A 133,870-nucleotide genomic window follows, 5' to 3' on the forward strand; every position below is an offset into this window, starting at 1 on the left:
AAGGAGTGGCTCTTTCCAGTCCTCCGTCAGCACCTCTGCCCGATCCGGGGAGCCGCGGGCCTGCCAGGAGCCGTCCGCACCTCCGGTCCAGGCTGACGTCGCCTTCTCTCTGGGGGAGAGCAGGCCTCCAGCCAGACTGGCGCAGGCGATAGCATCGAGCTGGAATGTTAGAGCAGCGTTTTCACCTTATCGATGCCTGGCTACGGTCTATTTAAAACGAGTGGTGATGGCTTTCTAGTTTCGATAGTGACAAAAGTTTCCTTTTCGGGACATGGTTAAGCCCCGGCTGGTTTGGCGCAGTGGATAGAGTGTCTGCCTGCAGACCGAAGGGTCCCGGGTTTGATTCCGGTCTGGGGCACATTTCCGGGTTGTGGGCTTGGATCCCAGTGGGGGGCGTGGGGGGCGTGCAGGAGGCAGCCAATCAATGATCCTCTCATCATTGATGTTTCTCTCTCTCCCCCTTCCTCTCTTAAATCAATAATAATAATAATAATAATAATAATAATAAATTAAATAAGTGCATGTGCCGTAACCGGTTTGGCTCAGCGGATAGAGCATCGGACTGAAGGAAGCAAGTACTCTGGAAATCCAGCTTCTAGGCTCAAACCCCAGCTCTGCCATGCACTGCCTGAGTGACTGGGCCTCACACAGCCTCTCTGTGCCCAATCTGTGCCTAACTCCCTCTCCCTCACCACAAAGGCACTTAATAGTGGCTCCTCCCCTTAGGTTACTGTGAGGGTCCGTTAGTTCATACACGTAAAGGGTGTGGCTGTGTGACCGGCACACTATTTCTATTTTATCCTGACAATGAGCCTGCACAGGAGCTGGGAAGATAACTCCAGACCAATGCCAGACCACACCTAGTCTCAAACCTCACTTTAAGCACCGCCCACATTTCTTTGTGACTGTATTGACTCCCTTTCAAAAAGCTCTCCTCATAATCCCACAAACTGACTTTGCTCACAGCATATTGGCCAGACCTCTAGCTGCAAAGGAAACTGGGAAATATAGTTTTTAAAAAATAGGCACATTTATTCCCCAACAAAATAAGAAAGACGATGAGAATGGATACTGGTTAGGCAACCAGGGGCCTCATCTTCAACCACCTTATTTTAACCTTTAGTTTTCAGAAGACCATCCAGAAAAGGAAAAATGGAATAGCTAAGGAAGCAAGAACTATTAACAGAAATGAGCTATGAAAATGTGACTGATATGTCCAAATTGTATTCAATGGTGTTTTGTTTCTTTTTATTTAAATTTTCAGACCCTATAGAAAAATGAATTTATGAGTTTTCTATATCTGCTTAACATTATAGAGACCAACACATTCTCCATGTATTGGTGGAATGGGGAAAAACACTACCTCATTCACTTTCTGACAGTTTAACCGAAATAAGGTACCAAACCTCTCCATGCCTCTGTTTTCCCATCTGTAAAATGGGCACAATGATAATCCTTACCCTCAATGCTGTTTTGAGGAAATGACAATGTCTGGCCGCTAGGGCAGTGTCTGGCCCTAGTAAATGTTACACAGGTAGCATTTAGTGCGCTGGTGTTTTTACTTTCCCAGCTTCCCAGGAAGAATTGAGGCTCACAGAGATTGGCCCCCCAACATTCCGGGAAAGGAAGAGCGTATGTTTGTTAAACATTTTTAAAGTTCTAGTTCATTTAAATAAAGCGCACAAATTCTAAGAGTCTGCCCGAGCCGGTTTGGCTCAGTGGATGGAGTGTCAGCTTATGGACTGAAGAATCCCAGGTTCGATTCCAATCTAGGGCACATGCCCAGGTTGCGGGCTGGATCCCCAGTAGGGGGCGTGCAGGAGGCAGCTGATGTTTCTAGCTTTCTCTCCCCCTTCCTCTCTGAAATCAATAAAAATGTATATGTTTTAAAAAAGTATTTCCTGAGAACGTTTGCATGCAGTTACACCAGTGATCGGCATAAGGACATCCTTTTATTTGGGGCTCAGAAGGCTCCCCTGAGTCTCCTCTCAGTCAACAACTTCCTCCAGCTTCAATGCTTCTGATTCGTCATGGAGGTCTTTTGCCCGTTTTGAACTCCATCCAAATGGAGCCGTACAGAATGTTTCTGCTCTTGCCTGTGGCGTCTGAATCTAAAGTCCAGGCAGTCCCCGCCAGACACTACAGCTAAATAAACGATGTTCCTCTTTTGTCTCTTATTCTGGGATCGAACCTGGAACCTTGGCAAATTGGTCGATGCTCTAACCAACTGAGCTACCCAGCCAGAGCGCCCTGTACTATCCTGTAAAGCAACGACTACACTTAAGCTATTCTTTAAAAAAAAAAAAAATTATTGATAATTATAGATGTCCCCCCTCCCTCCCCCACTCCATCCATCCAGCCTTCCCTTCTCTGGCCTCACCACTCTGCTGTCTGTGAACATGGACTGTGCATACATGTCCTTCCCCTTCTTTCACACACACCCCCCCCCCCCCCCCCCCCCCGCTGCCAGTCTGTTCTGAGCTCCCCGCCTCTGGTTCTGGTTTGTTCCTTTCGCTGTTCTTTCTTTGCCCTCCTGACTCTTCCTTTCTCCTCTCCAGCTCCGCCCCTGAGATGCAGCTGCCATTCTGCCAGAGAAGCGCTCCCCTCCCCTCCCCCCTCCCGCAGAGCAGGCCCCTCCTCTAGGGAGCATCAGAGGGCGCCCGCAGGTATCGGGGCCAGAGTGCAGACTGCACATCCCAAACCCTGCACTGGCCCTCCACTCCGCTAGCGGAGCGGTCTCTCCCTCGGGCCTTTGCAGTTTGACACGTTCCTTGCATCCTGAGGAGCTCCCCTCAAAGGCGGCGGGGGGTGGGGGTGGGGGTGGGGGTGGGGGTGGGGGGGGAGCCCTGACTGCTTGCACCCCCTCTGGGGCTTCTCCACTCCTCCTCTCCCCTGAGAGGGTGGGAGAGGAAGCTTTTCCAGACAAAAATCACATAGATGTAAACATATATGTTTTCAGGATTATTGTTTTTAGTGATATAATGCTTTGGTTTTTTTTTTTTCTGTTATCTTTAAATTTCAAATGCCTTTATAATTTGAACAACCCCCCCCCCCCTCTTTTGTTGAGTTCTAGAGACAGCCTCCCTCTCCAGCTCCCACCTGGCCCTCAGAGGGGAGGGCCTAGGAGAGCGCAAGGTGCCTGAGGAGCTCGGAGGGAGGGGCAGCGGCTGGGAGGGCCTGGGTGGAGCAGAGGGAGTCGACCCACATCATCAGGGTCGAAGGAGAAAGAGCAGAGACTTTACGGTGTGGATGGACGAGGAGGCACTGATCAGCGTCAGGGTTTAAAGGAAAAGTGACATTGTGGGGATTGGGGTGATAACAAAAAATAGGACATCCAGGGGCCTTGAAGGAGAGGCCACTTAAAGAACAATGTGGGCCGAAACCGGTTTGGCTCAGTGGATAGAGCGTCGGCCTGCGGACTCAGGGTCCCAGGTTCGATCCAGTCAAGGGCGTGTACCTTGGATGAGGGCACATTCCCAGTGGAGGGTCTGCAGGAGGCAGCTGATCGGTGTTTCTGACTCTCTATCCCTCTCCCTTCCTCTCTTGGAAAGTCAATAAAATATATTTTTTTAAAAAGTACAATGTGGCCGGGACCGGTTTGGCTCAGTGGATAGAGCGTCGGCCTGTGGACTGAAAGGTCCCAGGTTCGATTCCGGTTGAGGGCATGTACCTTGGTTGCGGGCACATCCCCAGTAGGGGGTGTGCAAGAGGCAGCTTATCGATGACTCTCTCTCATCGGTGTTTCTGACTCTCTATCCCTCTCTCTTCCTATCTGTAAAAAATCAATAAAATATATTAAAAAAAAAAAAAAAAAAGTACAATGTGGATCCCAGAGGTTAGGGAAGAGGGTAGGGAAGAGCTTGCCGGCTTCCGATGGTCGCCGATGCAGGGATTCCATGGCCGTTGGAGCTCCCGGGGTGACGGCGTTCTCACCGCAGCTCTTCTCGCCTTCTCCGCCGCAGACAGGCATGCCCCTGCTCTTCCTGGTGGGCTGCGTCTTCTTCCCGCTGACCTTCGCCCTCCTCTGCTGGGGCCTGCAGAGCCACGCCAGCCTGCGCATGCCGAGACCAGAGGCCGTTTTGGTGGCATCCAAGTAAGAGTTCTCGTTTGTAAACGGGTTTAATAAGAATACCTACCTTCCGGTGAGCATTGACCTATGAACCAGGAGGTCACAGGTTCGGTTCCCTGACAGGGCACGTGCCAGGGTCCTGGACCTGATCCCCAATCGGGGGGGGGGGGGGGGGGGTGCAGGAGGTCCCAGTAGAGTATTCCCGCTCATCACTGATGTTTCCCTCTCTCTCCCCCTCTCCCTTCCTCTCTGAAATCAATAAAAACATGTTTAAAAAAATATCCACCTTCCATTCTTCACGAAGACACGGAGGGTCAGATGAATCATGTGTGTGCAGCAGGGGTTGCAGTCTCCTGCAAGTAACAGAAGGGACTTTCGCTGGGACTTCCCGATTGGAGGGAGGACGAGGGCTCGGGCCGCGGCTGCTCGGCTCCAGCCAAACATGATGGCGTTAAAATGTGGGCCCAGCGATGTCCGACCTTCTGATTCTTTTTTTTTTTTTTTCTGATTCTTTCTTAAAAGAAGTTGCATGTTTAGTTGAACTCTCCTAATTTCCAAACACTGACAAATAACTTAGAACTTCAGGAATCACTGTGTCGGCAATGCCATACTGGCCAGGCAAAGCAGGTCTGCAGGCCGGGCTGGGCCTCGTGCTGTGAACTTGTGGCCTGTTTGACAAAGCGTAATATACACGCGAACTGCCATCCAACCTGAGGTCGGAGGGAGAGGGGGCAGCAGGGCGGAATCTGCCTGGGCGTCCAGTGAGTTCCTGGAAGACAGAAAACTGTCGCTGTCTACGTCACCCCATCATCGGGCGTGGAGCCGCGCTCCGTGGCCGGGCCTGTGGTCCTGGGCTGAGCAGTCACGGCTGCTCGCCACTGCCCACCGCCCCCAGCTCTGCACCTATGTGCAGCTCTGCCATTCTTTCCCTTCGGAGTTGTGTAAGCGTAGGTTTGAAATCCAGTTTTGCCAATTCTGTTTTTTTTTGTTTGTTTGTTTGTTTTTAATGATGATTCAGCTGACAAATGAAGGATGGATAGAAACTTAGAGTTTAAATATATTTTATTGATTTTGTACAGAGAGGAAGGGAGAGAGATAGAGAGTTAGAAACATCGATGAGAGTCATCGATCAGCTGCCTCTTGCACACCCCCTACTGGGGATGTGCCCGCAACCAAGGTACATGCCCTTGACCGGAATCGAACCCGGGACCTTTCAGTCCCCAAGCCGACCCTCTATCCATTGAGCCGAACCGGTTTCGGCCAGTTTTGCCAATTCTGTTTTGTCTTGGGCAAGTTTTCTTTTTTTTTTTTTTAAATCTCTAAGCCTAGTTTCTTGTCTGTAAAACAAGGGCACTACCATCCGGGAAGATGGCATGAGAATGCCGTAAGTCACTGCCGGGTGCTGAGCCCACAGCAAACCTTCTCCAAGTTGGGTCCGCTTAAGGGAAGCCCTGAGGTCAGGAAGCTGCGACCACTGTTGTTTTTGAAATGAACCCTGATTCCTGCCAAGGCCAGACACCTCTGAGGGTCTGTTCCCGCAGCTCGCCACTAGGGGGCAGCGTGCAATAGCAAATCCCAGCTCTTGGACCCGGGTGGGAGGGCGGGGTGGAAGGGCTTTGGACAGGCCAAGGCAAACTGTAGGGGGTCTTAGTGAGGGGCACCTTACAGGGCAGGTGGAGACCAGGGGTTTGGGTGCAGGTCCCAGGTCACGCAGAAGTCCACAGGACGGCTGGGTGCCTGATGGGAAGGCAGGAAGCAGCCTGGTTCTGGCTGGGCTCCTGACCTGCGGCATGACCTTGGCCAAGTCAGGAGGCCCGGGCTCCTTACAGCTGAATGAGGGGTTTCCACCAGCCGATCCCAGGGCCTTTCCAACCCGGAGCTTGGCTGTCCTGTGCAGCCTCGGAGGAAGAGCACAATAACCTAGAGAGAGAGAGTGACCGGTGACTAGGGGGCTGGGGGGCGGGGGCCGGAGCATCCTAGGGCTCCAGGTGGGTTTCCTGAGGCAGCATTTCTCCTCCCTCTGGAACCTGCCGCCGTCCTGACACCTCGCAGGGAAAGGTTCCTGCTCCTCTCCTGTGTGTCTCGGGGAGGATCACTGATGCCCGGGGCCTGTGTTTAAGTGTTTTCATTTCTTTCTTTTTTTTTTTTTAAAATATATTTTATTGATTTTGTACAGAGAGGAAGGGAGAGAGATAGAGAGTTAGAAACATCGATGAGAGAGAGTCATCGATCAGCTGCCTCTTGCACACCCCCTACTGGGGATATGCCCACAACCAAGGCACATGCCCTCAACCGGAATCGAACCCAGGACCTTTCAGTCCCCAAGCCGACGCTCTAACCATTGAGCCAAACCGGTCTCGGCTGAAGTGTTTTCATTTCTATCTGTTCCTTAAAACAGCAAGACCACCGCTTTCTCCTGCTCCTCCCCAGGGCGTCCTCTATCACCCCCCGGGGGCCTCCGAAGCTGGGCCCCCAACCGCCACTGAGAAACACGCTGGGCGGCATCTGCCCATCAGGGGGCTCAGAGCCCCCAGCCCCGCTGCCGAGGAACCCTGGGCCACCTTTCCCCCCCTGGCCCTGCCCGCAGCCGCTGTCTCTTTAAGGGCTTCCCCCTCCCTCGGTCTCCGCTCCCCCCATCGCTGTCGCAGCCGCGGCTGTGGCTCAGAGCTGCATGGGGAGACGCCACTGCAGGTCCGGTTTCTTGGTGTCTGGTCGGTGCCATCATCTCCCCACCCCTCCCCCCGCCCTCCCCCCGCTGGTGACTTACCCTCCCCCTCCCCCTCCCGCCGAGGGGGCAGGGGGCTGGGCATGGGCACTCTGTGATGCCCCACGCAGCGTCAGTGCGGGGCAGCCGGGGACTGTGGCGGCGGCGGCGAGAGGCGGGAGAGCAGTGCTGACCGCTGACCACTTGCTCCTCTGTCTCTCTCCCCTCCCACCCTCCCTCCCTGCCTCTCAGGGCTGGCCCCACGGTCCCACCCCTCACCCCCACCCCGCCTCCTCGGGCCTCCCAGCCTCTCCATGTAAGCCCCCCTCCCACCTGCCTCGGATCTCCCTCCCCTCCCCCACCAGCATCTTCCTGCTCCTCCACTACCTCTCCCTCTCCGTGCTCTCACCAAGTCCTCCCGCATCTCCTCCCTCCTCCGCTGGCTTTCTCCGGCTCCCCTTCTGGGATCCTCCCTCTCCCGCTCTCACCCCTCTCCCCATCGAACCCGACTCCCTTCCCCCGGCGGGCCTGACTCCCTGCCCCATCCCTTCCCGCCCTGCCCCTTTGTGCCCCTCTCCCTCTCTCCCCTCTCTGGCTTTTTGTCTTCTCTCCACCTCCAACTCCCCGCAGCTCCGTCTCCGTCCCTTCCCACCGCTCCTCTCCCCGCCCGCCCGCGGCCGAGCCACCATGCTGACCCTGGTGGCCGGGGGGGTGGTGTTCCCCGGACTCTTCCTCCTCTCCAAGAACACGCTGCAGCGGCTGCCCCAGCTGCGCTGGGAGGAGGCCGACGCGGTCATTGTCTCCGCCAGGTAAACCGCACCCCCCGCCCCGCTCCCCTCCTCGGGCTTCGTGAGGACGAATGGAGCCCGTCCTTCCGTGGGCCCTTGGCCTGGCGGGATCTGGGGGCTCCTGGAGGGGTCCGTGGGCCGTACCTCCCAGCTTCCTTCCCTCCTCACCGCCTTACTCTGTCCCAGGAGACCTCATCCAAACCCGGCCATCTGGTCTACTCGCATTCAGACTGCTTTTCTTCCTCTCCTCACTCACCCTCCCAGGCTCCTCAACAGGATCAGCATGTGACTAGAACATCCTACAAGCGATCGGGCACTGAGGCCGGGGCCTCAGAGCTGTGTGCTGCTCCGGGCATGTGTAGCACATGGGGGGACAAGGGGCAGACAAATGGAAGGTAGAACTCCATACAGTCTGGACTAAGGGCCAGCATTGGGGAGGGGAGCACGGTGGCAGTTAAGGCTACAGCAGGAAAGTGGCGGGGGGGGGGGGATTTGGGGTCACGGAGGGACTAGTTGGTGACCAGTATGATGACAGGGAAGCTGAGTGGTGCAAGTGCAGGCCCAGGGCTTCCCCTTGCCATCCTGTGCTGTCCCCCCCCCCCCAAGGGCCATTGTCAGCCACACATTCTCAGCATTGCCTCACCCCAGGGTGACCTCCCTGAGTCCCGGGAGGAAGACAGACTCTGTGTCACAGCCCAGGGGAGGAAGCTGGCGGCCAGGGATGGGAGGAACTGAGGAGTGGCCGCTGGGCAAAGGCAGGAGCTGCGGTGGCGTTGAGCCCTGGGACAGGCAGCTTTGGGAAGAGACGGGCAGGGAGGGACCTGAGAGGGAACCAAGTCCGAGGCATCGCAACTGGACAGAAAAGGGGAGAAGCCAAGGGTGTGTCCACTCCCTCTACCGCCGCTGCCTCTCCCTCCGCAGGCTGGTGTCCTCCGTCCAGGCCGTCATGGCCTCCACCGCCGGCTACATCGTCTCCACCTCCTGCAAGCACATCATTGATGACCAGTGAGTGCCCGAGACCCCTTTGCCCGAGTTCCAGCATCTTGGGTGTGTGTGTGACCCCTAAGATCTGCTAGGGGACTCCTTCAGTGGTCCCCAAGCCCTTCGCTGGGCCTGAGCAAGTTAACTGCAACAGCTGCAACTCAACACCCAGGGATAAATTTATCCACGTCCTGTCCTTAAAGGTCAGAACCAGCCGGAGAAGGAACCGGGATCAAACGGGATTCTAGAAGCAGCCCCTGGGCTTCCAAGCCTCTCTATCATAGGTTCCCCCCCTACCTCCTCCCACCCTCCACCCTCCAGACCCTGTTTCCAACCAGCACTAACTGGGTTGCCTCCTTCTTCATGCCAGGCTCACCCCTCACCTCCTCCCAGAGCCCAGGGATCCAGCCCCAGCTTCATGCATGAGGGAGAGAGGAGAGATGACAAAAACAAGGCCACTAGTGGCGTGCGTGCGTGTGTGTGTGTGTGTGTGTGTGTGTGTGTGTGTGTGTAGAGGTCAAAATTTGGCACTGGCAGCTGCTGCAGTGCCCGGTGCTTGCCAAAGCCCAGGCCTGAGAGGTGGGGCCAGAGTGGGAAGGAGAGGGCCCCTGTCCATGGTGCTGACGGGCCAGCTCTGGGTGACCCATGGGCTGCGCTGGAGTTGCCTGCAAGGGTGCTGACGACGCCCCAGCTTCACTGTGGGCCCTGCCTCCTTTCTGTGGTGGCTGTTGAGCCCCAGGGACCTGTCTGGATGAGCCTGAACTAGGGGTGCCCCATCTTTCCCTGCAGATGAGTTCCCTCATCTGTGGATGGAGGTACATCCCTGCGTGGACAGGCAGCGGGAGGAGTTGAGTTGTGTGTGCTCAGTGTCTAGCGCAGTTCTGGCTCACAGACACTGATACGTAACTCTTTCTTCAGACTCCCCCCGGTGACTGAGCTTCTGGCCCTCGCCCCCTCTTCTCCATTCCGAAGTCCCAAAATGAGCCTGGATCCTCACACATCTCCCCTGCCTCCCAGCAGAGGTCACCTCCGCTTCCCTCCTCCGGCCTCGCTCCTCTTCTCCCTCCCCTTCTAATCCTCAGGTAGAAGGGGGGGGTCAGGGCTAATCCAGGGGCCACAGCTGTTCCCATTCCAGCACCTGATTGTTAGCGGGTGGGTCTGGGTGTGAAGCTCCACGCTGCTGCCCAGGGACGGGGGGAGGGGGGTCTTAGATCCCCTAAAAGTCAGTGGTCCCGCCCCCTATCAGCCTGTGCTCCTGGCCCTCAGGCTCTAACTTCTCTCAGCTGCTGGATGCCTTTCCACGTTCTGCCCTCTGTCACTAAGCCGCTCCTTCTCTCTCCTCCTGGTCACGCTCCCGCAAGGGTCTCAGCCTCTCTTTTCCTGAAATCACCTGCCTCCCCCAGAACTCGCTCCCCAGTGCTTACATTCAGCTCGAGCCCACCCCCACCAACCCCCCAGTCTACTTCCAGGTCTCCCTCCCTCCCCTGCAGCAGCTCCTCACGTTTGGTCTCAGCCCGGCTCTGTGCCTTTTCTTGGCTGACTCGGCTTTGTCACTCCCCTGAGCGGGGCCAGTTCCCTCTGACCTCCCACCCCGCCTCGGGCCGTCACAGCACTGTGGGGCCTACGACAGAGATCGCCAAACTCGTTAGTCCACAGAGCCAAATATCAACAGCCCGACGATGGAAATTTCTTTTGAGAGTCAAATTTTTTAAACTTAAACTTCTTCTAACGCCACTTCTTCAAAATAGACTGGCCCAGGCCGTGGTGTTTGTGGAAGAGCCACACTCAAGGGGCCAAAGAGCCGCATGTGGCTTGCACTCCACAGTTTGCCGACCACGGGCCTAAGAGAAAGGACTCAGTGCACTGACTCCCGCAGAAAAAGGCAGAGTTGCATATCATGCACTTTTCATTTCTGTTTACTCTCGGAGTGCATAGGACTGGCTCTGCTCTCGGCTCCTTTGGCTCAGCGTTTTCTCCGCGGTGCCCGGCTGTCCCTGAGAGAACAGACCTCAGGCCGCACTCAGGAAGGCAGGGGCACAGGCCGCGCCCAGGGGCTGGCCTGCCGTGCCTGCTTCGAGTCTTCCAGGCCATAGTGGGCTGCGAGGGAGGCCTGTGGAACCAGACTTACATTTTTTTAATGTAAATTCTTTTAAAAAATATATATTTTGCCGGGACCGGTTTGGCTCAATGGATAGAGTGTCGGCTTGGGGACTGAAGGGTCCCGGGTTCGATTCCGGTCGAGGGCATGTGCCTTGGTTGCGGGCATATCTCCGGTAGGGGGTGTGCAAGAGGCAGCTGATCGATGACTCTCTCTCATCGATGTTTCTAACTCTCTATCTCTCTCCCTTCCTCTCTGTACAAAATCAATAAAATATATTTAATATATATATATATTATATATATATATATATATATTATTGATTTTGTACAGAGAGGAAGAGAGAAGGATAGAGAGTTAGAAACATCAATGAGAGAGAATCATCGATCAGCTGCCAAGGTACATGCCCTTGACGGGAATCGAACCTGGGACCTTTCAGTCCACCGGCCAATGCTCTATCCACTGAGCCAAACCGGTTTTGGCCAGACTTAAGTTTGTTCCTCGGCCAGGTCACCTAGCCGCTCTGTTCCCCTTGGTAAAATGGAGGGGATACCACACCCCCTTTGAGAGGGCTTTTGTGGGGGAGTGAGCCAGTTGTGCAGGGAAAGGCTTAGAGTATTAGGATGGTGCCTGCACGTTACCACTAGGCAGTGCCAGCCAAGATGGTCTCTCCCATCGCTCTCGCCCCGTGTGCCCTCACCGCCCATGCCTTCCACATCCTGCTGAGCTGGTTTTCTGTCTGCCTCTGCTTTCCCTCTTGCCCTTCTTCTCCCACCATATTGCAGAGAGAGATGAATGAATGAATGAATGAATGAATGAATGGATATGAAAAACTGATGCGTTTTGAAGTCTGTCTGGGTTTGAATCTCATCACTGCTGCTTTCCAGCCGGGACGGCGTGACTCCCAGCCGGTTCCGCCCTCTGACCTGGTTCCATGGGCAGTCCGAGCGCCCACGCCCGCCTCGGGCTGTGAAGAGCACTGGGGGCCGGTTCACAGGCTGCACCCGGCATCAGCGTCAGCCCGGGCCTTTCCTCCCGACACCTCCTCCTCTCTGCCCACAGACACTGGCTCTCCTCCGCCTACACGCAGTTCGCAGTGCCCTACTTCATCTATGACATCTACGCCATGTTCCTCTGCCACTGGCACAAGCACCAGGTCAAGGGGCACGGAGGGGACGAGGGCGAGGCCCGCGGCCCGGGCAGCACGTGGGCCGTGGCGCGCGGCTACCTGCACAAGGAGTTCCTCATGGTGCTGCACCACGCCGTCATGGTGCTGGTGTGCTTCCCGCTCTCCGTGGTGAGTGGCGCCGGCCGGCCGGCCTGTCCGGCGTGCGCACTGGGGAGCCTGTGGCCCTGGTCCGGGTTCCAGCGCGGGCAGGCCGGGGGGAGGGCCCCCGGGGGGAGGGCCAGGCGGGTGTCTTGAACACCAGCCGGGCCCCGGGCAGCAGGAGGGCCTGGGGGGCCGCGCCCCGCGGTGGGGCCTGGAGCAGCTGCGGCTGCAGGTGTCTGAGCCTCAGTTTCCCCGGTGTGACACACCGCACACCGCTTCCCCTACAAGGGTGCGGGGTACGGGGAGGGAGGTGCGGTGAGGCAGGTCGGGGAAGGGGTTGCGGGGAGGGGGGTGCGGGGAGGGGGTGCGGTGACGGGGGTGCAGGCTCTGGGCATTAGGCATCTGGAAGGTGGCCGTGCTTCCTTCCTCCCCTCGCAGGTGTGGCGTCAGGGCAAGGGGGACTACTTTTTGGGCTGCCTGCTGATGGCCGAGGTCAGCACGCCCTTCGTTTGCCTCGGCAAGATCCTCATCCAGGTGAGAGGGCCCTGAGGGAGTGGGGCCCGCAGGGAGGCGCTTGCAGGAACCTGCAGGGGGTCGTGAAAGGACAGGCGTGGTGTCCGGTCTGGGAGCCTAGAGCTGCGGGAGAGGAGAGGGCGGGGGCGGGGCGGGGCCGGCTGGCTGGGGCGGGGCCAGAACAGAGGGGCGGGGCACGGCCTGGATGGCAGAGGGGCGGGGCAGGGCTGGCAGGGGGCGGGGCCTGGAGAGCACATGGGCGGGGCCTGGAGGGCAGAGGGGCGGGGCAGGGCTGTCAGGGGGCGGGGCCCGGACAGAGGGGGCGGGGCGGGGCGGAGCCAGCCCTCACCCAGCGCCCCCTCTTCGCCGCCCGCAGTACAAGCTGCAGCACACGCTGCTGCACAAGGTGAACGGCGCCCTGATGCTGCTCAGCTTCCTGTGCTGCCGGGTGCTGCTCTTCCCCTACCTGTACTGGGCCTACGGGCGCCACGCCGGCCTGCCGCTGCTCGCCGTGCCCCGCGCGCTCCCCGCGCACGTCAACCTGGGCGCCGCGCTGCTGCTCGCGCCGCAGCTCTACTGGTTCTTCCTCATCTGCCGCGGCGCCTTCCGCCTCTTCCGGCCCCGCCGCTCCCCGGCGCCCTCGCCCCCGCCGGCCCGGGACTGAGGGGGCCAGGGGACCCCGCCCGCCCTTCGCCAGCCCCACCCCATCACCCCCGGGGACGAGGCTCCGGGGCTGCTGCGGGGGGTGTGGAGCCCGGAGCCCGGCAGCCCGGACTGACGATGGACTCCGCAGGGTGCGTGCAGGCCGGCAGGGCTCAGGGGCGGGGGAGGGCCTGGCCCTTCTCTGACCACAGCCCTGGGCCCTGAGGAGCGAGGGCAGAGGCAGGGGCACCGCTTCCCCTCCCTGTAAGGCTTGAGGGCGGTGGGGAGGTTGATGGAGACTCAAGGGGACCAGGAACCAGAATGTGGGGTGCCAGGGCCACCCCACCCCAGCTGTAGCTCCCCCCAGCTCCCTGCTCTGGGCGGGGTCTGCTCGGGGCTGGGCCCCAGCTCCTCTCCAGGGAGACAGGCCAGGCTGAGGGATCTTATTTATTCACCCAAATTCTAACTAGGCTGCTGGGGGCGGCGGCTGCTCTCCCCCAGCCTTCCCCGCGCTGAGCACCCCGGGCAGGTGCGGGGGTCCCTCCCCGCTTAGGCTGCACACCTGCCCTCAGGCCCTGGCATGTCCCTGGTGCTACAGACTCCTCAAGGCTTCCTCCAGTCTGGGGTGGGGACCCTGGGAGGTGCTTCCAGACCGCTAATAAAGACGATCTCCGCGAACGCCGCCGGCCTCCCGGCCCAGTTTTTGAGGGGGGGAGGGGGGGGAGGCGGGGGACGGAGAGCGGGAATGACCACGGGACAGGGCCGGCCCCGGCTGGTCAGCCACCGAGCAGTCGGAGGAGAAAAAAGCAGAACGTTTATTCCGCAGCGGGGGAGGCGGTGGTCTGCGCGCTGGGCCCGGCGTCGGGCCGGCTGGCTCCTCAGGCCCCTTTCTGGCAGCTCCTGGGAGGACGGAGGTCAGAGGCGGGAGGCCGCCCACAAGGAAGGGGGGGCGGGGGGCAGCCTTACATGTGTGTGCAGAGCTTGAAGAGGAGGAAGAAGGCGGCGGCGGTCAGGATGCCCACCAGGATGTGGTGGAAGAGCGTGGGGGTGGGCCCTGCGGACGAGGCGGGGGGCGCTGTGCTCCTCTGGGGCCAGCCCGGGCTCGGACGGGCGGCCCCCCAGGCTGCTCCTACCTGGCCGAGCGAAGACCACGGGCTTCTCCCCGATGAGGCGGGCCACAGCCAGCTGCCGGGCTCGGTCGGAGTCCGGGTAGTCGAAGAAGTCGGGCCTGTCTAGGAAGAGCCGGGCCTCTGCCCCCCGCGCCCAGGCCTCGGCGCCGTCCCGGCCGGGCGCTGCGGGCAGGGCAGCGGCTGTGACCAGCCGAGCAGACCCGCCCTCCCCTCCCCACGCGGCCGAGGCAGACCCTGGCCCGCCAGGCCACACGGGAACTTCTCAGAGATCAGCTGAGCTCCCCACAAGGAGGCCCACGCTGGAGGGGTGGAGGGCAGAGAGGTGTGGAGAGCAGAGGGAAAGGCCAAAGCCTGGCCTCCCAGCCCCGAGGGGGGCATGGATCCCTCCCCCCAAGCTTTCCTCCTTCCCAAGGCCCCCAGCACCGCTCCCCACCTGTTTCAATGGCCCCCAGCCCAGCCAGCCACACCCACACCCTCGCCCACTGCCACAGGCTCATGGCCTCTCTGCTCCTGTGCCCGGGCTGCGGCTCTGTGATGTCACAGCCGGAGCCCTGTGACCACACACTCTGGGTGAGGGGGAGAGAATGGGGCTGGAACCCTTCCCCAGCCACCCTGGAGTCAGCCAGGGGGAGGTTGGAACCCCATCCCTTGGGGTGAGCAGTGGCAGCCCAGAGTGTGGGAACGGGAGGGCTTGGTGGGGCTCGGGAGCCGGTGTTTGTAGAGAAGGAGCAGGTTTTCCTGTGAAGAAGGGGCAGGGCTGCCCACGGTCAGCTCCCCTCGGATCGGCCACCACTCACTGAGCATGCGTTCCCCCTCCAAGCACTTCCCGCAGGTGGACTCCTCTAACCCTCACAACCCTGCGAAGGAGGCACTACCGTCCCCACCGCACAGAGGAGGGGGCCAGGCACAGGTGGGCAAAGTGACGTGGGCAGCACGCACTTCCCAGGGGGTGCATCTTCCTCCCCGGGGCTCCCCCTGGCCTCACATCCCCAGACTCAGGAGCCCAGGCATGGCCCCCATCCAAACGCTGGCACTGAGCGCTCAGCCCGGGAGCTGGGAGAAGTCACAGGAGATCCCCACTAGGTGGCAGCATTGTCCGCGCCTGCCTGCCAGCTTTCCCTCTGCTCCTGGAAGACACACCTCCCCAGCTCCAGGCCCTCACCGCCCGCTTCCCACAAGTTGCTCAGATGCTTCAGGAGAAGGCACTGCAGGGGGAATGGCAGGCATGGGACCATCTCCCCGAGGCAGCTCTCAGTCATGCACCGAGCTTTTGGGGGCTCCCCTCTCTGTGTGGTCTCCCTCAAGGGCCATCCCATTTCCCCTTTCTTGTCCCCAACCTTCTTTTATTCGTTACTTCCCAGCAGCCACCTTCACTCTGCCAGGCCCTAGTCTGCTTCAAAGTGTTAGCTCCCCTCTGATTGGCAGGTGGGGACTGTCTGTCACAGATATGTCCCGCCCTCCCCAAGCCCAAGGACACTTCAGCGTCTCCTTGGTTCTATCACACAGATGCCTGCCCATGAGGCCCGCTCCCTCCTGCACTGGGTCCCCACCCGCACCTCCCCTCCCTCATGGACTGCTCACTCATTCTCCTCGCCGCAGCACGAGGAGGCACTTGTCATATTCTGCTTCCTAAATAATAATAATAATAATGATAATAATAATAATAATAATAATAATAAGCCCAGAGAGAAAAGGGGGACAGAGGAGGGAAACTAACACCTTGGGGGCCTCCTGTAGGGCCGGCTCACGTGGGCCTCTTTTCCCTACACTTATCTCTTCTAATCAGAGAGAGTGACCCAGTCACAGGCACGTAAGGGGCAGCCGGGACTCAACCTGGTTCCTGGCCCCATGTGCAGCTGCTCCTGGAGTTTAGCGGGGAGGAAAGGGGCTCAGAGCCGGCAGCTTTTGGAGTGGATTTTGCAGTTTCCTCAATTGCCTCAAAAGACCACAGCTGCCCTCTCTCCCCGAAAAGGCCCTTTCGACTCAAGCAGTGAATGATCCATTCGTTCACTCATCCAGCGATTAGATACAGGCATCGAGCTCCTCCCGTGTGCTGGGCTCCATTGCGGCTTAGATGTCATGACAGGCCCCCCGTCTGCCTTCAGGGCGCGCAGGGGAGAGAACTCAGGGATGCACATGGGAGCGCAGAGAGCACCTGAGGGGCTGGCTCTCCTCGCCGTCTCCTTCACGTTGGATGGATTTGTCAACGCCTTCCAACCCTTCTTTGCCCCACCACTCCACCGAAACCACTTTCACCAATTCCACCAGTGACCTCAGAACTTGCCACATCTAATGGTTACTTCTCTCATCCATCCTGCCTGCCGCTCAGCATCCTGAACCTGCCTCCGCGCCCCGGCCACGCTCACTGCTGTGCGGGACTCCTTGTTCTCTAGCCCACTCAGTCTTGGACCTTCTCCTTGCTATCTATACCCTGTCCCCTAGGTGATCTCATCCAGCCTCGTGGCTTTAAATACCATCTATATGCCGGTGAGTCACAGATGTATATTTCCAGCCCAGCCCTCTCCTCGGAGCTCCAGATTCCTCTGCCTGACTTCCTGCTTCATGCGCCTGTGGGTCCCCAAACACCTCCGATGGATTCTCCTACCCCAAACCTGCTGCTGCTCTCCTCGGCGGCCAGGGTCCCAGGGTTCCTCCAGACACTCTGCTCAGCACAAAAGCCCAGGGGTCATCTCAGATCCCTCCCTGCCTCTCTTCTGACAAACCCATGATCAAGACCTGTTGGCTTGATTTCCAACCTAAACCTCAAACCCACCCACTTCCTCCCCCCGGGAAGTCCCGCCCCCTCATTGAAGCCAACCCCACGTCTCTCCCAGCTCATGGCCACAGCCTGTGCGCTGGTGACCTCCCTCTGTTCACTCTTCCCCCGGAGAACAACCGGGAACACACATCCTCCCCTGAGAGCCCTCCCGTGGCTCCCGTGGCTCCCGTGGCTCCCGTGTGGATTCTGAACTCCCCTGGCCTTGGAGACGTGCCCAGCCCTGTCCACTCACCTCTTCGGACCTTTCCAGGCTCCCCTTCCTGGGCCCCCCGCAGCCTTGGCACGCGCCTCTGCCTGGGCACTGTTGCTCCACGCCTGGGCGACCTCCTTCCCAGCTTCCAGGCCGGGGCTGGGACTGCACTTCCCCGAGGGCGTGCACTGAGCTCCCACCCCGCCTGGCCGTCCCGTCACCGCCCCGGTCTCAGGCAGGGCCTGGTCTGTGTGCTGTCTGCTTCTCTCCAAGGCTGTGAAGCCAGAGACGATTGATCCCGGCCATAGTCACAGCATATCAATAAACAGGAGGCATTCGATAAGTGTTATTCACTTAATGGATAGATGAAAAGCCTTTCTACCTCTTGACAGATCAGGGCCCAGCCCTTCGACAGGGCTCTCGGCGGGGCCTGCACGGAGCCCTGGAGAAGACACGGTGGCAGAGGGGTCCGGGCTCTAAGGCCCTGGCCCAGCTGGCCCCGCCCCTCACTGCAGGCCCAGCTCTGCCCCCGGCCGGGCCCACCGGCTCTGGCCCCGGATGGTAGCATCTCCCTTAGCCCGGCTCCTTTCCTATCCAGAGAGCCCTGAGGAAACCTAATGGCTGCCTTTACTTGGAAATATGTTCTTTTAATGCATTTGAATAGGAAGCTTATGCACATGGTGCAAAACTCAAAAGGCATGACGGACATACGTTGGAAATAACTCCTATTCTGGCCTTGCCCTGCCTCGCAGCTGCCTCCTCAGAGGGTGCCACAGCTATCCCTTTCCTGTACCGCCTAGAGGTAATTTATGCACAAATAAACAAACACATGTACCCCCCTCAGCTGGAAGCATTCCCCGCGTGCTGTCCTGCACCTTTTCCCAGTTAACCTGAGGCTGGAGGGGGATTCCGTACAAGCACAGAAAGGGCCTCTTTCTTTGCAGTGGCTGCATGTATTTCATTGCGTGAAACTGTGTCATAACGGACTGAACGGGTCCCCTACCCATGGACATTTAGGTTGTTCCAAATCCTTTGCCATTGCCAAGAACCTTCAGTATCTATTATTTTGCTCATGGGACCAGCATGCATATATATGACAAAATCCTAGAAGTGGCATTTCTGGGTCAAATAGTCTGTGTCTGGGTCCTTTTCGTGTCACCATCAGACTAGCCTCCACACAGGCGCTGCTCAGTTACCCACGGCCTCATTGACATCGTGAGTTAACCGATGCTTTGAATTTCGTGATTTGGTAGATGACAAGTGCTGTCTCTCTAGTTTGACTGTTTTTCTCTCTCTTTAAAAATTTCGTGTTTAAAAACACACATCACAATAGATCTTTTTGTTGTTGTTAAATCCTCACCCGAGGGTATTTTTCCATTGGTTTTGGGGGAGAATGGGAGAGAGAGGTATTGGTGTGAGAGAAACTCATTGATTGACTGCCTCCTGCATGGGGGCCAGGGAGAAGCCTGCAACCAACATTGACTGGAATCGAACCCGGACCCTTTGGCCCACAGGGCAAAGTGCTAGCCACTGAGCCAAACCGACTAAGGCCACATCACAGGACATCTTAACCATTTTCAAGCAGACAGTTCACACTGCTGTGCAGCCACATTTCTCTTTTAAACCACATTTAGCGAGGCCAACTCAGTGGCCAGCCCAGCAACTTAGTCGGGGGAAGGGGGTGACAAATGTAAGCAGGCAGGACACGCGGAGTCCCAGGGCCAGCCTGGGCGGCACAGGCCCCCGGGGCAGAGGGGGTGTCCGGAGGCTCCCAGGAAGCAAGGGGTAGGAATGGCCCGGAGGGAGGGCAGCCCTCCAGCAGAGGCTCCTACGGGTCCAGTCCCGGGTGGGTCCAGAGAGCCGGGTGTTCTAGAAACTGCGCGCAACCTTCCTGAGCTGAGAGGAGCCGCGGTGAGGTGGAGAAGTCGGGGTCTTGGGCTGAAGGGCGGGGGACGCCCTGGGAGGACTTTGGCTTTGGGGGAGGCGGCGTGGGGCAGAGAGCGCAGGAGAAGAGCTGGCGGGAGGCCAGCAGGTGGCAGGGTCCGGGGAGAGGCACCGGCGAGGACAGGCTTCGGCGCTCCGGGGTGCGGAGCGAGCCCGGGCCCCTGCGCATGGGGCTGGCCGGGTGGAGGCCGGCGCGGGCGGCGCGTTTCCCAAGGGGACGCCCCCCTGGGAGAGGGGCCCGCCCTGGGGTGGCTGGGTCACCGCAGGCACTGAACCGCCCGGCGAGGAGGCGGGAGACCACAGCCCGGACCGTCTCCTCCGCGGACGGAAACCCCCGGGGGGCGCGGGACCCCAGACCCAGGCCAGGGCCGCGGGCGGCTCAGACTCCCGGCCTGCGGGAGCCGGGGTCACTGCGGCTCCCAGCCCGGCCCGCAGCCCCGCCCCCACGGCTGCGGGCCGGAGGGCCTGGCGGGAGGGGCTGAGGATGCTCCGGGGACCCGGAGAGAGCCCGCGTCGCCATGGCAACCAGGCGGGCGGCGGGTCCGGAGACTCCGGAGGGAGGAAGGCGCGGGCGCCGGGGCTCCGCGAGGGCCGCAGGGGGCGGCGTCGGGGGGAGCTGGGGAACCCCGCGCCGGGAACCGTGTGTGCGGGTGTGAGTGCGGGTGTGAGTGCGGGTGCGCGCGAAGTTTCCCGGTGGGTGTGCGGCGCCCGGGTCTGGCTTGTGTAAGAGCGCACGTGGGCACGCGTGTGGGGGTGCCTGTGCGGGATGCGGGGCCGGCCTGCGTGCTCGTGACTGGTGTGCACGCGTGTGCCTCCCGAGTGCGCCCGGCCCGCCGCTCCCCGCCCCCCGCCCCCCCGCCGGCGCCCGCAGCTCCCGCCTCCCCGCGCCCTCCGCCCGCACTCCCCGGCTCTCCGCCCGCCGCTGCACAGCCGACTCCGCTCTCCCTGCGGCCCGAGCCGCCGCCGGCCTGCTCCGCCGTCCCCGGCGCCGGCACCTGTTGGAGGCGCAGACACAGGTGCGGGGCCGGGGCCGGGGCCGGGCCGGGGTGCGGTGTGCGGTGCTGCGGGTGGGGTGGGGGCGGGGCGGCCCGCTCAGGCTGCAGGTGCTGGCGCCCCTGGAGCCCATCTGGGAGGAGGCGTCCGAGGAGGGGCCCGGCGGGGCTGCGGGCGGGGCCGGGCAGAAGCTGCCCCGGGGCTGAGCGCGGGGGGAAGTGAATGCCCGGACGGGTGGGTGACCCCGGGCTGGACCAGCGCCGCTGCAGAGGGATGGGCAGAGCCCGGAGACAGAGGGGACCAGGGGTGGCTCCGGGGAGCGGCAGGCCCTGGGGCGGATGGAAGCCAGGAATGAGGGGCAGGAGCTGGAAGATGACAAAGGGACCGCGGTGAGTGGCCAAGGCTGAGGGGGGCCCGGACTTTGGGGGAGGCATTAGCAGTCGCCTGTGGAGCAAGGGCCTAGCTGGCCTCCCTCCACACCCAGAGAGGGGCCAAGCCGGGAGGCGAGGCTGGCCCGCAGCAGCAGCCACAGGTACAGGACGGGGCTCAGCTGGACCCTCCCTCCCCCAGACACGGCGCTGCATGAGGGGCCGCAGGGGCGATCGCATGACCATCAACATCCAGGAGCACATGGCCATCAACGTGTGCCCCGGGCCCATCCGGCCCATCCGCCAGATCTCCGACTACTTCCCCCGCCGCGGGCAGGGGCCTGAAGGGGGCGGGGGCGGAGGGGGCTTCGGGGAGGCCCCTCCCCGGCTGGCCCCCCTAGCCCTGGCCCCCCCTGCAGCCCTCCTCGGGGCCACCACGCCCGAGGACAGGGCCGAGGTGGACAGCTACGACTCGGATGATGCCAGTGAGTCTGGGGGCTCCAAGGGCCCAGGGGGGTCCTGGGGGCCCGGGGCCTGTGGGAAGGGAATGCCCCCCCCCCCCCCCCCCCGGGTGTATGTGGGGGAAGCAGTGGGCGCAGCCACTACAGCTGCAGTCAGTGTGGCGATTACAGCTTCAGCAAGGCTCAATATTCAATATTTCTCCTGAGACAACCACCCACACAGCCCAGTTGCAGCCGAACCAGGAACCCAACACAGGCTGGCAGGCTGACACGCACGCACCTTCCCAGCCGCACACAGCCGGCCGCGCGCTCACACACCTGCCTCCGCGCGGACTCACCGTTCTCTCCGCCAGCCACGCTGGGCACGCTGGAGTTCGACCTTCTCTACGACCAGGCCGCCTGCACGCTGCACTGTAGTATCCTCAGGGCCAAGGTGGGCAGCCCCCCCCCCAGGCCACACCCCTGCTCCCCCCCCCACGCCCCCACCCCGTCCCCTTCTCCCCGGCTGGCTCTCCACACCCCAAGGACCCACTCTGCTGAGGGAGGGCAGGGAGCTCACTGCTCCGTCCTCTCCTCCTCGCCAGGGCCTCAAGCCCATGGATTTCAACGGCCTGGCCGACCCCTACGTCAAGGTGCACCTGCTGCCCGGAGCCTGCAAGGTAATAGCCCCCCCCCCCCCCCGTGTGACGCAGCCTCGGGGTCTGTCCCCAGCCTCCCCCCGCTTTCAGCCTGTGGGTCCAGGGGACATGCACTGAGAACCCTTCGCCCCACCGCAGGCCAATAAGCTGAAAACCAAGACGCAGAGGAACACTCTGAACCCCGTGTGGAACGAGGACCTGACCTACAGCGGCATCACGGACGAGGACATCAGCCACAAGGTGCTCAGGTGAGGCCCCTCCTGCTCCCAAAGGTTCCGGCTCCGCACCCCCCCCCCCCCCCCCCCCCCCCCCCGCCGGCACTGAAACCTTCCGCGGCTGGTTTACTTCCCACGAAGCCCCTCTCAGCTGCTCAGGTACAACCAGAGGCGCCCCATCCCCTTCGGCAGCAGGCCACCCCAAATGCCTCCTGCTGCCTCCAGCACTGCCCTCTCTGACCCCCGCCATTACCCTTATCCTTCCCCGATGGCCTCTTCTGCAGGGAGAGTGCTCCCTGCTTCCGGCTTCTCTTCCCGCAACCCTAAGCTCCACTGCTCCCTGAGGCCCTGCTTCCCGCCCTTTCCCTCCCCCCCCGAGAGCGCTCCCTGGTCCCCGTCAGGCCAGGCCTGTGCAGGAGGTCTGCCATCCTGTTGCTCTGCCCCCTACACCTCTAAGGAGTGAAGTCCTAAGGGACAGGAAACTTGCCCTGTCACCCCCGAGGTGTTACGGGGAGAGCAGTCCCTGACAGGGAATGAAGGGCAGCAAACCCAGGCTTCTAGAACTTTCCTTTATTCTTGGGCAATAGGGAGTCATGACAGAGTTTGCATCAGGGCAGGGGCATAGTCAAGGGCTGTGTTTTATTTTAAAAAATTTTGTAGGTGTTTATCAATTTATAATTTTTATTTACTTCAGAGAGAAAAGAGAAGGATAGAAATATCAATGAGAGAGAGAGAGAGAGAGAGAGAGAGAGAGAGAGAGAGAGAGAGAGAATATGAATCATTGATTGGCTGCCTCCTGCACGCCCCCTGCTGGAGATGAAGCCCACAGCCTGGGCATGCGCCCTGACGGGAATTGAACCAGGACCTCCTGGTTCAGAGGTTGATGCTCACACTGAGCCCCGCCGGCCGGGAGGGCTGTGTTTGGGAGAGGTCACCTGATGCTGTGTGTGAGGTGACTGGAGGGCGGGCAGAGGCAGGACCAGAAAGGCAGGCCCATACTTCGGATGCTAGAGAACGAGGACGACATTGCTCTGGCTGCCCCGTGGCATCCAGCCTGGGCCGGCCTGTTTACGTTTCTTCATTCCACTTGACCCTGTGGTGGCTTTGGGAGGTGGGTGAGCATCAGCTTCCTTTTACAGAGGAGAACTGAGGCGTCAGGAGGCTGACTTGCCCAGACTCATGCGGCTGCTAGTAAGTGGCAGAGCTGGGAATGACCATTCCTACATGACAGCGACCCGTGTCACCGCAGAGGAAGTGCAGGGGCTGAGGGAGGCGACAGCAGAAGTGAAAACACCGGTTATCTCCGGTCTGTCTCTCCCAGCCGACTCCCGCTCCATGCGGACCAGGACAGGAGCTCCGGGAGGGCTGCCTTGTCCAGCTGCCCAGGCTCCTCACATCTGGAACTGGTGACCAGCCCACCAGTGCACACCCCACGCACACCCAGCGGGACCCCGTCCACAGGCCAGAGGCAGGGGTCGGGAGGGTCCCCCAGACTCGTGAAGGCTTCCGGAAGTCGCTGAGCAGATCCTGATGGGTCAGGGACAGTCCGGGCAGTGTGGAGGGAGGGGAGAGGAACAGGGGCCAGCCCACTGTACAGATGAGGCGTGGAGTCCTGGAGGCAGAGCAGGCCCCGCTCGGGCGCCCAGGCTCCCGGAGTGGGGCCCAGGAGCCAGGGGCACTGACCTCGGTCTCCTGCAGGATCTCCGTGTGCGATGAGGACAAGCTGAGCCACAACGAGTTCATCGGGGAGATCCGAGTCCCCCTCCGCCGCCTCAAGCCTTCGCAGAAGAAGCATTTTAATATCTGCCTCGAGCGCCAGGTCCCGGTCCGTATGGGGCTGTAGAGCGCTGAGGGGAGGGGGTCCCGGGGAGGCCAGGTTTCCAGAACCTTCTCTCTGCCCTCAGCTGGCGTCACCCTCTTCCATGTCGGCAGCGCTGAGAGGCATATCCTGTTACCTGAAGGAGGTGAGGCACCTCCTGGGGACCCGCCGGGCGGGAGGGGTGAGGGTGCAGGCTGACCGGTGTCTGCCCCCAGCTGGAGCAGGCGGAGCAGGGGCCTGGGCTGCTGGAGGAGCGGGGGCGCATCCTGCTGAGCCTCAGCTACAGCTCTGCGCGCCGGGGGCTGCTGGTGGGCATCCTGCGCTGCGCCCACCTGGCCGCCATGGACGTCAACGGCTACTCTGACCCCTACGTCAAGACGTGAGCCTCCCCCTGCCGAGGCCCCCCTCCCCCCCCCCCGCCCCAGGGAGCCTGACCTCTGCCCTGTCCTTCCCCGGCCTATCCCTGACCACCCTGCTCCGCTGCCCCTGTCCCACCGCCTTGGCAGGTACCTGAGGCCAGACGTGGATAAGAAATCCAAGCACAAAACAGGCGTGAAGAAGAAGACTCTCAACCCAGAATTTAATGAGGTAAGTGGGGAAGGGACCAGACATCAGCAAGCGGGGCGGGCAGGTCGGGGGGCGGGCAATGCCTCACGGAAGGTGTGCCTTGCCCTGTCCCAGGAGTTTTTCTATGAGATGGAACTCTCAGCTCTGGCCACCAAGACTCTGGAAGTCACCGTCTGGGACTATGACATTGGCAAATCCAACGACTTCATTGGTGAGGGAGGAGCCCGCTGGGTGGTGCCGAGGGAGGGAGGGCGGGCAGAGTGGCGGCGAGCAGGGCCCTGATTTTGCCTCTCCTGCCCCGCAGGTGGCGTGTCCCTGGGGGCTGGTGCCCGGGGAGAGGCCCGGAAGCACTGGAACGACTGCCTGCAGCAGCCGGACGCGGCCCTGGAGCGCTGGCACACCCTGACCAGCGAGCTGCCCCCCGCGGCCGGGGCTCTGCCCTCCGCCTGAGCGAGGCGAGCAGCTGCCAGCCCAGGCCCAGGGCTGGGTCCGGACCCAGCCTTCGCACGAGTGTGTTGCACGTTTACAGGGGTGGATGCCCCGCCCTGCACTACCTGTCTTATGTTGTGAGACTGTGACTGTGGTCCGTCTTCCTGTGGGGACTGTGGAGACCTGTACTCACATATGCAAACTTCCTCCTGCCTGACTCGCTACCACGTGCAGATATGCAAACCCCGTCCTGCGCACCCCGGCAGGGGGCGTCCTGCCAGGCCGCAGGCCCGGCTGCTGCTTCTCCCCGCCTCTCCAGCTGCCCGGCCCCTCCGCACAGGGGGGAGGTCGGATTAGAGGGGGTTCAAAAGAGGAGACGTTTCCAAAAAAGGACAAAAAGCAAAAAAGAGCCACTCCTTTAATACAGAACCTTCGTTAACAACGTCTAGCCCTGTACAGCTGCCCTTTTAGACGGGAGGGAGGCCCCGTGGGGTCTCGGCCTCCCCGGGGTGCAGGTGTCCAGCCACTCACCCCATCACTGTCCCCAGGCCGAGGGCCCTCCTTCCAGGGGACATGTGTGCATGTTTACGCCTGTTCTGATCGTGTCAGTGGCCGCATGGCACTGGGCGTCAATAAATGTCTCTGTGGAAGCTGGGCTCGTGTGCTGGCACAGGGCGGACAGGGGCTCGGGCAGGGGTCACTCCGGGATGTCGATCACCAGGTCATCGTCTCCATCCAGGGCATCGTCCCCGCTGCCTGCATCGCTGAACATCTGCCGAGGGACTGCGCTCAGGATCGTGGGGGGGGGCATCTTAGGGGGCGGCAGTGGGGCCAGGGCTGCCCCCACCCCAGCCCCAGAACCCCGGCTGGGAAAGGTCAGCGGCCCTCCCACAGGGCAGTCCGGGGGTCCCACCGCCATCTGCAGCAGGGGGAAGAAACACAGGGCGGGCCGTCAGGAAGGCATGGGGCCTCCAGGAGGCAGTTCTGGGGGTGGGGAGGGGCAGAGGCTCCTTCAAGGGGTACTGGACGCAGCCAGGCCAGCCATGCTGGAATCAGGGGCCTGCCCTACCGGTAGCCACTTCAGTCTCAAACTAGCAGGTGCCTGGGGGTAGGGGTGGCAGTGATGGAGGCAGTGATGAGGGCGGGTGGGGCTTACAGGAAACCAGGAGGGAAGGCTGGGCCCGGCCTCACCGGGAGGCACCTGGGCAGCCCCTGTGAGGGACAGCAGCACAGCCTGGACCTGCCTGCCTGCCTCTAGGCACCGGGTTCCACCGGCCCCCACTGGCCTCTCCTAAGGGGGCTCGCTGGTTCGGTGGGAGGGGTGCCCTAGGGCTCACCCCGCTACGCGAGGCCTCATACTGGGACGGCCCCTCGGGGGATCCCGCAGCCACTGGCCCAGGCCAGGCCCTCCTCTCAGCTCACCTGGGCTACGGAACCAGCCTCCTAACTGGACTCCCTGCCTCCAGCCTCTCCCAGCTCCAGCTCCTCCTCCGCACTGCAGCCAGAGTGAGCTCTCTAAAACACAAACCTGCGCGTGTCACTCCTCCACGGGCGGCCTCAGGCTCCTCGCTGCCCGCGGGACGGGCAGGGCTGCGTGCCTGAGACGGGCGAGCGGTCCTTCCACCTGCAGTGTCCGCTCTATTTGTCAAACGTCCTCTGTGTCCTCTGAGGCTGGGAGGTGGCCTCGTCCTGCCCAGCCCGCCAGCCCGTCCTGTAGCCCTCACACCTCCCCCAGAGCCCGGGGCCCGCACGCCAGCCTGAGCACATGCTGACAGGGACTCCCGTGAACGCGCTCTGACCATTCTGGTCACCTGCAGGGGAGGAGGGCACGGCCCAGAGGAGAAAACAGGCTGCAGGGGCCCCACTGGGCAGTGCCCGCCGGCCCTGGGCGGGGTGGCAGCGAACGCTTAGGTGTGGTCTTCACAGTGGCCCTTGAAACTGTTTAACCCCTTCAGCCTCACAGCCTGCCCTCCCTGCTGTGGAGGGCCAGAGCGGGTTTTTAATCGGGGTCAGCACTTCAGGGACAGTGACCGCCAGGACTGGTGACAGGAGGCCCAGCACCCTGTGTCCAGCACCAGGCTCCCGTGTGCGCACATAGGAGGGGACCACAAATGGCTGAAAAACACAGCGGCCTGAGGACTGTCCCCTCCTCTGGCCACTGCTCCTGGCCCCGCTCAGCTCCCACTCCCGCACCCTGCTTAGACTCTCAGCGGCCTCCTCAGGGACCAGCAGCGGCTACCGTTACCTGTGGCTTACCAGGGACCAGGCACTTAACTGACAGTGACCCAATGACCTCACGAGAAGCTGCTCGGAGAGGCCAATGACATGCCCAAGGTCACAGGGAGGAGCTGGGATTCAAACCCAGCTGAGTCTGACTGAAGCCCAGGCTCTCAACTGGCCTGCTTTCCCTCCTCACGCCACATCACTCAGAAGCCAGCGACCCCCACTCCCTTCACGGACCCGCCAGACTCGGCCTCAGGCCTTCTATGACCCCCGGCGCCCCCAATCCTAGTTTTTCCCAACACTGTTCCTCTCATCCCTCCTGCTCTTGCCCAAACAACCCGTGGCCATGTCCTCTGTCTTCCTTCCACCAGCGCCTCAGCCTGTAATACCCAATCTCTCTTACCCTGGGCTCAGTGCTACCTCTTCTTTGGGGCCTTCCCCAAGCACAGCCACTGATCTGGGCCTCTCTCCCAACCATATTCTCTCCTGGGTGTCTGCACCTTAGCTCCAGCCTGTACCTCTCCCACTCTGACCCAGCGCTGGACGCACCGCCTCCTGTGCCATGTCTCCCGAGCTCAGTGCGCAGGCCTCTCCTCTCCTCCACCCACAGCTCACTGGTCGCATCCACTTCCATGCTGTGAGCCCAGGCTCACCACCCAGTTGTCTTGCTGGCATTTCCAGACAGTGTCTCAACACGTCCAAAACCAAACTCCGCGTCTCTCCCGCCCTGGCTTCTTTCTCACAGCCACTCTGTCTTCCCGTGGCTCATTCTCTGCAACAGACCCTCCCCACTGCTATCTGGTTCACTGCGGCGGCCGCCGCACTGGTCTCCCCATTTCCATCCTGACCAGATTCCGCCCCCCCCCCCCCCAATCTATTCTCCACACAGCAGTGCCAGCAATCTTGTTACCATGTAAATCAGATTCTCCTCTGCCCAATCTCTCCAAAGACTCCCTGTTCATTCACAGCCTTTACACACCTACAAGGCCTTACACAATTTTACCCGCTATTTCCCTGACCTGCTCCCTGATCATTCTCTCCCTCTCGCTTTCATCTGATCACAGACTCCTTCCTGGGGCTTGAACAGCCAAATATGCACACACTCTGCCACCCCAGGGCCTCTGCACTGGTTAGTCTCTGACTGAAACACTTTGCCAGAGAGCCGCATGGCTTGCTCTCATTTCGGTGAAGTCTCTGCCAAATATCATCCCAGACCACACGAGTGCCCATCTAGTCTGCTGCTTCCCATCCTCTTCACCTGCACGGACACCTGTTTATTTTATCTTCTGCCTATTGTGCTAAAATACGAGCTCCTGCAGGCAGAGGTTTGTGCTTTGTTCACCACTTCATCTGCAGCACCTAGAGCAGTGGCCGGTGCGCAGCGGCCACTCGGTAACACTTGTTGATTACGTGTATTCTGATTGCTCACTTTCTGACACAGAGTCTGAGACTCGGAGGGTGAAAGACCCTGCTCAAGGTCCCGTGGTTTCAAGGGGTGCAGCCCTGATGGATTCTAGATCCCACACCCCTCCCTCCCTCCGGGCTGCCGGGCATCACAGAGGCCTGGCCCCAGTCACCACAGCAGACTAAGGGCAGGACCCTAGCATCTTTACCCTGAGTCCCCCAACGCTGGTCCTCCCCCCAATTTGTCTCCACAGCGGGCCTGGGAGCCAGGATTTCTCTGACCCATGTCTCTCAGTACTTGGCCGTGGGTTGGGCTCCTAGCAGCCCCCAACAAGTCCTCCAAATTCTTGAGCAGGCCCCCAGCCACTGTCCTGAGCCTCCCTCAGATGGCTCTCCTGCTGCCATTCTGGCCCCTCCCTAACACCCCCGAGCTGGGTACCTTGAGTTTCCGGGGCAGGCGGGGCCGTTTCTCCCGCTTGGGCCTCAGGGGGCTGGGCTCGGGCAGCTGCAGGGCCAGGTAGTCAGAAGGGAATGGGGGGTAGGGGGGGGAAGCCAGCTGCAGGTGGGAGTGGGGGATGGAGATGGGAAACGGAATGGATGGGTGGGGGGTGAAGGGAAAAAATGCAAACAGGAAGAAGAATGGAAAAACAAGAGATGATGATGAGTGTGGCTTCTGAGAGCAGAAGGGGATGGGACAGCAGCAGGACTTTGTCCTGGGGTCTGCTCTCCTCAGTCATCTCTACCCCCCATTCCTACCAGCGAGAACCAGGCAGCCAGGACTCACCCTCCAAGGGATGTCCCAGAGCTGGGCCAGTTCACCCGAGGCCCGGCCCCGCTCCCCAGATGATCCCACCTTCTTCCCAGGCATCTGTCACCGTTTCCCATCCCTGAGCCCAACTCACCGAGCTCAGGTACGGGGAGGGGGCCCCGGAGGCCTGAAGGGGAAACCCTGCGGAAGGCGGCAGAGAGAGGCTGGAGGGAGAGGGGGCACCCCCCATCGGAGGGCTTCTTTTCCTGGAGAAAGGACAGGGAGGGGGTCAGAGGGAGCTGGGAGGCCCAGGTGCCGCCCACCCCACCCCCACCCCCAGGGAATGATGGCTTCTTCTCACCTCTTGGGGGCTGGCGTGTCCGACAGCTTGGGTGTCCCCTCTGTCTCACTGTTATCTGAAGACGCAGTGGCATCTGAGTCTGTGAGGGGGAGAGCTGGTCAGTGGGGAGGGTTCCTGTCCACCCCAGAGGTATAACCTCGACTCTGTGGAAGGGCTGCAGGGAAGCGGACTCTCCAGCTGGTGCATGTGCTATTCGGGAGCCCACAGATTCTACGTCTTACAAAGTCCTTTACAACTGACTTCCACACACACGTCCTGCCGGCTCCTCCATGGCAACACCTGTCAAGCACTTCCTCCTGCCCCCCAGCCTCACCAAAGGAAGGTGAGGGCCTCACCTCCATTTTCTGGATGAGGTCACTGAGGTTAAGAGTGAGGTGTGGGGCTGAACTTGAACCCTGGTCTCTGACTCCCTGGCTAACTTCCGCCACTCTTTCCTTATTCACCTCTAAGCTGCTTTCAGCTCCCCCCTCTGCTCCACTTCCTGCGATCCAGGGTCCTGCTAACCCATCTCTCAAATTTCTCCTGTCTTCACCCACTGCCCCATCCCAACTGCCACAAGATGGAGCCACTGCCCTGTGAGTCAAAGCCACCTGAGCAGTCCCACCTCTCCTGCAGCGCACTGGCCACTCCAATCCAGAACCACCCACGTCCTGATCACATCTGAAATGCTTACTGTGGCCTCAACCTGCCTTTCTGAGCTCCCAACCAAACTACACTCTTCACATCATGCCAGCCAATTTGATAAAAAACAACACTTAACCCAAACCGGTGTGGCTCAGTGGATAGAGCTTTGGCCTGCGGACTGAGAGGTCCCGGGCTCGATTCCAATCAAGGGCATGTACCTTGGTTGCGGGCAAATTCCCAGTAGGGGGTGTGTAGAAGGCAGCTGATCGATGTTTCTCTCATCGATGTTTCTGACTACCTATCCCTCTTACTCCCTTCCTCTCTGTAAAAAATCAATAAAACATAAAAAAAACACACACACACACACACACAAAACAACGCTTACTTCACAGTCTGTGCCTCTACCTACAAGGTCCATCACTCATTTGACAAATAACTGCTACATGTGATGTGCCTTTCTCAATTTCTTGGCCGAGACATATCCTTTAAGAAGCAAATTAATATGTCTGATCACTATTGTACACCTGAAACTAACATAATATTGTATGTCAACTGTGACTGAAAAAGTGTGACTGAATGGCACCTCTCTGAGAAGTCTTCCCAAATCCTCAGGCCAGCTAATCACTGCTGTTCCAGAACTCTCCTCTCCCCCGTCACGGTTCTCCTCACATTGCTAGCTGTCACGTGTGGACATTCCCCGACCAGACTGGGGGGTTCTCCAGGCTGCAAGCGGGGCTCGTGTGTGCAGTCGTGCTCTTCCGACCTATCACACTCTGACCACGAACCTGCTGTCTTTCTGGCTTCCTACCCTGAAACTCCCCTCGGTCAGAAGTTAGTTGGAATACCTGAGGGAAGGAACAGAAGGCAAAGAGAAGCCAGAATAAAAGCCAAATGCTTTTGCCATGACCTAGATGAGCTGGCTTCTACCTTCTGCTCTGGCCTCATTTATCATCTGCTGTCCTCCTATAATATGGAGATGAGTGGAGGTGTGTGTTCCAATCAAATTTTTACAAAAACAAGCAGTCTGGCTGAATGTTATCTGCTGACCCTGCTCCAGACCAATGTTTAAAGGGGCCACAGAGAGAGGTGATTGTACGTGACATGGCTTCCGAGGGCCCCATCCTGGAAGAGAGGCACAAATGCCACTCTAGGGCTTTTCAAACTGTGGGTCCCAACTCATTAGTAGGTCATGAAGTCATTTTATTTGTTTGCAATCAGCATTCAGTGAAAAAAAAGTCTAAAAAGTGTCAGGAAAAAATGTGTATAGTGCTGAAACCAGTTTGGCTCAGTGGATGGAGCGTTGGCCTGCGGACTGAAAGGTCCCGGGTTCGATTCCGGTCAAGGGCATGTACCCTGGTTGCGAGCACATCCCTGGTAGGGGGTATGCAAGAGGCAGCTGATCGATGTCTCTCTCTCATCGATGTTTCTAGCTCTCTATCCCTCTCCCTTCCTCTCTGTAAAAAATCAATAAAATATATATTTTTAAAAATGTGTATAGTGATCTTAACAGTTTCATTAAATTTTGTTTGATAAGTATTTAAGTAGAGACTTATTCATGATGTAAAATACATTGCTGATTGTAAATAGTGTTTAAAAAGTTTGAAAACAGCCCTAGCTGGTTTGGCTCAGTAGACAGAGCATTGGCCTGCGGACTGAAAGGTTCCAGGTTTAATTCCGGTTAAGGGCACATGCCCGGGTTGTGGGCTTGAACCCCAGTGGGGGACTTGCAGGAGGCAGCCGATCCATGATTCTCTATCATGAATGTTTGCATCCCTCTCCCTCTTCCTTCCTCTCTGAAGTCAATAAAAATATATTAATAAATAAATTGAAAACACGGCTTTATATGCTTTAGCCCTTCCACTCTTCAGACTCTTCTGTTACCTCAGAGTATTTGCATTTTGTTACTCTCTCTGCCTGGAAACCTCTCATTCATACCTTATTCCTATCAAATCTAACATTCTCATTTCCTGCTTACTTATTATCCCCAACTAGAATAAAAATTCCAAGCGACTTCATCCATCTTGTCACCACAGTATCTCCAAACACAGTGCCTAAAACAGATGTTCAGTAAATGCCTGAGTGGAAGAAGAGCAGAGGTGGAGGGCAAGCAGCTAGGCTTAAGAACCACTGGCGGCTGCATCGCCTCCGCAGCCTAAAAGAAGGGGCCCAGTTAGCTTGCTCAAGGGCCAGGAACCACGTCCTCCACCTATCCCTCATGCTCACCCGAAGAGTCTTCATCCACGTTCTCGTACTGCAAGAGCCGGTCTAGGAGGAAACTGAGGAAAGAGGAGGGGAGAACAAGAGTGTTTACTGCTGCTCAGCAATGTTGTCCTGGCCCTGTCCCCTCTAGCTGGTCCGCTGGAACCTGCAGCAGCCCCAAGGCAGGCACCATGCACGTGTGACCCTATTCCTGTAACTGGGTCCGAATATGCACATCCACAGGGACCTCATCACCCGCAGCGCTCCCTTCTCCCGCCCGGCGTGTCTCACCTCTTGTCCCGGGACACCTTCAGCAGTTTCCTCTGTGCCTTCCTCAGCTCCTCCTGAAAGCACTCGTGTTCCTGTATCACAGTCAAGGTGCGCGCTGAGCCGGCGGTGGCCCGCAAAGGGGCCCGGAACCTGGCGACAGCTCAGCCCACTCCATTTACTCGTGGGTGAGCTGCGGTCCTGCCAGCGACAGGCCTCACCCCCCACCTCCTCGCCCCATCACTCACGTAGATGAGGAACTTGAGCTTCCGTTTCAGGTTTCGGTATTTCTTCTTGTAGTCCACTTCGCCGTCCGCCGGCCCGTTCATGACCGGCCCCGCGAGCAGCGCCCGGGCACTGAAGTCCCGCTACCCTAACAGCTCAGCCCCGCCCCAAACCTCCGCTTCCGGAGACTAAGGAAACGGTGCCTGCGGGGACTACAACTCCCGGCGTGCCCCGCGCCCAGCTTTCGTTACCACCCAGTGGCCCTCAGGGAATACCGGAAAGGAACTCTGCTTCCAGGGACTACGTTAACGCCCACGCTGGTGTCGCCGCGACTTGATGATGTCACAAAGATGGCGGACGCTGGAGGTTCGCCCTTACTGTTTCTACATGTGCTCAGAGATTGGAAGGCACAAGTCTCTTCCCCCGGGGAGTCCTAGTTTTCAGGAGAGATGTCCCTTTTCTTCTGTCTTTCGAAGTCACAGCGGCCTAGCTTGCCCGAGACCACGGACGGAGGCGTCGCGGATTGATTACGTACACCCAAAGGTTGCCGCGCCGAAGGTTTCTATCGAAGTTTTTAAAAAACGATCGATTCTAAAAAAAAAAAAAAAAAAAAAAAAAAAGGTGGGGGGAGGGAGGAGCCGCGAGACCCTCCAACTCCCGGGAAATCAGCCCAAGCGCCCTGCAACGGACACCCAACGGTCCCTCGCCTTACAACGCCACTGCACTGCGCGTGCGCACGTTCCTGTCAAACGCGCTAACGGAGGCCGAGAGGAAAAAGGGCGGGGGCCACCAATCCCAATCGAGCAAAATGGCGCGGGAGAACGAGATGCGGGAGTTTACCCGTAGCTTCTTCCGAGGCCGTCCGGACCTCAGGTGCACTGGAGGTCGGGGTTGGGGTGGAAAAGGGCATGGCCGGGCCGGGGACTCCCCCTTGACATCTCTCTCCGCAGCACGCTCACCCACTCCATCGTGCGGCGGAAGTTCTTGGCTTACACCGGCAGCGACCACCTGAGTCCCAAGGAGAAGCAGGCACTGAAGCGGCTCGTGGAGGAGGAACTGCTGAAGATGCAGGTGTGGGCGGAACCCCCTCCACGGGAGGAGGGCTTGTTGCGGAGTAGGGGCCAGAGAAGGGGTGTGGCAGAGCATCACCTCTATACGTTTTGCTCTCTGATGCACAAACAGGTGGATGAAGCAGGTGCCAGAGAAGGACTAAACCTTGCCAAGAAGACAAAGAAGCCCCCCATATCCTCCAATGACCCAGAGAGAAAAAGGTTCCGTTTGAATTCAGATTCAGGTTAGTGCCTTCTGCATAGTTGGTTCATTCAGAAAGTATTTACTGTGCATGTAATATGTCCTAAGGCCCTGGATGAGGTCGTCAGGAACCAGGAACACGGTGGACTGATGGCTGTTCCTGTTGTCTCTGCATTCATCTGTCAAAGCAGGGTTTGAGACAACCTGTCCCAACCTTCTGTTCTCTCCACATTCCAGAGCCCAGTGCTGCAGCCTCCAGTCCAGACTGCTTCAGCCATCCAGCAAAGAATGGGATGGGGGCGGCAGTCAGTCCTGCAGAGGAGAGTCCAAAGCGGGCCTCAAAAAGAGCAATTGAGAGCAGCGACGAGGAAGAACACCAGAGGGACCTGACTGCATACAAGACTGGATTAGAGGAGAAGGAGGCAGTGAAGGAGAGCTCGGAGGAAGAGAGCTCTGATAGAACAAGTAAGGTCTGGAAAGAAGAGAGCAGTGAGGAAGGGAATAAGGAAAAGGAGTCCAAAGGCATGACTAGGAAGAAACGTGTGACCAAGGACAGGACCCAGTGGGCTGGTGGCAGAAGGCAGAGTGGCAGCAGCGAGGAGGATGGGGAGGACAGCTGCAGGAAGTTGAAACCAGCTACTAAAGGCAGGGGAAAGCCAGCCAAAGCAGAAAGCAGAAAGACAACCGATGGCGAGGCAAGTGACTCGGAGAGGGAGGCGAGTGACAGCGAGGCGGGGGGGAGCCTCCGGGGGGAGAGGAAGGGCCGCTCCTACAGGAAGAGCGCCAAGAAAAGCAGGTCACGAAGCTCTTCGTCCTCTTCGGCCAATGGCAGCCCGGAACCCAAAGGCAGGAAGGTGAGGGAGACGATGGGGCGGGAGGCCACAGTTAAGAACAAGCAGGTACCAGGCAAGATGTCAGCTAGTAGGAAGCAGGCCATCGAGGAGAGTGAGGACAGTGAGGAAGAACCTGCTCAAAGGATGGAAAACAAAAGAGCCAAAAGACGCCGGGAAAGTGAGACGGAGAGTGAGGGAGAGGAGACGCTGGCCAAGAAAGAGAACAGAGAGGGGGATCGGAAACCCAGAGCTCCGAACAGTGGAGGGGAAAAGTCCGCTCGGGAGGACAGGAGCAGGAAGCAGAAAAGCCCGGCAGCAGAAGTGCTGGGGGACAGGGCGGCCAGAGAGGAAGAGAAGGAAAGCGCAGCAGGCAGCGGAGATGACAGTGAGGGAGATGAAGAGCCCCTAGTGCAGAGGAAGGGCAAGGACAGGACCCAGTGGGCTGGTGGCAGAAGGCAGAGTGGCAGCAGCGAGGAGGATGGGGAGGACAGCTGCAGGAAGTTGAAACCAGCTACTAAAGGCAGGGGAAAGCCAGCCAAAGCAGAAAGCAGAAAGACAACCGATGGCGAGGCAAGTGACTCGGAGAGGGAGGCGAGTGACAGCGAGGCGGGGGGGAGTCTCCAGGGGGAGAGGAAGGGCCGCTCCTACAGGAAGAGCGCCAAGAAAAGCAGGTCACGAAGCTCTTCGTCCTCTTCGGCCAATGGCAGCCCGGAACCCAGAGGCAGGAAGGTGAGGGAGACGATGGGGCGGGAGGCCACAGTTAAGAGACCTAGAGTCAGACCAGCAGACCTGACCTTCAGCTGTCGTCTTTTCCTGCCAGGCTGGTCATCGTGACGAGGACCACCCTGCTGTGATGAGACTGAAGCGCTACATCCGGGCCTGTGGCGCCCATCGCAACTACAAGAAGCTGCTGGGCTCCTGCCGCTCGCGCAAGGAGCGCCTGAGTGTCCTCCGGGCAGAGCTGGAAGCTCTGGGCATGAAGGGTTAGGCCGGGTGTGCCCGGGGGCTGCAGGAGGTCCTTGGCTGCTGGGGGGAGAGGATCACAAGCCCCTTCTCTCCCAGGTAACCCTTCTTTAGAGAAGTGCCGGGCTCTGAAGGAGCAGCGTGAGGAGGCAGCCGAGGTGGCATCCTTGGACATTACTAACATTATCAGCTGTTCGGGTGAGAGGCTTCTCCCTGCCCGGAGATGGATGGGGCTTGGACTCGTTCAGACAACTAATCTGCTTCTTCCCCCAGGTCGGCCACGGAGACGCACGGCCTGGAACCCTTCAGAACCAGCCGCCCCCGGGGAGCTGTACCGCCGGACCCTGGACTCGGAGGAAGAGCGGCACTGCCCCCCACGCCCGGACTGGTCTCATATGCGTGGCATCATCAGCAGTGACGGCGAGAGTAACTAAGCTCCCCTCTACCAGGAGGAGCTTTGCACACCTGTAGAAAGCACACATGTATAGCAACCCAGCCAACCCAAACTCTGTGCCTAGAGAAGCACCTTTCTTCCCACTTGAAACCCCCAGGTACCATTACTGGGATTCTATTTCTGCTTCACGTCCTCAGTGTACAGTGCTTACAGTTTATTTTTTAAGACTCAATAAAGGAATGTTTGAATCACCTCATCAAAACTAGTCCCCCGTGCTCCCCCTCCCCCCCTCCCTTTGGGCCAGGAGGTTGAGAAGTGGCCACTGTCCTCCCACCCACCCATCTAGTTCCCTTTAATTTCCCTCAGGTTCTCCACAGAAGTCCCAGCTTTCAGACCCTGCCATCCAGTCTGCCACCAGGCTCTCTTAGAAGAGTGTGGCTCCTGGTGGAAGGACTCTGACAATCTAGCTTTAAGAGTGTGAAGCACAAAATGAAATAACTTGGAAACAACTGGTGTTTGTTTTCCTTCCCCTTTAAAAAACAGCCCCTTGGTCTATGGGCCATCTCCTTCAGCATTCAAGGGGTGGGGGTACAGGACCTACACTTTACAAATCAGAGCACCATGCCAGGTCTCTGGCTATAGTTGGAGCCAATGAGGTCACTTCAGGAATTTGCTGGGATTCTTGCTGTTGAAGTTGCTGGTAAGATGTAAGCCTGGAGCTGCTAGGAGTTTGAGCATGAAGTGAACCTTCTAAAACTCTTTGAAGCCAAAAGCAAAGGGAAGCAGAGGTCAAAAGTCTAATGATCCACCGAAACCGGTCGGCCTGGGGACTGAAAGGTCCCGGGTTCGATTCCGGTCAAGGGCATGTACCTTGGTTGCGGGCACATCCCCAGTGGGGGGTGTGCAAGAGGCAGCTGGTCAGTGATTCTCTCTCATCGATGTTTCCAACTCTCTTCCTCTCTGTAAATCAATAAAATATATATATATTTTAAAAAAGTCTAATGATTCCATCTAAGGCTCTGGATCTAGTGATGGCCAAAGTAATTAAAAACACTGCAATTTTTAGTTCCACAGCCCAGTAAATTTTCTTTTTAAATACAAGGAACATTATCACCTGCCACTGAACAGTCCTTAATGCACAGCTTAGAAAGCATGAGTCCTGGGGTCTGTTAGAATAACCAACAGTTTATTAAAAGCTTGCCATGGGGCTCTGTGCCAACCCCGTAGCTGGGAGGGGCTCCCATGACTGCCCCCAGACCTGGAGCAGCCCCTTCCAAGGTCCTTCCCTTGTTCCCCTGCCCCAGCTCTGATCTCAATAATAATAATAATAAAAAAAAGACAAGACGGCACAGGACTTCAGACGGCAACAGGGGAATGGAGAGACCCAGGCATCCTGACCCCAAGACCCCATCCTTATCCTCCTTCCTAAGAAGGCCCTTTCCTCCCGCACTCCCCACCCCAGACCCCAGACTTGCTCTGTCACTTCCCAGGTCTGCGGGGGCCTGGCGTCCCCAATCCACGGCCCCAATGCAGGGAGTTTAGTTCTCTGAATATATCTAGACCCACCCTTCCCCTCCCCCAGGGGACTAGATGAATATTTGACACACACATCTCCCTCCTTTTCCAAGGCGGTGGTGGAGAGAGACCCTGGCACCATGGTGGGGAGGCAGGGGCTCCTAGTCAGCCTTGAGGAACCTATGCCCAAGCTGACCCTGGGCCACTGGCCAGCCCAAGAAGCTCATGAGATGAGGTTTGAGGAGAGCTGGGACTAACATCCATTCCCCCACCCTTGGGTGGGCCTCAAGCTTATAAGCCCTCCAGAATCAGGCTCCACCCACCCTTGCCCCTGCCCCTCCATCTGCTTATCCACCTTGCACTTCAGGAATAGAAGTGGGAGGAGCCATTGAGGATGTGGGAAGCGACACTGGTGCTGCGGCTCAGAGGCCCAGGCACTGCGGCAGCAGGTGGGCCCACGTTGTCACTGCCACTGCCCCCCGAGGCTGCCCGCCGCAGGGGCTGGGGGCTGTTTCTGAGCAGTAGCAGGGCTCCACCACGGGGTGTCCCACTCTGTGCTGGGGGCCCCAGCCAGTTTGGGGGACCTGGGGGAGCCAGAAGAGAAGGCTGACGCCAGGCTGGAGGGGGCATGCCAGGTGGAGGAGGGCCATGGCTCCAGTGTGCCCCTGAACGGGGAACAGGGCGGGAGGGCCAGGCAGGGGCAGGGGGTGGAGCGGGATAGCCCTGGGCAGCAGCCTCGGCTGGGATGCCCCCCAGAGCCATACTGGAGAAACCCAGCCTCATGCTCTCAGCATCGAAAGCCTCGATCTCACGGGCCTGCCGCTCAAGCAAACTCCGGATTCGTTCAGAACGCCCCGTTTGCAGGGCCAGCAGCTCCTCTTCCACCTGGAACACCCACAAGAGATTAGAGAGTCCACTGAGGGTTCGGGGGAGGGGTCGGGAGACTGCCCACCCCATCCTGGAGGCCAAGCCCTCTTACCCGCTGCTCTAGCAGTGCCCGCCTCAGAGCTACTCTCTGTTCCAGCTCTCGCAACTCCCTCTCATGCTGACTCTCCGTGCGAATCTTGATCTTACTCTGATAAGCATTGAGGAGCTCCAGCTCCTGTTGAAGCTGCTGCCGAAGGGCTTGGAATTCTGCCTCTTGGGTCTCATCAAGCCGCAGCTGGAAAACAGGAAGAACCAATTTTAGGGGCCTCCTTCCCAACCCCCACAATCCTCCCCTGCCCCAGGTAGGTCTGGGCCCTAAGGTTTCAAGAAGCAGCCAGTGTCAACATCTACCAAAATGAAAGGTCGTCATACCCTGTGACACAGCAATTACACTTCCAGGAATTTATCCCCAAGGTATACTTGCACATGTGCTCGAAGGTGTTCACTGAAGCGTTGTAATAGCAATATACTGGAAACAACCTAAATGTCCACCAATAAGGGATGGGTTAAATAAATTATGGTATATTTATACCATGGAAAATTCTATGCTGTTAAAAAAATGAGATATGTGTACTGACATGGGAAGAGGTCCAAGAAATATTAGGTGGAAAAAGAAGTTAAAGAATAGTATGTAAATTATGATTCCATTCTTGTTCCAAAATTTTATGTCACTTTCCAATATGCACAGGAAATAATCTAGTACAATTAATTGTTAATATACTTCAATGAGAAGTGGGATTGGGTGAAAAAATGGCAACGAATAGTGTTACTTTTTATACCATGTGTATATTTTAAGTGACCCATTCCATGTTACTTATGTGTGATCACTTTTAGACAGCAACCTTCAAAATCCTCCAGAAGTCAGAAAATTGACCTGAGGGCTATAAGCATTTTGATTTGCTATTCACATTAAACTACCTCAGGCTCAAGGAAAAACTACAGCCGCACTTTCCTTGGTAGTTCTTGGTAGAATAGGCAGGCTGGCTATGTTAAGACCTTAGGAAAATACTCAAGCGAGAGAATAAAACCATTGCAGAGAATACTAACAGTGGGAGGTATCTGAGGTTTTCGAGGAACAAAAAGCCCCCTCAAAAATCCACGCCCCCCGCCCCCCCCCCCCCCCCCCCCCGCTTTCATTGCCCATAACCAAGTGGGAAATAGCGGCCAATCTCCACCATGCTCCCTCTCGGGACCCCAGGCCTCACCGCCTGTGAGCTGAGCATCTCTGAGATGGACTGGTCGTACTGCTCGGCTAGGATCGCCAGCTTTCGGGTCTGTTCTTCCTTGAGCCGCTTAAGAAGGCTCTTGTGCTGAGCTTTAGGCGTAGTCTCCAGCAAGTGTGCCCGCAGAGCCTTGTACTGCCGAGTCTGGATCTTACACGTCTCCTGGAACTGCTTCTTGATCTGCAGCTCCTTAGACTGTGCAGTGGATGGACCGAGGGGAAATGGGGGCAGGGGAGAGGAAGAGGGAGAGGAGGAAGAGGAAGAACAGGAGAAGAGGAACAGGAGGAGGAGGAACAATCAGGGGAGAAGGGGAAAAGAGAGAGGAAGAGACAGAAACAGAGACAGGGAGAGGGAGAGAAACAGAAAACATGTTAGACAGAGGGGGCGGGGGGAGCTGTATACAGACAGACATGGAGAGATGGGATTGTGTTGAGAGAGATCAGGAAGATTCTCAATGGGCAAGAGATGCAAAGGAAACAAGGTTCCAAGAGCATGTTCACAGAGTTGGGTGGAAAACTCACGAGAAACAGCAGGAGAGTTCATGGACAGGGAACTGAGAATCTTTAGAGTACTGAGGGCATACAGGAAGCTTTAACCATGCAGAGAGAAAACATGACCTAGAGATAGAAGCATGTGAGCAGATACAGAATGTGTATAAGAGTGAGAAAACCAAATCACACAACATACTCATGGAAGAGAGCAACACAGCTAAAGACAGAGAAAGGCCCAGGTTCAGTACCTCTGGGCGGGAAGGAGGGAAGGACAACCACCGAGCTGAGAAATGGATAAGAAGAGGTGGCTCCATCTCAGGCCACATAAGGCAAAGGGGCAAAGAAGTGGCCAGAAAGGGCCTGACAAGTTCAATGGGCCAACAGCTGCCACCCTGGCCAGATGTCCACATTCCAGACAGCCCCTTACACACTCAGCTCCCATTCCAAGCCCACAACCAATCCCATTTCCACGGCCCCCATACTCGTGCTTGGCCCCAAACTCACCATCCCCTACTATTCAGAGTTTCCAGTCCCATCCCCCAGCCCTCTAGGATAATTCCTGATGCCAGGAGGGAAATTCAGCTCCCAGAAAGGGAACAGGTTGGGAGACAGCAGGGGATGAGGACAAAAGGACCCAGAACCTAAGGAGTCTCGTAAGGAATCCACAAATGGGAACTGTGGGCATAAGATATGTCAAAGCTCAAAGAGGTCCAGACCCCCAGCTGGTGGTGGTTATGATGCAATAAAGTTATGATGGCAGAGAGGATGAGGCTGAGGAATGAAAGGGGGTGAGATAATGTAGATGGAGGTGAAGAGGTCATGGGTCTGGGGGCCAAGGGTCTGGATGGGGGCATACCAGGGAGGCTAGGCGGCAGGACAAAGCAGACAGAGGCAGCCTGGGCCAAAGGTATAGTTCCGCTTAGATATTTTATTTGTGTTTGTCTTTTTCTTTTTTTGATGGGGGGAAGGGGATAGGTTGGAAGGGAGACAGAAAAACAAAATCAAAGAGAGAAAAAAAAACACATGACTCTTTCCACCCACCACCACACCTGGCCCCAGGCCTGAGTCGATGAGGGTGAGGATGAGCACACACACAGCCGGAGAACAGCAATAACTTAGGGTGGGGAGCCTCAGGAGAACACAAAGTGTAACTCTGAGCTCTAGCGGAGGGGCTGCCTGTCTAGAGGTCCAAGGGCTGGAGGTGGAGGGAGCACACCGAGGAAGGAGGGGTGGAAGGGAGGACTGGGACTGCAAAATCTTCGCTGAGTAGTGGGAGATAAAGTGCTCAATGCTCTGGATTCGGGCTGAGGAAACACCGGAGCTGGTCACCTCCAGGGAGGCAGGGCCCGGGACTGACGGGTCCGGGACTTCCGCCCAGCTAGAGTCCCAGGCGGTGGTTGGTGAGAGGCAGGGGGCCCTCGCCTGCGCTGGCTGCGAGGCAGCAGTCGGGGAATACGGCTGGGCCGTTCAACTCGAAGGAGGCCCCAGCTGGCCAGGGTGTGGATCGCCCAGGGAGGTAAGCGGGAGGCCAAACCTTGGCCGGCCCGGGCCAAGTGCCCGTTCCAGCCCTTACACAGGGCCCAAAACCTTGCCAATAGGGCTAGTGGGCGTCGGGAAGCCCGGGAATTGCTCCGCCGAGGCCCAGGGACAGGCAGTCGACTGCGGAAGCCATCCTTGTTGGTCTTGGGGTAGAGGGCAAACAGACCCCGGTCCCCCACAGCCCCACAACCCTGCAGGGCCCTAAAGGCCAGGGGGGATAGGCGCAGCAGAGCCCGTAACCAGAGCCGAGAGATGCCCCGGCGGATCTGAGGTCCCTGCTGCCGCACCCATTTGCCCCCAGCTGCCATAGCTGCCAGTGGTAGAACCAGGCCTGGCCAGGCTAGCAGCCAGGCGGCCCCAAGGCCCAGAGGGACACCTATAAGGCCCCGGCACCAGCTCAGACCCAGGATAGCCCCCAGTGCAGTGGCCTGGGCAAGGAGTAAGAACAGACTGGGGGGCAGATGCAGAGCTGTACAAAGAAGTAGGTAGGAGGCCCCCAGGCCCACCAGCCCCACCTCAAGGGCTAGCAGCGAGGCCTGCAAGCCACCCCCACCCTGGGCGGCCAGCAGAGGGAGCAGCAGCAGAAGTAGTAGGGGCAGGAGGCCAGAGGAGGACCCCACTGCAAAAGAGAGGCCGGCCAGGAGGCCATGGGACAGGAGTCCAGGGAGCTGGCTAGCAGGGCCAGGTCTCAGATATGTTGGAGGGGGTTCAGGGGGGATGTCTGGTGAGGGACAGCCATCTCCAGGATCCCTCGGAGTCCTAAATGGAGCCCCCTCCTCCTCTTCTTCCTCTTCCTCCTCCTCAGGGACTGGGGTCAGAGCTGGGCCCTGGACCCAGCCAAGCTCAAATTCCTCATCCAGGAGGCTCCTATCCTCCTTCTCCCACAACATCCACGCCTCAGCCAACTCCTGGCCCACAATGTTCCTCTCCTGAGGTGTCAGGGATGGGACTCTTAGCTCCTCTATCTCCTCCTCAGTAAGACCCCAAACTTCCTCACCAACCAAACACCTATGTTTTTGTGGATTGGGACTAGGGGTTCCTGATTCTTCCCCCAAAATCCTCTGCTCCTCTGGTTCCAAGGTGGCCCCTTCCTTTCCCAGAATCCTTCTCTCTGGAATTGCTTGCTCCTCCTCTCCCAGAATTCTTTGGTCAAAGACTGCCTCCTGGCCAGATGAGCAGGGATGCTCTTCTCTAGGGGTGCCTGTGCTGGGTGGTCCCAGAGCCCCAGGAATGGGGAGCGGGAGGGCCGGGGGACGCTGGCCTGCACGTACTTTGAGGCTCTTGGGCTGCTGGCGAACCTGGGCTGCATGCTTCTGCCGCAACTCTTGCTCACGCCGCTTATTGTACTCCAGCTGGTTGCCCAGCTCTGTCTGGTGCTGCAGGCGGGTGAGCTCTGCCCTTGTGCGCTGGACAGCCTGGAGCTGTCTCAGCTCAAGCTCCCGTGTGGCCTCATGCTGCCGCAGCAGCAATGCACACTCCAAGTCCTTCTGTGTTTGTTTCTTGTTCAAGTCCTGAAGCAGAAGAGGGGCAGGGCCCAGAGTCCAGTTAGAAACCTTGTTGGTGTGAGAGCCCCAAAACTCTTTGGCAGAAGCTGATGGTGGGAAGATAAGGGGGATAAGGGAGCCAAACCCCTGGGAATAGAATTCTAGGGAAACTCTAGCAGGGTCTTTCTGGTGGGCATAAGAAGCAAGAGGGGTGTTCAAGGGAAGCAGAACCATCACATGAAGGTGGGCTGAGGGGAAAGACGACCATAAGTGAGGCAAATGAAAAAGGATGCCTGGGCAGGGCCAGCATGGCTCAGTGGTTGAGCATTTACCTATGAACCAGGAGGTGGAGGTTTGATTCCCGGTCAGGGCACATGCCTGTTGTGGGCTCCATTTCCAGTATGGAGTATGCAGGAGGCAGCCAATCATTGATGTTTCTGTTTTTCTCATCCCTTCCCTTCCACTCTGAAATCTATCTAGATCTATATCGATATATCTATATCTATATCTAATCTAATCTATATCTATATCTGGTGTGGTTTTTTTTTTTTTTTAAGGATGTCTGGGATCTGGGAGGGAAATGAGATGACCCACCTCTCGCAGCAGATCCTGGTCCAGGCTATGACGAGCCAGCAGCATTTTGCGCTTATATTGGCGACACTGCAACTCAAAGTATTGGCGCTGCCTCCGTAGCAGCCCTGCCTCCTCTTCCGCCTGGCACTGCTGTAGCTGCTCCTTCTGCCGCAAAAGCCACTCAGCCTTCTCCCGCTTGGGTGTGCTGGGGTTCTCCTGAAGCTCCTGGGCAGTGGGGAGAGCAGGGCAGTGAGGGACTGCCTCGCTCACCACCAGGCCCCAGCCACTGCACTGCCGGAGCCCATCCCACCTCCTTTAGCTGCTCCTTCCGAAGTTTGTAGGTTCGCTTCTGCGCCTCCAGCAGGGCAGCCAGTTCCTTCTTCTGCTGCCCAAGGATGTGCTGCTGGAACTTTCGTTCCTCAGCCTGCGCAGCTCGTGCCTCCTTCTCCCCGATGGCCTGGTGCCGCCGGGACAGCTTTTCTGCCTCAGCCCCGAAGCCAGCTCGCTGGGCCTCAAGTTCTCGCTGCAGCCGTGCACTATGCTCCTCACGTTCACCCCTCAGCCGTGACTCCAGGGCCAACAGCTGTTTCTGGTGCTGCCGTCGCATCCGCTTATAGCCACTTAGCTGCTCCCTCAGAGCTGAGTCCTGCTCATGCTCCTGGATCTGACGGCTGACCTGGGGCGGGAGAGGATGAGAAGAAAGGCTCAGCGGCCCCATTTGATTAGCACACACAGCCTTCCTGCTCTATGAAGAAAGAACATGGGCTTTACACGCATGCGTTTCTCACATTTGGTATCTTCCTCACACATAACCTCTCTGAGCCTGCCACCTCAACTGGATAATGAAAATATAATTAACTTCACAGGTTGATGAGAAAATAAGAGGTGTAAAAGTAGGACAATTCAGATTAGTTCAAAAGAGTAATCATACAGCCCAGGCAAGTTTGGCTCAGGAGACAGAGCGTTGGCCTGTGAACTGAAGGGTCCTGGGTTCGATTCTGATCAAGGACGCATTTCTAGGTTGCGGGCTCGATCCTGGCCTTGCTCAGGGTGAGTGCAGGAGGCAACCAATTGATGTGTCTCTCTCACATCAATGTTTTTCTCTGTCTCTTCTCCTCGCTTCCACTCTCTCTAAAAATAAATGGAAAAATATCCTCGGATGAGGATTAATACAACAAAGAGAGAGTCATCATAGAGACCTGGGTCCATGTCCCAGCTCTGCCACTTACTAACCATGTGACCTCATGCAAGGTAAGGTTGCTAAACCTTGGTTTCCTCGTCTATTAAATGAGGCCATAATACCTCCTCATTGAGGGCTGTGGAGATTAACTTCGATACATACTAGTATGTACTAGTGTCTAGAACACTGTGAATCACTAAGTGTTGGCTTTGTTCTCCTTCAGCAAACACTGAGAACTGGATCTGGGCCATGAGATGTTGGAATAAGAAGAAAACTGGGACTGGATGTCCTCAACTGGATTTGAGCTCAGGCCCACTGTCCAGGTGGCCATAGCCTGGAAGTCACAGATTTCTCTGCACAGTATCACAAAGAACCAAGCATCACAGGATTTGAAGAGTTGACCTAACAGAACCAACCACATGCAGAGACCCCTAAACCAAGTAAGGGGGTTGTTGGCGCTTGCAGCTAAGCAGGAATGTAATCTAAACGTCTACCCACTTTTCCCTGTTAACTGAGAAAACAACTGCTATAAGTTAATGTTAGGAAAGGACCAGCGTCCTGCTTACAGAATTTGACAACCATCAACAATGCTAGGATAAGTGCCTTAGGCAAGCAGGCTCTGAGTCATGGCTGCCTCACCTCTCCAATGGGATCATACTGCTCCCTCCCCGAGGAACTGGATTAAATATAGGCATGTATGTGACGTGAGAACCAATCACTGGAATGAGGCAGATACCTGAACACCACCCCAGCCCCTCACAAACACAGAATCCAGCACATCTGTCATAATGCTGTTCAGGAGCACCCAATTGGCCAGGGGCCTGGGAAGGCATCCGAGGAGACACAATTTAAGTCCAGCCACAAAAATGGAGTAAGAGTTTGCCAAGCTAGGAATGCCCAATGTGGCCAATCCCCTGGAGGTTGAAGTGAAGAAAAGGCAAGAGACAGCTACCAAAAGTGAGGGTAGAATTTGAACTTGACCACGTGCCACAAGGAGGAAATAATTTCCGGACATAGACGACTGGGACCTGTGGCCCACGGGAGAATGATCCCCTTACCAGGGAAGCAGTACGGATGGTGGCAAAGTGGTCCCGGTTGCGGCAGTAGGCCCGGCGGCGGGCAGAAGAAGTGGTAGAAGTGGGAGCTGGGGCTGCAGGCTGCTGGAGAGGGCCCTGGGTCAGCTCTGGCTGGTAGGGGTCATCATATAGGTTGTCAGAGCCCTGGAGGGAAGGTGGAAAGGATATACAGGCTCAGAGGCCACTGGGCCCAAAGGCAGTTCCTTGGAGACCCAGTCAGATTTAGAGGAGGCGGTCATGCTTGGGAGGGAGAGAAGGGAACCCAGACGATGTCTGAGCAGAAGAGCTGGGGCTGGGCCTTTCCACTGTCGGGCCTCCTCAGGGTGAGCCGCATACCGGCAGCCGGTGGATGATGGAACTGTGGGAGGTGACTGTGTGTTCCCCTTCCTGCATCATGGCCATCTCCCGGGCTTCAGGGCCTTCCTCCTCTTCTTCCTCCTCTTCCTCTTCCTCTTCCTCCTCCTCATTGTCTGAAGCATCTGCTAGGCTGTTGACTGAGCTGCTCTGACTAGAGGCGCTGATGGACATGCTGGGCACTGAGTGGCTACTCTCTAGACTGGTCAGCGTCCCAGCTCGGTGCATGTAGGGCTCCGCCTCCTGCAGACAGGGCGTAGGCTGTTGGGCAGGGAAGGGGAAGAACAAGGGGTGTGTACATGGAGGTAGCACAAGGAAGACAGTGGGTGTGAGGAGGGATGGGCAAGGGGCCCAAGCAACTGCTAGGAGGCAAGTACAACATGGTGGTAAAGGGCGGCAGGGCAAGCTGGGTCACCTCCTCCTCCTCTGGGGCTTCAGCACCAGGGCCATTGGGTGCCTCTTGGAATAGAATCTTCTTCATCTTGCGGTACTGCAGGTTGTCCAGCTCCCGCACAGCATCCTTGGTCCTCTGAATCAGGTCCATAATGACTGTGGGTGGCCGCTCCCGGAGCACAAAGCGGTGCTGGGGAAAGAGAACACCGAGACTCGTGGCCAAGCACCCTATGATCCTCAATATCCTATGGGTGCTGGCATTCCCTCTAGCCTGAGGCAATCCCCTGGGACCCATGTCCTCATGGGTGGATACTGGCCTTGTCCCAACACTTTCTCCCACATTAATTTTCACCACCCAATCTCCCCAGTCTTATTCCTTCACCAATGGCCAACAGGCAAGACCAGTCATATCTGGATTTCAGTCCAGGTCCTCTATCAAAGTGCTGCATGTCCATGGACATGTCATGAGGCCTCTCTGGTATCCCACATTAGGCCTCATAAGGTATCCCACAATTACAAAACAACTGTCAAACCAGACAATCTATGTCAGTTCCCAACTAGGACTCTGTAGGCCCCCATGGGTCTGTGAAGGGAATAGGGGCCCCTCTACTTTTGCTAAGTCAAAAAACACCTAAGGGAAATCATACATTTACCCATGACAAGACTACACAGGCTTTTGGCTTGATTTACATCAGATCAGTGTGGTAACCCTGGTTATCGCATGCTGACCAGAAGTCCTAGCTCGCAATTATATACATCATTGATTAATAAAAGATGGGAAAACAAATTATTACTTAATAAAGGCAGTCTGGTAGACAAAATTTAACAGGGAGGGGGTGGGAATTCATAAATTAAGTTTTTGGTGGGAATCACTAATTTCATTGAGGGATTTCTTGTAGCTCAAACAAGCTACAGTTCTAGAAAAATCCTAGGCCACTGAGTCCTCACCTTCAGAAGAACCTCTGAGGTTGGTCTGTCTTGAGGGATTTTCTGAAGACAGGAATCGACAAAATTCCGGAAGTACTCAGACCTAGTAGTCACAGGAGGGGGAGGGAGGAGTGGGAAAGGGATGAGTCAGGCAGCCTTACCCTATGGCCTAAACCCTGGGCCCAGGGATCCAAGCCCTTACCAGTGTCCTGACTGGAGCACAGGGGACTCATTCTGTGCAATGTGGTATAAGGCACTCATCGCATTCATGTTAAACAGTGGTGGTTTCCGTTCCGCTACAAAGAAAGGTCAAGTGGGAGAAGTGAGAGATGGCAGTGGGCAGAGGAGACTGGAACAGAAATCCTGAAATTTGGGTTCACATTCCAGCTCCTGACTTCTTGGCTGCGAGACTCTGAGCAATTCCCATAACCTCAATGCACTCCCTCTTGAAAATGCAACACTGTCATTTCACCTGCACAAGGTGAAGTACAGATAACACAAATAGCATATGCAAAAGCACCGAAGAAGGCAGAAGAAAGTTATCAGCCTAATTAATATTTATTAGGTGCCAAATGAGAGCAAAAACTCCCTAAGTGTTATGGGGAAGGTAAAGGAAAACAAGAAATAGGCCCTGTCCTCAACGAACTTCAATCTGACAGAAAGATTAAATAGGGTGGACAAATAATATCAAGTTCAAACTGTTAACTGGCACAAGAGGGAGATAGGTAAATGGCTGGGAAGCTGGGTGTGTGGTGGGCCTTCCCGCTGGTGTATTTGCAGGGGATTCAGGGAAGGTCTTTTGGAAAAAGGGATATTGGAGCTAGACCTTGGATGAGAAATTGCAAGCGAGGAGCTCCAAGTAGCTCAGTCAAATGTCTTTGTTGTTTATGCTTTTGGCCCACATAAGGATTTTTAAATTAAATTCCATATAACAAATAATAACCTAAATCTCTAGTTCATCTTAAAAACTTAGATCTGGTGAATTAGAGCCTATATTCTTGCATGACAATGGGCTGGAGATAAGCAAGAGCAATCTCCAGTTTGCCAAACTTCCAGTTTGCTTTTCTGATCCTGACTATCAGTTGCCGCAAGATTGATGTGGGGGTTTTTTTGTGATTTTTTTTTTAATCGTAGAGAAGTATTTCTCTGTACCTATGTCTCTACCAAAACTAGGAATAAAATGGACAGTTCTAGATTTTTCTTATTCTTGGCCAGCTTCAAGTATTTGCATAACCTGTCTGGTTGCGGTCTCAAATGGTAAATGTAGACTTGCAGAGACGGACATGTACACATTTCTGCTCTTGGGCAGGGGACACAAAAGAAATCAAGGCAGAAAGTGGAAAAGTTCATGGCACACAGGGTGGAGCTCCGAAGAGAAAGCCAGGCTTTAGGAAGCAGTCTTGAGCTTGGTGTGAGAAAAGATGGGTATGACTTCGGTCTTGAAAGCAACAGAGAGCCACTGCTGGCTCTGAGGAAGAAAGTGAAACAACAGAGCTTAAGCAACTCTGTGACGTAAGAGAGACTGTAGTAGGAGAGATCACTGCAAGAAGTAGCTTATAAGTGTTACCAACAGCATCTTTCTTTCTTTTTTGTTTGTTAATCCTCACGGAAGGATATTTTCCCACTGATGTTTAGAGTGGAAGGGAGGGGAGAAACAGAAGAAAAACATCAATGTGAGAGAGACATACTGATTGGTTGCCTCCCACATGGGTCCCTACCAGAGCCGGGGATTGAGCCTGCAACCCAGGTACGTGCCCTTGTCTGGAATCAAAGCCACGACCCTTCAGTCTACGAGCCGATGCTCTACCCACTGAGCCAAACCTGCTAGGGCAATAGCATCTCTTTCTTGGGACAACTAGTCTATGTTTGGCACCCTGTTGGAGGTCTTACAAACATTATCTCATTAAACAGTTGTTTCAATAGTGCAGGCTGACCAAGATGAGAACCTTGACATGGCTTCAAGGCCTTATGAACTCACTTGAGCCTAACTCTGTCGTATCACTTACTGCTCTTTACTGCATTATTCCAAACTAGGGGGTCCCTCAGCTTGGCCTGTACCTTCCTGCAGTCCAGGAGCCTTTGGGGAATGTCCACCTGCCGGTTTAGGCCCACTCCCTGCAGGACCGGGTCTAAGCTGGCAGTCAGACATCTCCCACTCCCTGCAGCCCGGGAGCCCCCACCTGCTGTTAGTCAGACATCCTTAGCTCTGCCACGGAGGCAGGAGAGGCTCCTGCCACCACCACTGTGCTAGCCAGTCACGAGCCAGCTTCTGGCTGAGCAGTGTTCCCCCTGTGGAAGTGCACTGACGACCAGAGGGCAGCTCCTGTATTAAGCATCTGCCTCCTGTTGGTCAGTGTGCGTCATAGCGACCGGTCATTCGGCTGCTAGGGTCAATTTGCACATTACCCTTTTATTATATAGGATAACTGAAACTAGTTTCAGCTCCACATGCCTGCTCTTACCTGTCTGGAATGCTCTTCCCTACAGTCTTCAAACAGCTAACTATTATTTGCCTGTGACGCCATTTATATAGTTCTGCTACGGGGAGACCTTCCTCAGCCTCTGAACTAGGTCATATCTCTTGTCTTAAGAGTTGTACTATTCTTTTAACTCCCCATTCAGCTCTTATTACATTGAAAGAAAATATGCCTGTTTCCCCAACTTGAATATAAATTCCATGAAGGCAGGAGACTTATTCACTGCTATACCCCCAGAACCTACTAGCATATACATGGTACACAGTCCATGCTAAAAGAAAAATGTTAGAACTAGAGTATTAGATAGGAAGAGGTGAATGCTATGAAATCTTTAGGTATAAAAACTGGCAGAATTTGCCCGAGCCATTTTTGCTCAATGGATAGAGTATCAGCTCTTGGACTGAAGGGTCCCAGATTTGATTCTGGTCAAGGGCATGTATAGCAGTTGCAGGTTCCCTAGCCCAGGCTGAGGTGCGTGCAGGAGGCAACCAATTGATGTGTCTATCTCAAATCGACATTTTTCTGTCTCTCCCTCTCCCTTCCATGCTCTAAAAATTAATGGAGCACTAGCCGGTTTGGCTCAGTGGATAGAGCATTGGCCTGCGGACTGAAAGGTCATGGGTTCAATTCCAGTCAAGGGCACATGCCCAGGTTGTAGGTTTGATCCCCAGTGGGGGGCGTGCAGGAGGCAGCCAATCAATGATTCCCTCATCATTGATGTTTCTAATTTCTCTTTCCCTCTCCCTTCCTCTCTGATTAAAAAAATAATAAAAATTAAAAACAAAAGTAAAAATCAATGGAAAAATATCCTTGGGTGAGGATTTACAAAAATAAACAAATAAAAAATTGGCAGAGCCGGGACCGGTTTGGCTCAATGGATAGAGCATCGGCTTGGGGACTGAAGGGTCCCGGGTTCGATTCCGGTCAAGGGCATGTACCTTGGTTGCGGGCACATCCCCAGTAGGGAGTGTGCAAGAGGCAGCTGATCGATGACTCTCTCTCATCGATGTTTCTAACTCTCTATCTCTCTCCCTTCCTCTCTGTACAAAATCAATAAAATATATTTTAAAAAAAAAAATTGGCAGAATTTGACAGCTGCCTATATTGGAGATCAAGAGTAGAGTCAAAATGAACAGAAGCCTGGAAAACTCAAAGGATGGTATGGTATGGGGATAATAAGAGAAAGAGAAGGGAATGAAGGAAAAGAGGATGGAGGGAGCAGAGCGGAGGCTGTCCTTACCCAGTTCGATGCACGTTATCCCCAGTGACCAGACATCCACCTTGCCGTCATACTGCCCTTCATCCATTGCCAGGATCACCTCCGGAGCCATCCTGGGGGTTCAGATCAAAGAGGCTAATTACCTGCCCAGACCCTGCCAACTCCTGCTCCCAACTTTCTGGCAGCTCTCACCAATCACCACCACTCCCACTCACCAGTACGGGGTGCCCACAAAGGAGTTGGCAGGTGCCATGATGGATGCAGAGCCGAAGTCCCCCAGCTTCACCAAGCCCGGCTCTGAGAGCAGGATGTTTCCAGCCTTCACATCCCTGCCAAAGAAGCAAAGCGCAGGAACAAGACATGCATCTTAGGAAGGCTGAGTGGGGGCTGCGGCACCAAGTTCCAAGAAGGCTGTGGCCCCACTAAACGCAGAGCGGTGCAGCGAGCACTCCCCCACCCTCCCACTACCCGTGCTGCTCGTACCTATGGATCATGTTGTGGGAATGCAGATAAGCCAGACCCTGAAGGGCCCCGTGGGTCACAGCTGCAATCTCCACCTCCTGGAGGGGCTTCTTATGCACTAGGGAGTGAGCGGAAAACATCAAGCTGAGGGAGCCCCCGGGTGGGCCTGGAACAAGCTTCCCTTAGCCCTCCCCCTACGGCTTTTCTGCTCTTCTCCCTTCTCCCACTTGTTGGGCAGAGTTACTCACCTTCTAGAAGGTCAGAGGCTGAGCCCAGGCAATACTCCATCACCAGCTAAGGAAGAGTCAAGGGTCAGAGATCAGCAGAACTGGCCACCCCTGGCCCATCTCTCTTGGGCAGAGATCCAAAATAGAGAGCGTCCTGGCTCTATCCTCCACTCAGGCAATGCCCCGAGGGTAATGACAGGGAGGAAGGACAACTGAGAAAATGAGGGGGTGTGGGAGAGTCCCTAGAGTCAGAGCCTCTCCCACCTCCATCCCTTCAAAGCTCCGATCTCCAGGTCTTCCAACCAATGTGCCCTTGTTCCAATTGTTAAGAGTCATTGTCACCCTTCAAACCAGCCTCTCCTTCTGGGCGGACTCTGCTGCTCATGGCTTTGTCTGAGAAATAAGAAGGCTGGGAGAGACTCACTCCTGCCCAAGATCCCACACCAGCACTCCGAATAGAACCCACCTAAGAGACTAGACCAAGGTAAGGATGGGCCTGAGAGGGGCAGAGGTCAGGCCAGAGACAGGGGCCAGCTCACCCAAGCTGTGTGTTCCCTCAGGTAACAGCCCCGGTACTGAATGGTATTGGGATGCCGCAGCTTCTGTAGGAACCGAACCTCCTTGATGATGTCCTGCCACTTCTGGGAGGCGTCAGGGGGAGGAGAGACTTACTCAGTCTGCATCTTGATATGGGTCTCCTACCTCCGACCCGTTCTTGTTAAGTCTGACCCACCTCATTAGACTGCTTCCCACTGTAGGACATCTTCTTGATGGCCACCACCTCATTATTCCGGACATCCCGGGCCTAGACGACCAGACCAGAAGGTGGAAGTCCATGGGGGGGTAGGGGGAGTGGAGGGGGTAAGAATGCAGTCCCCATCCCTGCCCTACCCCTCCCAAGCCCCAACTCACAAAGTACACAGCTCCAAAGCTGCCATGGCCAATTTCCCGAAGGTCAGAGAAGAGCTTTTCAGGGTCATCCTTGAAAAAGAGCTCAGCCACATCAGGGTCCTTCAGGCTCCCAGCCCGGCTCCCAGCTGGCATGGTGGCCCCTGAGGGCCCTGAGCGTGGGGCCTGACCTGGAGAATGGAAATGGGACCAAGGGCGGGGCTCTCAGAGAAGGAAGGGAACGCTAAGTTTCTGCCTTCTCCTTCCCTAGTTCCCTGTGGAGGGGGAGGCACTGGTGAGGAAGGGTTGGGGAGATTAGGAACAACATCAAAGCTCGAAAAAAGGGGGGGGGGGGGGAAGAAAAAGAATTTGCCCTGGGAATCAAAGCATGGACCACAGGGCCAGAGTCCCTAAAACAGCTAGGAAGACTGGAGCTAAGCATTCTTACCATGCTCCTCAGACCTTAACAAGTTCCGTTTCCCTATAACCCCTACTTCCTCCTTCAAGAATAGACCCCAAATCCCCAAGTGTCGTGTCCCACAAGTCCCACAATCCAAATTTCCAGGCACCTTCCCGTTCCTCTGAGAGGCCCCCTCCTCCCTCACCCCTCACACCCTGAGAGAGAGCAGGAAATGGCCAGGCCGGAGGCAGTGGAAATCCGGCCATTGTTAGACGTGGGTACTGGCCCAGAGGGGCCAGAAGACTCATTCTCAAAAAGGGCCAGGGACACTGGCCGGGAGATCTGAGGCAGGAGGACAGGGAGAGGAATGGTACTGGGGCCTCTCTGTGACCTGGGCTGTCTTTTTGGTCCAGCCCAATTGCACAGGCATCACACACAGGTACAGGGCATTTACGGTGGACAATAACATTTATTGAGCATATGTAGCCTTACATGCATTTCCTCTCATCCAATCCTCACCACACACAACCTTACGAGGTTATTACTAGTACCCTTGTTTTGCAGATGAGGAAACAGGCTCAGGAAGGTTAAATGACTCCCCCAAAGCAGCACTGTGAAATAAGCAGCGCAGGATCATGATCCCATTTCACAGAGGAGGTCACTGAGGCGCAGGAAGGAAAGAGGACTTCTCCAAGGTCAGAGAGCAGGACCTCCTCCTCTCCAGTCAGGCCAGTCAGGCATGTGCGCTCATAACTCTCAGCAACTCACTACCAGCTCAGCTCCCTCCTACAGGAAGCTCTCCCTGATCACTGGGTGCTCGGGGAGAACTGCTGGAGCACCCAGCCAAACATCCAGAGCAACTCCAGCATCAAAGCCAAGACCCCCACACCCACAAGGGGAATCCAGGCCAAACTCCTGACTAAGCACTCGTTGGAATTCGGGCACAAAGGAGCCTTCAGAGGAGCTGGACTCCAGGGCAGAGTTCTAGCTCCGCGGAGAGCCTACCATCCAGCATGTAATTACACTGTCATGCAGTGTTTCCTATTGTGTTGTTAATTTTGTCTCCTCAGCTCACTGGAAGCCGGTGGGCAAGGAGCAAGCCCAGCTCACTCTAGTGGGTCCCCAGGGTGCAGAGGGTTCAGAATAGCCTGGGAGATGACGGGCTGCCCTCAGCAGCTCCCAGGCTGCTCAAAGCACCCCTCACCCCAACCACATAACCACACACAAAGGCAGGAGCTCAGAACTTGCCAAAGGAATCTTCTTGACCTCTTTAACAGCTCTCAACCAAGAATGCCAACACAGAACCCTAGGCCACATGACATGGGGCCTCTTCCTCAAACAACATCGAACATTTGAACAACGACCAAGATCTGTGCTAAATCATAACCACCTACATCAGCCCCCTTCTGCAGGTGAGGAAATCCAAGCATGTCCACCCCTATACTACCAGTAGTAATTTCATCCTCAATCTACAACAGGGCTTTGGTAAGGGCCTTATACCTGGTCTTCTCAGTAAGATGAATTTCAGCATAGGGCTGTTGTGAAATTTTTAATGAGATCCCATACTTAGGAACACTCTTGCAGACATTTGGCATATGGATTTTTCCTTTCACGCCTCCAGGGTCACCACAAGGTTTGAATACTTTGGGGACATCCTACCCCAGCAGCCTGGCTCTAACTATTGAGACACCACAGTAGCTATCATTGTCAGAAGGCGGGGATCACAGTAAAGCTGAAGGTCAGAGTGGAGAGAAAACCCATGAGGCGGAAGGTAGGAGCCAGGGCCTCCCCTCTGGAAAAGCTTCCGAGGACAGCCCTCCTAAAACAGGAAACTCTCTTCCTCCCATCCTTAAATCTTACCACAACTCAAATCCTCATTCTGCCACTGAGTGACCTTGGGCAACCTCTCTGGGCCTCAATAGTCTCAACTGTAAAATGGGGAGATAGCAGTAAAAGGACAAAGGAGGCCCCAGCCAGTGTGGAAACGAAAGGTTGCCAGTTTAACTCCTGGACAGGCACATGCCCTGGCTGTGGCTCAATACCCAGTGGGGGGGCATACAGGAGGCAGCCTATAGGTGCTTCCCTCTCGTGTGCTTTGCTCTCACATCGGTGTTTTTCTCTCTCCCTATCCCTTTCTCTCTCTCTCAAAATCAATAAAAACACATATATTTTTTAAAAGGGTGAAGGGGGTCACATGAGATAATGGGTGTAAAACACTTGGTTAATGATAGATCGCTGACAAATGTATGAGATTTACACGATACGGCTTGGGGAAATATTACCAGGCACCGCCAAACCCAAATGCACACACACACACACTTCCTTGAAAGGACAAGAGACCCAACCAGGCCATGCCTAAAAAACGGAAAAGCAGACCTACCATGGGGATCAGAGACATGGGGATCAACACTCCCGACCAACCAGCTAAAAGGGTTATAACAGTGGAGAGGAGGTATTTGTGGGGGGCAAAGGTAGCGGGGAAGATCAGAAGGGTGCAAACCCATCTGATCAGCTCCCACACCCAGGGCGTGAAGCCTGGTGACATCAGAGACCCTGTCACCTGAGGCCCCCCATCAGACACACGTAATGAAGGGACGAGAAAGGGGAAGAGGGTGGCAGCAGAAGGCTGGGCTAGCCGGAGGCTGACCACTGGCCCCGCTGGGCTTCCCCATCCTGAGGCGAGGGCCTGCCCAGGCCCAGCTGCGAGAAAGGAGCACCCTTTCTTCTCAATCCTGGACACAGGGACCCGCGTCCCTGCACCCGTGTCTCACCTGGTAGGGGTCACTATGGTGCCCCAGCGCTTCCGACTCCTCCTGGGGTCCTCCAGCGGCTCCGCCAAGCTGGGAGAGGGGCAAGGAGACCGCTCCCCTCGCCACCTCCTCCTCGGCTGCCTCCCTCCCCGAGGGGCGGGCCCGGGAAGCCTCCCCGGGAGGGGAAGGGGTGACAGCCCGGCCTGACCTCGCGGTCCAGTCCTCCTCCTCGAGGGCGACAGCTGCGGAGTCCCGGGTTTCTGCCCGCGGGGTCTGAACCCCAGGTACGGGAACGGGGGCAGCTAACCTGATATCTGATCGCGTGGGGAATAAACCCCGGATACTGGTGCCCGCAGGGCCCCGCACCCCAGATATAGGAAGCCCTGCAAAATAAGACCCCAGCTTTAGAGAGGTGGGGACCCAAGCCGCGGGTACCTGCAATCTGCGGGGCTAATACCCGGGTATCTGGGAAACGAGGGGTCAAGCCCGGAAATCCAGGGCTGAAGCACCAGAGCCCCAGGTCTCCGGCCGCCGACAGGGCGCCCACCCCTAGGACGTCCGGCCAAATGGCCCCTCGCACGTCAGGGTCGGAGGGTGACAGCCCCTCTCCCGCCCCGGCCTCCTCCCCTTCTCCCCCTCTCTCCTGCGGGGAGCCGAAAGGTGGTAGCTAGGGGCAGTCCCGGCGCCCTCTCTCCCTCTCCTCTTCGGTCTCAGCTTCTCGCCGCACCACAACCCAGGTCTCGTCCCGGTCTCCCTCTCCCTCTTCCTCCCAATTCCAAGATGGAGACCGGGCGGGAGCGCGCAGGCGCCGCGGGGCCGCCCGGCCGAGGAGGGCGGGGCCGCTTCCTCCGGGGCCCGCCCCTCTCCTGACCGCCGTGGCCTGGAGACCCGCGGCTCCGGGCCGGAGTGCGCACGCGCCCCGCCACGCGGACCGGGCGGGCGGCGGGAGGAGGGTCGGACGGGGAGAGGGTGGAGTCCGGCGCCTCCCGACGACTGGCGGCGGAGGGCGCTGCGGCGCATGCGTCCGCCCGCCTCAGCGGGGAGCTTGTTGCTAGGGGAAGCGCTGAGGGGGCGCGGGCGGAAGGAAAAGACGCGGTCGGCGCCTGCGTGCGGGGCAGATCCTGGGAGGGGTGAAGGGAGGCTGGTGTGTGGCGCGGAAAAGGCGGGAATGTGGGCTGCTCAGGTTAGTAACCCGACAGCTTGGCCACGGGCTATCGAGTTTGAGGAGTTTTTGGTGGGTAATCTGTCAAATCCTTTCAGCAAGCTGAGGCCTTTTCCGTGACTAAACCCTCCTGACTAAACCCTCCTGACTCTCTCAACTTGCTGAAATTATTTCACAGGCACAAGGTGGCAGAGCTGGGATCAAAACCAGGTGTTTTGCAAATCTGAGGGACAACCCTGGGAATGGCTGCAGTGACCCAGGCCCTTGGACAACCTGTATCCTAAACTAAATATCAATAAGGAAAAAAAACCCTAAACCTCCCAAACCAGCCTTCTCTTAAAATTCCCACCTCATCTAATTCCCAATAAACACACTGGGCAGCATTGAGCAAAAAAAAAAAAAAAAAAAAAAAAAATCCTTTTATTTCCCCCCACATTTTTGCTCTCCACTTTCCGTAATATCTCTTCCAACTCAGAACCAAGGCCCAAGAAGTTGATTCACACCTGGAGAGAAAGAAAATAAAAATAAAAAACAGAGCAGATGAGAGCCCTTGGGGGAAGCTCTGGAATTGCTGCAGAAATTGAGGAAAGAACTGAGGAAGTGACAACTAGAGATAGGTACAAGCACTCCTCCCAATTGGGATGGCCTGAGGCCCCAGGAAGTATCCTTTTCCAGTCTAAGGAAGGGCTGGTCTCTCTCCTCCACTCAGCCAGTCTCTTCCATCAGCACAGGTGGCCCCATGGCCTGCACAAGAGTTAAGTCAGAGCATCTTAGCCTGGCATCTCGGGAGCCTCATTTCCTGCCTCAAGTAGGTGGCTGAAGTAGTCAGGCACAGCCCTAAGCAAAATAAGCTAAGTTGATCTTGAATGTTCCGTTTCTCTGGCCCTTCCCTTTGCTTATGCTGTTTCTACTATTCCCACGGTTATGTCCTGGCAGCCAGCTGAAGCTGAGAGCAGTTTAAAAACTGGATACAGAATGTATGACTCTCAAATTGTATGAGAACCACCTACCAGGGTGAGAATACTTTTCAGAAATATTTCCCCCCTCAATGAGCTGATACACAAACTAGTTAGCCAATGTTTCCCACTCACTGCTACTTTTGTGGGGCTGTGCCCCTCCAAAGTTTCTGTTAGCAGAATCAACTTTCTCTAAAGGCAATGACGGCTAATGGAAAAGAGGAAGTGCACGGGCACATGGTATGTGCCTGGTAACAGACATCATCAATCAATTCTTGTGAGCTGTTCAGGATGACTTTTACAAAATTTGAATCATAAAACTGGATATCAGAATTTCAGCCCAAAAGCAAGACAAACATTATTCATATCCAGGACACATCATCATATCCTAACCCTCTTAATTCACCATTGTTACCAAAAAGCTTCTTGGATGTGAGCCAGATCTATGGGTGAGTCTTATTATTGAACTATTAATGGAAAGAAGTCACAGGAAAATATGTAGGATCCCATCTCTATAAAGTTCAAAAATAAGTAACACCAAATCATATTGTTTAGGAATGACTCTATCTCAGTTACAATTCCCACTCCTTCCCCACCCCCTATTCTCACAGGACTGGGGCAAAGAAACTTACCTGAGAACAAGACAGGAACCAGACCGTGCTCTCAGAGCCGGGTTCTAGACCAGTAGGACTCCCGCCGAGGGTGGAAACACACAGCAGTCAAAAGGCAAAGAAGGCCACAGAAGAGAAGCAGGAAGGACCCCAACACAAGCAGCCTGGAGCCACACAGAGCCAGCTCCTCCTGGGGGTGGGCACAGGGAGGAAAGGAGAAATGAATGAGACAGAGGGAAGATAGAGAATCTTCCCTTAGGAAGACATCTCACCCCCAGCCCAAGGCTATGGAGAGAAGCCTCCATGGAGAAGAGACCTCTCCACATCCGGGGAGCAACTAAAGGGAAATGTTACTCCTATACAAGCTAATTGTATGCATGGTCTTCAAACTGCTTTCTTGCCCAACATTGAACCCCCTGATAATGACTCAATGAGATTTCACTGTTATCCACATTTTAAAAACATGCAAGCAGAGGCAGGTCTGGAAACCAAGATCTCTGATTCCAAGCTGCCAGGTGATGCTCCTGGCCAGGGTGTCTGCAAATGTGAGGGAAGAGCATGCGGCAGCCTCCTCACTGTCTCTCCTGCCCTCGGCCAGTCTCCTCCATCAGCACCAGGGGCCCCATGGCCTGCAGTGCCAGGTCACAGCATCCTGGCCCGGCATTGCAGTGCCTCACGGTCAGGCTCCTGCATCTCTCCTGGCTCTTCCCCCGTCATTCCTCAGGCCCCCATCACTTTTCAGTCTCTAGGCCCGAGCTCATGCTGGTCCCTTATGCCTGGAATGTATTTCTTTTTCTTGAATCCCCTCTAGTGCATTATCTGCCCAAATATTCCTCATTCTTCAGGGATCAATCATTCTGACGGGGCAGAACAAGCCTGGGACTTAAGAGTCGGAAAGCCTCGGTTGAAATCCTGCATCTGCTGCTTAAGTAGTTGTGTGGCCTTGGGCAATTTATTCCCTCTCTGAACCTGTTTCCTCATCTGTAAAATGGGATAACAGCTGCCTCAAAAGGATATTTTAAGTGAGAGAATGAATCTGAAAGCACTCCGTATGTTATAAACTACTGTACGCAATTCCCTTTCTTAAATGCCACCATCTCCGTGAAACACTCTCTAAAAATGTTCAAGTTAGAGTCAACTGCTCCTTAATCTGTTTGAATAATACTTCACTCATCTCTCTATGCTAACAATTAGTTTATTCTGCCTCTTGTCTAGCTTCTGAATTCCTTTGAGGTAGAGGTCATGTTTTATTGTTATTTAAAGACATAGTCAATAGTAATAACTGTCATTTATCAAATTTCTATTATGTACCAGACACTGTACTAAGTACTTTACACTCATTCTCATTTATTTGTTGGAATTAGGCGACAGTGTCATGCTTTCCATTTTACAGATGAGAAGCTGAGGCTCAGAGAGACTCGGGTGCTTGTTCAAGGGCACAGCCTCCCAGCCAGTATTACAAAGCCTAGGTTTGATCTACTAAGCAAAATGCCTTTAAGCCCTGGCTGGTGTGGCTCAGTTAGTTGGAACATTCTCCCTTGCACCAGAAGATCGCAGGTTCAAGTTTGATCCTGATTGGGACCCGTACAGGAGGCAACCAATCGATGTATCTCTCTCACACTGACGTGTCTCTCTCTCTCCCTTTCTCTCTCCTCAAAAATAAAAATAAAATAAAATGAAAAATTTGCCTTCAAGATATAGTGCGCAGCATGGAAGTCTATGAAACCCTGACAACCTGCAGCTCTTACCGAGGTGAGCAGTTTGGTGAGCACAAGGCCTTCCTGGCTCCAGACCCCAACACAGTGCTCACCCATCCTAGGGCTCAGGGTGGCATTTCCTACTCCTTCCTCTGAGCAGGAGATGGGTGGCTGGCTGGAGGGCAGGAGTCCTGGGGCGGCACTAAAATACAGGCAGGTCCTTTCTGTGGTCACCCTGGCTGTGATGAGGACCAGCTCTCCTGCAGAAGATCCTAAGAGAAGCATGAGAGAGGAGATGGAAGAACATGAAGGGTCAGGTGGGAACCATCCCTTTTCAGACTTCTGTTCATTTCAAAGGCTTCCTACAGTTCCAGGTGTGTTAGCACCGGTTCTAGTCAGTAAAGTACTCTATACACCATCATTTACATAATTTAAAAATGAAAATAACTAAGTACTAATATAAATAAAAATTAATTTAAATTAGCTTACAACCAACAAAACAAACACATCAGTATTTACGAGGTAGCAGTGAACCTGGGAGAGATACACATTGTCAATGTCAGTTTGTATAAACTAGTTCATCCTTTTTTAAGAAAGCTATTTCCACTAGGTATGAAAACCCATTAAGGTTCACATCCCCCCTGCCTTGTGTTTCTCAGTGGTTAGAGCGTTGGCCCACATACAAGAGTCATGGGATCGATTCCCAGTCAAGGGTACATACCTGGGCTGCAGGTTTGATTCCCCAGCCCCGGCTGGGGTATGTGCAGGAGGCAACCAATCCATGTGTCTCTGTCACATTGATGTTTCTCCCCACCCCCCATTCCAGTCATTCTAAAAATCATTGGAAAAAATATCCTCAGGTAAAGACTAACAACACAACAGAAAAGGTTCACATCCCATTTCAAATTAGAGGGAAAATAGCCTATTCAGTCAATGGCTTTGGGACAAATCCATTTGTGAAAAAAGGTTAGACTCTTATCTCACACTATAAAATTAAGTCCAGATATATTAAATACCTATACAAACAAACTAATTAAAACTAAACAAAAACCTAAGTATTAAAAAAAAATATGGGAGAATATTTTCTAATTTTAAGGTTGGGAAACCCTTGCTAAAAATGGCACAAAATCTAAAAGCCCGAGGAAAGCCCTGACCGGTCTGGCTCAGTGGATAGAGCGTCAGCCTGCGGACTCAAGGGTCCAAGGTCTGATTCCAGTCAGGGGCTTGTGCCGTGGTTTCGGGCACATCCCCAGGGCGGGGTGTGTGAGAGGCAGCTGATTGATGTTTCTCTCTCATCGATGTTTCTAATTTTCTCTCCCTCTCTGTAAAAAATCAATAAAATATATATTTTTTTAAATAAAAAAATAAAAGCCTGAGTAAAGAACAAGAGCAATAACCTCCTAACAAATTGAAGACTTCTATATAATGAAAGGTAAGTTTAAAAAAACACACACACACAAGAGTGCTTGCTTGGCAGCACATATCCTAAAATTGGAAAGATACAGAGAAGATTAGCATGGCCCCTGGGTAAGGATAACACGCAAATTCGTGAAGTGTTCCATATTAAAACACACATGCACACACACACACACACACACACGCACACACACGAGCCTTAGCTGGTTTGGCTCAGTGGACAACTGATAACACTTCACGAATTTGCATGTTATCCTTACCCAGGGGCCTGCAGACTGAAAGGTCCCGGGTTCAAGTCCAGTCAAGGGCACATGCACAGGTTGTGGGCTCCATCCTCTGCAGGGAGTGTGCAAGAGGCAGCCAGTCAATGATTCTCACTTATTGATGTTTCTATCTTTCTCTCTTCCTCTCTGAAATTGATAAAAATATATTTTTTAAAACATACACAAGAAACAGACTGGTTAAAATACCTATAATAGATTTAATTGGCAAAAGGTTTACTATCCAGAATATATAAAGACCTAAAACTCAAGAAGATAAAGACAACAAAAAATAAGCAAAGAAAGTGAATAGGAAGTTCAGAGAAAACATGAAAACGGTGAACTTGTAAGAAGATATGCAACCTCACTATTAATCAGGACAAAGTAAATTTAAAAAAGTAATTTCTTTGCTCATTAAATTGGTAAAAATGATGCCGTAGCCAGTTTGGCTCAGTGGATAGAGCATCAGCCTGCAGATTGAAAGATCCCGGGTTTGATTCCAGTCAAGGGCATGTACCTTGGTTGAAAGCACATTCTCAGTAAGAGGTGTGCAGGAGGCAGCTGATTGATGTTTCTCTCTCATCAAATTTTCTAACTATCACTCTCCCTTCTCTGTAAAAATAAAATAAATATTTTAAAAAATTAAACCAGTATATATATTGTAATTACAATTGAGAAATGTACATGCAAAATTCTATAAGGGAACTCCCACTTCTTCCGTGTTCCCCAGATCAGTCACCCAGTCCTGTCAATCTCACACTTCTAACATCTCCCTCAAATCAGTCCCCTTCTTTCACAGCTTTGTCTTAGCTCAGTTTTTCTCATCTTTTTATTGCAATCACTTCCCAACTAGTCTTCCTGAATCCACAGTCCTTCCTGACAGTCAGCCAACAAGTATGATCTTTTTAAAAGGACAACACAAAAACAAAGTCTTCTTTTCCTGATTAAAATCGTTGAGTTTGCCCAATGTCCTAAACAAAGCCCAACTGCCTTGGCTTGGCACGAGAACCCCTCCATGGATTCTGAATGCTGCTTCAGGCTCATTACCTGCCACACTCAGGAATCCTTCCCCTGTGCCAGCCAAACTGAACCCTTGGAAGCTTCTGAACGTGCCATCATGGTCCCCCATCTGTATGTCTTTGCATATGCTCTTCCCTCTGGCTGGAAGCACATCCTTATCGGCCTGCCTCAACCTCAGCTCAGGCACCGTATCCTTGGAAAAGCCTGTCTTCACCATCCATGCCTGACAGACATCTGATTACTCCCACCGCACACACTGAAAGTTATTTATCTAAAGAAAGCTTACAACTAAATTAAAAGACAAATTACCCAATTTTAAAAATGAGCACAGACTCTGAATATATATTTCTCAAAAAATATGCCAATGGCCAATAAACACATGAAAAAATTCTCAATATCATTAGCCACCAGGAAAATCCAAATCAGAATTACAGTGATACACTACTTCACATAGGAGAGCTATAATAAAAAAGACAGATAATAGCAAGTGTTGAAAAGATGTGGAGAAATGGAACCATCATACACAGCTGATGGAGTATAAAATGGCAGAGCCACTGTGAAAATACTCTGGCAGTTCCTCAAAAGATTAAACAGAGTTACCATATGACCCAGCAATTCCACTCCTGGTTATACACCCAAGAGAAATAAAAATATATGATCACACAGAAACTTGTACATGACTGTTCACAGCAGCATTATTCATAAAAGTCAAGTGGAAACAACCCAAATGTCAATTAAATGATGAGTGCACAAATAAAATGTGTAATAGTCATACAGTGAATACTGATAGAGGAAATAAATACTGATATGTACTACAACATAATGCTAAGCGAAAGAAGCCAGTCATAAAGACCATTATTATATGAAATGTCCAGAATAAGCAAATCTACAGACAGTAAGCAGATTAGTGGTTGCCTAGGGTTGGAGGTTAAGAGGAAAAGGAGAATGGCTGCTAATAGGTACAGAATTTATCTGGTAATGAAAATGTTCTAAAATTGTGATGATGGCTGCACACTTTTGTGAATATGTGTAAAATCATGTAATTGTACATTTGAAATGAATTTTATGGCATGTGAATCATTTCTCAATAATACTATTCTGTGTCAGATACATTCCTTTATTCTTGCTCTTTGATCACACAGATGTATACGGAGACATACAAAGACCTACCCCACATATATACACATATGTGATTGATAGGAGAATCTTAGAATCATAGTTTTGAAAAGGACCTCAGAAGTCACTCCTATTTATTTATTTTAATCCTCACCCAGGGATATTTCCCCACCCACCCCCCATTGATTTTTAGAGAGAGTGGAAGAGGGAAAGACAGAAATATCGATGTGAGAGAAACACATCGACCAATTTTCTATTTTATTTATTTATTTTTAAATATATTTCTATTGATTTCAGAGAGGAAGGGAAAGAGAGAAACAGAACCGTCAATGATGAGAGAGAATCACTGATCGGCTGCCTCCTGCATACCCCCTACTGGGGAATCAAACCGGCAGCCTGAGCATGTGCCCCGACCCAGATGGGGAATTGAACTGTGAGGTGTGATGAACTGTGACCTCCTGGCTCATAGGTCGACACTCAACCACTGAGCCACACCAGTCGGGCCATCTCCCAAGTTTTTAGATAAGGAACCTCAGGCCAAATCTCACATAGGAATCAATGAAACCCACCGACTCACTCTCACTCACTATTTTCCCAGAAGACTTTAAGTGCTTTGGGTGATGTCTAATTTTTTTCTGTATCCTCCAGAGCACATAGAGCTGTGTTACCCACACAGCAGGCACTAAAGACATTAGTTCAACTGAACAGATCGTGCTTCCTGGACATCCCTGAGGAAAGAGCTGCTTCTATGAGAAGGCTGGAGGAATGAAGAGGGAGGACAAAGAACATTAGGCCAAATTCAGCCCATCTCATCACACCTCCAAGGATAGGATCAAAGCATCCCAGAGCTAGAAGAAGAGAGAAAAAACATTTATGGAGAACCTACACAGTGGGCATGGTTTTCACTGTAAGTACCTAGTCCTGATTCCAGTAGAAGTGACTAAGGGATGTGCCGAAGGTCACCAGGCTAGCGAGTTCAGAGGCACGCCCCACTCTGAGTGTTCTCAGGCCCAACCCCCACAGTCCTCCATCTCACCTTTCAATCCCATCTGACTACCCCGGACCGTGGCTTGAAATGTCTGGGTCTTGTTCCTGTCCGGACCATCTCCGAAGTTCAAGGTGGTCAGCAAGCCCACAACGTGGGACCCATGCCACGTCCCTGTGACTGTCGCGGTCGTAGGGCACAGGGTCAACTGGCCAAAAGACCTCAAGAAGGAGACCCAGTCCTGTGTGCAAAAGGAAGGCGGGAGAGAGGTGAGAGGTCAGCAGCAAGAGCAGGCCTCCCTGCGGCAGATGAGCAGGAGGGTACTCACCTGAGGGATGTCAGGGCTGCGCAGGCCAGTCCTGTGAGTGAGGAGGAAGCCACCGAGGCCCAGGCCAGAAAGGCCAAGAAGCAGCAGGATCAAAGTGGCACAGACCAGAGGTGGGTGGTGGGCCAGACAGAGATGCAGGTTGTGCCCCGCCTGACAGCTGCCCATGGGGAGCAGAGGGGTCTGGGTCTCCACGGGAAACCTGCTGGAGGACAGGAAGGGAAAACTGGACCGGAGCCTGCCCATCAGAAGGCACTTACCCATCTTTACTCAAAGGGCAGCTAAAGCACCAAGGAGACAAGGGCCGTGCCTGCGACCACAGACAGAGGCAGAGCCAGGACGAGAATCTAAGGCTCTTGACTCCGAGTGCCCACCTCCCTGTGCCACTCAACAAATGTCTGCTGCATTTCCATTTCTGAAATAATCAGGGCGGAAGTGGAGGGCATACTGTGCTGGAAAAGGGAACCGAGAAGGAGAATTCTAAAAAGTAGAAATTCAGGAAACAGCTGCTCTGGGCCTAGGGTTTGGCTGCAGAACAGCCAATAGTAGCCCAAAGGACGTGTCTGGCGAAAAGAAACCCACTTTGGAGTTACACTGCTCAGCTTGCATCCTCCTCTGCCCTTCCGTGGCCGTGTGAGAAAAACCAGCCTAATTTGGGGAGTTTGAGAACATGTGAAATGGGAGCTCTGACCCATGTAACCAGGACTAAACGTGGCAGATAAAGCGGTTTGCTTTATACTTGGCCATGCAGGAACTCAACAAATGTCCATTTCTTTCCTATTTGTTTTTCTTTCTCTGTCATATTTATCTTCACAAAAGGCGAGCGAGGCAAGGCAGAAACTGAGGCTGGTGGACTTGAACATAGGAACCGTGTGGCACAGGTCGGAAGCCCAAGGAGTGCTCTTTCCCAGGCGAGAAGCGACCGCCTGGTGCAGAGGAACATCTGGAAAGGGGCTGCGGGGAGGGAGGAGCGCGCCGGGCAAACGCCGGGGTCACAGGGCTCGCCCCGGCCCCGCCTCCCTCCCGGCTCGTGGGAAAGCGGGGGAAGCAGGAAGGAGAGGGCAGCCTGCGGGTCGGGGCTGACGGTGCCCGGGCCTCCCCTTCCCCAGCGCCCCTGCAGGAACTCTGCACGGCACCCCTTCCGGGACTAGCAGCGCCGGGCCGCCCGCCGCCCGCTCTCACCGCTCCGAGCCGGCGGAGGCCCGCGCCCCCCGCGACGTCACGCGTGGAGCCGTGGAAGGGCGGGGTCCGCGCCCCCAGCCCCCGCGGCGGGGTCCGCATGCGCAGAGCGCGCGCCGGCAGCGCCTCGCCTCCAATCCGGGGAGGGCTGTACCAAGAGGAACTGCAGTGAGGGGGCGAAGGGGAGGAACCAACCCCGCGGGAGGTGGGCGACGGGAAAGCGGCGCGGGGACGAGCTCTGAAGGCATTATTAGAACTCTAAGCCCCCTTTCGCGGGGGCCATCAGGGCACGCTATCGCGGTTCCGGCCGCCTGCTTTTTCCTGCCGCTCGGATTCCCCCCCGCGCCAGTGGCACAGCCCAACCACGCCCAGGCCCCGGAGGACTTGGCTCCGCCCCGGGGTGGGGCGGGGGCGGGCCCAGGACGGGGGCCTTCCGGGCGGGCAGGGTTCCTTCTCTGCGGCTTGATAACTGTATTTGCCCCCTTTACGTCTGGTTGGCCCTGGCTTTTAGTGACTCTTCATGTAAGGGTCCTACAAGCTGCCATGGATACCGTCTCACTTCAGTCCTGCCCACACTTTATAGTTAAGGACTGCCGAGGTCCGTCTTAGGTGAAATAACGGGCGCAGAGAGCCAGGAACGTGTGTTCAAACCCTGACTCTGCCGCTGCACAAACCAAGCTCTTCTGGGGACTGAGTTTATCCTCTCCAAGAGGACCTTTCTGCACACCTCAGTGGTTGGGTGGGTGGGAACCTGAGACACTGTGGTAAAACACGAGCCCAGTGTTCACTGAGCACAAAGGCAGCCCAGGACAGACACTGCTGCAACAGAATCTGGCATTCAGCTTTCCTGAGGCTTCCTGTGTCTGTACCATCATCACCTCCACAGGTTTATAGCACAAAATCCTCCCAGATACTGTCAATTGACATTTTGTGGGGGGGGAAATAGTCTTATTCAACAAATGGTGTTGGGAAAACTGGATATTCGTGTATAAAAAAATGAAGTTTAAACCCTTACTTTTACAACATATACAAAAGCTATTTCAAAATTCATGCAAAAACTAAATGTAAGAGCTGAAACTATTAATCTTTTAGAAGAAAACATATGGGAAACCTTTATGACATTGGATTTAGCAATGATTTCTTGGATATGACACGAAAAACACACAGGCAACAAAAAAGATAAATTGCACTACATCAGAATTTAAAACTTCTGTGCATCAATGGGCACAACAGGCAAGTGATGATTCTCTCTTATCATTGGTTTTCTCTCTCTCTTCCTCTCCCTTCCTCTCTGAATCAATTTTTTTTTAAAAAAAGGAGTAAATGTACATTACAAGCAGCTCCACAAACTTCAAATAGTATAAACTCCAAGTTGGATAAATTCAGAGACCCACACTGAAACATTATAAACAGTCAGGACCCAAAACTAAACAGAAAATCTGGAAAGCAGCAAAAGAGAAGTAACTTGTAATGTACAAGGGATTTTTCAATAAGAAAAATGCCAATATTTCATCAGAAGTCACAGGGGTTAGAAATCAGTGGGATAACATACTTAAGTGCAGAAAGAAAACTCTGTCAACCAAAAATTCTATATCTCGCAAAATTGTCCAATAATAAAGAAGAAATTAAAACTCCCACATAAACAAAAGCTGAGAGAGTTTATTACTAGTAGACTTGCCCTACAAGAAATGCTAAAGGGAGTCCTTCAGGCTTAAGTAAAGGGGCACTTTTACTTGGAAATTTATGAAGAAAATAAGAATACTTACAAAGGTAACTACATAGGTAAAATACAAAAGTCAGTAATGTATTTTAGATTTTGTAATTCTTTTTCCTATAGGATTTAAAAGACAAATGCAAAAAACAATAATTATAGTTCTATTTTAATAAACACACAATGTATAAATATATAATTTGTGACAATAACAATATAAAAGAGGAGGGACAGTGCTGTATAGGAACAGAGTTTTTGTGTAGTATTGAAGACAAGTTGGTGTTAATTAAAAATAGATTGTTATTATTTTGAAGTGATAATTATAATTCTGAAGGTAACCATCAGAAAATAATGATAAAATATACAGAAAAATTAAAAGGGAGTCAAACTGGTATAGTATTGCTCTCGCCAGTTTGGCTCAGTGGACAGAGCATTGGCCCATGTACTGAAGGGTCCAGGTTCAATTCTCATCCAAGGCACATACCTCAGTTTCAGGTTCAATCCCCTGTGTGGGAGGCAACTAATATATGTGTCTCTCTCACATCGATGTTTCTCCCCCTCTACTCTCTAAAAATTAATGAAACAACTTCCTCAGGTGAGGATTTAAAAAATATTTTTTAAATGGTACATTTCTAAAAAAATTTAAATATTAAAACATAATAATGGAGGAATGAGGATATGACAGATGGAAAAAAAAAAAACCAAATAGCAGAAGTAAGTCCTTCTTTATCAGTAATGTAAATTAATTGTAAATTCATAAAATGTAAATGGATTTGAAAAAGAAAACATTATATGCTGTTTACAAGAGATTTTAGATCCAAAGGCACAGAGAGGTTGAAAGTAAAAGGATAGAAAAAAAGATATTCTATGCAAATAGTAACCAAAAGAGAAGTGGGTGGTTATGCTAATATCAGACAAAATAAACTTTGAGTCAAAAGTTATTTCAAGAGACAAAGAAGGAAATATATATATATATATATATATATATATATATATATGTATTTAAATATATTTTATTGATTTTGTACAGAGAGGAAGGGAGAGGGATAGAGAGTTAGAAACATCCATGAGAGAGAAACATCAATCAACTGCCTCCTGCACACCCCCTACTGGGGATGTGCCAGCAACCAAAGTACATACCCTTGACCGGAATCGAACCTGGGACTTTTCAGTCCACAGGCCGATCCTCTATCCACTGAGCCAAATCGGTTTCAGCAGAAGGAATTATATATTGATGAAAGGGTCAATTCTCATGAAAATATTAAAATTATAAGCATTAGCCGAAACCGGTTTGGCTCAGTGGATAGAGTGTCGGCCTGCGGACTGAAGAGTCCCGGGTTCGATTCCGGTCAAGGGCATGTACCTTGGTTGCGGGCACATCCTCAGTGGGGGGTGTGCAAGAGGCAGCTGATCTATGATTCTCTCTCATCGATGTTTCTAACTCTCTATCCCTCTCTCTTCCTCTCTGTAAAAAATCAATAAAATATATTTTAAAAAATTATAAGCATTATACATACTTAACGATAGAACCCCAAAATATATGAAGCAAAAATAGAAAAAAAGTTGAAGAGAGGAAAAAACAATTTTTTAATAATAGTTAGAAACTGGGTATAAATGTTTAATCACTATGTTACAGGCCTGCAACCAATAATATTGTATGCCAACTATAATTGAAAAATAGATTTTTTGGTTAATACTCACCCAAGGATATTGTTTCCATTGAGTTTTTTAGAGAGAGTGGAAGAGACAGCAGAAGGAAGGAGAGAGAGAGAGAGAGAGAGAGAGAGAGAGAAACATTGATGTGAGAGAGACACATAGATTGGTTTCCTCCTGCATGCGCTCCATAAATTCCAATTCTGGTCAGGGCACATACCTAGGTTGTGAGTTTAATTCCTGGTTGGAGCACATGTGGAAGACAACTAACCCCTCTCTCTCTCTCTCTCTCTCTCTCTCTCTCCCCATTCCCCCCTCTATAATCAATAAGCATATCCTCAGGTGAGGAATTGTATATAATGGAACTAGATAGAGGTAATGATTGCACAACATTCTAAATGTACCTAATGCCATTAAATTATACTATTTTAAATGGTTAAAATGGTAAATTGTATGTTATATGTAATTTACCACAATTTTTATTTTTTATTACAATTTTTAAAAATGAGTTTATTACTTTTCCTTAATATATACTCCTGTTAACGTACCTTCACCTCAGGTGACAGTATTACCATCCAAACAGTCTCCCAGGTAAGAACCCTGTCAGCCTTGGCTCCCTCTCCCCTCCCCTGCCACATCTCATCCAACATCAGGACTGTCTTTGGAAGCCTTTCTCTCCTCTCCATGCCTACCGCTTCTGATGACCTCAGCCTCTCATCTCTCATCAGGACTATTGCAGCTGTCTCCTAACCCTTCTCACCGACTCCAGTTTCTCTTCCCTTCAGCTCATCATCCACGATCCTGCTGCTCTACTACAGACCTCTGTTAACTTTGGGGAAAGTTCTAATTTCTGGTACATATTAGATCCTTACAACCTAGCTTCAATCCTGCTTTCCAGCATCATTTTTCACTCCAGCCACATAAATGTCTTTCAGTTCTAGCTATTCCACCATATTTTATTTTTTAAATATATTTTTATTGATTTCAGAGAAGAAGGGAGAGGGGTGGAGCGAGAGAGAGGGAGGGAGGGAGAGAGAGAGAGAGAGAGAGAGAGAGAGAGAGAGAGAGAGATCAACGATGAGATTGATCAATTGATCGGCTACCTCCAGCACACCCCCCCCCTTTGTGGACTGAGCCCACAACCCGGGAATGTGACCTCCTGGTTCATAGGTCGACCCCTGAGCCCGCCAGCTGGACAACGCCCCCATATTTTTAGGTAGTGCTCTCCTCTCCTTGTGAGACACACTGACTTCTGCCTGTACACACTGTCTTTCTTCAAGACCAGCCTCAAAGGTCACAGCCTCTGTCCGTTTCCCCCACTCTCAGAACTGAATCTCTCCCCCATCATGTCTGTGACACTCCATCCATTTCAGTACAGAGCACCCTGCGTTTCAGCTTCTTGGAGAACGTCTCTGTTCTTTGGATTGTGAATTCCCGAAAGGCAGACTGCACCACATCCTCCTCATCTCCATAACCTCAACGCTCAACAAGCTACCTGGCACGTGGTAGTCTCAAAATGTTGGCGAGTCTCTTCTCCCATTCCCCTCAGCAACTGTTCTAACTCTCTGCCATTCTCCTCAAACCCTTTACCCAACCTCTGACACTTCCATCTGAGCTGTCAGCAGATGCCCTCACCAGAAAGAGTCCGTCACCCATGAAATCCTTTAACTTTCTGCCCTTGCCGCACAGCCCTGCACCCCCAGACACATCTCATACACAGACCTCCGAACTCTCCTCCTCGCCTCTGTTGACAGAGGAAGACAAGTCCCGCCTCCAGCTCACGGCCAGTTCTCTCACAGTGCTTTAGACCTCCTCTTACCTCCTCAGTGCTTCCTCAGTCAGCCTTCTCTCCTTTTCCACCTGTATTCATCCAACAAATATTCACAGAGCGACTCTGTGTGCTTGGATGCTGGAATTATAATGGAGAATACGTTAGTTAATATTCCACACCTCATAGAGCTTCCCTTGTAATGAGAAATGTAGACAAATAATTTTGCAATGGATATGGAGGGAATGAATATGAAGATGTAGGGAATAAGAGACAGGTCACTTTATTAATTTTTTTATTCCTCACCTGAGATACATTTATTGATTTTTTAATAAGAGAGATAGAGATAGAGAGCTAGAAACATCTATGAGAGAGAGTCATCGATCAGCTGCCTCTTGCACACCCCCTACTGGGGATATGCCCGAAACCAAGGTACATGCCCTTGACCGGAATTGAACCTGGGACCCTTCAGTCCCCAAGCCGACGCTCTATCCATTGAGCCAAACCAGTCCCGGCTGATTTTTTTTTTTTTTAGAAAGAGGAAGGGAGGGAGGAAAAAGAGAGAGAGAGAGGGAGAGAGAGAGAGAAACATTGACTGGTTGTCTTCCATATACATCCCGATGGAGCAGGGAATGGAACCATATGGAACCTGCCACCTAGGTACTTGCCCTTGACCAGGAATCAAACCTTGGACTTTTTGGTGCATGAGCCAATACTCTAACCACTGAGCAACATGGGCCAGGGTAATGTCAGACCTTTTTTATGACCTCTGTTTCTCTCTGTCTCTGTGTTTCTCCTTGTCTGTCTTTCTCTGTCTCTGTTTCTTTCTCTCTCGTCTTTTAAATCTTCTTTGACAACCTCTTTCAAAATGAGTGACTTGGTCAGGGAGGCATCCTGGAAACTCAGGAGTATGGTCTGGTGAGAAAGGGGACAAGACGGGGACTAGAAACCTGAATGGAAACCTGATCTTGCCACAGAGAAATTCCTGACCGATGTGGCTGTGGCCCGCCAGACTGTGTCCAGAGCATGTTGACTCAGGCTGTTATGTAAGATCCACAGAGTACATGAGAAGCAGTCAGAGACCCCCTACAGCGGCTGTATTCCGAATGGGCGTTCTGAGGAATCAGTTCTTCTCTAGCAAGGCCCAGCCTGACGTGAGCATAGGAGGACTGTTTAGATTCCAAGGGCCGCATTGGCCAGGGGGTCTGAGATGCCCAAGGGTCAGGGATAGCCTGGGTCCTAGGGAAACTGTTTCATCACGCAGGGAAATTGAGGAAGAAACCTTGGCCTGCCCTGGCTGGTGTGGCTCAATGGTGAGAGCATCGGTAGAGCACCAAGGGGTCCCAGGTTTGGTGCCTGGTCAAGGGCACGTACCTGGGTTTCTGTTTTCTCTCTGGTTGGGGTGCGTGTGAGTGGCAACCAGATGATATTTCTCCCTCACATCGATCTTTCTCTCTCTTTCCTCCCTCCACCCTCCCTTCTACTCTTTCTGAAGAGCAATGGGAAAATATTCTCAGGTGAGGGGGAAAGTGAGGGAGGGAGAAAGGGAGGGAATGATGGAGGGAATGATGGAGGGAATGATGGAGGGAATGGTGGAGGGAATGATGGAGGGAATGGTGGAGGGAATGGTGGAGGGACGGAGAAAACCTTGGCCCGCAGAGCAGAGGAAAGGGGTTTGGTGGGCATAAGGGTTCCCCGGGATCATCTCAGGCCATCAGAGGCAAAGATGTCTGGCTTTCTGAGCGAAGGCCGTGGTGTGGGAAATGGCAGGGATGCAGGAAGGGAAGCGACTTGGTGAGGTATAAGTGCCATCACTTAACCTAAAGCTTTTCCTCTTCTCTCCCGTCTTCACAGGCCAAGGCAGCTGTCAGAGAATTGGGGCCTTGGCTCCTATGATTCCAGAGCCAGAGGGTCCTGGAAGATATTCTGGCCAACATCCTGGGTAATGCTAGAATCCTTACTACTCTAGCCTCAGTCCACACCCTGGCGGAACGCACAAAGCTCTCAGAGGCCACGGGACCTGGGATACAAACCCTTCTGTTTTCTCCTCAGGAGAAGCAGGCCTGGAAGCGTTCTCCCCACGCCTTCCTCCGCCTGGCCCGGCCCAGCTCCCCGTGAGGAGCCCGTACCTGAGACAGCTCCGCTCACCGCCTCCGGCGCCAGCTTCGGCAGAGGCAGCGCAGTGCTGGGAGCCAGAGCCCAGGTTCCTCTGCGATCAGGTCGCTTCATTAAAATAAACTTTGACCCCTGAGGACTTGTTTCTGAAGGCGTTATTCTGTCCTTATCACCGTTCCCATGGCTACAGGCTCCCAGTGAGAAGGAATGGGTATACATCAGCAGCATCCTGCAACTGGACTTTGACCTTACAGACAAACACGCAGCAGGCAGCCTGGGGAACGGCACAGCATGAAGGGCGTTTAGGGTTCCGAATGGCGTAAGTAGCCAAGGACATTAAATAAAGCAACACATGTGAGGATGTGTTCTAATCCTTGGTTCAGTTTAGGCACTGAGCAGTTAATCATTCATAACAGAAGTAACCTTTTCATCCAATAGGGAAATCATCCAACCAAAAGGTTGCAAACTGGCAGCTGTCGGGCCAAATCAAACCTGTGGACCTATTTTATATCATTTCAGAGTGTTTAAAACTTGTTGGAGTCAACTTTAAAAAAATCAGTATCTTTCAGTGGGAAAAAAAAAATCCAATTTCCACCGAAACCAGATTGGCTCAGTGAATAGAGCGTCGGCCTGTGGACTGAAAGGTCCGGGGTTCGATTCCAGTGAAGGGCATGTACCTTGGTTGCAGGCACATCCCCAGTAGGGGGTGTGCAGGAGGCAGCTGATTGATGATTCTCTCTCATCAATGTTTCTACCTATCCCTCTCTCTTCCTCTCTGTGAAAAATCAATAAAATATATTTTAAAAAATCCAATTTCCATTGTCAGTGCCCTTCCATAAAAGGCTACCAAAAACACAGCAATAATTGAACAAAGCTCGGCTTATTGGTTCATTGCAATAAAGGTGACCACACATTACGGGAAGCTGGGAGCCATCTCAGTAAGAGAATGTTATAAATGACTTCTTGCCCGGCTGGCATGGTTCAGTATTTGAGTATCCACCTATGAATCAGAAGTCGTGTTTTGATTCCCAGTCAGAGCACATGCCCAGGTAGCGGGCTCAATCCCCAGTGGGAGATGTGCAGAAGGCAGCCGATATCTCTCCCTCTCTCTCTCTCTCTCTCTCTTTCTCTCTCTTTCTCCCCCCTTCCTCTCTGAATTAAAAAAATGTTTTAAAAAAAGAAATGATTTCTTATAGGACTTGAGCTTGTGTTAGGTTTCTGGGGAAATTTCAAGAAAAGGGGCTTTGCTCTGGTTTTGATGTTGTGAGGAAGTCAGGATAGTTCTATGATTTAAAATCTTAGATATAGCCGAAACCGGTTTGGCTCAGTGGATAGAGCGTCAGTCTGTAGACTGAAAGGTCCCAGGTTAGATTCCAGTCAAGGGCATGTACTTTGGTTGTGGGCACATACCCAGTAGGGGATGTGCAAGAGGCAGCTGATCAATGATTCTCTCTCATCAATGTTTCTATCTATCCCTCTCTTTTCCTCTCTGTAAAAAATCTAAAAAATATATTTAAAAAATAAAAAAAATTAAAAAAAAAAAGTAGGAAGGAAGGAGCAAGACTAAAGCTACAACTGATAAAGAAGCAGAAGTGATTTAAGTTACCAGGATGGGGGTAGTTGGTCATTTTCGTTGTTTGGATAATGTTCTTTGTCTGTGTTCAGACATGATGACAGAGTGGTCTTATTCTTATCTTGGTCCCTCACAGTCATAGAGTAGCCTTATCTCTGTGCTGCTGGTGTTCTGCAAAAATGTGTTCATCAAAAGAAGAAATAGTCCAGCTGCAAGTGTCATACCAGTTCTTATCAACACCAAGGCCTCGATGACAGCAGCAGGCCAGCTTCTGGCTGTCAGGGGCTGCTTCCTCTTTCTCAGTCTCTCCTCTTGGCTAAGGGCAGATGGAGTCAGACCTCGGGACTTTAGTGAAGTTCTTCACCATTGCCAAGATTTTGCTCATCAGGAAATTGTCAAGAAAATGTCTATAGTTAAAAACTAAAGTTAGTCTCTTCTTTTCTTCTTTTTCTTCTTCTTCTTCTTCTTCTTCTTCTTCTTCTTCTTCTTCTTCTTCTTCTTTTAAAAATATATTTTATTGATTTTACACAGAGAGGAATTGAGAGGGACAGAGAGTTAGAAATGTCGATGAGAGAAAAACATCGACCAGCTGCCTCTTGCACACCCCCTACCGGGGATGTGCCCGCAACCAATGTACATGCCCTTGACCGGAATCGAACCTGGGACCTTTCAGTCCGCAGGACGCTCTGTCCACTGAGCCAAACCGGTTCCGGCTCTCCTTCTTTTGTTGCAGGATTATTAACGGTGAAGTGGCACCAGATGTCCTTGAGTTTGGTTCAGTGGATAGAAAGAATTCAGAGCCAAGACTCAGGGAGTCTAAATCCTATGATCAGGGATATGCTAGGGGAGGAAAGGTCACCCTGGGGTTGAGGTCCCACCTTACAATTGTCCATTGCTAGGCTTCGGGGCTTTCCGCCCTGAGTGGCCTTCTGTACCTGGCCTGTGGTTCCTACTCTGCTCATGTCTAACTGCCTACTATATCAGGATGAACTATTGAATCCTCATCCAAAATGATAATGGTTGTACAATAGCATTTAAGACTCTGAACAGAGTACATCAGCCAATTGTATCATAAGAAATTACCAGAAACAAAATAGCTATTAATCCTCATAATAGGCGCTTGATTACCAGGCAATGAAATGAAGACATGTCCAGCTTGTTTTCTGTGGAGGTCCAAGTGACTTTTTCTTTTAGCATAGACACTTGACCTGCAGTATTTATAGCATCAATTTCCCCTTGGTTAATGAGTTTACATTTAAATTGGTTGGTGGGCTTCTGAGTAGAAAATGTGTCATTTATGATGTCTGCTGGGATCAGGGACACGTTTTGAATTTCCCTTTCCGGTAAATTATCCCTACTTCAGGGAGTGTAGCTCACATAGCATGTGTGATGAGAGTAGGCCGTCTTTCCTGGGAGAATTCCTGCCATAGCCTGTGCTTGTTTCATGGAGACTTCTGGGTATCATTCTCAGGAAAACATGATCCAGTGGAGAGGTGGTAGTTTAAAATACCTGAAAGGCTCTAACAATTACCCAAATATGCAGGATAAGTGAGTGTGCAGCAGGCCTGGTGCCTGTATAAGAAATAGGAATTACACAGACATTGAGTTGGGAGTGTAAATCTCGTTTATCACAAGCCACTTTTTGGATTCTTGAGGTAGACAAATTTCTTAAGTGGAATTACATAGTTCTTGCAAGTAGATTGGAGTTGTCTTGGAAGAGAATAAACTGTCCATTGTAGCAAGGACAGCCCCAGCATGAGCTCCCGCTCCTAATGCCTTTGGTTTGATCTCAGCAGGAGCATTGTGTTCAGGTCCAATTTTTATAAAACCAAACATTGGAACTAATTACATAAGGAATAAGGAAAATTTAAGACCATAAAGGATTTGTAGACGAAAATTTACCTTTTGAAGTGTTGCAGCTATTGCACTTTGTCAGCAAGATTAGGTGGGCTGGCAACAGATCCAGCAATGAGCTAAATTCAGAGCAGTAGCTAAGAGGTGAGAAATAAGCACTAGGACCTTTTCCCCATCTCAGGAAGCAAAGGGAGAACACAGGAAGTAAATAAATAAATAAATAAATAAACAAATAAATAAATAAATAACAGGATGAAATAGGAAAATTCATATTAAGAAAACTTGTTAATTTTTTAGTCAGAGAGTAGACCCCTGCCTCCAAGATGGCGTCAGTCATGCCATTGAAGAAGAAACTCATGGATGTCAAAATAGGGGAGCTGCCACGCTGGATGTTGATGTGGGATTTCACCCCAAAGGCATCGGTGGAGCATTTCACAGAGGTTACTGTCAGTGTTTACAAGTATGTCAGTGTGAAGGAAGTGTTGCTGGGTTTCTATGGTGCTCACAGCTTTCATGCTTTTTTTTTTTTTTTTACTACTGCTCTTCTCATCAGGAACTTAAACATGAGTAGCGAGGCAAGTACCACTGAAGAGGGCCCAGTGTAGACTCCACATTTCTGACCATGACCTTTGCCCAGAACCTCTGAATCCGTTCATATCATAATTAACACTTAATAAAAGATGACTGGTAAAAAAAGAAAAAGAAAACTTTTAGTCAGCTGAAGAGGGTATTAAAGACAATAATGGTCAAGATTACTAAGAGGACAAAAGACGTGGAAAGGAATAAGAAGAACCAAATTATTAATCTTGCTCTGCTGTTTCCCGAAAAAACTGTTCATGTGGGCAGTTAGCTTCTTGTTCCATTGTCTTGGACAGAAGCTGCTCACAATCAGAAGCTTTTGAGAATTGCTAAGAATCCTCAGTCTGAGGTTACCCCAGCGGACTGGGAGCTCAGTACTCAGGAGAAAGTGATGCACTATGTCTTTTTATTTAGAAATCAAGGATCAACAAGTTGGAGTTCTATTGCTGTGTCAATTACCTGTTAAAGGTCCTTTTGGTAAATGCTCAAGGACAGTTGTTTTCCTGATTCTTTCCCAGAAGACCAAATCTCCATGTTTCTGACCATGCAGACTGCTTAGGCACTTGACTTGGAAATGCAGCTTGTACTTATGATAATCTGGAGATATTGCATGAGTCCCTGCAGAAATTAGCCACCTACGTTTATTACGGTGCTAATCTGGAATTGGAAATGATTCCCCAGTGCGTGGGCAGCTAACTCAGAAGGAGATAACTTGTGGGTCATGTGGGGAACTGATCTTATTTTATCAAAGGCAATGGCAAAACTTTGGGTTTCTGAGAGTTTAGATAATTATGAGTTTTCTAATTCCTTTAGTTCTCTTTATTTTTGAGGAAGATAATAGATGATAGGGACAGTGTATTTTCCAGGTAAAAGGTAAATCTATACAGAATTTTTAAAAAATAATAGTACTAATAAAGTATGTGCCTTCATTACTGGAGAGATGAGTTGAGACCATTCCTCACCACATTGGGAATTTCAAAATCAAGTAATTTTTCCTCTACTAGTACATCCATAACTCCAGCAAGAGAAAGCCTCAATCCATCCTGAGGATAAGCAACAATAATTAGAACATACTTATAGTTCATTTGGAGGTGTTCACAGGACCTCAAGGCTTTGGTTCCTTTCCATGTCCTACCTTTATAGTCTTGTTAGGAATATGTCATTGGCAGGCAGGGCATGCATTAGGAACATGCTCAGCAATAACCTAAACATTATTCCTATCGATGTTGGTTCAACATTGTCTATTTATTTCTGTTCTCTTTCTCTTGGATTTTAAAATTTTTTAATTTTGAAATAATAATAGATTCACAAGAAGTTGCAAAAACAGAATGGAAAGGGTACCATGTAGCCAATTTCTCCCAATGGTAACATCCTATATAATAAAAGACTAATATGCAAATTGACCAAATAGTGGAATTACCAGCCGCTGATGCACCCTGACCACCAAGGGGCAGGCACTCAATGCAGGAGCTGCTCCCTGGTGGTCAGTGCACTCCCACAGGGGGAGCACTGCTCAGCCAGAAGCTGAGCTCACAGTTGGAGAGTGCAGCAGCAGTGGCAGGAGCACTAAGGATGTCCCACTGATGGCTTAGGCCACTCCCCATGGGCTCAGGACTGCAAGAGAGTGCAGGCCGCAGGCTGCAGGCCAGGCTGAGGGACCCACCTCTCTCCCCCCAGTGCATGAAATTTTGTGCACTGTAGAATTTTATCACATGCAGATTTTTATCTGCACACATAGAATTTTATCACATGCAGATTTATGTAACTACTATTACAATTTCATCACCACAAATATCCCTTGTGTTATGTCTTTATTGTCACACCTATCCTCTCCCCCTTCCCTACTCCTACATTTACCTTTGGCAATTACTAGTCTATTCTCCTTCTCAATAATTTTGTAATTTCTAGATTGTTGTATAGATGAAATTCTGAGGTTGGCTTTCCTCCCATTCAATATAATTCCCTGAGGGAAACTCCCTAAGCTACTGCATGTATTAATAGTTTGCTCCTTTTTATTTCCAAGTAGTATGGTAACCAATAGCTCAGAAGACTTGCAGGAGATGCTGAGACAACCTGCAAATGAACGATAGCAGAAAGCTGGTACCTGTTCTCAAACCAGAGGAACAAAGGGTTAGTGTTATCAGTTCCTGGGCCAAAGATCACCTATAGAAGCCGGAATCATGGCTGGACTCTCCAATGTAAGCTGGACCCATGTGAGAGCTACAGCATGGGGGATGCTACCTAAACTAAGCTGGGAATGGGAGTGGGAGTGGAGAAGGGTGCTGTTGAGAAATACCCTGGCTTCTCCCCTCCTCCCTCTTTCCATTTGTCCTCCACTGTCTTCCACTGGCTGACTCCACCTAGAGGCCAGCTGATACAGCTGTCTGAGATGGGTAGTCTACAGCTGAACCAAAACCGAACACATCAGGGGACAATAAGGAATGGGTATGAGGGCAAACAGGTGCAGGACCTACACAGTAGCGTGCGAGTGAGTGAGCGCAGAGAGGTCTGACCACAGAGGTTTCCGCGGCCTCTCCATAGCAGAAGGAGTCAGAAGCTCCAGACTACAGAGACCCAACCCAATTCCGGCGAGCCCCTGGGGCACCCACGCTCTTGCACGGTGAATCTGGATGGTCAGACGGAAACTCAGGGGTGCTGCAGAAGGCAGAGGCCAGGCGGAAACCAGGTGAGTGCACAAGGGCAAGGCTGACGGGAAGCCAAGACTGTCAGCTCAGCCCTGAGACTCTGCCCCATCCAAGCTGAGCACAGAGGCTTCTGCAATTTTGCAAGTCTGATCCTATAAGACTGTCTCCAATACAGAAGGTATCCCAGAGTAGACACAGATGATACCCACATCCAATTGGCCTGAAGGTCAATTCCTCCCAGGGATACCAACAACAATCAAGACGTAACTACAACAAGGCTGTTCACACAGTCCACAAAGGGGAGTACTAAGAGTGTCTACCTCAGGTAACTGGGGAGTTTGACCCACCGAGCCATATAGGACACACACAGCCATCCTACCAACTCTGGGAAGCAACAAAAATGCTAAGACAAGGAAATAGATCTCAAACTAAAGAGATGGAGAACAAAAGACTGGATATAGAGTTCAAAACCACGGTTATAAGGTTTTTCAAGAATTTCCTAGAAAAGGCAGATAAAATAAACAAGACCTATGAGGATATGAAAAGGGATCAACTAGAAATAAAGAATACATTGTCTGAAATAAAAAATATTATACAGAGTCCTAAAAACAGAATGGAAGATTGCAAGAATCAAGTCAAAGATTTGGAACATAAAGAGCCACAGGACACTCCTCTGCAGAAGCAAGAAGAGAAGAGCATCCAGAAAGTTGAAGATAGTGTAAGAAACATCTGGGACAATTTGAAGCGAACCAACATCAGAATTATGGGGGTCCCAGAAGATGAGAGAGAGCAAGATACTGAAAGCCTATTGGAAGAAATAGTGACAGAAAACTTCCCCCACCTGGTGAAAGAATTAGACTTTCAAGTCCAGGAAGCGCACAGAACTCCAAACAAAAGGAATCCAAAGAGGGCCATACCAAAACACATAATTAAAATTCCAAGAGCAAAAGACAAAGAGAGAATATTAAAAACAGCAAGAGCAAAGCAGGTAGTTACCTATAAAGGAGCACCCACACGATTGTCAGCTGATTTCTCAACAGAAATCATGCAGGCCAGACGGGAATGGCAAGAAATATTCAAGGAGATGAATAGCAAGAACCTACAGCCAAAATTACTCTACTCAGCAAAGCTATCACTCAGAATCAAAGGGCAGATAAGGAGCTTCACAAATAAAAATAAGCTAAAGGAGTTCATCACCATCAAACCAGAATCATATGAATTGCTGAAGGGGGTTCTTTAGGAAGAGGAAAAAAATAAAGATAAAAATTATGAACAACAAATACATAACTATTAATAAGCGAATCTAAAAGCCAAGGGAATTAAAAAAAAATCTTAGGAACAATATTAACTGGTGAATATAATAGAATCAGAGGTGTGGAAGGGGAGTGGACTGATGATTCTTGGGGAAAAGGGGAGTGGGGGTGCGGGAAGAGACTGAACAAAAACTGTGCACCTATGGATGAGGACAATGGGGGGTGGGGAAAGGGCAGAGGGTGGGGTGGGAACCTGGTGGAGGGAAGCAATGGAGGGGGGGAAAAAGGAATATTTGTAATAATCTGAACAATAAAGATTTATTTAAAAAGAAGAGTTTATTAAATTAAAAAAAAATAATAAAAAGTGGGCAGAGGAATTGACTAGACATTTTTCCAAAGAGATATAAATGGTCAACTGGTATATTAAAATATGTTCAACATAACTAGTTAGCAGGAAAATAAAACATTCCACAATGAGATATCACCTCACACCTATTAGAATGGCTGTTATAAAAAAGACAAGAGTAAAGTGTTGGCAAGGATGGAGAGAAAGGGAACCTTGTGCACTGTCTGTGGGAATGTAAATTGGTGAAGCTATCTTATAAAACAGTATGGCGGTTCCTGCCGAAACCGGTTTGGCTCAATGGATAGAGCATTGGCTTGGGGACTGAAGGGACCCAGGTTCGATTCCGGTCAAGGGCATGTACCTTGGTTGCAGGCACGTCCCCAGTAGGGGGTGTGCAAGAGGCAGCTGATCGATGACTCTCTCTCATCGATGTTTCTAACTCTGTATCTCTCTCCCTTCCGCTCTGTACAAAATCAATAAAATATATTAAAAAAATAAAATAAAATAAAATATATTAAAAACAAATAAACAAACAGTATGGCGGTTCCTTTAAAAAGTAAAAATAGAATTACCATATGATCTAGCAATTCCACTTCTTGAAGATTCCATATTTGAGGGAAACAAAATCACTATCTCAAAGAGATAGCCACACCCCCACCCCCATGTTCATTGTGGAATTAATGTCCATCAACAGATGAATACATATACATATATGTAATATATGTACATATATGTAATATATGTCCATCAACAGATGAATACATATACATATATGAAATCCAGCCATTTGAGATAGCATGAATGGACCTTGAGAGTATTATGCTAAGTGAAATAAGTCAAACAAAGAAAAATACTCTATGATATCACTAATATATAGAATCTTAAAAAAGTGAACTCAGAAACAGAGAATAGATTGGTGACTGCCAGAGGCAAGCATGGATTGTGGGAAAACAGGTCAAGGTGGTCAAAGGTACAAACTTCCAGTTATATGTAAACTTCCAATTATAAATAAGTTCTGGGAATGTTGGCCCACCCTGGGGATGTAATGTACTACAGAAAAAAAGAAAATAAAAATTTATTTAAAAAATGAAATATATGGAGAATCCAAGATGGATGCACAGGTAAACACCTAGCCACAGCCGCACACAATTTCAATAAAATACAACTAAAATATAAAATGGACATTACCCAGAACTACAGGAAAATCGACCAACTGGAAATTCTACAACGAGAAGCAAGGAGAAAACCAGAAGGAAGCGTGGAGGAGCTGTAAAAGCCTAAGGTACGGAGACACACGGCGCGCGGAGAGGACGGAGCCAGAGAGAAGGGGCAGCTGATTGCCTGGCTGGCGTTCCCTAGCGGGAAGGAGATAAAAGCTCCGACTGTGCTGGGCCCCAGTTCCGACTGCTCTGAACCCCAGTGCTAGGCCAGATCCCAGGGACCCAGGCTCAAACAGAGGGAGCTGGCCTGTAAGATGGAACCCTGGGGGAGCTGCGAAAGGAGGTCCCGGAGGCGTGCACATTGCGCGCAGAGAAGGGACAGTCGGCTGTGCCGCGGGATTGCCCTGGCAGGAAGGAGACAGGAGCACCAGACTGCTCTGAACGCCACCTCCAATCCCACTTCCAACTGAACTGAACCCCAGTTCCAGGCTCATTGGGGGAGAGCCTAGACGGTTTGGTAGCAGGCGAAAATCGAGGGCACCTTTTTCTCAGAGTTGCTTGCAGCGAGTACTGAAGGACCCTGAGACTCAGGAGCTGCATAGGGCGGGGCTGACGGAAGCCAAGGCTGCAGGCTCCACCCTGAAACTCCGCCCCATCAGGGAAGCTGCAAAAATGCGACAACGAAATAGATCACAAACGAAAGAAATGGAGGACATAAAGTGACTGGATATTGAGTTCAAATCTATGCTTATAAGGTTTTTCAAGAATTTCCTAGAAAAGGTCGATAAGACCTATGAGGATATGAAAAGGGATCAACTAGAATTAGGTAATAAGGAATCAACGAGAAATGATAAGGGATCAACAAGAAATAAAGAATACATTGTCTGAAATAAAAAATATTATACAGAGTCCTAAAAACAGAATGGAAGATTGCAAGAATCAAGTCAAAGATTTGGAACATAAAGAGCCAGAAGACACTCCTCCCCAGAAGCAAGAAGACAAGAGAATCCAGAAAGTTGAAGATAATGTAAGAAACCTCTGGGACAACTTCAAGCGAACCACCACCAGAATTATGGGGGTCCCAGAAGATGAGAGAGAGCAAGATATCGAAAACATACTGAAAGAAATAGTGAAAGAAAACTTCCCCCACCTGGTGAAAGAATTAGACTTACAAGTCCAGGAAGCGCACAGAACTCCAAACAAAAGGAATCCAAAGAGGACCACACCAAGACAAATCAGAATTAAAATTCCAAGAGCAAAAGACAAAGAGAGAATATTAAAAAGCAGCAAGAGCAAAGCAGGTAGTTACCTATAAAGGAGCACCCACACGATTGTCAGCTGATTTCTCAACAGAAACCATGCAGGCCAGACGGGAATGGCAAGAAATATTCAAGGTGATGAATAGTAAGAACCGACAGCCAAAGATAATCTACCCAGCAAAGCTATCACTCAGAACGAAGGCCAGATAAAGAGCTTCACTAATAAAAAAAAAAGCTAAAGGAGTTCATCACCACCAAATCAGAATTATATGAATTGCTGAAGGGGGTTCTTTCAGAAGAGAAAGTAAATAAAGATAAAAATTATGAACAACAAATATAATAACTATCAACAAGTGAATCTAAAAACCAAGTAAATTAAAAAAAAATCTGATGAACAATATTAAGTGGTGAATATAATAGAATCAGAGGTATGGAAGGGGAGTGAACTGATGATTCTTGGGGAAAAGGGGAGAGGGGGATGTGGGAAGAGACCGAACATAAACTGTGCACCTATGGATGAGGACAATGGGGGGTGGGGAAAGGGCAGAGGGTGGGATGGGAGCCTGGTGGAGGAGAGCAATGGGGGGGGGGGGAAGGAACATTTGTAATAATATGAACAATAAAAATTTATTTTAAAAAATGAAATATATGATAACTTGATTTATAAAATCAATATAAAAATTAAAAAGATGTAAATCTTTGAAAACCCTGGTCTTGTACAAACCAAAATATCAAATATTGTGCTGTCATTATTTTCTATTTTTTAATACATTTTATTGATTTTTTTACAGAGAGGAAGAGTGAGGGATAGAGAGTTAGAAACATCGATGAGAGAGAATCATTAATCAGCTGCCTCCTGCACATCCCCCACTGGGGATGTGACCGCAACCAAGGTACATGCCCTTTGACCAGAATCACACCTGGGACCTTTCAGTCCCCAGGCTGAAGTTCTAGCTACTGAGCCAAACTGGTTTCAGCTTTGCTGCTGTCATTATTTTCCATGGCAAATTTAAAGGCATGGATCATGCTAAACACTCTTCTTTTATCTTAGAACTAAGGCCTTTTTGTTATCTTGTAACTATAGTAATGAAGCTCATTATATAAACACACTTTTCAGTGGCCACAAAGAAAATATATACACTGAGTGGCCAGATTGTTATGCATTCAGAGATCATAATCATCTAGCTACTCAGTGTATATCCTACATAATAAAAGACTAATATGCAAATTGTCCCCTGAACCAGGAGTTTGGCCAGCAGGCCAGCCGGCCAACTGCCCATGTCCCCTCCCCTGGCCAGTCTGGTCAGACTCCACCCATGCACAAATTCATGTACTGGGCCTCAATATATATATATATATATATATATATATATATATATATATATATATATATAGTGGACAGATTATTATGCATTCAGAGATCATAATAATCTGACCTCTCAGTGTCTAGTTTAACAATTCTTTAAGACATTTTAAAAAAAAATAAACTTTTTAAAAATATGTATTTTTAATGATTTCAGGGAGGAATGGGGAGGGAGAGAGAGACAGAAACATCAATGATGGGAATCACCGATCGGCTGCTTCCCGCACACCCCCGACTGGGGATCAAGCCTGCAACCCGGCATGTGCCTTGACTGGAACTGAACCTGGGACCCTTCAGTCCGCAGGCTGACACTGTATTCACTGAGCCAAATCAGTTAGGGCTCTTTAAGATATTTTAAACTGTTTAAGAGGACTGGTTATTCCTAGAGCACACGCATACAATGGAATGATTTTTAATAGTTAATCTTTAAAGTTTTCCAAAAGAGAAATAGACAGCAAAAAAAATTGAAAGGGAGCTGCTTCAGAGAAATATGAAATTACCACTCTAAAAATCTAATCAATGATCCCTCTGCAAGGAGAGAAAAGACAGTTTGAATAAAGAAAAACAGAATTTGATACATTCTTGTACATGCACACCCAAAGAATGACATTCCTTTTAAAAACAACTCAGGCACTTGATAAATTAATAAAGTCATACAATTAAAAAGTTAGCATTTATTAATATACAAAGTACTGAAGTGAAACACTGCCTACGCTAACAAACCAACCTCTCTTTTTGACAAACAAGACAGTTTCCTCATGAGGGTTTCTTTCTCTTTTGTTCTGAGGTACCTTTTGAATAAACAACCTTATTCTTGTCAAAAGTTCCCCAAAATGGTCACTGCAATTCTAAATTGTCTCAAGTGAAATTGTGTCAGTTAGGAAGGTATGGGTATAAATTAGAGAAACTGTGAGAAAACATGAAGGAAGGAGGTATTTGGCCCAGTTTTAGTTGGAACAAGGATCCATAAGGATGCTGCTGTGCCACCTGGTACCTGCAGAACTTGGCCAAAGACCAATTGTCCTTGACCAGGAACCAGAGAAAATGTCCTAAATGTGGGCAGAAGGAAGGAAACAAAGCAGTTCTCAGGGACACAGTCTCTCTGCCCCTTCCCTCCACCCCCATCCCCACCCCCACCCCGGCCATTTCTACAATTCTGTTTCTTTTTCCTCCAGCAAATCCCCCTACCAGACATTAAGCTGGATGGTTACCTCACACTTCTCACCACCCTTTCTTGTCAACCATGTGTTTCTATCTCATTTCCTTTTCTCAGGGTCGGGCATCTCACATTAGCTGGGAGTCTAAGACCTTCGCTCTGCATGGAACTCTGCCCTCATCCCTCTACCTGGTCGTTGTCAGCGTTAGCTCAGTACCACATCCGAGAGGCCCTCCATGAGGACCTTACCTACTCACAGCCTGATGTCCTAGCACTACTGCCACCTCCCCCGGAGGCCGTCCCCTTAGCCTTGTTTAAAACAGTTAACAGCCTAAAGTGGGAGTCACTTGTGCTGAGCCCCGCATCACCAAACCAAGACTTTCAATACCTAACCTAATTGCAACCTCAAGATCTCCCGGGAATGTAATCTTTAATACATTTTATTGACTTTTTACAGAGAGGAAGGGAGAGGGAGAGTCAGAAACATCAATGAGAGAGAAACATCAACCAGCTGCCTCTTGCACACCCCCTACTGGGGATGTGCCGGCAATCAAGGTACATGCCCTTGACTGGAATCGAACCTGGGATCCTTCAGTCTGAAGCCAGACTCTCTATCCACTGAGCCAAACGGGTTAGGGTGGGAATGTAATCTTTAACCAGCCAATACGTACGGGATGAGCTGGTCAGCACTAGTGAGGTAATACCTCCCCCTCACCCCCTAACACACACACACACACACACACACACACACACACTTCCAGACCTCTTGGGAGGCCCACCTTTAAAAACAAAAAAACAAAAAAACTTTGCTAATAATGTCTTTTTTTTTTTTTTCTCCCCTTTCTGCCTTTGAAAACCTTTGCTTTCCTATAGCTTAGGGAGCTCCTTCCTATTTGCTAGATGGGATGCCCTCTGATTCATGAATGGTTGAATAAAGCCAATTTGATCTTTACATGTTCTCAGCAGGATTTTCGTCTTTTAACAGCATTCTTTTTTAAAAAAATATATTTTATTGATTTTTTTACAGAGAGGAGGAGAGAGGGATAGAGAGCTAGAAACGTCGATGAGTGAGAAACATCGACCAGCTGCCTCTTGCCCGCCCCCCCGGGATGTGCCCGCAACCAACGTACATGCCCCTGACCAGAATCGAACCAGGGACCCTTCAGTACGCAGACCGACGCTCTACCACTGAGCCAAACAGGTTTCGGCTTAACAGCATTCTATAAGAGCGTCCCTTGGGGTCTGTTTGCAGCTCTCCTCTGCGGGCGGGATACCTCGCCCAGTACCCTGCTCCTCAGGCCTCAGTTTCCCCGTCATGCTTGGGAATCGCTCTGAGAACGCAAACGTCGCTTCCCAAATGAGGTAGGCAGCCCGGCGCCGCCGGGACCTGCTCTCCGGTATCAACGAGGGGCCGCGCCGCCGCCGCCGCGCCGCACAGCGCCGCCGCCGCGCCGCACAGCGCCGCCCCCGCGCCGCACAGCGCCGCCCCCGCGCCGCACAGCGCCGCCCCCGCGCCGCACAGCGCCGCCCCCGCGCCGCACAGCGCCGCCCCCGCGCCGCACAGCGCCGCCCCCGCGCCGCACAGCGCCGCCCCCGCGCCGCACAGCGCCGCCCCCGCGCCGCACCGGCCCGTACCAGCCGAAGGCCACTGCGCATGCTCCGCACTCCGGCGGCGCGGGGTCCCGGGACGTTGACGCGCCTGCGCACTGCCGGCCGCTCTGCTGGAGGCGCTGGCGCCGGGGCCGCTGGCAGGTGTCTGCGCGGCGGCGTGAGGGCGTGCTGGCCGGGCTGCGCGGCCGCAGGGGTCGGACCCGGGTCCTGAGGGCGCGGAGGGAGCCCACGGCCGCCGCCGCCACCCCCGGCATGTCGGCCGAGGCTTCGGGCCCGGCGGCCGGGGCCCTGTCCCTGGAGGTCCCTAAGCCCTGGGGCCTCGAGCCGGGCGGCGCCGCCGCCCCCGGGCTGCAGCCGCAGAGCCCGAACAGCAAGTACGTGAAGCTGAACGTGGGGGGCTCGCTGCACTACACCACGCTGCGCACGCTCACGGGCCAGGACACGCTGCTCAAGGCCATGTTCAGCGGCCGCGCCGAGGTACTCACCGACGCCGGAGGTACCGCACGCCCCTCCCTGTGCCGCCCTCCGCCCGCCGGGCCGCGCCTCCGCACGCCGAGTCTCATCGCCCGCCCGGGGTCTCCGTGTCCCTTCCCTCTCTCACCGCCTCCAGTCAGCTCACTCTCACGCCCTTCCATCCCCACATCCCGGCTCCTCTTCCCTTTTTCCTTCATCTTCTTCCTCCTCCCCCAGTCCTGACCCCCACTAGGCAACAACCCACACTAGGAAGCAACCCCCTCTGCAACGCTGTGGCCAGTGATTTGACGTGTCACTTCAGAATTTTCATTCCCACTCCCACCCAGTTCTCCCAGTTCTCCCGCCCTTAACTCCCCGGCTCAAAAACCCTGGGAACCAGCAGCGTCCGTCCAGGCAACCTCCTTCCCAGCTGCCAGCCTTTTGTTCCCTCTGTCTTAGCGCTGCTAGCAGCCAGCCTGCAGAGTTGGAAGACCTTGTCTGTGTCTGCTGCCCCTGATGCACTCTAAGGCACCCCCTGCAAGTGCAGGTTGTAGGAGAGAGAGGCTGCGTGTGGTTTGCCTGGGACACCGGAGTGGCGGGTGGAGGGTTCTCTGGCAGCTGAACCTTACCTTCTCCGAGTGGTGCATTCAGGTTTGGGCCTCACAGGCCCCGGTGGAATCTTACAGTGTTGGAGAGGGGGGCCCAGGAGGTGTTAAGAAAGATTGTGAGAGCAGGAAAATAAACATTTGGGAGGTGGAGCTCAGTCTTCAACCGTCTAAAGGTGAAGAAGTTACTTATTCAGTATTTGTAAAGGGCCAGTTCATACTGGAGATGCTTTGTTTGAGTAAATGGATCTGAGGAGGATTAGCCTTATTGAGTTTACTTTTTTATGGGGACCGGGGAGAACAATAAACAAACATACCAATAAAAAGAGGCATGTGCCCTGGCGGGTGGCTCTGTTGATTGGAGTGTTGTCCTGAGCCACAAAAGATTGTGGGTGCCATTCCTGGTCAGGGCCCATACCTGGATTGAGGGTTTGATCCCCAGTCCTTGGCGTGCACGAGGCAGCCGATCAATGATTCTCATCATTGATGTTCGTGCATGCCTGGTGAGGGGGAGGGGACATGGGCAGGTGGCCACCCTGCCAGCTGGTCAAACTCCTGGTCGAGGGGACAATTTGCATATTAGCCTTTTCTTATATAGGATATATACTAAGTGGCCAGATTATGCGTTCAGAGATCATAATAATCTGACCACTCAGTGTATGTGTGTGTGTGTGTGTGTGTGTGTGTCTCCTACATAATAAAAGCCTAATATGCTAAGTGTCCAGTCGACCAGTCATCTGTTCAACCAATCAAAGCATAATATGCTAATGATATGCTAAGGTTGCTCAACCGCTCGACATGCACTGACCACCAGGAGGCAGAGGCTCCGACCATCAGGTTAGCTTGCTGCTGGGGTCTGGTGAATTGGGACTGAGCAAGATGGGCCAAACACACTCTGGAGCCCTGCTGCAGTCCCTCCCTGGCTGGTAACCTCCCGCGTCTCTACCCTGCCCCATGCACCCATGGGGTCCCTCAGCCTGGCCTGCACCCTCTCGCAATCTGGGACCCCTTAGGGGATGTTGGAGAGCTGGTTTCGGCCAGGTCCCGTAGACCAGGCCGAGGGACCCCACTGGTGCACAAATTTGTGCACTGGGCCTCTAATATATATATATAAAATATATATATGCCATGGAAACACTCACTGGACATGTTTTAATGGTATTTCCTTGGATGACAGAGGTTTGAGAAAAATTCAGATTTGTAGCTTTGGAATCCTTTTTTCATAAAAGTTAGTAGCTTTAGGGCCCCCAGAAAGCCATCCTTCTCTTTCTTCTCCCTATCCCCCCAGGCTGGGTGCTGATTGACCGGAGCGGCCGCCACTTTGGTACAATCCTCAACTACCTTCGGGATGGGTCTGTGCCACTGCCTGAAAGTGCCAGAGAACTGGGGGAGCTGCTAGGTGAAGCACGCTACTACCTGGTCCAGGGCCTGATTGAGGACTGCCAGCTGGCACTGCAGGTGAGGGTCCTTCCCCCACCTCCTGAGTTCCCCCCTGTGCCATGACCCTGGCGAGCTGATCAAGTAGTTAGATATAAGGGCATTAGAAACAATGAAAGGAAATGTGGGCTACTACTATGAGAGGCTGCCTCTGCCTGGCTTTAAGTAGCCATGACCCCAGAAAGTTTGGGGGTGCTATCTTCTGCATCCCTGCTGTTTTAGGCAGGGCCCCTCTCAACATCTCATGCCAGGACTATTGCAATGGTTAAGTGATTGCTCTCTCTGCTTCTTGCTGTTTCTACCCAGCCAAACCAGCTGTTACATTATCACCTGATTAATTATCCTCAAAAATAATCGCAATCTAGTCTCCCCTTTGCCCAGAAATCAAGTCATAAATAACTCTCTTGTGCCACTAGGGAAAAAATCTAAACTTAAACTGGAATGTAGTGACTTCCATAATCTGATTCTATCCTGGCAGGCAACACCCCACCCACCCCCAGGGGCTTTAAAAATTTTTTTTGATAGAAGGTTTGGGGGTTCCAGAGCCCTACCTGCTGTGCTTCATTTCTGTGGATCTCAGGGTTCTGAGGAGAAGCTATTGGGAAGCACAGCCAGGACATAGGGGTTAGTGTCACCTCTGCTATAGCTGACTGGCTTGCCTTGAGGGAGTCAGTTTCTACTTGGCATTCTGTCCTCATGTTCCAAAGATAGGGAAGTGAGAAAAATATGTACAATGTAGTGAGTTTTACATAAAGCCCTTTATTCTGTCCCATTTTTACAATGTTAAAACATCCTTTCTTTTATGATACAATATTAATGGAGACTATGAGGGTTTCTTTTTTGATGTTCTTTGTATATTAAAAAGTGGCAGATATAAACAAGTGTCCTTGGGGAATACTTATTCTTGGAATCCAAAAGTATAGAAGTTCTTTGGGTTGTATCCATATTTTTCAAACTTTGTGTCTGCATCCCATAGAAAAAATGCATTTCATATTCATAACTGAAATAAGAGTTTTATAAAATGATACTTTCAGTGAAACATTCTGAAATATTATTTTCTTCCTTTCCTTTAATGCTCTTTGAGACCCATTAAGCTTATTTCATGACCCATTAATGGGTAACCACTTGCAGTTTGCATGGGATGATCTTGGAAGTGCATTCCTGAGCTATAGTTTTACATTTGTCTAATATTATCTCACACCCACTCCTGAAGCTAATGTTTATCTAATGTTATCCACACCCACATACTCACTCCTGTGTGTCTGGAGTGATTCTGCTATCTGCTTGTATGTTCATCTTGTACCCCTGTTTGACTTTTTTTTTTTTTTAAGAGGAAGTTAGGGATGCATCCAAGGTCAAAGAGCCAGTAAGCAGCTAGGCTCACATTCAGCCCCAGGTTATCTGACTTCCAAGTACAGTGCTTTTTCCTCTGTGCTCCAACTACCTCCCTCCCAGGTTTCCCTGAGACCACTCCCACCCCACCCCACGTGGCTAGTGTTGGCTTGTTTGGAGATTTTTATTTTTGTTTTGAAGACTTTTGGACATCGTACTCCTCAGTGTGTGGCACTTAATCATCATTGGTCTATGCAAATCTTTTCATTTTATTTTATTTTTATTTCCAAACCCCTGTCCTCTTCCCTTTTCTCCATAGGTACTCCACCATATGCTTGGATTATGTTTGTTCCCTTGAAAAGCTAAAGCATTATTTTGTATGTATTTAAGTTTCTATAAATGGCATTTGAGTTATGGATTGTGTGTTTTGTTTCTTAATTCAGTACTTACTCAAGATTTATTCATGCTGCTCCATGTACATTTAGTTCTTTGCTTTTAACGATTGCACAGGAATCTACGATATGCATTCACCATATTTTATGTATGCATTCCCCTGAGGTTAGAGACATACAGGGACTCCCCACTTTCTGCCCCCACCAAATGGTGCCACCGTTACCATCTTCATACATATGCCCTTGTGGGTCCTGGGCCAGGGTTTCTTATGATTGTAGCTGGGAGTGGAATTGCTGGGTCACAGGACACATACCAAAAAATGTCATTGGTGCCATCAGATCACTCTCCCGAATGGCTGCAGCACTTTACACTCTTGTTCAGCAGTGCATAAGGGATCTAGTTTCTGCATATTCTTGACAGCACATAGCATGATCCAGTGTTCTGATTTTGCCAATCTGATTCATATAGAGTGATCTTGTTTTAGTTTGCATTCCTCTCATTACTAATGAGATCTTTTTATATACTAGCTTTTTTGGTTTCCTCTTGTTATTTTTCCATGTGTTTATTGATTTTTAGAGAGAAGGGAGAGAGAAAGAAACATCCATCAGTTTCCTCCCATACGAGCCCCAGCCTGTCCAGGTGGGATGGGACCTGCAATCTAGGTATGCGCCTGACTGGGAATCAAACCCTCAACTTTTTGGTGACGACGCTCAACCAACTGAGCTGCCTATTCATATTCTTTACCAAAGTTTCTACTGAATTTTTAAAAAATCTTTTTCTTGGCCGGCCATGTGGCTCAGTGGTTGAGCATCACATGAATCAAGAGGTCACAGTTTGATTCCTGGTCAGGACACATGCCCCCATTGTGGTTCAATCCCCAGTAGGGGGCATGCAGGAGGCAACTGATTGAGGATGTTTCTCTCTACCCCACTCTGTCTCTCTAAAAATCAATAAATATATTTAAAAACATTTAAAAATATATTTTTCTTGTTGCTTTACAGAAATCCTTGCATAATTTAGCTTAGTTCCTATGGAGAATTAAGGCCTGTTTCCCTAAGGCATGTGTTATGCATAATAAATTTACTGTTCTCCTATGCATCTAGAATGGTACTTACCTACCCTCCTTGGGAAAGTTCAGAAAATAGGTATTCAGATTATTTGCTAGGTTTTCAGATTCAGGAGAGGAACCCCAGCTGAAGAAGTTGGTTTTGATAATAATTTCTAGTCAGTTTCAGATGTTGCCAGCATTTTCTCCTAGAATGTCACTTGCCTATAGCAGCTATTGTTGAATGGAAATACTTGGACTTTTTTTTAAATTGTAAATTACCATTTATTATTCTTAAAGCAGTATGTATATGTTTAGAAAACACAGATAATTAAAAATACAAAGTATCAAATGTCCTTCCAGGGGTGTGTGTGTGTGTGTGTGTGTGTGTGTGTCAAAATACAATCACACTGTACGTGCTGTTTGTAATCTGCTTTGTTTGTTAATAATTGCCATCTTTCCATGTCAATAAAATTTTATACAATATCCAGGGCATACACACATTCTAGAAATGTCATTTATAGCTGGTTCATCTAAACAAGGACCCAGTTTAGACCCTTGCACCATCTCTGCTTATTATGTTCTTCAAGGTTTTCCAACCCAGTCTCTTTTTTCTCACGATGCTGACTTGTGAAAGACCACCAGTTGTCCTGCACAATGACCCAATTTCCAAATTTGCCTGGTTGTTCACTTGTGGTATCATTTGGTTTGTAACCCATCCCATTCTGAGTTTTCTATAAACTACATGATGGATAAAAAGGCTTGATATTAACCATTTTGGTTAGAATACATTTTAGGTAATTTTATATTTTTCATATTGTTTGTATTGAGGGATCCATAATATTGCTAATGTGGCTCCTCATTAGTGATGCTCAGAATTAGCCCCTTGACTCAGATGATGTTGGTGTGATCCTTCCATTGTAGTTACATTCCCTTGTTGCCAACTATAAAGTAATCTGTATGATGTTATTTGGCAATATATGAATGGCATTTACCTATCAACCACACACCAATTGGTAACCCTTACCTGAGTCAGTAATTTCATTGGGGTTGTAGAATAATTATAATTCTATCATACCATCAACATTATTAAGTGTGGTTATTTGTAAGGTTTCCATTGTCAGAGAAATTCTGAATTTAATGTAGTCAAATTCCTTTTTTTTTTTTTTTGCCTAAAGGTGTATCCTTTAGGATCTTGTTTAATAAGTTTTTTTCCACTCTGCATTTTAAAAACAGCTTTATATTTTTATCTTTTATATGTGGATCTTTTAATCTAAATGGAATTCACTGTTGTAAGTATGAATTATGAAGGGATTTAACTCTTTTTTTTGTCCTCCTTATAGTAAACTAGTTTTCCTAATACCATTTATTAAACAGTTTGTGCTAGTCAGTGTCCAAAATGGCCACCACGGTCAGTTGGCATGGTTCAGTGGTTAAGCGTGGACTTAACAACCAGAAGGTCACGGTTCAGTTCCTGTCAGGGCACATGACTGGATTGTGGGCTCGATCCCCAGTAAGGGGCATGCAGGAGGCAGCCGATCAATGATCCTCTCTCATCATTGATGTTTCTATCTCTCCCTCTCTCTTGCTTTCTGAAATCAATAAAAAAAAATTTAAAACAAAAAAAAATGGCCACCAAAATTGTCCAAAATTCTTGCCTCCTGTTTATTCTGGCTCATGTTTATTTTTTTATTTATTTTTATTTTTATATTATTATTATTATTTATTTTTTTATTAAATTATCTGTGTACATATTTTAACATTGCCCCCCTCCCATACATACCCTCCCTCCCCAGAGTGTTGTGTCCATTGGTTGTACTTATATGCATGTATACAAGTTCTTCGGTTGATCTATTATCTCCTCCAGATCTCCCTATATTCTGGTTCATGTTTAATGTTTAATCCCCTCCCACACTGAATAGGGCAAACCCGTGTAACCAATAGGATATTGCAGAAATGATATCGTGTGACTTCTAAAGCTAGGTCATAACAGATATTGCTGTTTCTGCCCTTCTCTGGAATCACTCATTCTGAGGGAAGCCAGCTGCCACGTGAGGATTCTCACGCAGCCCTAGCTTGGTGAGGGACTGAAGCCTCCTGCCCACAGCCAGCACAAACTCCCACTCAGATGGGTGAACCGTCTCAGAAGCGGATCCTTGATGCCATTCAGTCTTCAGTAACTACAGCCCTGGCCAACATCTGGACTCCAACTTCATAAAAGACCGTGGTCCAGGACCACCTAGCTAAGCTAGTCTCGGTTCCCAATCTCCAGAAACTGAGATAATAAATGTTTGTTTTAAGCCAGTAAGTTTGTAGTAATTTGTTGCCCAGCAATAGATAACAGATTTTGATATCTGGAGTGGCATTCTGCCATAACAAAACCTTTAAATGTGGGCATGGCTTTAGACCTGGGAAGTGGACAGAAGCTGGAAGGACTTTGAAGAGTGTTAAAAGCCTAAATAGTTTAAAGAGTGCATTTATAGGAGTCTGATGACCTGTTAGGAGGCTGCAGTGAGGAAAATGTTATTGGAAACTGGTGCAAAGGCCACCTCTGTTCTGTGGTGGCAGGAGTTTAGCAACACTGTCTCCCAGGAATGTGGAAGGTAGACACTTACCTGATGAACGGGGAGACCTAGCTAAAGAGATTTCCAGACTGTTTCTGGTTGCTTACAGTAAAATAAAAGAGGAGAGGGTAAGCTAAAAGTAAAACAGTTGAACAAGGAGCTGAGTTTGGCTCAGTGGATAAAGTGTCAGCCTGTGGATTCAAGGGTCCCAGGTTCGATTCCAGTCAAGGGCACATGCATAGGTTTCGGGCTTAATCCCTGGGAGGGGGCATGCAGAAGGCAGCTGATCAATAATTCTCTCTCATCATTGATGTTTCTTTGATGTTTCTATCTCTCTCCCTCTCTGAAATCAAGATACACACACACACACACACACACACACACACACACACACAAAACAAAACAACAATAGCTTGTAGGCCAAGAGCAAATACAGAGTATTTTCAGTAAAACTTGGTCTAAAGAGGAAGATGTGGATGCAATTGTAAAATCTTTTAAAATCTCAAAAATATCTCAGAGAATCATTCAATCAAATAATAGTGCATCAATAAAATAATAGTGCATTCAATCAAATAATAGCTTAAAGATGCTCCTCAGGAGTCTCGCACAAGCCCAAAGTAGAGAAGAACTTATTTCACAGAGATTTGTATACGTGGCTTTTGCCTAGTGAAATGAACCCCAAGACACAAGATACCCAGTAAATTTTAAGAGAATTCTTTTGGCCAAAGCCCTGGGAGGCACAGAGACAGTGCAGGAGGAGAAGAGGCCTTTAGAACCCCAAATTCTGCCGGCAGGAAGTGACTGAGGAAACGAGCTGCGAGCAGGGACTGGCATGGAAAAGGAAGGACAACTCAGGGCAGAACCAAACCCACTGAGAACCATTTGGGGTAAGAGCAGGCATCAGAGAACTCACAACGTTTGTCCCGCTGGAATAAGAATTTTCGTGACGCAGTGACTTCTAGGTGCCTCCTGTCCCCTGCCCTGCCTTTTTGAACAAGAGTGCCCTAGTCTGTATCCTTATGTCTGTCCCACCATTGTGTATTGGGTGTTTGGAAGAGACGACTTGTCTCGAGGTCACAGGTCTTCAGACCAAGACAAATGAACGTAAGGAGCTAGAGTTAAGGAACTACATCCAAGGCGCCTCCCCCCACCTGGACTGATTTAGATGACAAGATTCTGTACTTCATGCCGGTGCTGTAATGAGATGAGACTTTGGGGGAATCATTGGAAGCCATAAATGTGTTTTGCATATGGGAGGGATTTGAACCCATGGAAGCCGGCCTCTAAGGCAGTCCCCAATGATCTTATTTTCAGAATTCATTCTCTTGTGTAGTTTCCTCCCACACTGAATAGGTCTGACAAAACTGTCATAAAAGACATTCAGGTCTCCACCTTGTTTCCCCTGGAATTGCTTGCTTTGGAGAATGTTATAAGGGCACTCAAGCAACTCCGTGGAGAAGTCCAAGGGACAGGGATCAGATATGTTCCGCCAATAACCAGCATGAACTTGACAGCCATATGAACAAGCTTTCTCAGAAACAAATCCTCCAGACTCGGTCATGCCTTCAAATTACTGCAGCCCCAGCTGATTGACAGCAACCTCATGAGAGTCCCCATGCCAGGACCACCCCCCTAAACTGAATTCCTGAACCACAGAGACTGAGAAATGTTGATTGTTGATTTAAACTGTGAAATTTTGGGACAGTTTGTTACACAGCAATAATCAATACACACACCATACTTTCCCATTGATTTGTGGTATTGTTTTATAAATATCAGTTCTCATATATACATTAGTCTGTTTCCACTCTATTGTGTTCCATTGTTTTTGTTTGTTTCTGCACCAAAACAACACTTTTCATTATTATGGCTTTGAAGGATATTTAAATATCTGGCTTTTTTTTTTTAAATTAAATAATAGTAGACTTTTATTCCATATTAATTTTAGAAAAAGTTTTATGAGTGTCTCAAAAATTTTTTTAAATTTGTGTTAGAATTGCACATCTAGTTTGTAGGTCAGGAGATGTGAGATGATTCTAGAAGACAGAAAAAAGGAGAGAAGCCTGTGTGTCTGGTTCTGATCTGCCTCCAGCCTCTCACCCAGCCAGATTCATTAACTTAACAGATACTTACTGAGCGTCTATTGTACACTGTTGCTTACCACTTGCATGGGAAGAGACAAATCATTAGCAAAAAAGACTAAAACCTGAGAAAATGTGAGGAACTGAGTGCAGTGAAGAAAGTGAACTGATACTGTGAAGGGGAAGTAGAGGAGCTGCTGTAGCCAGGGAGCTTAGGGAGGGGGGACCAGCACCCTGAGTGGCACTATGTGAGTTGAGATCTGAATGATGTGGAGGAGCCAGCCACGGAAACTTAGTGCAGAGGGTTAGGTGGGCACAAACCGGATGTGCCACCCAGCAAGCCGTTTGTGGAATTGAAGCCCAGCAAGCAGGGGAGAGAGGTAGGGACACGATCAGAGATGCCAGATGCTGCAGAGTCTTATGGACAACTGAGTCTGGATTTCCCCCCAAAAGGTGGCAAGTAGCTTTTGATGACTTTTAAGTGGGTAAGTGAGTGACCTTTGGTTGTGCTGTTAACCACCTTCCGCTTCTTCTCCAGCAAAAAAGGGAGACCCTGTCCCAGCTGTGCCTCGTCCCCATGGTGACATCTCCCCAGGAGGAGCAGCAGCTCCTGGCCAGCACCTCCAAGGTGAGGCCCTGAGTCCGTAGGGTGGAGGTTGGGCCTCTCCCTGCAGCCTGAGCCCCACCCTTCTCCATCCTCTCTCCCCCAACAGCCCGTGGTGAAGCTCCTGCACAACCGCAGTAACAACAAGTACTCCTACACCAGGTGACTGCCGTGGGGCTGGGGCGGTGCACTGGGTGGAGCCCTGGGCTCGAGACCGCTCTGCTCCTGGCCCAAGGGGAGGGCTGTGGCCACACAGAAGGACGAAAGGAGTGCCTGCCTGAACGGGAATTCCAGCTCTGCCACTTACCCACTGGGGACCTCGGACAGGTCATTCTCACCTCTGAGCTTTAGTTCTATCAGTAAACAGGTTTTGGTGAGGATTTGATAATAATGACTAGCATTTACTAAGTGCTTATGTTACAACAAGCATTATTCTAATGCTTTACATATTTTAATACATAATCCTCACAGTTTGAAGGAGGTATTTGATCTCCATTTTGCAGCTAAGGAAAGTGAGGCACTGAGAGGTGCAGTAATTTGCCTGGTTTCACCCAGTTAAAAAGTGGTGGAGCTAGGATGCCAGGTGACGCAGCCCGACTCCAGAGACTGCACAGGTAGCCACTCTGCTGTGCTGGGATTTGCTCAGCAAATGCTGCTTCCTTGCAGAGGCCTGCTTGACCTGGCCCCAGGGGTGGAGGAAGGTCCCTGCTGGGCACCAAACCCCTGGGCAGGACCCTTGCTGGGGGGAACAGAGGGTGGGAAGCCACTTGTGCTGAGGCCTCCTGGCCCCTGGTCTTCAGCACTTCAGATGACAACCTCCTTAAGAACATCGAGCTGTTTGACAAGCTGGCCCTGCGCTTCCATGGGCGGCTGCTCTTCCTCAAGGATGTCCTGGGGGACGAGATCTGCTGCTGGTCCTTCTACGGGCAGGGCCGCAAAATCGCCGAGGTGTGCTGCACCTCCATTGTCTATGCCACGGAGAAGAAGCAGACCAAGGTCAGAGGGGTTCAGGGCCTGGTCAGGGAGGGCTGTGGCGGTTGGCAGGACCAGGACCCTGGACAAAGGCAGCTGAGCAGATCAGGCAGGGGAATCTATCACTGGGAGTCAGGATCCAAGTTCTGGTGTCTTAACTGTAAATCATGATGTCATGCCATCTGACAGTCTTCTCAGCCTGGGCTCTTCTGACCTTCATGAGGAATGTGCCTCAGATGCACCAGAATCTTTAAAGTCTCTACGTACCAAATGCTATTTCACGCTCCCCAACTTTGCACACATTATTCCTTTTTGTAGTTAATCCTCACCCTAGGATATTTTCCCCCATTGACTTTTAGACAGAGTGGAAGGGGGCGGGGGGAGGGGCGGGATAAACATTGATTGGTTTCATCCTGCACGTGCCCCAACCGGGGCTGGGGATCAAACCTGCAACCAAGTACATGCCCTGGATCAGGAATTTAACCCACGACCCTTTCAGTGCTCAGCTGATGCTCTAACCACTTAGAAACACCAGCCAAGGTTACATTATTCCTTTTTCTTGGGATTATTTTTCCTCATCCCTGTCTGCATGATGAATTTGTACTTAATCTTTAAGACCCAAATCAAGCATCACTTTATTTGAGACACCTTCAATCATGAACGTTCACCCTAACAATCCCAGACAAAGTCGGTCATTCTTCTTCCTTAGCTAAATAAAGCTGGGGTGCTGAGGGTGTTGCGGGGGGTTACTTCAGTAGTAGGTGTTAGCTCCTTGAGAGCAGGGCTGTATCTCCCCCCTCCCCCAATTTCTCTAGCACTAGTGGAGGCTCATAGAAGAGTCTCTCACACAGTGGAAGCTAGGAAACATTTATTGAATGCGTGAATGAATGACCCAGCTCTAAGAAGCTTCCTCTGTTATTGGGAAGACAAGAAGATAAATCAATAATTAGAAGGTAGCTCGTTAAGAGTTATGTTAGTCATATTCCTCCAAGACACACCAGGGGAACCTCCAGTCACCTCTTTGTTTCATCCCCCTCTGCTTCATCACTCTGTATTGTACTCGGTGCATTGGCCTTGCTGCTGATGTTCAAATCATACACCAAACCCACTCTTGTGCCAGAGCTTTTACACTGCTGCTGCCTCTTCCCAGACTTCTCTCCCTCTAGTTACCCAGCTGGCTCCCTCCCTCTTCTCCTTTGGCCATTGGTCAGCAGCATCATCTCAGTGAGGCCTTCTCTGAATAACCTCTGAGAACATTCCTGGCCGTGACTATCCCTCCGCATTTCCTGCTATGGGTCCCCCCTCCCCCATAACATTTGTGATCATCTGACAGTTGGTATTTTGTTAAATGTATGTCTGGGTCCTCCCCCTGGACTGTAAACTTCCTGTGGATAGGAACTGTTTTGTTCGTTGCTATGTTCCCAATGTCTAGAACAACACCTGGTAGAGTGCACTTATTCAATAAGGTTTGTCTAATGAAAGAATTCACCAAGAGACCTAGGAGCAAGGCAGAGGAAATAAATAACTGCCCGACTTCAGAGCTGGACCTTGAAGTATAAGTGTGACTTCGCTGAGTTAAGAAGTTGCAAAGAGGACAGTCCAGTCAAAGAACCAAAGACTGGGAGGTGTGCCAGTGCAGAGGCAGCTGGGGGAAAGGAGTCGTGTGTGGCTGGACCAGAGGATGGGAGCTGGGGGTTGCTCGCCTTTTACAGGTGGAATTCCCAGAGGCCCGGATCTTTGAGGAGACCCTGAACATCCTGATCTACGAGACTCCCCGGGGTCCAGACCCAGCCCTCCTGGAGGCCACAGGGGGTGTAGCCGGAGGTGGTGGGGTGGCCCGAGGGGAGGATGAGGAGAACCGAGAGCATCGTGTCCGCAGGATCCATGTCCGCCGCCACATCACCCATGACGAGCGTCCTCATGGCCAACAGATTGTCTTCAAGGACTGATCTTGACCTTTCTCCTTGTTTTTCTTCTGCCACTGGGACCCAGTCCCTCTCTTTTCCTCCCCTTCCCATACCTTTGCCCCGGCGTTGCTGGCCAAGTCGTGGGTCTCCCTTCTGCCCTTTTATTGCATGGTACTTCCACTTTGGCCCTCCATTCGTCCTCACTTCCTTGCTAATAACACGGTACATTCCAGCCCCTCCCTCAGTCAGAGCCCTGCAGAAGGCCTACATTCATTCCCTCATCACCACTCTTGCCCTGCTATTTCCCCTTACCAGCTGGTTTAAAATGATTTAGAGTTCTCTTTCTCTTTTTTTAGTACATTGTACATGCCAAAGTGTCAAGCCAGCCCTTAATAACACCCTCCACATTCTGAGCTGCCTCCCAACCATTGTGCAGGATAGTTTGCTCCCTCTTTCCCTTTCTGTTCTCCCTACCTCTTTAACTTTGTATTAGGCTGGCCTGGGCCTGCACCAGCTCAGCTGTCTTCCCAGTCTGTTTCATATTATTTATTATTTTAATTTTCTATTAAATTATTGAAATAAAGTTGAATTGAGGATTTGGTGCTAACTCCTAGGGTGATGGCCAGGGAGATGGCTTATGTGAAGGGGGTTCCCTGCTAGCCAGATGGGAAGACATGCAGCCCTGCTGTGGGGCTGGTAGCTGGGAAGAAAGTAGTCAGGAGTGAAAAGAGAATTTAAGATCTGTATTTCGATGTTTCACTAGCAAGTTCCCACCCTCAGCCCCACCCCACCTCCTGCATCGGAGAGGAGGTCCTGGCCATGCAGCCACCCCTGAGTGCAGCATCTCTCCAGCCCAGGTGTCTGAGGGCAGCGCCTTCCTTCAAGGGTCTGGTGCAAAGACAAAGTCGAGGGCCTGGCGCTCAGCTCCAGCCACGTTGGGATGCCAAAGGTCCACGATGAAGACCACTCGAGGGCCATCTTCAGGGGAGCCTAGGGCACATGGGAATAGAGGCAGGAGAGTAGCTGACATTAAGTACTTAAAGGCCAGAGCGCTCACCAAGTAATCAAAAAAGCAAACACTTTGTAAGTAAATGCCGGGCACTGTTCATTATGTGCATTAACTGTTAATCACCAAAACAGACTCTGAGCTAGTTCCATAGCTATTCCTATTTTATACAAAGCAACAGGCACAAGGAGGTTAAATGAGTTGCCCAAGTTCATGCAGCTAGTACGAGCCAAAGGTATGTGCTGTATGAAAGGAGAGAAGGTTAGCACTCCGCTTGACAAGGGTGGAGGAGGCCCTCGGGCCTGACAACATGCCTGTAGTTAAGATGTCGCCACCTACTTGGTGGCATCTAACCATGTAAGTGCCAGAGGAGCACAGGAACCCAGATCCAGGCCCAGAGTCCTGTGCTAGTAATGTATATTGCACCTACATTAGTTTATTTAATCCTTCAGTCACCTGAACAGAGCAGTTTCCCCATTCACAGGTGACTGGAAATTATGACTTGTTCAAAGTTATGCAGCTAGAAAATGGTGGTACTGGAATAGCAAGCCAGGGGGGCTGAGTCTGCAGCCTCTCATCCGTTCCCCTTCACTCTTAGTCCCTCATCCCTTCCAGCAGAATGGGATCCCATTACCGTTATGAGCCACTGTGTGCAGGAAGGAGTCATCCACCAGTAGACAGTGCCCCTCAGCCCAGCACTGGGGCTCGCCTCCAACCACCAGCTCACAGCCCAGGGGGATCTTGAGACCTGTGGGAAAGACCCAGCATCCAGCATTCCAGCCTCTACGGGAGGGGCCATCCCATTCAGGCCAAAAGCAGACTAAGGGTCTGAAGCACCAGATTCTGTGGCGGTTCCTTTTGCTCTCCGGAAGGTGACTGGAATATAATAAAACAACCAGAGGCCCAATGCACGAAAATTCATGCAAGAATAGGCCTTTTCCCCCCTGTCTGCTGGCACCAGCTTCCCTGTAGCACCCGGGAACTGGGCTGGCTTCCCTCGGCCCCCCACAGACACCCAGGGCCCTGCTGGCTTCCCTCGGGCCCCGGCTTCATCAGGAAGGACATCTGGAAGATACCTGGTCTAATTAGCATATTACCCTTTTATTAATATAAACACTGGCTGAAAGAAGTACTGGGAGATAAGGGAAATGCAGTGCAAAGCACAATCTATTCTGTTTTAGAGAGAAGGGAAGGCTTCCTGGAAGAAGTGGCATCTCCTCCCGGGCTTCCTGACAACTCAAGAACCTGTTGTGTGCTGGGCCTTCCCTTCCTGTGAGATAAAATTAATGGCCTCATCCTTGCCCAGGACCACACAGTAGAGTACTGTGAGAACTGAGCAGCACTTCAAATGATGAGGCATAAGAAGACATCCCAGAGGAGGTGTGGTAACATTGAAAATATGAGTCCTAAGGACTAAGTGCGGGTTTTCCAGGAGGTGATAAAATGATAGAGGTAAAGACATTTTAGGTTAAGGGTACAGCGTGAATGTGGTATCTGCCAGGATTAGCCAGAAGGCCTTTATTTTTGAAAGCATGATGGGAGAAAAGGCAAGGAAGGGAACAGATGGGAGGTGAGGAGAGAAAGGATCTAGACTTGATTCTGAAGTGAGTGTGGTTCCAAGTGGAGGATACACCCATCTGGTAGCACAATAAGATCATGGAATTAAATAACCAGAGACTTGTTTTCCTTTCCATTTTCTCAGTCTTTAAAACACCAAAAAGAGCATCTCACGTTTGGTGCTACCATAACATTAACACCCTACTAACATTGCTCCCTTCTAAGTGAAGAGAGTATAGGATTGCATCTCAGAGAGACAAGTATTTATCCAAAATTTGGAAAGCCTTTTTTGAAGTTTAAATTTGCTTTTATGATTACTTTCTATTTACAACAAGTAATAATGATTATCATTGTTTTATAAACATTCCTTTTAAGTAAAACAAAATATGGGGAAGTCCATATGAAGAAACATAGTTCAGGTGGTAAATGACTATGGCAAAGCTTATGAAGATAGTCTGCTGAGGGCAGCAGTTGTAGTGGAAGATTTCTGAGAAGAGGCATGAGCAGAATCACAGTGTAGAAAGCTCTGGTGGCAGAGGAGAAGCAAGGAGGTTGTCTGCAGGCATCATCTACTTACCCAGATGGCATCTGACCCGGGCATTGGTGGGCCCACAGCGGCCTTCCAGCCGGGCGCCCGGAAGGAGGACAGAAAAGCCAGCATTGCCGAAGGAGTTGGCACTCATGAAGCTCCGCAGCCCTCTCAGAGCCCGATAGGCCCCAGGGCACTGGCGGCAGTTGTTGGGCTGGCACCGGCCTGCTTGGTACAGCAGGAGCTGGTAGCACCCAGGAGCCAGTGGTGGGGACCAGCCCCGAGGCAGAGGGGTAGTTCCTGAGAAATCCCAGCTCACAGCCCCAAAGTCCCGCAAAATAGCAGGGAAGCTGCTTTCCAGGAGCTCCACATCATGTCGCTGGGCATCCCGGGGCACAAAGGGCACAGAGGGCAAGTTTGGCAAGAAAAGCAGGCCTGGGCGCTGAATGCCCAGGACCCCTGGCCCTCCCCCAGGGCCTGGGCCACCCTGAGCTGCCCGCCTCACCCTACCCATCCCTGCCCAGGAGTAGCGCCTGGCGTAGGCCCGAAGGCGGCGGCTCACTAGACCTTCTGCCCTGGGCCCTTCCCCAGGCTCCCCAGAGCTCCCTGGGCTCGGCCTGCCGACCTCAGAGCAGCCCCCAGGCCCACCCCTGACACCCCCAGCCTGACTCCCAGCTGCCAGGGCCTGCAGGTCCTGGGAGCCTAAGTAGTAGCAGTACCAGAGGAAAAGGGAAGTGAGGGCTCCGAGCAGCAGGGTGAAGGCTGAGGAGACCAGGGGCAAAGGCCACGTGGACATGATGGGCAGGGAGGCCATGGCCAAGAGGCCTGGGGCATCTTCCAGACCCCAGTTCCCCTGCCCCCCCAGTTCTTCCTCCATGGCGACTCCCTGGTTCCCTCCGGGGCTGTTTCCCTTCCACATTTCCACTCTATTCTCCCTCCTTCCGAAGTCTTTTCTCCACCTTGTATCTCCCTCTTCTCTCCTCCCTTATGTACCTTTAACCCTTTTCCCTTCCTTTTCTTCTGCCTCTCTCCCCACTCTCTTACCTCTCCTTTCTCCTTCCGGCACTTTCCTCTCTCAGCCTCCGCCTCTCCTTTCCCCACCTTCCGTCTCCCCCTCTGCTTCCTTCTCTCCTCCCTCCACCCCCACCCTCCGCCCCTTTCCTTCTGGCTTCCCTGGACAGCAGTTCCTACCCCAGCTGGACCCGCAGCCCTGGGGACCGGAACCTGCAACCAGTCGTCCTCCGTCCTCCGCAGTGGCTTTTCTCCTCTCCCCCCTCTCTCTCCTCCAGCCCTCTAATCTCCTTCCACCCGGCCGGCGGTTCTCTCCCTCTCGCTCTCGCTCTCTCGCTCTTTCTCCCCTACTCGCTCCTTCCTTCCTTGGCGCTCACACATCCTGACGTCATTCCTCCCTACAGCGGTCTGCTCAGCTTAGTTACCCCAGCCCTGCCCAGTGGCAGCGGCAACTCAGCCAGCGGGGAGGGGGAAGGGGGTCGTCGCCCGATTTCCCCCTCCCCGGACCCCGCAGGGGCGCCACGTGCGGCGCCAGGGGGCAAGTTGCCAACCTCCAGCCGCCCCGCAATGCGTACAGGAGGGGCGGGGCCAGGGCGGGAAGAGCCAAGGGGTGGGGCGAGCACGCGGACTGCGGACCGGACGCCGTGGCCTGTCCTTGGGCCTGCAGAACCCTGGACCATCTGCCCGTGACTCCGCCTCCCCTTCGCTTTCGCGGGAGCCAGCCCCGGGGGGCAGCCTGATTGATGGCGAAGGCGGCTCAGCCAATGCCCACGGCGCTGGGGGCGGGCCCGCTCCGACGTGGCCGGGAGAGCTGTCCGCGCTCTGGTGGTGCTGAAAAAACGCTTCAGAGGCGTGTGCGAGGCCAGCAATGAAAAATCAAAGTGGAAGCCCCTGCCAGCTGGCCGGGCTTATGTTGCATGTTGTATGGTAAGATGAAGGGTCTCTCCTCTCCAAAAAACCAGCCTTGTTACCCTCTTAGGCTTCTCACAAGTGCGGAGACTTGCCATTTTCCGAGAGGAGGAAGGGGAAAGCCCATTGCACATGAGCTTCTGTAGAAAGAAAGGGGAAGTCATGGTGAGGGTCTGGATAAGGGTTGGGGGCATATTGGGAGCTGAGCAGCTTTGCCGCCCCTCGGCACCCTGGGAAGAGGAGATTCAGATTCCAGATGCTGCTGTAACAGGGAGAGGGGTCCATAATTACTGCTGGAACCACATGGTTTCCCTTGCCTCCCCTAGGGGCCGCGGGAGTGAGGATTACGCTCCTGGCTCCTATGGTCCCTCCTTCCTCCATCTGCACTTCCTCCTCCCTCCCGCCCCCCAATAAATTCCAGGCCCCTCCCTTCGCCCGTCCCCAGGATCTGACGTGGACTCGACACCTTTCTCAGCTTCTCCCTCCCACAGCTCTAGTGCCGAGCTTTCGGCTCTCTAGGTTCCGCAACCCCCTCTCCTCCCCGCCAAGCCCCTCTAGAGCTCCCAGTAGACCCTCAACCCCACCCCAGGCCCCTCACACGCTGTCTTGCCTTTTCCCAGCTGGATCACACTTTGGGATCCAGCCAGCCTGGTGGACCCAGGAGCCAGAGCAGGAGGGTAACCCAGGAGGCCCGCTCGGCTCCACCCCCTGCAGCCGGAGCCGCGCCCCCTCTCCCTCAGATCCCGGAGCAGAGAACAGAGGAGATTGGGCAGAGGCTTGGGCTCCAGGCGACCCCCAGCCCAATTCTGCCCCTCCATCCCAAGGGGTAGAGAAATTGTCTTCCTTGTTAACTGCCAGGAAGAAAAAAAAATAAAAGGAAAGGAAAGACAGAGACAGAAGAAAGGTGACAGCTAGATTATTTAAGAGAGGCGCAGAGAAGAGAAATCAGTGTGAGTCGCCATGGGGACTCCCAAGGCCCAGCATCAACCGCCTCCCCAGCTGCTGTTCCTAATTCTGCTGAGCTGCCCCTGGATTCAGGGTAAGGACATGGGATGGTGGGGGTGGGCCCATGAAAGCTCCCAGGGGGGCCCTTTACCCTCCTTTCCCGGAACACCCTGGTCTCCCAAAGCTCCTGAGGCGGGGGAGGGACACAGCTGATGGAAAGGGACTCACCAGGGCTTTCTAGTTTGTACCTGGAGCCCCTAACCCCACTGTAGAAGGGGGGGGGGATGAGTGAGGGTAGCTTTTAGCAGCATCTCAAGGGTTACATACAGGAAGAAGGGCTGGGAAAGTTGGGGGGCTGTCTGTGGAGGCGGCAGAACACGCAGAGTACCTGAGTAGGAGATGGAGATGCTGGGAGGGATGCCAGGCACTGCACACACACTGTTCTTGGATGTATGGACAAAGACAGATGAGCAGAGGCACTGCTCGGAGGCCAGATTTTCAGTCCCCACTCTGCCCCTCAGCGAGACCAGGGAGCGACCACAGAGAATGGGGAGAGGGGAGAGAGGAGAGGGGAGATGAGAGAGAGAGAGAACGTACACTACACTGCAGAGATAGAAATCCAGAGAGAAAGCTGGGTACTGCGGAAGCAAGGGCTGGGAGGTGCTGTCAGACCAGGAGACCAGGAGACCACTGAGGTGAAAATGAAGGCAGCACCACCCCCCTTCTCCACCCTGCTGGCATGTCCAGGGTTCGTTGGAGCCAAGGTGCTCGCCCAAGGCCCACACAGCCTGGGGGGAAACATGGAGGAGAAGGTGGGGGATTGTGAGGGGCACCTGGGAGCCTCTCCTTCCATCTTAGCTCTCAGCTCAGCCTGGGACCCTGTGAGCTCCTGCAGGCCCAGCCGAGGAGGGGGGAATAACTCCAGAAAAGATGTTTCTGGTGAATCGAGGAGTGTGGGCAGTGGAAAGGCTCATACAGCTTCATCTCTCAGGTCTGCCCGTGAAAGAGGAGGAGGCACTGCTGGAGCCTGGAAGCGAGACCCCCACGGTAGCCTCGGAGGCCCTGGCCGAGCTGCTCCATGGGGCCCTGCTGAGGAGGGGCCCACACATGGGCTACCTGCCAGGTGAGGCTCCCAGCGTGGCAGGAGCAGTACAGAGGCAGAGGGAGAGACATTCCCTCAAGGAATTGGGGAACCAAGCCGTTAAAATTCAGAGGGAGATAGAGGGTGATGGTCAGAGAGAGTCAAAACTGAGCAAAGACAGAGAAATAGAATGGTCAAGAGATAGAAAAACAAATAATCAGAAAAAGACAGATGGAAAACCTGAGAACCAGAATCAGAAAAATGGTGGGAGAAAGAAAAAAAAGAGAGAGAGAGAGAGAAAGAAAGAGAAATACAGAGATTAGTAAACCTAGAATCATAAAATCAGAGAGTGATAAGAATACTAATCAGAGAAATAAAAAGAGTTCCAGAGAGAGCAAGACAGAGGAAAGAGAAAGCGGTAGCTAGGAGAGGAACCAGATCTGAATGGGGAGGAGAGAGAGAGGCTCCAGGAGACATCAGAGTAAAAGGACCTGGTCCAGATGTGAACAGTGGAAGAGAAAGGGGAGAGGGTGTCAGGCTGTAGAAGCCTTGGGAGGAGGTGGGGAATTGGGGTGAGAAAAATAGCCGTGGAAGGTATGCACCTTGTAGGGGGGATCTTTTGGGTTCAGTGGGGAACCCCGAGTTTCCCTCAGCTCTCTGCCCCACTCAAGACCCACCAATTTGCTCTTCCTGTGCCCTGATTTCCCTTGCACTGTCCCAGGATCTGATCCAGACCCCACGCTAGCCACCCCTCCAGCCGGCCAGACTCTTGCAGCACCCTCTTTGCCTCGGGCCACTGAGCCAGGGACAGGGCCTCTGACAACAGCCGTAACCCCTAAGGAGGGTAGGGGGACAGGCCCCACCGCGCCGGAGCTGCTGACCCCGCCCCCAGGAACTACAGCCCCACCCCTTTCTGGTCCTGCCTCCCCAGGCCCGCCCCTTGGGCCTGAGGGAGGAGAGGAGGAGACCACGACCACCATCATCACCACAACAACCGTCACCACCACGGTGACCAGCCCAGGTGAGGCGACTGAAAGGAAATGGAGTAGTTAGTGTTCAGTGGAGGAGGGTATGAATAGCAGAGAGGCTGCAGGGAAGGTGTGCAGGAAGGGATCTGGGTACAGACAGAAGAAGAGTTTCTGCTTAATAATATGTGCCCATCCCATGTACCTTTCTATGTTTTATCCATGTTACAGTTGGGGGAAGGGGATTCTGGGCACGGGGGGAGAGGAGCTCTGGGACGCGAGGGAGAAGAGAGATGGGGGCCCCCAGAGTTGCATGAATGGGAGGGCAAGAACACAGGGATTTGTTCGACTCCAGCCAATTCTATCTTTTTAGTTTTATGTAATAACAACATCTCCGAAGGTGAAGGGCATATTGAGTCTCCAGATTTAGGGAGCAGCACCAGCCGCACCTTGGGGCTCCTGAACTGTACCTACAGCATCCATGTCTACCCTGGCTATGGCATTGAGATCCAGGTAAGTGAATGTAATTGTGACACCTCCGAGCCCTTTCCTCTGGGTCCTAGGGTGTGCTCAGGTTTGACCTAAGTGCCAGGGAACCTGTTTCCTAACACAAATGGGCCTGCTTTCTGACGGTCAGCATAACACCTGGAGTTCTACAACCGGGCCAATGTCACCGCGGTGTTCGGGCTGCCACATACAGGGGAAAAGGAAAGCAATCGGGGTGGGGTGGGGTGGGGTGGGGTGGGGCCACTTCTGGGGTTTTCCACTCTGGTTGTCTTACCCTGGTGAGTCTGGGTCTGGCTTCTGTAGGTGCAGACGCTGAACCTGTCTCAGGAGGAGGAACTCTTGGTGCTGGCTGGTGGGGGAGACCCAGGCCTGGCCCCGCGACTCCTGGCCAACTCCTCAATGCTGGGAGAAGGACAGGTCCTTCGGAGCCCAACCAACCGGCTGCTCCTGCAGTTCCAGAGTCCTCGAGTCCCAAGGGGCGGTGGCTTCAGGATCCATTATCAGGGTAAGGGTCCCTTGTTGGACGTCCAGGGGCTACACTGGCACAAGGACATCCCTAGGAGACTCCCAGGCACAGGGCAATGCCGGGGACCTTTCCTCCTGACTAGCACCTTGGGGGCAGAACTCTCAGAGGAGACCTGTGCACAGTTATTTCACACACTTACAGACCTATGTCTGAGTGTGCATGCATCCCAGTGACAGCTCATCCGTTCACTCAGCAAATGCTTAGCTAGCTCCCACTTCATATTGGCCCCAAGTTAGCCTTGGGGAGAGGAATGAACAGGCCACGTATAAATCTGACTTCAAGGAACTCAGAATCTAGGTAGGAAGATGGACAAGTAATCAGGATGATTATAATTCAGTGAGCTCAGGACCCTTATCCCTGTGGTGGAGGAATACAGGCAGAAGGAGCAAATACCAAAGGGACCTAAATTTCTCCTGTGGAATATAGGGACACCTTCTTGGAGGAGATGATGGTTAAGATGAGACCTAAAATATTAGTTAGCTAGGGAAAGGGAAGGAGGGAGCACAAGGAGAAGGAAGGCAGATGTCAAGATGGATGGAAAAGCACACTCCAAAACCCAGAGAGGAGAGAGAATGTGAGCCCCTGGAAGAGTTGAAGGAAGTCATCATGGGAAGTAGAATTGTCACAGCTTTGTGATCTAGGACAAGTTACTTAACTTTTCATTGCCTCATCTGAAAAATGGGAATTATAATGCCTACCTTGTGATATTGTTAAGATGATCAAATGAGTTAATACATGCCAAGTGCTTAAAATAGCAGCTGGTACACAGTGAGAGCTAAAAATGCCAGTCATTGCTATTACAGTACAAGCACAGAGAGGAGGGGGGTGGGGGGAAGTAAGCTAAGATACCAGACCAGGAAGTAGGTTGGATTGGGTTCATGCTCTTATCAGCATCAATGAGGAGTTCATACTCTTCCAGCAAGCGGGGCGGTGGGGGGGGGGGGGGTATTTTGAAGTATTTAAAGCAGGATAATGACAGCCTCAGATTTGAAACCTAGAAAGATCTTGCTTGCTTCTGGGGCAGGGAAGGGGAATATGTTTGTGCATGACTGCATTCACGAACATCTCCCCACAGACAACCTACACATGTGTATATCCACACTCACCTGTGTGTACAGGGAACCTTTCCACAATCATACATGTGTACATGTGTGCAAAGGGCCCAGCCACTGTCCCATTCCACACACTGCTGCCTCTCACAAAAGCCTTCCTGTGCTCCTCAGAGACAAGGAAACTGGGTTAAGTCAATGTTCTTTTCACATCACCTCATGGCCTTGCCTGCCCCTTTGCTAGCTTTGCTGACCCCATATCCCTTTCCCAGGGCACACACACAACTTATACCCCCACTTCATACCTCTCAGCCTTTCCTGAGGCTTCCACTGGGGGCCTGCTCCAGGGACTCCTATGTGCAAAGGTGGAGGCACCGGGCGCCAGACGTATTCGTGGAGAGACCAGTGCACTGAGGGACATAAAATTGGTAGTCAGGGCCATATATAGTTGTTGAGGAGCAAGAGCATGCCTTGAGGGCCTAGGGCAGAGGGTTGGACTTCAGATATTACAGAATGTCCCTCTGCTGCCTCCTTTAAGCAGCCACTTCTCTGGGGCATTGAAAATAGGACTCTAGGCTAAGTAGAACATTTGGGGAAGCAGGGTTATTTCATAAATTGGCCTTCTTTACCTACCTCTGTCTTCCCTGCTTTACAGCTTCTCCAGGCACCTTTGGGACCAAAACCCTGTTTAAGTCCTTCCAAATGTGCCCTGGCTGGGGCCTCTGGTCCAGCGTGGCCTCATTAGCTTCTCTGACAGACCAAAGTCTCCATCACCCCTCACCCCAAGCCCAACAACTGTTGTTTCATTTGCTTCCCACAGCAACCCTGGGGGTGGCCATTGTCAACTCGGATTATGTGGTTTGCCCAGTCACCTGCAAATTCATTGCAGAGTCAGAATTCCAAGTCCCTGACTCCCAGTCGTTCATTAATCTTTGACTTGATTCTTGCGATCCTCTAGTCTGCTGTTGGATCTCTGTATATTATTTTTTATTTCAATCAGTGTATGCTTAATTTCTAGTTGGTCCTTTTTCATATCCTCGAGGGTCTCGCTAAATTTATCAGCCTTTTCTAGAAAATTCTTGAAAAACTTGATAACTGTGTTTTTGAACTCTATATCTGGTCATTTGCTTTCCTCCATTTATTTCATTTGTGAGAGGCAGGTGATTAACATTTTCTGAACACTTTTTATATGCTGGCTGCTTTGCATGTTTGTTTGTTTGTTTGTTTGTTTCACTTAAAGGCCAATCTTTATTGATAATGATCATTATTGCCATTTATAGGTTAGAGGCCTTGGAGGCGAAGTTGCCTGATGAAGGTCATACAGCTAATAAGTTATGGAGCTAGACCTGGCACTCAGATCTGCCTGTCTCCAAAACCAGTGCTCTGCACTGTCACATTGCTGCTTGGCTGCACCAATTGATCAGCTAGGCCAGGCCCCCCCCCCCTTTTTTTTTTTTTAATGAATCTTTATTGTTCAGATTATTACAATTGTTCCTCTCCCCCCCCCCCCCCCATAGCTCCCCTCCACCCAGTTCCCACTCCACACTCGGCCCTTACCCTCCCCCCCCCCACTGTCCTCATCCATAGGTCTACAATTTTTGTCCAGTCTCTTCCCACACCCCTCACATCCCTTTCCCCCCTCCCGAGAATTGTCAGTCCACTCCCTTTCTATGCCCCTGATTCTATTATATTCACAGTTTATTCTGTTCATCAGATATTTTATTCACTTGATTTTTAGATTCACTTATTGATAGATATGTATTTGTTGTTCATAATTTTTATCTTTACTTTTTTCTTTTTCTTCCTCTTCTTAAAGAATACCTTTCAGCATTTCGTATAATACTGTTTTGGCAGTGATGAACTCCTTTAGCTTTTTATTATCTATGCAGCTCTTTATCTGACCAATTCTGAATGATAGCTTTGCTGGGTAGAGGAATCTTGGTTGTACGTTCTTGTTATTCATCACTTTGAATATTTTTTCACCTCTCCTCTCTGGCCTGCATAGTTTTTGTTAAGAAATCAACTGACAATCATATGGGTGCTCCCTTGTAGGTAACTAACTGTTTTTCTCTTGCTGCTTTTAAGATTCTCTCTTTGTCTTTTGCTCTTGGCATTTTAATTATGATGTGTCTTGATGTGGGCCTTTTTGGATTCCTTTTGTTTGGTATTCTCTGCACTTCCTGGACTTGTAAGTCTATTTCTTTTACCAGGTGGGGGAAGTTTTCTGACATAATTTCTTCAAATAGGTTTTCAGCATCTTGCACTCTCTCTTCTTCTGGAACCCCCATAATTCTGATGTTGGTACGCTTGAAGTTGTCCCAGAGGCTCCTTACCCTATATTCACATTATTGGATTCTTTTTGCTGTTTGCTTTTCCAGTTGGGTGTTTTTTACTTCTTTGTATTTCAAATCTTTGACTTGATTCTTGTGATCCTCTAGTCTGCTGTTGGATCTCTGTATATTATTTTTTATTTCAATCAGTGTATGCTTAATTTCTAGTTGGTCCTTTTTCATATCCTCGAGGGTCTCGCTAAATTTATCAGCCTTTTCTAGAAAATTCTTGAAAAACTTGATAACTGTGTTTTTGAACTCTATATCTGGTCATTTGCTTTCCTCCATTTATTTCATTTGTGACCTGTTTCTTTGTCTCTGCATTTTTGGCTGCTTCCCTGAGTTGACAGAGTGGCTTTGTGTGCTAGGTGTCCTATAGGGCTCAGTGGCTCAGCCTCCCTAGTTACCTGAGATGGACACTCTTGGTGCTCCCCTTTGTGGGCTGTGTGCACAGTCTTGTTGTAGTTAAGCCTTGATTGTTGTTGGTATCACTGGGAGGAATTGACCTCCAGGCAAATTGGCTGTAAGAAACAGCTGTGTCTATGCTGGGAGAACTTCTGTGCTGGAGACACCCTCATGAGACAAAGACTTGCAAAAACCTCTGTCCTCAGCTTGGATGAACTGGAGTCTCAGGGTGGAGCAGAAAGCAATGGCTTCCCATTAGCCCTGCCCTAAGAGGTCCCAGGTCTCAGTGTACCATGGTAATCACTGCAAGCACCTCTGAGAGAAAGCTGCCCTCGAGTTTCACCTGCTGCCAACAGTCCAGTTTCTCCCCGAATGAGTCTGGGTCCCCAAAGTCTCACTCGGAAGTAGAGTTCAGAGCTCTCAGGAGCTTTTGTCTCCCTCCCACTTGAGAAAGCCAGCAGAGTACTCAGTTGCCTGCCCTCTCCGTGCATGCCTCAGTACCTCTGCCTTCTGCAGCTCCTTGGAGTCTCAGTGTGCTTTTCTCTTTCCTTCTAATTGTAGAATTTCCTCCCAGCCAGCCTTTCTGTGGTTCTGGATGATGTTCGTTTTGTCTTTTAGTTGTAGTTTTGAAATTGTTGGGCGAGGCAGCAGCTTAGGTGTTTACCTATGCTGCCATCTTGGTTTGTCCTAGGCCAGGCTTTTAGAAAACAAAATAAATAAGGCTTGATTCAATCTCTTAATGGCAGTAGTCAGTGGTTAATGTGAGTATAAACTTACTAGAGGCCTAGTGCATTAAATTCGTGCCTGAGTAGGGTCCCTAGTGGCTGCCGGCTGCCAGCTGTTGGCTGCCAGCCAGGGTCTTACTTCATTCCATGCCATCCCCTGGTGGTTATAGCAAGCGATCAAACTCCCAAGGGGACACTTTGCATATTAGGCTTTTATATAGAGAGATATGTGTGGGACTGTGTATAGGCAAGAGAGCAACCAACTCTACTGGGGAGAGAAAGGGTCAGGAAGCCTTCCTGAAAGAGATGGTACATCAGTTATTCCTTGAAAGATTAGAAAAAGAGAGGGCCTTGCAGATAGGGGAAACAGTGTAAAAAAAAAAATGGAGGTGAGACCATAAGGAGTCACAACCTACACTAGGTAGGATACACAGGTCATAGGTGATGAAAATTGGAGGTGGATGTGCTGGGAAAGACCCTGCTGTGGGGCTTGCATGTCAATCTAAAGTACTGAGACCTAAAAATAAATAAACAAACAAACAAATAAATAAAGTACTGAGACTCGATTCTGTTTGTCCTAGAGAGCCATCACAGAGGCCGACATTTATTCAAATCAATGTTTCCTAGAAAGTAGTTTTTATGTCTGTCTATCTCAGTAGTCTGTAGATTCCCAAAGTAAGGCCTGAGTCTTTTCATCTCTTTCTCCTCAGGACCCCACCAAGGAACTACTTGTTGAATTTTTAATATAGGGAGAGACCAGGTCTCTTACAGAATCACTGAGGGCTAGAGAGTGAGAAAAAGCAAAGAACTAGGCAAGCTGGTAGCTCCCAAGCCCTCTGCTAATTGTAGTCTTCCCCTCCTACAAGACCCAGCTTTGATGTATTTCTTCCAAGAAGCCCTTCTCAATGAGCTATTTCTTCCAAGAAGCCCTTCTCAATGAGCTATCAGCCCTTCTGCCTGGTCTGAAATAGACACACAGAGCTCTGTCAAGATCAAGTTTAGAGTCCATAATTTGCTACCAAGTCACGTTCTATTTCTTTGCTTTATCTCATATGATTCTACAAGAATTGCAGGAGGCTTCAAAAAAAAAGAATTCAAGCAATAAAATTAAATAGAATAAATAAGAAAAAATTGGTACCAGGTAATGTTTATTGAAGTTGAGAAAATAGAATGTGGGCAAGCCTTTGTTGCCAGCGATAAGCCATAATCTGGTTCTGAGCTTCCTAGTGGCCAGGGCAGAGAGAGAGAGAGAGAGAGAGAGAGAGAGAGAGAGAGAGAGAGATTACATAGGTCTCACAACAAGAAAGAAAAAGACAAAAACAGTTCTTTAATGAAAGCAAAGCTTTCCCTAACACTTCACTTACACTGGGAGATTCATTTAGAGAGCAGTGAGTATGCATTTAATGGTAAAATAGTCAAAGCTTCTAGAGGAGTCTCATTTGGTTCCCCTGGGTGAAAGCTGAGGGCATAATACCATAGCGTACCTCAGTGCAAGTCCACTGTGTGTGTAGAGGGGAGAAATGCTTCAACACACTTAATAACTTGAATCCTCATTGGCTGCATCTGGAAAATAGGTCACAGTGTTTCTCTGACTACCTCTAAAGCTCTGTGTGAACTCACTTTAGAAGGTGAACAAGCTCTGCAAATATGTTATTTGTTATTATTAGAGCTGGATGGGGTTCAGAGTGGTCAATCGATTTGCCTGGGGTCACATAGCAAAAGAATTCTGGGGTCCAGAATTTCTTTGAGTCTCAGGTACCTTATCTATAAAGTAAAGACCAAAGTAGGTAAATTACAAAGATTAGAGGAGGTGAGAGATGTTGAAATGAGCGCTTCATGAGACAGGGTGCCCATGTGAAGCCAGTTTGTGCCCCCAGGGGGTCTTGGAAAGAGGGGAGGAAGTGCTGGGGCACTGGGAGGGTGACACGGGAAAATGAACCCCCCTTCTCCCTGCTCTCCTGTCCAGCCTACCTTCTGAGCTGCGGCTTCCCTTCCCGGCCGGCCCATGGGGATGTGAGTGTGACCGATCTGCATCCTGGGGGCACGGCCACCTTTCACTGTGATTCAGGCTACCAGCTGCATGGGGAAGAGACCCTCATCTGCCTCAATAGCACCCGGCCAGCCTGGAGCGGTGAACCCCCCAGTTGCATGGGTGAGTCTCCTGCCACAATAGGGGAAGGGGGTTTCTGTCCTGGGAACCTCACTGGAAGGGTCCTCTCTCGGGGGTCTCCATCTTTGGGGACTATCCATCTTGAAGGGGTTTGGACTCTGAAGAGTAGCTATCCTGGGCCTCCATCTGGAGCCCTTTACACTGAGGTCTCTATCCTTGGAGTCTCCATCGTTGGTTGGGGGGATCTCCATCTTGGAATGTCCTGGAAAGGTTTCCATATTGGGAGTTACCATTCTCGAGGTCCCTTCTTTGGGAGACTGCTCATCCTAGAAGATACCATTCTTGAGGTGGAAGGGTGGAGTCTCAAACTGTGGGAGGGTCTCTGCATGAAGAGTCTTCATCCTGGGGTCCCAAGTTGAAGATTTTCCATCTGAGGACTTAAACTAGGGGGACCCCCATGGTTGCCCATCCCAGCATGTCCACATCTGGGGAATCTTCATTTTGGTGGAATCACTATCCTGGGGCTGTTCACTCTGGGTTTTATTTTCTTTTTTAAAAATATTTTTCTTTATTGATCTCAGAGAGGAAGGGAGAGGGAGAGAAAGAGACAGAAACATCAATGATGAGAATCATTGATCGGCTGCCACCTGCACCCTCCCCCCTCTCTCCCCAGGGATCAAGCCCACAACCCAGGCATGTGCCCTTGGCCAGAATCGAACCTGGGATCCCTCAGTCCACAGGCCAACACTCTATTCACTGAGCCAAACCGGCCAGGGCTCCCTCTGGGTTTTCTTATTCCAGGTCTGGGTGCCTACCGTATTTTCCGGCGTATAAGACGACCCCTAATTTTATAGTTAAAACATAGATTTAGGCCTATATTCACTGTATAAGACTACCCCCCACTTCCGAGGCAACACCAGTTCTTTTTTTAATAGACCGCCTCCCTGACTCTGGCCAATCTGAGCAGGCTTTTTACTAGAACACAGTGTAGTTTCGGGTACAGAACATGTATAATTTGCATGCATAAAAAGCCTGCTTGGATTGGCTGAGTTAGAGAGGCGGTCTATTAAAAAAAAAAGAACTAGTGTTGCCTCGGGAGTGGGGGGTAGTCTTATACAGCGAATATAGGCCCAAACCTATGTTTTAACTGTAAAATTAGGGGGTTGTCTTATACGCCAGAAAATACGGTACCTGGGCAGTACCCCGGGAAAGGTCCTGTTCTCTGGGGTGGGCATGCAGAGCAGAGGCCATGCTGAGGCCAGGTCTCAGGCGAAGGTATGGATGCAACAGCTCTGAAGATGGGAGGACAAATCACCTTAACCTGACCCTCCTCTGCCCACAGCATCCTGCGGCGGCACCATCCACAATGCCACACTGGGCCGTATCGTGTCACCTGAGCCCGGGGGAGCTGCAGGGCCCAACCTCACCTGCCGCTGGGTCATCGAAGCAGCTGAGGGACGCCGGCTGCACCTGCATTTCGAGAGGGTCTCGCTGGATGAGGACAATGACCGGTGAGGGTCTGGGCCTCGGGTCAGAGTCCCACCTCAGGGGAACAGGGAGCTGCAGTGGGAGACGGACAGACCTTGGGTGGATCCTAGTTGGGATCTGTGTCAAACACAGGTCAGTCATTTTTCTTAGACAGCTTAGCTGTGGAAACTTAGATGAACCTCTTAGCCTCTCTGGGCCAGTTTCCTCGTTGGCAGAATGGAGAGAATACCTCTCTCTCAAGTTTTCTGTGCGGATAAATGCATTAAGATATGAAACGTGCTTAGAATGGTGCCCAGCACACAGTAAGCACCAGATATGTGTTTGCCATGGTCGTCGGCACCATATTATTTACCTAACAAACCGGCACCCCAGCTCTGCCCAGTCGTTGCTATGTGATGTCAGGCAGGTGCCTTAATCTTCCCTGGTCTCCATTTCCTCATCTATAAAACGGGAGATAATAATAATAGTATCCGACTCAAGGTTTCCTGTGAGCATTAAACATGATAAAATATGTCAAGGCTTAGCTAAGTACATGGCATATAATTAATGTTTGAAAACAATAGCTATGAAAATTAGTAAGGCGCTCCAGTGGCGCAGTCGGTTAGCGCGCGGTACTTATAAGAAAATAAGAGCAGGTAAGAGATGGAGCAGCTTCTGAGGGGAAACCGAGCTCCCGGCCACCCTCTGTCCACTGCAGGTTGATGGTGCGCTCAGGGGGCAGTCCCCTGTCCCCGGTGATCTATGACTCTGACATGGACGATGTCCCTGAGCGGGGCCTCATCAGTGACGCCCAGTCCCTCTATGTGGAGCTGCTTTCAGAGACACCTGCCAATCCCCTGCTGCTAAGCCTCCGGTTTGAAGGTAACTGTCCCCCCCCCCCCCCCCCCGCCCAGACCCCTGCACCTTCCCCTCTTCCCGATGCCCACACACGGTCCCGAGCATGTAACCCTATCCCTGCTCATCTCTGTTTGGATTCCTGAAACCTGACTTGCCTTCCCACCACAAAACTACAAGGATTCCTTCTAATTCCATGAGGTAGTCTTTTCTATTTAAGCTTCATATATGGCTGGATCCAGGTACACAGCCAAGAGACCAGTTACCTTAACCTCTCAGTTCTTTCCTCTGCGTTGGCTTCATTCTCCAACACTCAGTTTGTGGTGAACCCAGCAGTGCCAAATTAGCATGTGACCAACTTAGTAACTCTATCAAAAAGAGAGAAAGCATACCACTTTCCCAAGGGCTTCAGCAAAAAATGCCAGGAAATGTTCTGATGGCCTGGCTTAGGTCATATGCCTATGCCCGAGCCAATCACCGTGGCTAGGGGCAGATTATGACTGGCAGATCCACAACACGAGGCCATCCCTCCTTGGCCCCAGCTGAACCTCCTGGACTGGAAGTGGGGAAGGCATGTGTGCCAAAATGCCGGACAGGTAGAAACGAGGTCAGTTATCATGGGGGAGGGGGCATTGAGCTGGGCCTTACAGATAGAGATAATTTTAAAAGAGAGAAATTGGGTGGAATGTTTCAGGTGGAAGGAAGGGTGGGCAATGGTAAAGAGGTAGAGAAAGGCATGTTTGGGAAACAGAATTTCAGTGTGGCTCTAGCAGAGGATTTGTGCAAAGAGTAGCAGGAGAGAGACAAAGAGAGTGAAATGCTCAGAAATGAAATGAATCAAAAGAGAAATGGAATTGGCTCTGGGCCCTAATGGATGTGTAGGATTTGGCCATGATACCTTATAAGGTTAAGTAACAGTGAAATAAACAGTGAATCTACAGGATAAATTGCATGTTATATTCTGGGAGTGCAAAGAGAATGCGTAGGTGCGAGGCCAGCCCCCACAGCTGTGGGCCGCTGCTGTCATGAGCTCAGAGTCCAGTTCTGTATCATAGGCATCTGAATCTGAGCTCACAGTTTTGCAGCCAAGGTATGATCAGCCGAGACCAGTTTGGCTCAATAGATAGAGCGTCGGCTTGGGGACTGAAGGGTCCCGGGTTCGATTCCGGTCAAGGGCATGTACCTTGGTTGCGGGCATATCCCCAGTAGGGGGTGTGCAAGAGGCAGCTGATCGATGACTCTCTCTCATTGATGTTTCTAACTCTCTATCTCTCTCCCTTCCTCTCTGTACAAAATCAATAAAATATATATATTTAAAAAAAAAAAAAAAAAAGGTATGATCCGGCGGGGGAAAACAACAACGCTCTACAAGTGTTCATTTTTGCTGACCTAGTCCAAAGTCAGAACATAGCATTTGTGTTAGCTGCACTTTGGGGTTCCAGCCCCAGCATGGATAGCCAGGGATTATCAGAACCCATCAGTGATTTTTGAGAAGAGAACACACCTGTGTGAGCCGGTGTTCCTAAGGCCTGCTCCTCACTCCCCTCCTTTGCAATTTCCAGGGGCAAGTGTTTCTGGCCAGTAATCAAGCAACCTGGGTTTCAGACTTGGCTCTGCCTCTGCCCTACGGTGTGACCTTGGGCAAGTGGTGTTTTTGTCTGTGGGCCTTCGTTTCCTCCTCTGTGGAGTGGTGGCTAGGATTTGACTAGCCCTGGGGCTTCCCTCCAGAGGCCGGGAGGTGACATAAATGTACGAGCTAGGAGGGTTGGGGTTTTAGGGAAACTGGAGAGTGAAAGCTAAGTCCAAAGGCATTCTATTGAGTGGCCAAACAACACTTGAATTCAGCCCAATCCCCGTCTGAGACCCCCTGAGGCCTGTCCTAATGCTTAGTTTGTGTGATTGGCTCTCCCTTAGCCTTTGAGGAAGACCGCTGCTTCGCCCCCTTCCTGGCGCACGGCAACATCACCACCACCGACCCCGAGTACCGCCCAGGGGCGCTGGCTACCTTCTCGTGCCTCCCGGGATATGCCTTGGAGCCCCCGGGCCCCCCCAACGCCATCGAGTGTGTGGACCCCACAGAACCCCACTGGAATGACTCCGAGCCAGCCTGTAAGGGTGAGCCTTCTGTGTCCCCAGGAAGACCTTCTGTCTACAGAGGACCCCCTGAGCTGGGAGTCCCAGGAAGGCCATTTACAGACACCTGCATATCCAAACCTAATAAACACAGGCCGTGGGTAATCTCCGTCCCTTCCAGAGACTTAGTCTTCATAAATGATCGGTGGGCTTGTTACAGAATTCAGGAGTCACAACCCAAATGTCTCAACAGCTGGAAGTGGAGCTGGGCTAAGTGGAGGGCTGGATGGAGAGTGGGCAGGGTTAAGAGCAGGGCTGGGGATTGGATACAGCAGGATAAGGGTGGCAGGGAACCCGTGAGGCGGTCTGCTGCATACAGTTGGGCGTGGTGAGGACTGTGCTGAAACGGAGACTGTGTGCCCACCTGGGTCCTGAGTTGACACCCTTTCTACCCCAGCCATGTGCGGAGGGGAGCTGTCGGAGCCCGCTGGTGTGGTCCTCTCTCCAGACTGGCCCCAGAGCTACAGCCCCGGCCAGGACTGCGTGTGGGGCCTACACGTCCAGGAAGAGAAGCGCATCTTGCTCCAAGTTGAGATGTATGTTTGGGTGCCGCAGAGGATGCGGTGGGTGTGGGCTCAGCAAACTGGTGTGACAACACACCAGCCTGCACCCCCAGCCTGGCTAGCTCCTGTGTCTACACAGGACTGGGTGAATGTGTGGTCTGATGAACGAGGAGACTAACGGCTCCTGATGGGGTGTGGGTTGACAGGCAGCCTGGGGTACAAATCACTAGTTAGCCAGTCTTGGACAGGTAAGTGGGGTGAATGGGCCTTCCTCCGGGCTGTTATGAAAAAGGGCGTCCTCTCTGGTATCTCCCCTGGGGCTGTCGCCGAGGCCACCCCGGAGCAGATTTCCAGGGACCCAGGCCCAAGTTGTTGCAGCAACAGCAGAACTAAAGTGGGTGTGGGGAGGGTGCAGTGAGCTGACTTGATATGAGGTAGTTAAAGGGACTGGACAGAACCGGAAGTGGCTGTGGCCAAAAGCCCCTCAGGCGGGGCCTACAGTTGGGCGGGATAATCCAGAGCACGAGGACCCACAGCCCTAGTGGAACCTGGAGACTAGCGTAGAGAAGCCCATACCTGGCCCAAACTGAGGAGGCCATATGGATGGGATGTAGTCCAGCCTCCATATCTGGCCCTTCTCCCTGCAGCCTGAACGTGCGCGAAGGGGACATGCTGACACTGTTCGACGGGGACGGTCCCAGCGCCCGAGTCCTGGCCCAGCTGCGGGGACCCCAGCCGCGCCGCCGCCTCCTCTCCTCTGGGCCCGACCTCACGCTGCAGTTCCAGGCGCCGCCCGGGCCCCCCAACCCGGGCCTGGGCCAGGGTTTCGTGTTGCACTTCAAAGGTACCGAGGTCCGGGGTCCCATGGGCGGGGTTCCAGCAGGAGCGAGGCCCCCGAGGCTGGACGGAGGCCCCGAGTGGCAGGGCGGCCTCTAAGCTCCGGTCTCCCCTGCAGAGGTCCCCCGGAACGACACGTGCCCTGAGCTGCCGCCCCCGGAGTGGGGCTGGAGGACGGCTTCCCACGGGGACCTGATCCGGGGCACCGTGCTCACCTACCAGTGCGAACCTGGCTATGAGCTGCTGGGCTCCGACATCCTCACCTGCCAGTGGGACCTGTCCTGGAGCGCCGCCCCGCCCGCCTGCCAGAAGAGTGAGCTGGACCGCCCGCTGCCCCCGGCTCTGCCCCACCTCCCTCCTCCCACCTGGCTCCGCCCCACCTCCCTCCTCCCACCTGGCTCCGCCCCACCTCCCTCCTCCCACCTGGCTCCGCCCCGCCTCCCTTCTCCCCCTGGCCCCGCCCCTCGGCCCCGCCCTGCCCCGCCCCCTTCCTCCCCCCCCCCCCCGGCTCCGCCTCGCCGCCCCGCCTCCGCCTCGCCGCCCCGCCTCAGCCTCGCCTCCCTCCTCCCCCCCACCCCGTCTCCGCCCCGCCTCCGCCCCGCCTCCCTCCTCCCCCCCACCCCAGCTCCGCCCCGCCTCTCTCCTCCCCAACCCCGGCTCCGCCCCGCCTCCCCGATCCCTCCCTCCCCCCCCTCCCCCCGGCTCCGCCCGCCCCCCTCCGCCCCCCCCCCCCCCCCCCCCCGGCTCCGCCCCGCCTCCCCCCCGCCCCCGGCCCTGCCCTGCCTCCCTCCACTCCCCCCTCCCCCGGCTCCGCCCCGCCTCCCCCGCCCCGCCCCGCCTCCCTCCTCCCCCCTCCCCCCCGGCCCCGCCCCGCCTCCATTCCCCCCCCCCCGCTCCGCCCCGCCTCCCCTGGCCCCGCCCCGCCTCCCTCCTCCCCCCCCCCGGCTCCGCCCCGCCTCCCCCGGCCCCGCCCCGCCTCCTTCACCCCCCCTCTCGCTCCGTCCCTCCTCCCCCCCATACGCCCCGCCTCCCCGGCTCCGCCCCGCCTCCGGGGCTCCGCCCCGCCCTCCTGGGTCTCACTGCTCTGCTTGGGTCCCGCCCACTTCCCTCTGTGCCCCGCCTCCGTCCTTTGTCCCCACCCCTATCCAGTCTGGTTCCGTCCGTTCTCCCTGGGTCCCGCGTGGCATCTTTCTCAGGCTTCGCCCTACGCCTTTTGGGTTCCACTCATTTGCTTCTCGGTGCCCGAAACTGTGCCCTCTGGACTTCAATCTCATCCTCTCGGGGCTGCATCCCGCTCTCTGGCACTGCTCTGCTCTCTGACCCCGTTCTCTCTGGGCCCTGTCTCATCTTTCTACTCCCACCCCCACCCTGGACCCGCCCCGTCAGGGCTTGCTTCCGGCTCTAGGTCCTGCGCCAGTGTCTCAGTCCCCAACCTCTGCCATTGCAGGGAGTCACTCTGCCGGGACCTAGGCAGGCACTGAAGCCCATGCTGGATTTGGGCTGAGGTTACACAGAGAGGTTGGGGTCCCTCCCTATCCTGATGGAGTTCACAGTCTGAGAGAGGGACAGCTGGTTAAACAACTCAGGAGATTACAGAGTGGTAACCACTAGCACTTAACCCTGAGCCAGGCTTCTCACCGGTGAGGTAGGAAAGGGGTTGTGAAGAGCAAATGAAGTTTTTCACACAGTGCCTGTGCATGGAACAGTAAGTGACAGCTGTGTGAGTGTGACGAGGGCTGTGGGTTATTTGTCCCAGGGAAGAGGCAGGACAGTTCACAGAGAGGTGATATTTAAAGGAGCTGGGACCAGGCTGTGGCTCCGTCGGCTGAGCATTGTTCCCTGAACCTCATTGATTCCTGGTCAGGGCACAGGCCCGGTTGTGGACTTGATCCCCAGTACGGGGCATGCAGGGGGCACCTAAATGATGTTTCCATCTCTCTCCCTCCCTTTAAAAAAAATCAATAAAAACATTTTAAAAAACACACTTTAAAAATAAATATAGGAGCTGGGAGCTTTTATCTTTTAGAAGAGCAAAAAGGGGTGGCAGTGTGCCACTTTCTCCCAGTGCGGCAGCCCGTTATGAGGATAAAAATTGTGGGTCTTCTGCCTGGCCCTGGGGGCACTGGTGGGACCAGTGAGCATAAGCTTCAGGAGGCCAGATTTGGATTGGACACAAGTCTAGTTGCCACAGCTTCCCCTATCTGGGAGGATTCATAGGATGGCCAGTCTAGAACCCAGGCAGGACAGGGACAGGGACAGAAAAGGAGGGAGGCAGGTCCAGAGCGGGGAGGCCTAGCCCAGCTGCTCCAGGCTCAAGAGGGAGCCTGCCCGAAGAGGCACATTGAGCCCGAGACCCGAATCTGCATTTCAGCCCAGTGCTCCTCAGCTGTGCCCTGAGCGGCCCCAGCTCTCCTGAGTGACTGTGGGCTGATCACGTGACTGCCCTGAGCCCCGGGCCCGGGCAAATGACAGTGATCTTGACCTCTCAGGACCATCAGAGTATATATCAAGTCTTGGTTGTTGTTGCTGAATCCTGACTGGAGGATATTTTTCCATTGATTTCTCAGAGACAGTGGAAGGGGAAGGGAGGGGGAGGAGAAATATTGATGTAAGAGACATATTGACCAGTTGCCTCCCACACTTGCCCCGGCTGGGAAGTGAATCGAACCCGAGAACCTCTGGTCCTCAGGCCAATGCTCTAACCTCTGAGAAACACAGGCCAGCCTGAGGTTTTCTCCTGGGTTTGTTTTTATTTTTTATTTTTTTAATATATTTTTATTGATTTTTTACAGAGAGGAAGGGAGAGAGATAGAGAGATAGAGAGCTAGAGAGATGAGAGAGAAACATCGAGCAGCTGCCTCTTGCACGCCCCCTACCAGGGATGTGCCGGCAACCAATGTACATGCCCTTGACCGGAATCGAACCTGGGACCCTTCAGTCCGCAGACCGATGCTCTACCACTGAGCCAAACTGGCTTCGGCCTGGGTTTGTTTTTAAAATAATCAGAGTATATATCATGTTTGTAAACATTTAGCACAAGTCTGTATATAAGAAATGGCTGCGATTATGACTCTTCCACAAGTTGTAAACTCCACACCCTCGGGGCCAGCCGGCTCTGTCAGTGAGCGGGGAGTGGGGGATGCTGGGGTGGAGGAGCAGGAGGCAGCTGTTCTGCCGATGAGCTGCCGGGACTCAGCTGCTATGCTCAGTACAGTGGTTAAATATTAACATTTTATCCTGGGATGGGGGCCTAGGTTGCCCCAATCACTGTGTTTCCCCCCAAAAAAACAACAACAACAACAACAAACAAATATAAAATGCATTGAATTATAAGTTTTTCCAACTACCACTCCCTTCATTCCGAGGAAATAGTGGCAAGTAGGTTCAGGCATCTCTAGCTCTAAGCTTCTGGGAGGTCTTTTTTTTTTTTTTTTTAATATATTTTATTGATTTTTCACAGAGAGGAAGAGAGAGGGATAGTTAGAAACATCGATGAGAGAGAATCATCGATCAGCTGCCTCTTGCACACCCCCTACTGGGGATGTGCCCGCAACCAAGGTACATGCCCTTGACCGGAATCGAACCTGGGATCTTTCAGTCCGCAGGCCGACGCTCTATCCACTGAGCCAAACCGGTTTCAGCTGGGATGTCTTTTAAGGCACTGGCTGCCCTTGACTCCGCCCTCTCGCCAACAGTCATGACTTGTGCTGACCCCGGTGAGATCACCAACGGGCACCGCACCACCTCGGACGCTGGCTTCCCCGTTGGCTCCCACGTCCAGTACCGCTGCCTGCCGGGGTACAGCCTCGAGGGAGCGGCCGTCCTCACCTGCTACAGCCGGGACACGGGCACGCCCAAGTGGAGCGACCGGGTCCCCAAGTGCGCCCGTGAGTCTGGGGCCCCTGGGAGGGCTGGCCGGGCGGCTGGCTCGGCAGTGCCCCTGGCATGTGACTGGCACGTTCCCCGCAGTGAAGTACGAGCCGTGCCTGAACCCCGGGGTGCCGGAGAACGGCTACCAGACACTGTACAAGCATCACTACCAGGCGGGCGAGTCTCTGCGCTTCTTCTGCTACGAGGGCTTCGAGCTCATCGGCGAGGTCACCATCACCTGTGTGCCCGGCCACCCCTCGCAGTGGACCAGCCAACCCCCTCTCTGCAAAGGTGCCTGGGCAGGCCGGGCCGGAGGGGGCGCAGCAGTGTTAGGCAGTGACAGGGCTGGGAAAGTCAGGTAGCGAAGGTGAGACAGCGATAGCCCTGCCGAGCCCCCGCTCTCCTCCGTGGGCGCTCCGCCAGGAGTCCGGGGCGTCACGGCATGAAGTCATCCTAAGGGATGTAGCAGAAGGGGCTTGGATTTGGAAGTCCCTTGTCCTCTAGAAAGGTCTCAGTTTCCCTATTTTTGAAAATTCTATAGACCTGGATGGTTTAGACTGCCCAGGGTCAGGAACCCGGAATTGTAAGGGGTCTGCAGGGGGAGGAAGAAGGCCCTGCCCTGACTCCTCCTCCCCCTCCCCAACCAAGAGGAAGACAAAGCTTAGGTTAAGCCTCGGGCAGAGAACCAAGCTGTCCAGCCCAGCCCCACTGGGCTCCCGCCCTCCACCAGCCTCCTTCCCTCCCTGGCTCAGACCCCGTCCCCTCCCCCTCCTCTCCCTGCAGTGGCCTATGAGGAGCTCCAGGACAACCGAAAACTGGAAGGTCAGTGAGGGCACAGGCGGAGACCCAGGCCTGGCTGAGTCGGGAGGGCAAGGCAGAGGCTGGGGGCAAGAGGCCAGGCCCCGGAGGGGTGAGGCCCAGGGTTCAGGGCCCAGGGCAGGAGGCTGGGAGAGCCCAGGGCTCAGCCCAGCACCGGCTCAGTGACCTCCTCCTCCCACCAGTGACCCAAACCACAGACCCATCAAGACAGCTGGAGGGCGGGAACCTGGCCTTGGCCATCCTGCTGCCCCTCGGCTTGGTCATCGTCCTCGGCTGTGGCGTTTACGTGTACTACACCAAGTACGTGGCACTGAGGGAGCTGTGGCCGGGGACGGAGGCGGGGTGGGGGCTCCCCTCTCTCTAAGCCTCTCCATCTCCTCCCAGGCTGCAGGGAAAATCCCTCTTCGGCTTCTCGGGCTCCCATTCCTACAGCCCCATCACCGTGGAGTCGGATTTCAGCAATCCCCTGTATGAAGCTGGGGTGAGCCTTCCCTGCCCCCGAGAGCCACTTTCCCTGCTCCCCCAGGACCCAGAACCTTCTCTCACGGCCTCTGTAACATCTGTCTCAGGAATTTCACACTCAGCTGCCTACAAAGGCCATGCCGATGAACAGAGCAATCAGGAGGGAACGTAGGAGATGATGAGGACTTCGGCTAATTGGAGAACGTGTGCTCCATCTAGTCCGTAGTGGAAACAGGCCCAATTGCCAGATTGTTCAAGACAATCCAGAAATTCAGATTCTTATGTGCTTTTAATATGCTGTAGGATGAACCGAACACATCCATTTCCATCCTGTGGCCCTCAAACCACCAATGATGTTTCCTTAGCAGTCCAGGTTCTTCCCCTCCCCTGTGCTCAGACTCCCCCTCGCTGCCTCCTCCACCGCCATCCCCCTCTACAACTGACCCCCTCTCTGTCTCCAGGACACACGGGAGTATGAAGTTTCCATCTGAACCCCAAGGCGAAGGCTGCAGGACCCGGGACGTCCCTCCCCTCATCCTGGCAGGGAGGAGTGCAGGCCCGGTCTCTGGCTCCGCTCCTCCCTGTTGTGTAAATAGCCTCCTGGTCCCACAAGGGGGCTCTGTTGGCCCTGGGGACCCCACAGTAAATAAACCAGCATCCTGTCACCCAAAACCTCTTCTCAGTTGCCAAATAAGGGGCCTGCCCCACCCTCCTGGCTTTGGATCCAGGCATGGGAACCCAGCTCCACCACAACTCCTGGCGCCCCTCCAGCCCAGGCACCTCCCGAGGACTGCCCCCGAGGACTGCCCCCGAGGGACTGCCCCCGAGCGCCTTGTTCCCTTGGCCACGGAGGCTCTGCCCTTCCCAGACGCTCTGGCCCAGCCTAAGCCCTGGGCTTGGAAGGTCAGAGGATGAAGGGAGAGCTGGGACAAGGCCCCTATGCCCTTCCCGCCATCTACTCAGCCCACGGCCTCTCTCCACCTTTGCTTCTGGATTTTTGTTTTTGAGCAATAAACAGAAAATCACCATTTGTAACTGGGCCGGTGGGGTGTGGGAAGGCGGGTCACTGAGCATTGGAAGTGGTGGCGGGGGCCTCTCTGGAGAGAGGGCTGGGAAAGGGGAACAGTTGGGGTGAAGGGGGATTTAAGATTAGGCTCAGGGCAAGGTCAAGGGGTCAAGAACCTGGCTGTAGGGTCAGCCTTTGCGGAGGACCGACTGGGACGAGTCCCTCTGGGCCTCAGCTTTCTCTCTACCGAGGCTTGTATTTCCAGGCTCTTCTCACCAGGAGGGAACTTACGGGAGTCCCATCTCCTCCCTCAACTTTGGCAGGAGACAAACAGGTGTCAATTTGTCTCATGTTTACCCCCCCGCCCCCCCCTCCCGGGAATTTCTGTATCCAAATGTACTGTCTCCACCCACTCACCATTGTGGCACTTAAGCAGATCTGCTATTACAGGTCTACCACGAAATGGTCATATTTACAGCATGTCAGAACCAGATAGCCTGTTTTGTATCCTGGGTCCATTTCTACTTTAATTTTTCACATTATAAGGAATCTATAGCCTGTTTGTCTAAAGAGTTTCTCAATTAATTGACTTTTACTTAGTTGAAAATGTATATTTAAATACAATTAAATATTTAGGACCTTCAAAAGGATACTGAAATACTCGAAGGGGGTTGAATTTTAGGAGAACATGGGGCAAATTGATCTGGATAACAGTCTGAGTTTGGGGCATTTATTCGGTGCCAGTCATTGAGCTAAGTACGTTGTATGCACGCTTTTAACCCTGTGGGGCCAGGACCATTATTCCCGTTTTCAGGTTAGGAAACTGGCTCAGGTATGAACTGACTTCCTCAGGAATGTAAACGCCACGAAGCCTGCTGAGTGCCTTCTGGCCAGTAATGGATGTGACATGAGACCCCAGAGGTCAGCGGGGAGACCACAGCCTGATTCTGGTGCAGAGGCGGCAAGGGTGGACTGCTCAGGTGCCGGAGGCCGGGACCTTACGGTGTTCGTTTGGCTGGAGGCTGGTTGGGACCTGTGAGCTCACCTCTGCCAGCGGGTTGATAGATAACGCCCTGAATTAAAACCACTCCACAATATGCCCACACATCTGGCAAACAAAGAGAGAGAGAGAGGCCACTCCTGCATCTCCATGCCAGAGAAGTCACACGAGCACTGCTGGGTTGGGAGGAGGAAGATCTGTCCCTTTATTAAAGCCTTGGTTTTCGGGCGCTGTCCTTGCCCACTGCGAGGGGAGCGGAGTGTGATGGTTCCAGACATTTGGAGGCTTCAGGGGTGATGGTGCTCACGACGGCCAGTCCCCCCCAAACGGGAGTGATCAATGAGCTGTGAAAGAGGAACTCTGAGGCATGTTGTACAGGGACCGAGTGGGGGAGGGCACGAGGGGCCGAGAGCAGCACCAAAAGGTTGGGATCACCCTCCGGATCCGGAGGTCAAGCTGCTGGGCAGAGCTCCCTGGAAAAGAAAGAGAGGCTGTGACTCTTTAGATCCAAGGCGCAGGGTTTTTTATCCTTCCATCCTTCCCCATCCATCCAACCCCTACCCCACCCATCCATCCATCCATCCGTCCACCATTCCTCATCTATCACCCATCTACCCACCCACCATTCTGTTTCCATCCATCAATTCATTCACACATCTACCCAACATTCCCCATCCATCTGTCCACTCATCTGTCCATCCATCCATCCTTCATTCATGCCCCAACCATGTCTCTACCATCTAATCACCCACTCCCACCCCCACTTAAACTTGTAGGCCAGCACTCTTCTTGGCTCACATCTATACTCCAGCTCCTGGAGTACTGCTGGCACATAGTGCTTATTAAACTGATGAATTTATCTACCATTTATTTATTCACCTATTTTCTTACCCTCCCCAATCTATTCATTCCCCCACCCAACATTTCGCCACCTACAATGTCCTACAATTCAAGGGGCAATTCCAATATCTGTCAGCTTCCATGTTCTTTCTTGAGCATAAGGGAAGTCTCCGGGGACCAGTAGGAGCCAGCGGGTGGAAGAAGGGGTGTTATTTAGCTCAGGATGAAATCCCCAATGAAGTATCATTTGGGAAGGAAGATAAACCGCTATGTGGGCAGGCAGGGCCCTCACAGGGCATTGTGTCCGAGGCTCCCATCTGACACACGGGGCAAGGGGCGGCAACTCGTACAAGGCTATCAAGTAAACAGCAAATTAGCTAGTCAGGCCCGGGCTTTCATGCTACTTGAAGCTGCTTCCAACACCAACTTGGAGAGAGCAAATGTCCCAAAGGCACTGGAGTTAGATCCTGGAGGACAAGAACAGGGCTGGTTGTGAGCTGTATTTGCCTCTGCTTTTGGTCGTGAACCTTTGAAGCAGCAGCCTGTGTCAGACACGCGACTATTTGCATGGCCTGCTGGACCTGACATATACTGACACTCAATAAACACTTGGTGACTATCAGTTCCTTTATGCCTTCTTCAGGAATCCCTCTCCCCGCCCTCTGCCAGTCTCTTAAAAAAAAAAAAAAAAAAAAAAAGTATTGATTTCAGAGAGAGGAAGAGAGAGAAACATCAATAATGAGGGAATCATTGATCATCTGCCTCCTGCACACCCACCACTGGGGACCGGGCTCACAACCCTGGCATACACCCTGACCAGGAATCAAACTGTGACCTCCTGGTTCATAGGTCGAATGGCTTTTTATCCTTCCGTCCTTCCGCATCCTGGTTCATAGGTCAACATTCATTCTGCCAATCTGTTAAAAGGAGCGGTTTCCCAAGCTTCCATCCTCAGCACCCTCTTCTTTCTTATTCTGTTCGCCACCTCCCACCCTGCCTAGGGCAACTGCACACCCTTCAAATGCCGCCTCCCTCCCAGATCAGACAGCTTCAGTGAGTCTGAAGCCTTATTTCCAGCTATCCACAGGGCATTTCCAGTCATCTGATTTCTGCATCCCCCCCCCCCCCAATATTTCTAATCAATTACCAAACTCAATCTTCCTGGTCTTTATTTTTCTTTGTTTTCCAATTACAGTTGACATTCAATATTATTTTATATTAGTTTCAGGTGTACAGCATAGTGACAGCTATATAAACAGTTATGTAAGTTACAAAGTGGTCCCACCTGGTAAGTACCCACCTGGCATCATACATTCTTATTACAATATTATTGACTACATCCCCTATGCTAGGGGTGTCGAACTCAATCAGAGAAGGGGCCAAAATCTAAAATCTAGCCTAAATCGCGGGCCGAATGGTTTACTGAACAGTCATAAACTGACAATGTCATAAACTGACAGCGAGTGCAGTGATGACAGCGCGGTGCGGGCCACATTGCAAGGCCTGGCGGGCTGGATTTGGCCCGCGGGCCTTGTGTTTGACACATGTGCCCTATGCTGTGCTTTATTTACATCCTTATTATGACTATTTTGTAACTACTAATTTGTACTTCTTAATCCTTCACCCTTTTCAACCAATCCCACAACCCCCTCCCATCTGACAACCCTTAGTTTGTTCTCTGTGAGTCTGTTTCTGTTTTGTTTGTTCATTTAGTTTGTTCTTTAGGTTCCACAAATAAGTCATATGGTATTTGTCTTTCTCTGACGGACTTATTTCACTTAGCATAATACCCTCTAGTTCCATCCATGTTGCAGATGGTAAGATTTCATTCTTTTTTATGGCCAAGTAATACTTTGTTGTATATATGTACTAATCATCTATTGATAGACATTTAGGTTACTTCCATATAATGCTGCAGTGAACACAAGGATGCATATGTCTTTTCAAATTAGTGTTTTTGATTTCTTTGTATAAATACCCAGAAGTGCAATTGCTGGGTCATAAGGTAGTTCTATGTATAATTTTTTGAGGAACCTCCATACTGTTTTTCATAGTGACTACA

General features: G+C 51.9%; 11 protein-coding genes across 36 annotated transcripts in view; 5 read left to right on the plus strand and 6 right to left on the minus strand.

Moving 5' to 3' along the window:
• The first annotated feature begins 3,962 nt into the window (after positions 1-3,962).
• TLCD3B (TLC domain containing 3B) lies at positions 3,963-13,239 on the plus strand. Of its 2 annotated transcripts, none has more exons than XM_084881251.1 (5): positions 3,963-4,093; positions 8,483-8,566; positions 11,703-11,937; positions 12,349-12,444; positions 12,800-13,239. In XM_084881251.1, exons 1-5 carry the CDS (start codon positions 3,969-3,971, stop codon positions 13,085-13,087), a joined length of 828 nt encoding a protein of 275 aa, XP_084737377.1. In that variant the 5' UTR covers positions 3,963-3,968; the 3' UTR covers positions 13,088-13,239. The 2 variants fall into 2 exon arrangements, with proteins under 2 accessions (XP_084737377.1, XP_084737376.1); XM_084881250.1 differs by lacking the exon at positions 3,963-4,093 and adding an exon at positions 6,717-7,582.
• Positions 13,240-13,929: 690 nt separating this feature from the next.
• Positions 13,930-14,692, minus strand: LOC311621767 (fertilization-influencing membrane protein; the record flags this gene model as incomplete). The annotated part of the gene is made up of 4 exons (XM_084882144.1): positions 13,930-13,965; positions 14,032-14,119; positions 14,199-14,357; positions 14,629-14,692. 4 exons carry the CDS (start codon positions 14,690-14,692, stop codon positions 13,944-13,946), a joined length of 333 nt encoding a protein of 110 aa, XP_084738270.1. The 3' UTR covers positions 13,930-13,943.
• Positions 14,693-20,354: 5,662 nt separating this feature from the next.
• DOC2A (double C2 domain alpha) lies at positions 20,355-25,001 on the plus strand. 2 transcript variants are annotated; one of them, XM_084881857.1, is made up of 11 exons: positions 20,355-20,490; positions 20,672-20,954; positions 21,284-21,363; positions 21,515-21,589; positions 21,707-21,816; positions 23,482-23,608; positions 23,688-23,747; positions 23,818-23,981; positions 24,109-24,190; positions 24,284-24,380; positions 24,474-25,001. In XM_084881857.1, the coding sequence occupies exons 1-11, from the start codon at positions 20,440-20,442 to the stop codon at positions 24,617-24,619; spliced, it is 1,275 nt and encodes a 424-aa protein (XP_084737983.1). In that variant the 5' UTR covers positions 20,355-20,439; the 3' UTR covers positions 24,620-25,001. The 2 variants fall into 2 exon arrangements, with proteins under 2 accessions (XP_084737983.1, XP_084737982.1); XM_084881856.1 differs by having other exon boundaries at positions 20,376-20,490; positions 24,109-24,380; positions 24,474-24,764.
• Position 25,002: 1 nt separating this feature from the next.
• On the minus strand, positions 25,003-32,994 carry INO80E (INO80 complex subunit E). Of its 5 annotated transcripts, none has more exons than XM_084881877.1 (8): positions 32,673-32,994; positions 32,449-32,519; positions 32,182-32,234; positions 29,335-29,413; positions 29,128-29,239; positions 28,665-28,781; positions 26,021-26,113; positions 25,003-25,370 (listed from the first exon to the last, which is right to left on the minus strand). In XM_084881877.1, exons 1-7 carry the CDS (start codon positions 32,751-32,753, stop codon positions 26,042-26,044), a joined length of 585 nt encoding a protein of 194 aa, XP_084738003.1. In that variant the 5' UTR covers positions 32,754-32,994; the 3' UTR covers positions 25,003-25,370; positions 26,021-26,041. The 5 variants fall into 5 exon arrangements, with proteins under 5 accessions (XP_084738003.1, XP_084738002.1, XP_084738000.1 ...); XM_084881876.1 differs by having other exon boundaries at positions 25,003-25,517; XM_084881874.1 differs by lacking the exon at positions 26,021-26,113 and having other exon boundaries at positions 25,003-25,517; positions 28,665-28,730.
• A 366-nt stretch (positions 32,995-33,360) lies between these two features.
• Positions 33,361-36,352, plus strand: HIRIP3 (HIRA interacting protein 3). 2 transcript variants are annotated; one of them, XM_084881855.1, is made up of 7 exons: positions 33,361-33,522; positions 33,600-33,720; positions 33,832-33,943; positions 34,138-34,754; positions 35,554-35,716; positions 35,796-35,894; positions 35,970-36,352. In XM_084881855.1, exons 1-7 carry the CDS (start codon positions 33,458-33,460, stop codon positions 36,128-36,130), a joined length of 1,338 nt encoding a protein of 445 aa, XP_084737981.1. In that variant the 5' UTR covers positions 33,361-33,457; the 3' UTR covers positions 36,131-36,352. The 2 variants fall into 2 exon arrangements, with proteins under 2 accessions (XP_084737981.1, XP_084737980.1); XM_084881854.1 differs by having other exon boundaries at positions 33,388-33,522; positions 34,138-35,462.
• Positions 36,353-37,255: 903 nt separating this feature from the next.
• Positions 37,256-57,052, minus strand: TAOK2 (TAO kinase 2). Of its 4 annotated transcripts, none has more exons than XM_084881846.1 (19): positions 56,217-57,052; positions 53,070-53,236; positions 52,891-52,962; positions 52,697-52,798; positions 52,179-52,224; positions 51,952-52,048; positions 51,684-51,797; positions 51,490-51,581; positions 47,975-48,068; positions 47,794-47,875; positions 46,868-47,035; positions 46,435-46,695; positions 46,081-46,242; positions 44,153-44,518; positions 43,864-44,067; positions 43,057-43,296; positions 39,738-39,950; positions 38,585-38,767; positions 37,256-38,490 (listed from the first exon to the last, which is right to left on the minus strand). In XM_084881846.1, exons 2-19 carry the CDS (start codon positions 53,199-53,201, stop codon positions 37,969-37,971), a joined length of 3,150 nt encoding a protein of 1,049 aa, XP_084737972.1. In that variant the 5' UTR covers positions 53,202-53,236; positions 56,217-57,052; the 3' UTR covers positions 37,256-37,968. The 4 variants fall into 4 exon arrangements, with proteins under 4 accessions (XP_084737972.1, XP_084737971.1, XP_084737970.1 ...); XM_084881845.1 differs by having other exon boundaries at positions 46,435-46,713; positions 56,217-56,970; XM_084881844.1 differs by lacking the exons at positions 37,256-38,490; positions 38,585-38,767; positions 39,738-39,950 and having other exon boundaries at positions 41,155-43,296; positions 56,217-56,355.
• A 706-nt stretch (positions 57,053-57,758) lies between these two features.
• On the minus strand, positions 57,759-67,082 carry TMEM219 (transmembrane protein 219). 6 transcript variants are annotated; one of them, XM_084881860.1, is made up of 6 exons: positions 66,926-67,082; positions 65,747-65,945; positions 65,470-65,659; positions 60,673-60,893; positions 58,946-59,114; positions 57,759-57,860 (listed from the first exon to the last, which is right to left on the minus strand). In XM_084881860.1, exons 2-5 carry the CDS (start codon positions 65,909-65,911, stop codon positions 58,977-58,979), a joined length of 714 nt encoding a protein of 237 aa, XP_084737986.1. In that variant the 5' UTR covers positions 65,912-65,945; positions 66,926-67,082; the 3' UTR covers positions 57,759-57,860; positions 58,946-58,976. The 6 variants fall into 6 exon arrangements, with proteins under 6 accessions (XP_084737986.1, XP_084737985.1, XP_084737988.1 ...); XM_084881859.1 differs by having other exon boundaries at positions 65,747-65,948; positions 66,926-67,074; XM_084881862.1 differs by lacking the exon at positions 66,926-67,082 and adding an exon at positions 66,483-66,606 and having other exon boundaries at positions 65,747-65,948.
• A 21,950-nt stretch (positions 67,083-89,032) lies between these two features.
• KCTD13 (potassium channel tetramerization domain containing 13) lies at positions 89,033-102,961 on the plus strand. The gene is made up of 6 exons (XM_084881880.1): positions 89,033-89,464; positions 91,315-91,484; positions 99,417-99,506; positions 99,592-99,644; positions 100,283-100,478; positions 102,167-102,961. Exons 1-6 carry the CDS (start codon positions 89,221-89,223, stop codon positions 102,401-102,403), a joined length of 990 nt encoding a protein of 329 aa, XP_084738006.1. The 5' UTR covers positions 89,033-89,220; the 3' UTR covers positions 102,404-102,961.
• Positions 102,962-103,183: 222 nt separating this feature from the next.
• Positions 103,184-106,809, minus strand: ASPHD1 (aspartate beta-hydroxylase domain containing 1). The gene is made up of 3 exons (XM_084881858.1): positions 105,502-106,809; positions 104,002-104,115; positions 103,184-103,351 (listed from the first exon to the last, which is right to left on the minus strand). Exons 1-3 carry the CDS (start codon positions 106,370-106,372, stop codon positions 103,242-103,244), a joined length of 1,095 nt encoding a protein of 364 aa, XP_084737984.1. The 5' UTR covers positions 106,373-106,809; the 3' UTR covers positions 103,184-103,241.
• Positions 106,810-108,120: 1,311 nt separating this feature from the next.
• Positions 108,121-129,993, plus strand: SEZ6L2 (seizure related 6 homolog like 2). Of its 4 annotated transcripts, none has more exons than XM_084881847.1 (18): positions 108,128-108,412; positions 109,310-109,441; positions 110,121-110,420; positions 110,738-110,877; positions 111,175-111,376; positions 117,873-118,058; positions 119,359-119,527; positions 120,202-120,365; positions 122,253-122,453; positions 122,869-123,007; positions 123,622-123,818; positions 123,930-124,124; positions 127,507-127,698; positions 127,781-127,972; positions 128,465-128,503; positions 128,683-128,800; positions 128,885-128,981; positions 129,424-129,993. In XM_084881847.1, exons 1-18 carry the CDS (start codon positions 108,334-108,336, stop codon positions 129,451-129,453), a joined length of 2,772 nt encoding a protein of 923 aa, XP_084737973.1. In that variant the 5' UTR covers positions 108,128-108,333; the 3' UTR covers positions 129,454-129,993. The 4 variants fall into 4 exon arrangements, with proteins under 4 accessions (XP_084737974.1, XP_084737973.1, XP_084737975.1 ...); XM_084881849.1 differs by having other exon boundaries at positions 108,200-108,412; positions 110,331-110,420; XM_084881848.1 differs by lacking the exon at positions 128,465-128,503 and having other exon boundaries at positions 108,121-108,412.
• Positions 129,994-131,143: 1,150 nt separating this feature from the next.
• The window catches only part of LOC311621618 (putative protein T-ENOL), a 6,687-nt gene continuing 3,960 nt past the window's right edge, over positions 131,144-133,870 (minus strand). For all 8 annotated transcript variants that reach the window (XM_084881865.1, XM_084881866.1, XM_084881872.1 and 5 more), the window contains exon 6: positions 131,144-131,441. In XM_084881865.1, the coding sequence (XP_084737991.1) occupies positions 131,400-131,441 (42 nt within the window). In that variant the 3' untranslated portion in view covers positions 131,144-131,399. The remainder of the gene's footprint in view (positions 131,442-133,870) is intronic.

This window comes from Pipistrellus hanaki, assembly GCF_964339955.1.
Source record: "Pipistrellus hanaki genome assembly, chromosome: 4".
NCBI lineage: Eukaryota > Metazoa > Chordata > Mammalia > Chiroptera > Vespertilionidae > Pipistrellus > Pipistrellus hanaki.

What these genes read in the sequence shown, in the direction of transcription:
- TLCD3B (XM_084881250.1), top strand. Translation starts at nt 6,741, where the DNA reads ATGGGGAGACGCCACTGCAGGTCCGGTTTCTTGGTGTCTGGTCGGTGC. An exon ending in AAGCACATCATTGATGACCA is followed by an intron (nt 8,567 to 11,702) that starts GTGAGTGCCCGA and finishes CTCTGCCCACAG; the next exon opens with ACACTGGCTCTCCTCCGCCT. An exon ending in TGTGCTTCCCGCTCTCCGTG is followed by an intron (nt 11,938 to 12,348) that starts GTGAGTGGCGCC and finishes CTCCCCTCGCAG; the next exon opens with GTGTGGCGTCAGGGCAAGGG.
- DOC2A (XM_084881856.1), top strand. Translation starts at nt 20,440, where the DNA reads ATGGAAGCCAGGAATGAGGGGCAGGAGCTGGAAGATGACAAAGGGACC. An exon ending in TGCTGCCCGGAGCCTGCAAG is followed by an intron (nt 21,590 to 21,706) that starts GTAATAGCCCCC and finishes GCCCCACCGCAG; the next exon opens with GCCAATAAGCTGAAAACCAA. An exon ending in GCCTCGAGCGCCAGGTCCCG is followed by an intron (nt 23,609 to 23,687) that starts GTCCGTATGGGG and finishes CTCTGCCCTCAG; the next exon opens with CTGGCGTCACCCTCTTCCAT.
- INO80E (XM_084881873.1), bottom strand. Translation starts at nt 32,753, where the DNA reads ATGAACGGGCCGGCGGACGGCGAAGTGGACTACAAGAAGAAATACCGA. An exon ending in AAGGTGTCCCGGGACAAGAG is followed by an intron (nt 32,235 to 32,448) that starts GTGAGACACGCC and finishes CTCTTTCCTCAG; the next exon opens with TTTCCTCCTAGACCGGCTCT. An exon ending in CGTGGATGAAGACTCTTCGG is followed by an intron (nt 29,414 to 32,181) that starts GTGAGCATGAGG and finishes TCCCCCTCACAG; the next exon opens with ACTCAGATGCCACTGCGTCT.
- HIRIP3 (XM_084881854.1), top strand. Translation starts at nt 33,458, where the DNA reads ATGGCGCGGGAGAACGAGATGCGGGAGTTTACCCGTAGCTTCTTCCGA. An exon ending in AGGAACTGCTGAAGATGCAG is followed by an intron (nt 33,721 to 33,831) that starts GTGTGGGCGGAA and finishes ATGCACAAACAG; the next exon opens with GTGGATGAAGCAGGTGCCAG. An exon ending in CGGAACCCAGAGGCAGGAAG is followed by an intron (nt 35,463 to 35,553) that starts GTGAGGGAGACG and finishes TTTTCCTGCCAG; the next exon opens with GCTGGTCATCGTGACGAGGA.
- TAOK2 (XM_084881843.1), bottom strand. Translation starts at nt 53,201, where the DNA reads ATGCCAGCTGGGAGCCGGGCTGGGAGCCTGAAGGACCCTGATGTGGCT. An exon ending in AGCCTCTGACCTTCTAGAAG is followed by an intron (nt 52,049 to 52,178) that starts GTGAGTAACTCT and finishes CTCACTCCCTAG; the next exon opens with TGCATAAGAAGCCCCTCCAG. An exon ending in TCCCACAACATGATCCATAG is followed by an intron (nt 51,798 to 51,951) that starts GTACGAGCAGCA and finishes CTTCTTTGGCAG; the next exon opens with GGATGTGAAGGCTGGAAACA.
- TMEM219 (XM_084881861.1), bottom strand. Translation starts at nt 66,007, where the DNA reads ATGGGTAAGTGCCTTCTGATGGGCAGGCTCCGGTCCAGTTTTCCCTTC. An exon ending in GCAGCCCTGACATCCCTCAG is followed by an intron (nt 65,660 to 65,746) that starts GTGAGTACCCTC and finishes TTTTGCACACAG; the next exon opens with GACTGGGTCTCCTTCTTGAG. An exon ending in TCACCAAACTGCTCACCTCG is followed by an intron (nt 59,115 to 60,672) that starts GTAAGAGCTGCA and finishes GCCCACCCCCAG; the next exon opens with GAGGAGCTGGCTCTGTGTGG.
- KCTD13 (XM_084881880.1), top strand. Translation starts at nt 89,221, where the DNA reads ATGTCGGCCGAGGCTTCGGGCCCGGCGGCCGGGGCCCTGTCCCTGGAG. An exon ending in GGTACTCACCGACGCCGGAG is followed by an intron (nt 89,465 to 91,314) that starts GTACCGCACGCC and finishes CTATCCCCCCAG; the next exon opens with GCTGGGTGCTGATTGACCGG. An exon ending in AACAAGTACTCCTACACCAG is followed by an intron (nt 99,645 to 100,282) that starts GTGACTGCCGTG and finishes CCTGGTCTTCAG; the next exon opens with CACTTCAGATGACAACCTCC.
- ASPHD1 (XM_084881858.1), bottom strand. Translation starts at nt 106,372, where the DNA reads ATGTGGAAGGGAAACAGCCCCGGAGGGAACCAGGGAGTCGCCATGGAG. An exon ending in CCGGGTCAGATGCCATCTGG is followed by an intron (nt 104,116 to 105,501) that starts GTAAGTAGATGA and finishes TCTTTCCCACAG; the next exon opens with GTCTCAAGATCCCCCTGGGC. An exon ending in GCACACAGTGGCTCATAACG is followed by an intron (nt 103,352 to 104,001) that starts GTAATGGGATCC and finishes CATGTGCCCTAG; the next exon opens with GCTCCCCTGAAGATGGCCCT.
- SEZ6L2 (XM_084881847.1), top strand. Translation starts at nt 108,334, where the DNA reads ATGGGGACTCCCAAGGCCCAGCATCAACCGCCTCCCCAGCTGCTGTTC. An exon ending in CACCACGGTGACCAGCCCAG is followed by an intron (nt 110,421 to 110,737) that starts GTGAGGCGACTG and finishes CTATCTTTTTAG; the next exon opens with TTTTATGTAATAACAACATC. An exon ending in CCAACCCCCTCTCTGCAAAG is followed by an intron (nt 127,973 to 128,464) that starts GTGCCTGGGCAG and finishes CTCTCCCTGCAG; the next exon opens with TGGCCTATGAGGAGCTCCAG.